General features: G+C 41.4%; 5 protein-coding genes across 8 annotated transcripts; 3 read left to right on the forward strand and 2 right to left on the reverse strand.

Moving 5' to 3' along the window:
• Positions 1-5,749: 5,749 nt before the first annotated feature.
• On the reverse strand, positions 5,750-23,431 carry HELQ (helicase, POLQ like). Of its 2 annotated transcripts, none has more exons than XM_075090396.1 (18): positions 23,078-23,431; positions 21,926-22,664; positions 21,406-21,584; positions 20,667-20,867; positions 19,546-19,618; positions 18,961-19,062; positions 18,278-18,372; positions 17,409-17,554; positions 16,287-16,526; positions 15,284-15,425; positions 14,880-14,984; positions 14,125-14,344; positions 13,171-13,328; positions 11,164-11,262; positions 10,717-10,890; positions 9,942-10,055; positions 7,627-7,761; positions 5,750-5,953 (listed from the first exon to the last, which is right to left on the reverse strand). In XM_075090396.1, exons 1-18 carry the CDS (start codon positions 23,228-23,230, stop codon positions 5,867-5,869), a joined length of 3,162 nt encoding a protein of 1,053 aa, XP_074946497.1. In that variant the 5' UTR covers positions 23,231-23,431; the 3' UTR covers positions 5,750-5,866. The 2 variants fall into 2 exon arrangements, with proteins under 2 accessions (XP_074946497.1, XP_074946496.1); XM_075090395.1 differs by having other exon boundaries at positions 18,278-18,376; positions 18,965-19,062; positions 23,078-23,366.
• A 133-nt stretch (positions 23,432-23,564) lies between these two features.
• Positions 23,565-25,675, forward strand: MRPS18C (mitochondrial ribosomal protein S18C). The gene is made up of 6 exons (XM_075090401.1): positions 23,565-23,708; positions 23,839-23,900; positions 24,800-24,883; positions 25,029-25,086; positions 25,415-25,474; positions 25,556-25,675. Exons 1-6 carry the CDS (start codon positions 23,642-23,644, stop codon positions 25,630-25,632), a joined length of 408 nt encoding a protein of 135 aa, XP_074946502.1. The 5' UTR covers positions 23,565-23,641; the 3' UTR covers positions 25,633-25,675.
• On the reverse strand, positions 25,664-32,682 carry ABRAXAS1 (abraxas 1, BRCA1 A complex subunit). 2 transcript variants are annotated; one of them, XM_075090398.1, is made up of 9 exons: positions 32,581-32,682; positions 31,800-31,890; positions 30,408-30,444; positions 29,532-29,590; positions 28,679-28,872; positions 27,949-28,068; positions 27,548-27,632; positions 26,957-27,065; positions 25,664-26,803 (listed from the first exon to the last, which is right to left on the reverse strand). In XM_075090398.1, the coding sequence occupies exons 5-9, from the start codon at positions 28,825-28,827 to the stop codon at positions 26,376-26,378; spliced, it is 891 nt and encodes a 296-aa protein (XP_074946499.1). In that variant the 5' UTR covers positions 28,828-28,872; positions 29,532-29,590; positions 30,408-30,444; positions 31,800-31,890; positions 32,581-32,682; the 3' UTR covers positions 25,664-26,375. The 2 variants fall into 2 exon arrangements, with proteins under 2 accessions (XP_074946499.1, XP_074946501.1); XM_075090400.1 differs by having other exon boundaries at positions 29,524-29,590; positions 32,581-32,669.
• An 8,490-nt stretch (positions 32,683-41,172) lies between these two features.
• On the forward strand, positions 41,173-58,408 carry LOC142056914 (glycerol-3-phosphate acyltransferase 3-like). Of its 2 annotated transcripts, none has more exons than XM_075092427.1 (12): positions 41,173-41,328; positions 48,476-48,548; positions 50,250-50,538; positions 51,685-51,759; positions 52,439-52,528; positions 53,430-53,523; positions 53,809-53,924; positions 55,353-55,408; positions 55,749-55,834; positions 56,500-56,628; positions 57,751-57,830; positions 58,294-58,408. In XM_075092427.1, exons 1-12 carry the CDS (start codon positions 41,173-41,175, stop codon positions 58,406-58,408), a joined length of 1,359 nt encoding a protein of 452 aa, XP_074948528.1. The 2 variants fall into 2 exon arrangements, with proteins under 2 accessions (XP_074948528.1, XP_074948529.1); XM_075092428.1 differs by having other exon boundaries at positions 50,268-50,538.
• Positions 58,409-71,188: 12,780 nt separating this feature from the next.
• Positions 71,189-98,045, forward strand: LOC142056122 (glycerol-3-phosphate acyltransferase 3). The gene is made up of 12 exons (XM_075090402.1): positions 71,189-71,411; positions 82,978-83,050; positions 91,446-91,716; positions 92,202-92,276; positions 92,770-92,859; positions 93,051-93,144; positions 93,532-93,647; positions 95,126-95,181; positions 95,670-95,755; positions 96,311-96,439; positions 96,920-96,999; positions 97,836-98,045. The coding sequence occupies exons 1-12, from the start codon at positions 71,268-71,270 to the stop codon at positions 97,960-97,962; spliced, it is 1,341 nt and encodes a 446-aa protein (XP_074946503.1). The 5' UTR covers positions 71,189-71,267; the 3' UTR covers positions 97,963-98,045.
• The last annotated feature ends 44,841 nt before the right edge of the window (positions 98,046-142,886 follow it).

Consider the following 142,886-nt stretch of genomic DNA (forward strand, 5'->3'; position numbering starts at 1 on the left):
CTCAATCATTACGAAGTGAACCTGGGTTTCAAGCTGCTTCCTTGCCTGCTCAGACCCTCCCAGCATCGCAGTACACTGCAGTCGACCAGCCAACTTCTACAGCTTTCCGCCTTGCCCGTACAACCCTGGGCAGCTGCGCGCAAAAACAGCCGGCTGGAACATTGCTACATGCTGACCACTGCTACCGCTGCTGCTCAAGGGGTGAGATGTCAGCCTGACATCCCAGCCACGGGCCTCCACTGCGGGAAACTGAGTCACAGCAGCATGCAGTGAGCCTGCCACTTCAGGCCAAAACCCACCTTCTCCGTGCTGCAACAAGGGTATGTCTTAGTTACAGCCAACATGCAACTTGGAATTGCTGTTACAAGAAAGACTCAGCACACCCTGGGTCTGCCACCTGGGTGCTCCCTGCAGAGTCCAGCCTGTGCCCAAACTCCTCCTTTCTTTAGCAACAGCTAGCCTTGCCAAGGAGCCCTGTCAGGGAACCTTCAGCTGCAGCCACGGGGCAGGTATTGCTTAATATGCACACTACTGAAACATTTGCGTAGTTTTTGAACAATTACACTTAACATCACTGTTACATTTCCCTTCTGCATCAGATTATCCTAAAGCATCCGTGTTTCTTACTAAGTTTTCAAAACGGGCACACTGCAAATTGTCCGGTCCTTATCTGTCACGTTGAGCACAGTGCTTCCCACGCTCACTGAAGTCTAGGCTTTAATCAGTGTGGCTCAAGTGCTTGCCTGCCTGGCCCTTCCTGTTCCTGCTTGCTCTACATTTTTGTACTGTTAAATAACTTGTCACCAGAATGAGAGGAACTAGACCAAGTTAACTCTGTTTTTGATAAACAATCCATGGCTCTGCCAGAAAGCAAACAGCCGTGACACTCCTGACTGTATTAATATCTTAGTGTAACACTTCCCACTTCAGGGGCACACCACCAATCATGCACCTACACCCACAGGAAGGGCGGCGGTTACTATCTGCCAGAGGAATAATTCATCTATCAGCAGATGACTGGAGCGCCACACAAAACTACCCAGCCCTGCGAATGAACCAAGGACTTAAGAACTCGGGGCATCACAAATCACTGCTGCAAACCAGGTTAAGGTCATTAGCCATCAGGTGAGATGCAGCCTGTGCACAATTTTTTTTCCCTGTTGGAATTCCCTACTTCTCCCTTAATTTCTCTCTGGAGAGAGGCGCTTTGGGTCACTTGCCACTGCTCCATGTCTCATGGCGGAAGCACAAGGTATGTATTCCAAATAGTCAATGCTACATTTTGGATTCAATCACTGTCTGCAGATGTGGGTAGAAAAGGTCTAGCAAGTGTTATGCTTTTAGCAGCCCACAGAACCTTGTAGCTGGAAAATAATGCCTTCCAGCATTACTACCTGGAAGAACAACAAGTATTAAATGGGAATTGGTAGCTTTTGCCCGGGCATTTTTCACATTGTATTATATCCTTTTTCAAATATTGCAAAGGGTTGGAGATCAACACAGAGGTATTTGGACTTCCATGGAAATTAGGGCAGAATTTGAGTGATGCCCTGTGAACTACAAGGGGTGGGACTTACGAACTGGGACTAGGCTTAAACCCACTTGTTTGAAGCCAGCTCTGTACCAGCACCCCATCCCACTTCCTCACTCCACAGAAAGCCTAGTCCCTGCCTTGTGGTATTCAAATGCTCTGGTCATGCAGCTCTTACCAGGCAGTTCTGCTTCTCCCACACCAGCAATGCTGTTAGGAGACGCACTGTGCCGACTGTGTTTTTACAACTAGGGATAACTAAAAATAAAACTTTCTAGGAGTTTCAACCGTCCAACAGCAGCAGCACCATGCTATGGCTAACAGCAACCCCACTGCTGCTCCCAGGCGAGAACTGGTATGTGTCTCAGTGTTTTTACCTGTGCATATTAAGGGAATAATTGTCTGTACAAAAGGCAAACAATTCTTGTGACATAACAGTGTTTGGGTGGATGAGCAGAGCTGACCGGTGTCAGAGTAGCACTTAAATGTATGTTTCTATGTAAGAAGCCTCAGGAAGATGAAACTAAGACTAAGCTGGCATCAAGAAAGCCTGGAAACTGTGAAAACAGAGATGCCTATCAAAGTATTTTTGTAAGCCATCCTTACTCCCTGCCCCCAAACCCCCAGCCAGACCTTGTCCTGACACAGCACACAGCCCCTCAGCACTCCCAGCTGGTTTTATTTCTGAACCCAGCTGGTTAGTCAGAGATGGAAATGACACTTTGAGTATAGTTTTTAGCAGTTCTCTTTGAAGTGCACACAGCTTTATAGATATTGCTAAAAGACATGGTTTCCACTGAGTCTGCAGCTGACAAATTCAGGTACCACAGGAGCTGCTGAGCTCCAGCACACCAAACAGCACCACAAAATCACTCAGCCTCGCGTCTAATCAAAACCAAGCTTTTAAGTGATAATATTTGGCTCTCATTACAACCAATACTCAGTGCTGGACCACCATGCTGAAAGAGATGAAATGAAGCTTTAAAAGGAAGGGCAAAGCATGAGCTGCCTAGGCAGGACTAGCTCACACAGAAGCAGCTTCCAGAACACAGGAAACACAATAGGTCTCATTCACACAATGAAAATTAACAGCTAAAGGTTAACCTAAGCCTGACCAGTCCTTCCAGAGAGACAGTTTTCAGTAAGTTACGCACAGGGATTCCTGAAAGTATGGAATTACAGACTCAGGGGGAGGAAGGGAATCACACAAACACAAGAACTGTTCTATGCAGGCAAGTTGGAAAGCGGAGCGAATAGGCACCAAGATTAAGAAATATGCTTTGAGGCTTTTGGTCACAACACTTACTCTACACTAGCTGCAACCTGAAGAGAGTTACAACATAGCTCTGATACAGTTTACTGTGGGTAATGAAGTAATTGTCAGGAACTTCCTATGGAGCATATTTTTACAACCTACCTTAGCTTTGAAGTTTCTATCATTATTTCACAGATAAGCTAATAATTGTTGCTTCTTTTCCTTTAACACAGGCTTTTGGATATGAATACCCCATTGAAGCAAGTGAGAAATCTTTGCCTTCTAAAACATCCTGAACCCATCCTTAGCACAAGATTTCCCATAGCATGACCGCCCATAACAGACATTCACCAAACCAATGTGTACGCATTCTGACACCTGTATATTATACTTCATTTTATGAGCCCAGTACTGTACTTGACATTGAAGCACCTCTGCATCATCCAGCAGTGCAAAAATACTGGTGACCAGCATGTGTGGTAATCTATTTTTCCCTCTCTCCCATCTCCACCCAGGGGAGAAGCCCAGGTAAGAAAGCTTTCTGTGAAAAGCATTTAATTGTACATTAATAGATACCATAGAAAGAAAAAGCAATATGAAAGATGTGTACTGCCTTGCTTGATAAGTTTGATTTCAGAAAAATAAGACAAGCTATATATAGCAAAGTTTTAGTGCAAATCAGGGCAGTTTCATTCATTTCACTTCTCATGTTATCAAAGGTCACAGAGAAAGCCTTGGGGGTGTTTCACTCATCCATCTGGCAAAGCACAGCCTGTATAAACAAAGCACCAGAGAGAAATGTCAATCTCATTTTCTTTCCAGACCAGATTCACGCAGACCTGAAACCACCTGCTTGTTTCAAACCAGCTTTGGCTGCCATTTTCAAAGGGGCTCCAGCATTTGTAGGGAATACTTGACTTAATTCCTAAACACACATCTCAAAACCTGATCTTGCGACAGCGCTGGTTGTTACAGTGATGTACAAGCGTGAGGATGAGCAGTTAGCAACCCAACAACAGACAGCTGCCAGAAATAATTTTTTTGCTGGTGTTTCCCTTCACAATATAAAATGTAGACATTTTAATTAGCATACAAGTACAAATATCATGGAAAATACAGTGACAGAGGTAAATGGCTCATTAACTACTCCTGCAGTTAATGTAGCAACTGACAGATTATTTCCACATCATCAGTTATTGCAATAACTCAGTACTCAGAGTGAATAATTTTACAGTAATTTGCCTTCCCTGCCTGCCTGCGCCCCGCCCCAATCCATGCAAGACCGTTTCAATCTTTGGGGGAAAACCGTCAAGCACCAATAAACCTTTAGAGCAACTGCTTAGGCCTTACAGGCATCACAAATTTTCCTGTGTGAATGCTACATCAGCCACTTAGATATGTACTCACATTTATGCTGGAGTGAGCATCATCTGGCTTTTGAAGATAATGCAAATAAACTGATAAGAGAATCTCACATTATTTAACATTTAGTCAAAAATGTATCCCAATTAAAAGGGCAAGGCATTAAGAGACAGACTTGGATAACCTCAAGTCATGCCAAATATCACTTCTGCACTTGAGGGCCAATCATACTGTATTGTTAGAGCCGACCTCACATGTTCTCATGTTTCCAAAACCATTTGTGCCTTAAGCACTTAAGTATTGGTAACAGAATTCCCCTGCAGGCACTGAATCTAGCAGTTGAAATGAATCATGCTGCCTCTGTAAAGTGCTGTTTTAAAATTCTTGACCTGGTCTAGTACTGAATGCATTCAAAATCCAAACTTTGTAAGCCACTATGAAGTATCATAATTACGGTCTTAGAGGCACATTTTTGCTAAATGAAGGCTTATAAAGAATTTATTCAATTGCTACCTATGATTTCTCTAATGCAACAACAAAATAAGCAGTAAAATACCAGCCTTTTCATCAGTTTTTTACTATAACCCCTTTCAGTCAAGTGTTCAACCTCTAACAACCCCACTGGATTTAAAACCATTACTGTTTATCTCTAGAATCCCAACACAATTATCCTAATCTGAATAATAATAAAAAAGACAGTTTAACTAAGGTTTATCTTAACTTCCTTTACCAAGAAGGGACACCTGATTTTATGTAGAAATGCCGTATTTAAGTGTATCAGTATACTGGCTACCATGATTAACCCAGCAGTCTGTCTCAGCTTTCAAGCCTTTCTTAAATGCTCTAACACTGTTACGTACCAGCTTTGAAAGGGAGTTACTGTATCACAACTGAGGAAGTTTCAGGCATGCTCAAAACTACTTTTGTGAAGCTTAACTTTTTGCTGGAGCAAATCTGGTTCAGATAACCTCTAAAAATCCTGACAGTGTGACTGACACATGCCCATGGAATCTCAGAACTCAATACAGCTTATCAAAAATCAATTCTTCAGGTCTTCCTTAGTCTTCACATTTGAGCAAGAAATTTAAAAACATTAAAACAAAATGTAAACTTTGTTTGGAAGACTGCCACAGAAACATCCCAAAAGAATTCTCTCTCAGGGAATTGCCAGGAGTGGAATCCAAATTTAATATTCGCATCCTTTAACAAGGCTTAAACTAGGCATAATTTACAATTTCCCACACAACTCTGAGACAACTTCTTTGTTATAAATTGCAACTCTACTTCTTGCCTTCCATTAGCTACACCTAGAGTACAAAGATTCCTGTGAGTAGGAATTTTGGAGTAGCTCACTCAAGCCACATGTGTCAGAAAGGGAATATCCAATGTAAAGGCATTATTTAAGTCAGCTGTGAGCCTAAGCTCTAGGCAGAAGTACACACCAGGCAGTTAGTCAAGTTCCCAAAGCACTCCTAGGGCTATGTCTAAAACCAGGAATTAATTAAGACCACATCTTTTGATTCTAGCCTATTACTCAAGAGGTTCCTAATCAAAACCTTCAAATGAAGTCAACTTTCCAAGAAACTCAGAACTCACAAAACTAAGACATACAAAAGACATTAAATATTTATTATAATTACAGCAGCTTTACACAGGAAAGTTAAAAATTTAAAAACATTCCGATTTTTTAATTCATGATTTTTTTTCATGACAGTTGGTCAGTAGGTCCCTGGGATATCTGCAGGTACCTTTAAGAGTTCTTCAACTTCCTCTTGTAAAGCCTCAGCTTTTTCACTCAGCAGCATCTATAGTGGCAAAAAAAAAAAAAAAAAAAAAAGAAAATACAAGCATTAGCTATAACTGTTAGACAGGTTAAAACACCAATGTTTCTTTCCAAACTTGTATCTGGTCTGTAAAAAAACTCTGCTGCAGCTCACCAGACCATAGTACTTTTGCCTCAAAGGACTAGCATTTTCACAAGTACTACCACCGCTATTTTTTACTGCTTAGTGTATACACATATGGAAAACACTAACACAAAAATTCAGAGTACACAGCTGGTTTTCTCAGTTCTACCATCACATAATACACAAAATTTAACAGACCATAAACAGCTTTGTCTAGAACTGTTAGCAAAAGCATTTTAAACCTTAAACATTTATTTTCCATGTTGGAATAAACACTCTTAAGTTGTGCCTGCCAAGTTGCCAATTTCTTGCTGTATACAACATTTCTTACTAAAGCATTTTACATCAGACATGTAGGACCCCTGATATTAGCAGCTGCTTAATCCACTGCCCTGAACTGCTTGTTGCCAGCAGTTGGAGTATAACAGTCCCCCAGCAGCATGTGTAGCATAACACATGCAAGCACTCTTCTACCTTCCAGTTAGAGAAAACTCCATCAGTTTAATATCTGAGCATGAGAGTAAGCTAGACTGCTGGATTTGGCACTGATGTAGATGAGGAATCCGCATATATCCCCTTCTTTTGGCTCACACAGCAGCACAAAAAGCAGCAAGGAGGCTACAACATTAAATGGCCATGACCTTTCTTTAAGCACATAAACCCCAAAGTTCGTACTTTTACTCCATGAAAATATACAAACCAAGACTTTGTTATTGACTGCATCATTTTTACACCAACCACCCATTCATTTATTCTAGGCATTCCCTTACTTTACCAAAAGATTGCTGTTTTAGCAGAATCAAACATGAACGCCATGCCATTGCAACAGCAGATGATTAATGGAGATTGATGAGAGAAAATAGTACCACTTGATAAATAGGATACTTCCTGTATTTTTTGTTTAGGTAAAACTCAATGTTTATTACAGATCCTTTCCCTTGGATTATTTGTGTGCCTTAGAGGCAGATGCTAAGTGAATGATGCATATTCAAAATGAAAAACAATTAGAAAGGAAAGAATAACAGGGCATGACAAAAGCAACCTAAATATGTTAGGTTTAACCCTACACCTTGCTGGTTTCCACTTCTACAGTCCTGAAAATCCTGTTCTTTTATCACAACTACCACTAGAATTTCTGTAAGGTAACTCCTGAGGTATTGGCAGAATTGAGCATTTTCAGTTATGGTGACAGAGCATGGAGATCACTGTAGTAATTTAATTCCCACACTTCATCAGACAAGCTGTCAAACATTTTTGCCCTTTGCTTCCTCTCTGAAAAAAGAGCACAACTTTCCACTATCCTGTATGTAACAGTTTTAAGAAATGTTTGCCTATCATTCAGGAGCATGAAGGTCAGCAATAGCTCAAATCATTACTCTTGACAAGATAACTTATCTAAGATCGTTAAGAAAATATTTCAATATATTCTTAATACAGATCAGTATTTGGATCACAAACATCCACCAATGCCTTTACTAAACTGAATCCTTCACTTTTAATGCCATTCAAACATCCACTTTTGACATATTGAACTTCTGAAGCAGGTTTTTATAGCTTTGTCTCTAACTCACCTTTGCAGATGAAACAATTTGCTTGGCTTGACGTCGTGACAGGTGCTCAATCATCCTGACCAGAGTTTCTGGATCTGCATTAGCCAAGTGTGCTAAAGTTTTGTATCCTGCATTATAAAGCTGTTTTGCTCGTGCCTGCAAGTCCAAAACTCTGTTAGATTATTAGAACAGGCAATAAGAATTACCATTAAGTGCCAACCTCTGCACCAACCTCAAACATTTAATCTTTGCATATCAATCCAATTCTCTCTATATTTCTAAGAACTTTAATATTCACGGAGAATCTTTACTCCCCAAAAATACAGCTTTACCACTAAGATCTACCTCCCCACAGAATCTTACCCAGCTCTGAGGAACTCATTTGTCATTATTTGCTCTGACCCTAGGTGATAGTGACTCTGCCATCCTCTTTTGTTACCATGTTTTCTGCATTCACTGACACTAACAGGAATGACTCTCACATTATTCAGAGGTGTCTAAGTGAAAGGAGAGCTGATTTTATACACATTTTTTCCCCACAGAATCTTCACACAGCAGAGCTTTCACAAAATTCCAGAAAATACTGTACTTTCCTGTTTCAAGCTTATAAATAACCTTTCCTTTAGTATCACAGTATCTTTTCTTATTTCTCACGTTTTGTGCAAAGTCATGGCTGTGAGCTCACATATACATGAGATAAACATCACAGGAGAGATTCTCTGGAATTTGACTATCACTAGTGTAATGGGATATGCATTACCTGCTTCTCTTAAGTCGGTTTGATCCTGTTGCTACATAAGGTAGCCAAGCAGTAGTTGCTTAACAGAGGCTCTCTGGGCAAACATTCCTTTTTGCAAAAGAAATACTGCTAGAACTTTACAAAAGTTTAAATTAAAATGTATTTCTACACTAGTAGTGGAGTAATTTAGTATACCCAAGGCTTCAGTATCCCGAGTTATAAAATAATACCCATTTGATGAACAAGCGTTACATCTCCAAAACATTTGATCAATTACCTTTTGAGTTTTTCCCCTCACCTCTTTTAAATACAACAAGGAATAGAAAAACATGTATTTGATGGCATATATGGTGGTGTTTTTTTTTTAATATAACGGGTAATGGCTTACAATATATTATCTTCCTCCATGGTAAAAGTGAGGACTGCATTCATTGATGTGAAGTAGGTGTCACTAATTTCACCAAAAATAACCACTAATTGCCAGCAAATATTTTCTGTGCTCTTTTGGCTGTTATATGCACAGTAGGGCCGATGACACAGAATCTTTCCCCACTAATGACTTAAATCTCATGAAAAGGTTTGAGATTGGTGTTTGAGAACTGTGCAAGTAAACATGTTGAAAATTTTCTCTTGCTAAAGTAACCTTAAGGTTAATTTTATCATTTCCTCCACAGAAATTAAACAAATCACATCTCTTCAAGATGACAGCCTACCTGCTACAAATATCAGCTGTTGGTACAGTTTTAACTCCAGTGCAGAAGTACCTTGGTTATAGCAATAATTTTCAAGAGTAATTTTTTTAAAATACACCTTCAGCAGAATCCTGCTGTCCAAGCTGTTTTTGCCCTTACACGGAAATGCTCCCATATGGAGTGAGACATGAAATAAAGACTACTCACCTATTGCATTCAATTTGGAAAATTTGATACATACAAAAAATCCATTAGGCTCTAAGTCTTCATCGTTGTTTAGCTTCTCAATAAAACCTTATTGCCACTAAATCCAATGGTTCGCTGACAAACTGATTCTACAACAGGCTGGACAGGCAAGTTAGATAATTTTGCAAAGAAGTCCAGTGATTACGTATAACCTTGCACTTAAGCCTGAAAAGATTTTTCTACTTGAACTGGAGTCTTCGATTCAGAGACTAATTAAGTTTCCTATTTAAAATACATGCAGCACTGCAAGTGATTGTGAAAGCCTAAGTTCCCAATAGGACTTCATATATTTCTGTGAGAATCTTCTAACTAAATATGTAAATTCTTATTCCTCTACTCAAATGAACTGAAGAACCCTTACCACAAAAGAAACCTGAACTGTTTTGCAACTGAGCTACAGCTAAATTATTGTCCAAATACAGCATTTTCACTGTTGCTGTGGCAGCAGCCAGAAGAAAACCATTATTGGCTCCAGCTCACATTTCCTCAACAGACCACTTTTTCCCCAACACCCTGGACTGCTGTGGGATATCTCCACTATGCCAAATTCTCAAAAAAAAACCCACCCTATCTCAGTCTTCCAGATATACTTGAAAGGCACAGTAACATTTAACATACAAGTTTTAATGGAAAAATTTCACAAAGCCAGGTTTACTAACCTCTAGAACCCCTGCTACCTCCATCAGAGGGATGAGTTCTGTCTTGACACAGTATGTCAACTGTTTGGTAAGTTCTGTCAGCAAGGCTTTATAAACCCAGAATTCTTCCAGTTCCTGCAGAGACAAGATATGATTCTTGGTGATCTTTAAGTTCTGCATTTGGGGTTTGTGACCGATAAGAGCTCTGCTGAGGCAACAATCACAGAATCACAGGTAGGAAGGGACCTCAGGGATCATCTAGTCAAACCTTTCTAGGAAGAGCAGAGCCTAAACAAGATGGCCCAGCACCCCGTCCAGACAACAAGCATATATTTGGCTTTTAGACAGGGGAAGCACTATTATTTCTAGTTATCATTTCAGCTAGTTGCAGAGTTGTATTCAGCACTCTTCAGCTGAACAACCCAAAGTTGGGGCAGTTCTGAAGGATAAGCCATGCATTATTTCAATAGAAGAAAAAACCAAGAGAACAAGCTGATTCAGCTGTTTTCCAGAGAAGACATTCCACAACCAGATGACCTTATTTCCAAAGGAAAGGTAAAATTGTCAGTTATTTCACCTACAGCGCTGACATTGATCAATGCCCTGTACACTTTGTATATTTTCACATTCTCAGTGCATAGAGCTTACTTTTAATATAAGAATCACTGTACAAGCATGCTTTTCCGAACAGAAGTGAAATACTACACCTGTGTTCAGTTCTAATTTAAGAGAAGAAAACTCTAGATTTTGCAAAACCAAATCCAGAGAATTTATTGGAATTCATTTAACACACTACCTCACAGAAGTGTAGAACACAGGAAGCGAATGAGGCAGCAGCATTAAGGAGATTTTGCACATATCCTCGGGACATATTAAATTTCTCTGAAACACTCCATATATTGGTCTCTTTCAGTAGGGTATAAAGGACAAACGACAGATAGAGCCTGTTTACCACAGCACTGTCCACGTTCTAGGAATAAAGCAAGTTATATTCAGAATATATATCATATTCAAGATATTCTGTTTGTGCTACAAGGAAATTCTTTTCATCTCTACCCCTTCAAATGTCTGTTATACCCAAAGACATTAAAACAACATTAAGAAAACCAACCAATGAGGTTAAACGACCCTTAATAATAAGAACAGAAATAAAGAACACTAGCAGAAACATAATCTGGAATTTGTAAACAATCAAATGAGATGACCTAACTGTCATCTTAGGTATGAGAAATCTCCAGCCTACCTTTCTGATGGCTTGACCAGAAGCCTTTTTTGTAATAAAGCTTTCAGGTACTCCCACAATATCTGCTACTTTTTGCTCTGCTGCACTTAGCTGGTTGAACTAAAATAAGATGTTATAAAGAATTTTCAGATATTTAGTTCTCTTAGTATTATAGAAAACACAAGCCTAGTACTCAAAGTGAAGCAATGTTTTGGAATAGCTCTACATAGAACTTAGTCACTAGACACAGTCAGATCTGCAGCTTCTCTGCCTGCTTGTTTGAATTATCTGTAATGGTCCATCTCTGAATGCTACATTTTAACAACATAAAACAGATTTTAGTGCTAGCCCTAGTATAAAACACTTTGCAGAAAAGGAAGTCGTTGAATTACTTCTGGCTCAACAACAGAACTCAGAAGGGCATGACAAATGGAGTAGAGTCTGGATGGAGGCCTGTCACTAGCGGTGTTCCCCAGGGGTCTGTGCTGGGTCCAGTCCTGTTCAACATATTCATCAATGAACTGGATGATGGGATAAAGTGTAACCTCAGCAAATTTGCTGATGATACCAAGCTGGGAGGAGTGGCAGATACACCAGAAGGCCGTGCTGCCATCCAGAGAGACCTGGACAGGCTGGAGAGCTGGGTGGAGGGGAACCTGATGAAATTCAACAGGAACAAGTGCAAGGTCCTGCACCTGGGGAGAAACAACCCCATGTATCAGTACAGGCTGGGGGCTGAACTACTGGAAAGCAGCTCTGCTGAGAAGGACCTGGGAGTGCTGGTGGACAACAAGCTGACCAATAGCCAGCAATGTGCCCTTGTGGCCAAGGAGGCCAATAGTATCCTGGGATGCATTAAAAGGAGTGCGGCCAGCAGGTTGAGAGAGGTTATCCTCTCCTTCTACTCTGCCCTAGTGAGACCACATTTGGAGTATTGTGTCCAGTTTTGGGCCCCCCAGTTTGAGAAGGATGTGGAACTGCTTGAGCAAGTCCAGCAGAGAGCTACCAAGATGATCAGGGGAATAGAGCATCTCCCTTATGAGGATTGGGTTTGTTTTGCCTGGAGAAGAGAAGACTGAGGGGGGATTTCATAAATACCTATAAATATCTAAAGGGTGGGTGTCAGGATGATGGGACTAGGGTCTTTTCAGTGGTGCCCAATGACAGGCCAAGGGGCAATGGGCTCCACCGGAATATGAGAAAAAAAACTTCTTTCCTGTGAGGGTGCCAGAGCAGTGGCACAGGCCGCCCAGGGAGGTTGTCAAGTCTCCTTCCCTGGAGACATTTAAAACCCACCTGGATGCATTTCTGTGCCCCCTGCTCTGAGTGTCCCTGCTAAAGCAGAGGGGTTGAACAAGATGATCTCCAGAAGTCCTTCCCAACTCCTACCATTCTGTGAATTATGGGTGGATCTTAGAGAGTGTGCAAGACTAGGATAACGGCTGTCCTGCTAAGGCTTACATATGTATAGTAGTAGTCTGTAGGAAGGTATTGGTTACAGTGTAATAGTTGCAATCATGGCTGGAGTTAAACATTAGACACAGATATCAAGCAAAATTAAGACTTAACATTCCCTAGTGGATTTTTCTCCCTAAACTACAGATTAAACGAGCAACCATCAAAAGGTAAATATGGCTCTTGATTAATTTAATAGTGGTTTTATTGCAAGACTACAGTGACATGGTTACATATAACTAGTTTATAGGAAAGTCTTATTTAAGATAAACCAGACTCTGGTGATGGCATGGCTAACACCAAGGTTAGTGAGGATTTGGAGTACTAGCAACTCAAGAGATGTGTTTCATGCTATTGTTTTCCCCAAACAGGGTCAATATTATAGACACAAAAGATCTTAGGTTTTTATGCAATACAGAAAAGCATTTCTTGTCTGTGCCTGAAAATAAAATAGCATATCTTAACTTTTCATCAAATTGTTACCCCACTTTCTCCATTTCCTATGTGTATAAACTTACTTAAAGTTTAGTAAGCAGGATAGGCCCCAATGCACGTTTGCTAGTAAATTCTCACCTGCCTCAAATATATCATCCAATCTGGGCTGCAGTTAGAAGTCATATCATATGGAGTTGCCAGATATAGAAGATGAAGATTGCTCTCAAGAATCAGCCCTTCCAAACCTTTCTTCAATTCTCTGTAAAGAAGATTGCAGTATGCCAAGTCTATAGACCCTATAATAAGCACACAATGTATTGCAATTTTACACAGGCAGAGTTAAGTGTAATAGATTTTAACATAGAGTCAATATTTCCTTTTTCCTTCCACAAAAGCTTTTTGTGCCATCTGAATTGAAGAGAATTAACTGTAACCTGAATAATTGCTCTAACCCAAAATGAGCAGTGAAATGGAACTGTGGAAAGGCAGTCACCTATTTCCATGTATGTCTGTTCTGTGGCTGGTTTTGAGTGTTTGTGAATCGCCTTGGCTTTCATGAAATCCTGGAATAGGCTTGTAGATTGAAGGAATCTTCAGAGATTCACCCTATTCCAATTGCGTTCCATATGCTGTATCTTTACACTATTTCAGGAAAACAGAACTTCCTGATATACTTTCTTCTTTATTTCAATTTGTCTACGACATATGCCTCCCTTCCCTGTTAAGCTTCCCTCTAGGTCAAGATATGCCCCTGTTCACAATACCTGTTCATAACAATGAACTATAAAAGAGGTTGTGAGCTATTCTGATTACAATCACGAATCAAATCTTCAAACCATTTTTTGGGGGGTACGGTTCTGATTTTACTCCCATTGTGGCCAATGTTATTCATTCCCATCACGTTCAGTCCATGCACTACTTGTTCATTCCCATTTTCAGTCCAGCATATCATTTAGTAAGTAAACTGCCTCTCTACAACTTACTTTTATTGCAGTTTCAGGCTGAAGATGGGAAAACATATTGAATTAAGATATGGCTGAGATGAAATGGTTTGTTGAAATCAAGATTATAGTAAGAACAAAAAAGTTTTACCTTTATATGTAGCTTTACCCAATGGTGTGATCGTTAGTGTACATTTGGAATTGCAGTCCTTCTCAGATACTCTTCCTTTTAGGAGTCCTTTTTCTGCTAGGTTTTCTAACCCATCTTTAACTATCTCCGAAAGGCTCTTCCCTTTAGACAGCAGCTGCTGTTGAACACCCAGCAATGTACTGCACATAAAATTGTCGACTTCCTCATGGGTAACTGCTATCTGCATCAGTTTTGCAAGTGATTAGCATGTTTAAAGGTGTAATTTCACATAATGCATTTCATAATCTACATGAAAAATTTACTGAATAGAGAAGCAGTTTGATATCCTGTTAATGTGTTTCTACAGAAATATATGACAACAAATAGAATGATAAACAGTCTATGAGGGATCTGATGGGACTGACCTCCATCTTTTGTATGATTCTAGCTGCTGCATCATGTTGATTTGTTTCCACTGTTTCTATTTGTATTTTGAATCAAGTATCAGAAATTGAAATATTAATACTGTAATGAACCATAAGGTAGATATAATTTTGACTTACACACTAAAGGGAATTGTCACGTTATATGATTACTTGATAACTGAGTTAAATAAAAAGACCAATCAAATCTTTGTTCTTATTTGATTAGAAGCTGTTCTGAACTTGTCAGCCAATCTGTTTAAAAAGTCTGTTTTTTTCTGTAGAATCAACAGATAAGATTTTCTTTGCATTCCGAAGCACTTAGGCTACTCACAGAGAAGAGATAACTGATACCTTCAGTCCAACCAAAGATAACAACAGGCTCTGCATTCCCTTGTTCAACTCCAGCAGAAGATTGCTGTAACAGTTGTCCAAGGGACTGTTAACTAAATCCTGAACCTAAAAAGAGCAAGAAATATATTAGTTCAGGGAAAATATTTACGCATTAGTTTTACACTTTTAAAAATACTAATACGTATGATTCATCTTCTAAAGAAAATAAGTGTAGACATCCAAAGTTTACAGTTCATGTCTGAAAACAAACCACATAAACGTAGCTCATAGGTATTATTATTTAAGTCAAATACTCGCAACATTAAGAAGTGAAAAAAAATTAAGCTAGGCAGCTCAGCTCCTCCTATTTATCCCACCAGCTTAAATCCAACAATTCAAATTACCAACAGCTTTGTAAAAATTACCAAATGTTTGTCTTTTTCTTGCACTATGAGAATACTTTCTCCAGCACTGTCAATACCAGCTCGACCAGCTCTGCCAATCATTTGTTTATACTGGTTCTTCTTCAGGAAGTCATTAGCAACATAAGGAGCTCTGAGAATAACTCTGTAAAGAAGTCTTCAGTAAGTTATGCTTTATATTAAAATTACTAAAGCAGCAATAATATTTTACAAATGCATTCTTTATATATGCCCCTGCTTAGTAACTAATGAAAATCAAATGCACCTAAACAGCTGTGTAAATCAGCCAGGAAAACTTTTAACGATTTAAGGTTTATTGAATGATAAGCCACATTTAGTATCTTTTGCAGAACCTTTGGAACTAGTCCTTACATCTACTCAAAGCCCTGAGTTTAAGAGTGAAAATCACTGAGATATAAAATAAACCCTACTAAAAAACATAAGCAACACTGACCATACATCAGTTATGCTAGAAAGACAACACTTGTCTATACGAACTTTTCTCCCCTCAGATGCATTATTCCAACACATATGCACACAAAACTGGATTCTTAGCAAACAGTCTTTGGTCATACATAGTATGGCAGCCATATCATCAGCACTTGTATAAGAAAAGGTTAACACATTTTTGTGTTAAAACATATTCAAACTGTCTCCTTAGAAGAGATTTTTTTTTTTTGTTACAATTTAAATGCTGTTCTTAGGACAATATCTAAAGAAACCACCATGAATTCCTTACTCTTCTGGATAACATTACTAAAATATCAAAGCATTTCCTCAATTTATTAGAATTTCCTTAAGCCATTTAGATAAGTGCTCCCCAGCTATGCATTCTGAGGCACTTGCTACTGATTCACATTTCCTATGTAAAAACTTTGCAGTCTTCTGTCCTGAGTTGAACACAGAAGTCCTTATGCTTCCAATTTGCCAGTAAAAGCAGAAACATCTTACCAACTTAGAAAGAAAAAAAATCAATCCAACAATGAAATAAGTTTCAGTTACTAACCTTCTAGCTGGCAGGTTTACTCCAGCAGCCAAAGTAGCTGTGCAAGCAAGTAGACACAGGACACCTGTAGAATATGCTTCCTCTATACTTTTTCTTTCATCGTTTGTAAGACCACTATGGTGATAGGCAACACCAAAAGGGATTGTTTGCTTCAGAACAGGACAGACACTTCCATTTCCAATATTCTTTAGGTTCTTCATGAGATCTTGTTTCTCTTTCTCCTTGTGAGCTCTAAATTCTCTTGGAGGAGGAAAAGCACTTCTTTAGACTTTGATCAACCACTAACCGCTTAAAAAAAACTTTGAGAAACATTCACTGTCCATTTCTGTTCATTCAACATCTAGGTTGGAGAAATAACAACTTTAAAATAGCAATATACAGGAGACTGATTAAGTTGCAATAGAACTCTTGTTTGTAAGCACAGGTACACAAGGCATCAAATACTGACTGGGTGTGGGTATCAAGTGCACTGAAGAAAGGAAATAGGGCTAGTATCAGCTCGTAGTGAAGATTATAGGTACATCAAAAGTGGTTTTAATTTTGATAGCAAGGGAGGGCTTTTGTTAATTTTAATACAATTTCTTCCTACATAAAGTTTAACTTGCTAGACCATTATGAGTTGATCAAATCACATTTAAATGAAAACAAACGTAAGTCTTTCTTTCTTTTCTTTATTAATGAAGCCTGGTTTAGATTTTATACCTTACATTCACAAAGTAGGTATGGAACATACCAGGAGATACTCAATTGACTAGTAACATACATGACCAAATACTGGCCTAAAAAGAAAATGTTTCCTAAGCTTGCAGAGACGAGTGCCAAAGGGACAAAAAGTTAGATTAATTCAGTATGCTTTTCCTTTTTATTTTTTTTAAATTATTTTCCTCTAAAAACATTTTTTCAATTAGTTTGTTTAAAAAATAAGATTTTTTTTTAAAACATTTCTTTTATGACCCTTGAGCAGTTTATTATCATTTACGCAGTTATCAACCTCACATGATTCCATATTCAAAGCGTTTTCTTCTGACCACGAGGGAAAGTTACCTGCAAACTAGTGAAGATAAATCCTAACTTCTGACCAATTAGTCCATTCATAATTAAAAAATCATGACAGAAACTTACTTCTTGAGGTACTTGCACACCATTGAAGCCACATTTTCACAGTTCTTTTTAGTGGGACAAAAGATTAGGCAGGAATATTTAGGAATAACTTCAGTAACCAGTGCAATGATGTGGTCAGGGTCTGCTTTCTCCAGATTACTAGAATACTGTCATAAACACAGATTGACAAACATTTAAATTTAGAAATTAAGTAATAAACTAAATATTCAATACTTGTTCTTAACCTTTGCTAGAATACTGCCATTTGCTTTAACGTGACTTAACTGCAAGAAGTTGTAGGATAAGCTTTTCTCCCAATCGTCACTTGAAAGAGTTTATTAACACATCTTGCTTGAACTGAGGGATACATGGATATAAGAGTCAAACACTGTCCTTTTTCCCCTTAATACTGCAGTTTCTTTTAGCAACACCATAGTGATGTTACTTGTGCTACTGGCAGTCCACCACAACACACATTTTTCTTTTTAAAGGTTGAAATGAATCCCTACAAAGCAGTAACACGCCAACAAAACCCAAAAAAAGGTGTCTTCTTTCAGTATTGTCTGAGAGTGATCAACTGTTGAGAAAATCTACCCAAAACCATAAAGCACTGGGTATCTGGAATACTCAAACCCATTGCTCTTCACACATCAAAATACTGAAGAAGTCTCTACCTTAAAGAGTGGTAAAGAAGTGAGAATAAAGTTAAGCAGTCAATATTTTAAAGGCCTTTTTCCTCCCCAAAGTCTACCATTTTCTTTCTCATAGATATTACAAATGAACAATCATGTTTAAGTAATTTCTTTGGTAAAAGCTCTGTAAACAAATCAGTGTAAAATAATACATTTTGTAACTATAGTTCAAAGAAACTATAAGCACTTGTATTTTACCTTGAAATTAAGGAGACGTGAAAAAGTAAAGCCTTTTTCTGTTTTGCTGTCAACTGTGTAAATGGTGTCTCGTATCTTTATGTATTCCTTTAATTCTACCTAGGGAGATACAAGCCATAAACACAAACTTTAGTTAAATAACCAAGTTTTCACTAAAGATTAAGCTATTACTGACATACAGCTAATGTTTTTTTCTAAGCATCACATTTCATATACATACATGCTTGCATGCACAGAAGCACACGCTCCACCTCAAGAATTTTTTGAAAGTTAAATGTTTTAATTATCTCCCTTGAGAAAGCATCTAATTATAACAAATAAGACAGATGTTGTATCCCATGAACTATTCCTGAACCATTGTCACGACAGCATTCAAGCACCCGTAGTATAGATTCTAGTTTTATCAAATGAACTGTAATGATTTATCACAGTAGCTGTAATTTAGAAATTGATTTAGTTAAAATAACGCAAATAGCTTAACACAACAAATCAAAGGTACTTGCTGTTGTGCGCTTACAAGTACTTAATGCTATTTATAATATTGGTACAATTGCAAGTAATTAGCAGGCATTATATTACATGAGACCATGAAATTAAGCACAAAAGCTGTGATATGATCCCAAACAGATTAGCTGTAATTTTAAAGCCAAATATCTTTAACTAGTTTATGGTATCTTGTATACCGACCGGTCTAAAATTATTAGTGTAGTAGTCCGCTTGCAGGAACTTCTGCAGGTCTCGCACATTATTTAAAGTTGCACTCATTCCAATTATTTGCGTGTTTTCTGTGAAACAGAAGTTGACATGAGTTTATTATTGCCGTGTTCACAATTTTTAACACTTCTGCTCAGTATTTAATTCATAAGCCTGCTGCTTCATTGTTAGTCTTTTTAAATGCCAAAGTAGCAGGTTTGAAGGGGCATATAGCTAAGAAATATTACCTGAGATGTAAACACAAAAAAGGAATCCTTCTTTATAGAAGCATTTAAGTGGAATGGCTAAAGGGCTCCTATGAAGAAATGGAAGGCATTCGACAATACTCAGGATTTCTCAGAGAAGTATCAAAAAAGGTTCAAAACCACCCAGGCCATCATTACAGAGTCAACTGACTAATACTTAAATGAGTAAACACTGTTACTGCATGGAGTCATGCCATGTTTTTCAAAAGCGGCCAGAACACCACAAATCCAGAAAGCAAAAGTATGACCTCTCCCTAGACATGCGACCATCGCAATATTTTAATAACATTAACTGCAGCCATGACTTACTACTAGTGTAAAGAATTTTCGCAAGCGTAATTTCCAGCGTTGCTCCACGACTTCCCTCACCAAGCATATGCAACTGTGCACAGAAGGGAAGAAGAAAAATGCAAGAATATTACTGAGTTGAGAGTATTTCTGAAAAAACCCTAACTATGTAGTTCTAAACAAGTATTACAGGAATGTCTTTGTTGGATTTCCTCATGCTATCCCTCTGGCAAATTTTGACTGCTAAGCTCCTTCCAGAAGTATATCCTCACTGAAAAATATTTGAGAGTCTCAGAAAAACAGACCCAAGAGCAAATGTAGACAACAAGATTTACCTTCCATTTGGCTAGATCAAACTGACACAAACAGTTAATTCCTAACAGTAAACAGCGTGGAGATCTTCATATTCACCAGCCTAAAATAATTTTAAACAGTGTTTTAAGCAAAACTTACAGTGGAATTTAATGTAACAGATTTTCTAGCAGCCAGCTACTGCCAAAAAAAGTAGAAGTTAATTCTTAAGCTGCTTTCTGTTTAGAAGCTACTGTGTTAAAATTAGGTCAGTCAGCCTGAAGCATTACATGAATTAAATATCCCTGTTGGATGTTATACATGTGATTCAGCCCCACAATCAACCCTTAGTAGCCCAGCTCAGCTACATCGCTAAAAAGCAGAATAAGGGGCAATTCTCACAGTCAAATGTTACTTGCTATTTTTCTTTCTTTAATGTTATATTTAGTCATTATTAATACCAGGCACAAAGTCTTATGAGTTCACACTTAGGAGTTCAGTGCTGGGATTCATAAAATACAATCCATGTGATTAAAATTATTAATGTTTTTTTCTAATCCATTGGAAATGTCTAATCGACTAAGGAATCCACCATCAACCACTAACACAGTAGATCTCTCAATATAGAATCTATTGTCCTGATACAGCAACAAATGCTTCAGTTAAAGGAAAATAACTTTCACTATTACAGAATTATGTACCAATGTAGAAAAAACAGTTAAGTGGTAATAATTTCATGATAAACAGTCAAAGCAAAACCAAGTAATCAAAAAGCTGCTCTTTGCTAATAATTGCATATTATAAATATTAAAAATTGCATATTATAAGTCTGAGTAAATCTTGTAGCATACCTCATCTACTACAACCAGACCAAGGTCATCAATTCTTTCTGTCTCAATTAAGGAATTCACCAGAGCATGTCCTTTTTCTATAGTAGCAATATAAAGAGACTTTTTAATTCTCCTCTTAATTGGTGGAAATCTTCCTTTACTTCCTGCGTATTCTTCAACCAGGAAACCCAATTCTATGCCAAAACTTGATAAACCCCTAACCTGAAAAAAAAAATAAATCAATCAGAGAACAAACTCATGCTTTCAGAGCTGCCTCAGGAATTCAACATGCACATAAACCAACCAATCAACTGTTTGAATTAGTTAAAATATATGAGCTATGACTACCTTTTCCAATTGCAAAGCTGAAGTATTCACAAATATTATCAAACTTGGCTTACATCTATTCTCTAAAAGTAATGCTTCCTTTATATAAAAAAAAGAGAGTAGTTTTTCTTTCAAGACCATTTCTCTAGCAAGTTAGGCAGTTCAGCTCTAAGACTGCAGAACTATACATAGCATTGCAAAAAGCTACTGTTTCAAAATTCAGCACACTTTATAACTCAGCATCTTCACCTCATAATTTAAGTCTGTTTTATTATGAAATTACTGACCCTCAGGGCAGCATTTAGGAGAGGTCACTCACTTCCCACCATATATTTATGAAAATCATGGAGTTTGCTAAAATTAGCGTTAAAACCAACCAAGTAACAAGGCATATCAGAAAAGATAAGCAGTGTCAGAAACACTGTATCCAGACCTTTTCTTGGACAATGGCAACATATGGCAGGATCATCAGAACATCTTTTTGCCTGCAGAGTAATTCTTGAAGAATTATTATTTCAGCTACAAGTGTTTTTCCACCACTGGTTGGCAATGAGTATATTAAATTCTTTCTTCGTTGTAGAGATTCCAACATTAAGCAATCATGCTGCCATTCTGCAAAATTAAAAAAGAATTATTAGCAAGCCCCAAGGGCATGTTAATGAATATCAGAACGCTTATGTTTCATATAGACTACTTTAATCCTAGTGTTTGAGTGCTTTTCTTCAATAAACCGCTAAAAGCTTTCAGTGGTTGAGCCTTCCAAAGTATTCTGTAAGCCGTATCAACTTTCCCACTCATCCAAAACACTAAAATAACCACTTAATAAAACAAAACAACCACTTTTCCAACATGCTTTATATTAAATATTACCTTAAATATTTTTACAGTGTAATGGGTAAAACAGGCAACAATTCACCAGCATTTTTTTTTCAACAAAGCATTAGTTACATTACCATAAAGAGTTTCGATCCCTCGAAATTGTCTGAACAGATCTTTAACTTTGCTGGGTAATCCATAAAAAGGGCCTATATCAAAAGAAGATGATTCAATAGTTTTCTTAGCAACACAAATCTCTTCAGATAAAACAGCTTCTTTAAGCTGCTTGGTCTTAGAGACCTGCAGAGTCTGGGCTTTGGCATTTCCAGTCATAGCACTTTTCAGATGGTCTTTAAGACTCTCAGTTTTAAATAAATCACACTTAGAGCCTGAGGAAAAGTCAGTAGGTCTGTTCCTGTCTTCAGTATCAGGACAAAAAGATGAAAGACTCCTGATTTTGTCCGAGGAAGAATTCACACATTTATTCCTTCTTTCTGAGTCTGGAGATATTCTAGAACCAGAAGAAAGCTCATCCATTTTCTCAAAATACAAAAGCTGTGATGATGGCAAGTCATCTAAAATAGATTCAGTCAGTTCTTGACTGTTATCCACCGGCTCATTTTCATTCATTTGCAAAGCATCCTCTTTGTCAGCTTTAAGGACAGCCATATTTTCTGAAGTAGAAAAATTATCTTGCTTTTTCTGGTGAATTCCTGACTGAAGATTCCCAGGTATGATTTCTCCAGCTGCTTTAATATCCATATTTTTATCCTGCAGGTATTTGTGCTCTATATCATCAACTTGAGCTAGCAAAGAGTCACTTCCATAAAAGCTGTCATAGTCACCAAACAGATCATCTTCGCTATCATTACTACACTATAAAACATAACAACGAGCATTAATATTCCAAAGTAACACTACAGAAGGCAGCATAACTTGTACAGCACACACATGAGATGCAAACCATTTGTCTTCCCCAACTTAACTAGAAAGTTAAGTGTTCTTCTGATGTTATGAGGAAAGCCTAGCTTGACTTCTAAAGGAATGCATGCTTTAACTCAGTAAAACTTAACCCACAAGTAAACACGATGCCTGCTTAGCTACTTGGTAGTGAAGGATTTGTTTAAAGTTAAAGCCAAAACACCTCGCCTCTCAAAGGGCTCATACAAGGCCCTCCCTGACGTCCCAACGTCCCGCAGGCTCCGTCCGGGCCAAGCCGCCCTCCCAGGCGGAGCCCCCGCCTCCATACCCAGCCCCGGCAGCCTGCGCACCTCCCGCCGCCCCCATACCGGGGTCTCCACCGGCTGCCCCTCGCCACCGGAACTCGCTCTCTTGCGAGCCACCGGCGAGCACGCGGGGCCGGGCTGCAGCGGGGCCCGGCTCCGCTTGCGGACAGAGCCGGGACGGCTCTTCCTCCGCACCGCGAGGCTGGGCTCGGCCATCACGGCCGCCCTGGGGAGCTAGGGGTGGGGTGGTGGTATCAGCCTCCACTCCGAGACCGGGACTGCAAGGAAGCGGCACAGAGACGGTCACAGCAGGGCCCGGGGCGGGGCGGCCAGGCCGCCGGAGGGAGGCGGGACTGCCATGAGGCGCGGGGAGGAGAGGGGGACCGCTGGCAGCTTCCTACACCCCAGGCCGCCACCAACATCACTTCCGCCAACAAGCCACTAACATAGAGGAAACGTAACCAGGCAGTAGCCAATCGCCTGCCTGAAGTAGGGCAAGTCGCGACCCCATTGGCCAGCAAGTCGCCCTGTGCCAGCGGTAGGGCCGCGGGGCCCGCGGCAGTTAGAAGGTAGTGACGCGCAGAGGGAAGTGGCGTGGTTCGTGGGCGGCGCGGGGCGGAGGGCGGCATGGCGGCGCGAGTTGTGGCGGCGCGAGTTGTGGCAGCGCGGGGGCCCTGGCGGAGGCTGGTGCCCGGTGTGTTCCTTCCGCCTTCTCCGTGTCCCACGTCGCCCGGGCGGGGGCGGCCGTGGGGGCGCGCGGGGCGCTTGCGCGGGCGTCCTCTCCCGCCGTGCCGCCGCTAACCCTGTCGCTCTTCCCCTTGCAGCGGCGCCGTGGGAGCGTCTGAGCCGCCGGCAGCACGGGCGGGAGCTCGGCCGGCCCGACCAGGTGAGGCTCCCCCGCAGCGCGGCCCCCGGCCGGCGAGCTCCGCGCCCCTCTGGAGGAGGGCGGGAGGGGCTCCTGTCCGGCGGCGGGTGTCCGGGCCGGGCTACTAAAGATCCCGAAGCCGGTTACTCGGTGCGTTACAGAGCAGGAACCCAGCGCCGAGGGAGGCCGCCGGGGCTTGAAGTGAAGGCGCCATTGATGTACGGTCTAATATCGTGACTACGGCCCCTTAATCCAGCTGTCTCGGTAACTCGAATGCGCAGCAAAACCTTTGGCAGCGCGGATTTCCTCTCTGTAGCTGAGAAAAAGAGTTAAGAGATTGCACGAGGTGTGGTTGTTATGACATAAAAATGTGTTGTCCGGTACCAGCAAAAACTTTAAAAGATATTATTTCTCTGCCCGAATTCTACCTATGTCTGCAGAAATGAAATTTCATTTATATTTTGCAAGGATTTGGTGGTGGGTGTATTCTGAAGCTTAAGGAGCCTTTCAGGGCTTGGGAGGTACTTGGGGATCTGTCTGTCAAAGCGTGTGAGCAGACAGGAGCTCCCTCAGGCCGTTTGCTTTTAAATTCTTTTCCAAAAAAAGTGTCTTGCGACTTACTGAATAGAACTACCTTACCACCAGCTTCTGTAGGTATTGCCTTCCAAGTAAAGGGTATAAGCACTACCTTATTGATTGCTTTGACTCGTTACATTGTCATTATTACTAAGATATAAAAGGCTGTGTAGCTGTGAGGTGGCTATGTACCAATCAAAGAAATAGAAATAAAAAGGTTATTTTAAAACTCCAGTGCACTTAATACCTCTTTTGGTTTCAAGGCATGTTTTGCCCAAAGGACAAAAGTAACAAACTTTATTTCCTTGTGAAGCTTACAGATGTTAATAATTCTCTAATTTCAGCCCATAGAAATGGAGAACCCATATAAAGAGCCTCTTAAAAAATGTATCTTATGTGGAATAAATGTGGACTACAAGAATGTACAGGTGAGGTTGAAAATTCCTGTCCTCAGAATGAAGGTAACTGGTTTATTATTTCTAAAGACTAAAAATAGACCACCAGTAACAAAACAGACTAAAGCTCTCTAAAAAAAGTTCTTAAACTGACCTTGGATTTCTTAATTTTAAATAGCTTCTTTCCCAGTTTGTTTCTCCGCATACTGGCTGCATTTATGGCAGGCATATAACAGGTATGTGAAGTATTACATTAAATCTTTTACTGGTTAATATTAACGTTCTTGTGTGTCCAAGTATCAGCTATCTTTCCAAAAGTAACTGCTGCTAACTCTATCCATTTTGTAACAGTACTCCCCTGACTTAGTAGCCTTTTTCAAGGAATGAAAATATCCCTTAAGTATATGGTTGTTTTTTTCGTATTTAACAGTATAAGCACATACGCATTTTTCTAGGAAGGCTTAGACAAAGCTAGAGGGAATTGTCAATAATATCACTTTCATCCTTTAAACTAGTGGCTTATTTATATTGATTTAAGAGACTGAGAATGATTTCTCTCTTTAGGTTTGTGCAACAAGAAGCAGAAGGAAATTACAAAAGCCATTAAAAGAGCTCAGGTATTTGGTAAGTATGATTATGCTTTTGAGTTTTGTAAGTCAAGCGTACTTTCCTATTTAAAAACCCTTCCATCTTATCTTTTTACAGGATTTATGCCAGTTATGTTTAAGAACCCGTCTTTTCTCACAGACCCCAAGATATGTAACGTGAAGTATCCAGAATAATATACTATAAAGAAATAAACAATACAACTGCTTTTCATGTTCATATACTTGTTTACTGGAAATGTGGTTGGCTCATATTGCGTCACTGACTGAAGGGTGTATGTCAGTGACTTTTTTATGAAGTGTCAGGTCTCTGAAATTGTCTGAAGGAGACATGAAAGATGAAAGCAATAGTAGCGATCGGCAACTGTATGGACCGCTTCCTCTGCTCACAGGTCTTGGTAAAGTTCAGGTGGCTGTTTTTTCCCTTGCTGAATTGGAAGGGGGGGGAAATGAAAGAGTAGTGGATAGCTAATGATAAACGAAAGTATTTAAATTGTGTCAATTTATGTAGACAGCTAATTCTGTTAAGCGTGTTACCTGTGTTCATTTGATGTTTTGTTCCCTCCCTCGGCTTCTGTTGAGGGAAGGGCAGTACTGCTTCTTCAACAGCAGCTTGAAGTTGTGTTATTCTGAGGCAGTATGTGACACGGTTATATGACCACTAACATCCTGCTAGCGTAGTCTTCAAACCCTGAGAAAGTGAATACAGATTTAACTCTGGTAGGGAATGTGAGGGAATGTCATCTGGACTCGTCTCTATGCCAAGCAGGATTCATGCATTGGGAAACAAAATCCCAATCCTGTATGTCTTGCAAAAATGCACTGTTGTTTTATCCCTGCAGTGCTATAAATTGGTATGTCACTTGGATATGCTGGCAGTAGCTTTTGGTGCAAAGTCATCTGGACAAATCATTAACAAATCAGAAAGTAGGAGATTGTGGGTATTCATCTGTGTCTCTAGCTTTTTCTGACACATCCTCATCTGTTTCAGTGCTACTCAGCGTAAGCTTCCTTTCCTGGTCACTGTCCTCTTGGTCTCGCAGTAATTTTTGGTGAAGCTGCAGTGATCTGGATTTCTTAAATGACTTTGATCCTGTTGTGGTCCCTCTGAGTTTGCGCTTGGTTAGGTGTCTTGTTTCAGCTTCAGTGAAGTCTCTTTCCTCTACCATGAGAGTCAGTTTGTCCATGACATTAATATTATGGTCAACGTTACAGTAGTTCTTGGATATCTGTCGGCCTTTGAAGGAAACAATACATGTCTGAAACCCCGAATTGGGGAAGAATGTTTGCAGTGCCTGACAAAGGAGAACATTCTCCTTTGGCTCTCCTGGGTAGTCTTTGTCTTTTCCTGGGGGGGGAAAAAAAAAGCTAGAGTTCCAGTCCCTCTTGCATGCTTCTACTACTACTGTTTTGCCTGCCTCAAGTTCAGAAGGGTTTAGTGCTTCTGCCAACAGAATCAACTTTGGAAGTCTTACTAAGACTGGCATTGCATTTAACTTACCTGAACAACTTTGTTGCTTTTTCCTCTTTATTTCTTCTTTTAATTGGCTCACCTCTGCTAAGAGTTTCTCTACAGATCGTTCACTGGCTTCTACTGTAGAGCATATTTTCTGCAAGGAAAAGAGCGTTTAATGGAATTAACAGTTTTTCACAGAAGCTGACTTTCACCTGGTTGCAAAATCCTTAAAGGTATTCATGATTTTAGAAGTTGGACACCAAGTACTAAAAAGCTTGAGGTGGATTTTAGAGATAAACCTTGTGTGGAATGAGGCACAAGACGTTTTACTTGTTCTAATCTAAGCAAAGGAGCTCTGACAAACTACAGACAGTGCTCTTTCAAAATAATTCTCTTGTGAGAATTCATGGTGGAATTGATTTATCAGTGCACTTGTGATCAAATACAAACTGAAGTCTTCAACTTCGAGAACTTAGTGTACAGCTACTAACAGTAAATGGAACTCCCTCATCTTTCAAGATGCGCTTCCAAGACAGAGCTTTGTTTCTCATTTAGTGCAAGATGGCACACCCTTTGCTTGACTTGGTTTTGTAGCACTGCTGAAAGTAACCGTATCAACAGGTATTCCTGACTTACCTTCAGCTCCTCCTGCAAGGTGGCATACATCTCATTTATCTTTTGAACCTCTTGCAAGGATCCATCTTCACAAAAGAATTCTGACCTGTGGACCAAGAATATAATTGTATAACTGCATGTTATGATCCCAGTGCTTACTTAGTAGGAGCTATAAGGAATAAATGAGCATTCTGAGCTTCAACACTAGGTGCCTATGTTGAAACAGACAGCTGCTGTATGGGACTTAACTAATTTTGGAGTACCTTGGACAGCCAAATAATTGCAGGAAACAGGTCAGCAAGTGAGCAGGGTATGGCTGTAGCATTTGCAAAAGCACTTAGAGTAATACTTTCATAGAAAGATAACTATACATCTCTTAACTGAAGGCTTACAGCTATGAGTAAATATGGCATATACTGTACCTGTGTTGCCTTACTGCTCTCACAAAGCCAGAAGATATGCAGGAACCAGACACTGTTCTGTAACCTTGCTGTTCTGCCATACCCAAGTTGGTAACCACCAAAGGAACTTTCTGGAAAAGACTTAAAAAGCAGAAGTATGAGAACACTATTTATTAACATACAAAGGCCTCTCTTTGATAGTAAGGTTCTTGACCATTAAGCATCCCACATAGATGACTACTTATGGCTAAAGGCAAACTGCGAGAGCAACAAGAGTCTGAGCAATGCCTCTAGTTATTTTTTCCCGTTTCTGGGTATGAGTCACATGATAGTGCAATATTTGCTTGTTAAGCCTAGCCTATGGGCAGCATGTCTCTGAAGATAACTGAAAATGACGACCAATCTAAATATTTCAATGATATGTGAAGATGAATACCATGCATATGACATCCTATACGCAAAAGCAAATTGATCAAGAACAGCTTATGTGCCTAAATGAACTGACAGTGTCTGCCTGTTGACACTGGCACTACAGATCGTTATAAAGGCAAATCCCTGAACAGAACTGGGGTAAGATTTCAACTGTGCTCTAGAAATATAATGGAATAATTTATTTAATGTGTAAGTTTCAAGGGTAAAATAAACAGTGTTAACAATAATTCAGTTGCAACAAAGAAAAAACCAAACTCTTCCAAGTTAACAGCATGTGCTGTGCTACTGCTTTATTAAAACCAGAGAACAAACCAATTACCCTTCTTGTGGCCGATGTAAGGCATGTTCCAGTCTGTAAGTAGAACAACTTTCTGTCATCATGCTAGACGTTAATAAAAGGAATACAAGGCCCTGATTTGATAGGTGTGACTGTAAGTTCTTATGAAGAAGTCTTTCCCGGAATGTCATGGTCTGGTCTGTGTTACGTCTGAATTTGTACCATCCTATCACACTCTGCAGGCAGAAGAAAATTCATTATTACTGTTGAATCATGCTGTCCCTGTGTGTCATATTGAAGCAGGTTAGAGGATTCAGGCATGAATCTGAACTGTTTGGTGATGTATACGTACTCAAGCAGTTAGTTAACTTGAAACCCTTATATAATTCAGGCCTAATTCCGGTCTGATGACTCATCTCTTTCCTTCAAAGCCATGTTTGAACTGGCCTGTTTGCTGAGCTTGTGCTCAAGCTGGAACTCTGCAAACTTGGTGTTGCCATTTTGCTGTTTGTTTCTTTCCAGCTTCTACTTTTGCCTTGTGAAACTTTCTTCTATGTCTTTACAGAACACCAAATTTTTTTTGGTCAAGTGGTGCTTAACCACTTGAGCAAGCTGACCTTAACTGATCTTAAGCTAGAAATCAGAATTCCTTTGGGATATTTGAACTGTTGAATTGGTAAATGAATAGGAAAAAATAAAGCTGTGACGTATGTAGGCAAACCCTAGTCAAAAATAAACTAAACTGTTCTTTCAGGGGGAAAAGATGATGCACACAAGATTTTAAAAAAGAGGAGAGGGGGAAAAAAGCTTGATACAAGAGGTATCTAGAACAGCCCCCAAAGTCTGAGCAAGCTCCTTGGTATGGTATAGGTTTGAAAATAAAATACCTTCTTACAGCCTGATAGTATTTTCTTCAGGGCAACATCATTCAGTTCTCCTGCAGAATTATAAAAGCTAGAAGAAAATTAGGACAATTAGAGGAGACAAAAAAAAAAGAGTTACTGTAGAAATAATTATTCCCTAGCAGTCTGGTGGTCATCTCACTTTAATAGCTTCCCCCCTTCCGGTAAGCATAAAGATAGGCTGACACAGCTTCTCTGCTAGGATAGTGCAGTTAATATCATTACTCAACTAGCTTTGTAGGTGGTATTGTGCAGCCCAGCTGCTGTTCTGGCATCAGTGCTGCTGGGACTCAAAGGTAGCATCTATGTTCTTTCAGCTAGAAAACAGTAAGATGCCTTCAATTTGATATCAAATGTCTTCCTAATAACATCTGGGTTTATTAATTTTCAGAAAGATTTGAGAAGGGAATTATATTGTGATTCTCCCCTTACAGGGGTGCAAACCTGCACAGTTGTGTTCCCATCTATGATGGAACTCTAAACACTAGTCCTTGAAAAAACTACTCCTGCCATTTCTGATCCACTTAGAAGCCTACGGCTGATGCTACCTTTTTTTTTTTCTTTTCCTTTTTTTTTTTTTTTTTTGAGGGTGAGGGATTGGTATGTATGCTTTTAGAAAAGCAGTAGGTTGGGGTTTTTTTCATTATGTTGACATTATTCTGTAGTTTAGATGGTATCATAGCTCACCAGAAGGTGTAGTATGCCATATCTCTATTTCTGTATGCATAGACAAACACCAAAAAAAGGACATGAGGATCCAAAATACAAATCATAAGGCATTTTGCATTTGTAATTCCTAGGGGTTGATCGAAGAGTTAAAGTTAGGGTTAATTTTAACTTTTTCATATCTGTTTACTTAAAATTCTTACCTGAACAACTGGTAGCATGGAATATGCTTCTGTATATCTGGAAAGAGAAGGTAATATTACTCCGGGTTCATCAGTTCAAGATCTGTATTCTTCTGTATGCTATGATCAGAATTAAACTGGTACAAGAACCAAGAAAGAATTCTATGTAATAGAATTTCTTAAAATCAAATGCATTAACATCTAATTAAATAAGCTTAAGAAAGGAAATAGTTAAATTATTTTTTCAAATGTAAAGGGAACCACTTATATAAACTGTATTTATACATTTTTCTGTTTTGTCAAGTGAAAAATCAGATTGGGCACTTTTCCCTATTTTGAGTACAGGAGTAGTAGGTAATATGAAGTATTTCACTTTAGTTTCTCTGCTGCAAGGCATGGGTGGTGTTAGTAAGAAAGATGAGGCTGGAGAACAGAAACCCATAGGGCAGATGATGAGACCAAGACCAACTATGAGGAAAAAAACCAGTAGGTTATCTAATGGCATTCTAAATAATTTTCTTTTCCTAAATTCTCCACTACTTTCATTTTCACAAGTTAACTAAAAAAGCCCTCAAACTTTGGAGCAACTAACTGCCTATGAGAATGTGATGACGAGACTCTGGGTAACTTGATGACCGCCACCACAAAAAATTCCCCATGCTTTTGGTTCAGCTGTGAGACTTAGCAGAGGAAAGTGTTACACCTTAATTGTATCCTAGAGTAAAACTAGAAAATGAGATGCAATTTCTCCCTACTGTATTTTCAGGAAGATTTGAAAGAAGGCACATGCTGTATTACCTTTTTCTTTTTGTATCACTGCATTTTAAAGGAATAGTGTTAAACATGTGTGCATGTGCACATATACATGTTTTTGTTAAGGGCTAATATAAAAAGCACATTCACTCCAATACCATGAAGACTGTAAAGGCAGATACATTTGGCATCTGCTCAATGAAATACATAAATAGTTCGCAGTCTTCACACAGTATTTTATAAGCTCCAAATTAGGTAATAGATGCTAACCCATGACAGTTCACATCACTGAAACAGGCCACGTTTTTCCAGGGCAACTGTAGTCCAGGAGAGTTTGTGATGTGGCCAAGACAAATGAGTCTACGCCCTACACTACCCTTCATGTGACAAGATATTTGACGAAGAGGAGCTATTCAAGGAACTAAGAGCTAGCATTACTGTTAAATTATTCTATTTTCTACAGTAAAATTGTAACTTTTTAAGGAATTAAAATATTACAAAATAACCCTTCTAAGTGTGTGGGGTTTTTATGTCAACATAGACCCCAGGATCTAGCAGCTTTGATCTTGCTGTAAGTTGTTGACTGCCCTCATTCAAAACTGTAAGCAGCTGTATATTGCCTGAAACCAAGCACGGTATTAAAAATGTGGGCAGACTAACCGATTGTATAAACAACTTCAACATCATCCATCTGTGAGTCAGTAATGCTGTTCTTGGCTTCGCCTTTCACATCTCCAAGGAGAAAACCTTCCTTTATAGGGGGAGAGGAAAATAAATGTTTATATTAACAGGAGCATTGAACAGGACTTTGTCTAATATTAACAGTATAAATGCTGTCTTCAGGTGAGGAAATAAACTGTCAAAATTATTTTTTTTAAAAAACAGAGTAGGTTCTCACTCATTTTTCAATATCTGCCTGTATTAAAGAAAAAAAAGTTGGAATGTGTACTCAGCCGTTTCCCATTCCTCGTGTTTTCATTCTCAAGTGTGCAGTTTGTGGCTGTACAGGCGATGAAGGCTTAGGCCAGGACGGCTGACCAGCACTTCGGTCAGTCCTTGGCACCCACGGCGCTGCTGCCGCCACACCGGCCGTTCGGTGGCACGCGCCTCCTCGTTTTGAAAGAAAAAAGCTACAATTTCCCGGCATTAGTCAGCACGGAAAGCAGCCTCCATTGTACCAGGGCGCAGCGGGGAGGGGACACGCTGCAAACCCGGCGCAGCGCGCAGTGAGGCCCTGGGTGCCCGCGGGGCCCTCCCCGGCAGCGGGTGCCGGCGGGGCTGCGGCGGGAGGCGGCGAGCCCTCCCGAGGGGGACGGCGGAGGCCCGGCGGCCGGCTCCGCCATGGCGGCGGCGGCGGGCTGCCCGCGCGACTGACGGCCGCAGCTCCCGCCCCGTCCCCTCCCAACCCGCCCCGCCCGGCGGCGGGGCCCGTGGCACCCACCGTGTCTGAGTCGGTGCTGAGGTGCTGGAAGGCGAGGGCGCCGAAGACGAAGCCCGAGAGCAGCGCCGACGTGCTCTCGCCCTCCATGCCCCCGACAATGGCGGGCCGCGCCGCGGCGGCGGGAGCCCCCAGCGGCCGCCGGCGGCAGGGCAGGGCAGGGCAGGGCAGGGCAGGGCAGGGTAGGGCGCGGCGCGGCCCGGCCGGGCACATCCCGTTCCGTGAGGGAGCAGCGGGGGAGAGAGGAGGAGGCGTGCGGGGCCGGGGCCGCACCGGCACCTGCTCCGGCAGCGGGGCGCGGGCTCTCCTCAGCCGCTGCGCCAGCCCTCACCTCCTCCGCGCCCGCTTCAACCTTCCCTCGCTCACCCGGCCTACTCCTGCCTCGTGCCCGGCGAGGCTCGCTGCAAAACCAGCCCGTTCGGTTTGCCTTAAGTGGTGTAATTCTTAAGTCTAAATTCCCGTTTTGTTTTTACCCTTAAAGTGAAACAACGCTCCGATTTAGGAAGGCCGTTCAACCCCCGTGTGTCTCATGGGCGGCTTCTGGAGCAAAGGACTGCAGGTGCATCACGCAAGGGCTTGTTCCGGAGGGCGAGGCGGCGTGTCCTGGCCTCAGTGATGCCTGCCAGCCACTGCCTGCGAGCTCCGGGACCTGACATCGCTCCAGGCCCAAAGCGGGGATCTGCGCTTATAGAAGCGCCTCATTGATCTGTATTAAAAGCTTTAGTAAAGCATCAAAACAACATTTAAACTGAGCTGCCTGGCCCACATCATCCAGCTGGGAGTGTGGGTGGAGCAAGCTGTAGTCATGTCGTTGGAGTGGGAGGATTGTGTCATTCCAGCCTGCAATATGAAAAGGCCTGGCACTGGCTGAGCTCTTGCCTATAACAAGGTTGCACCTTTTGAAAGAGGACACGCAGCTGTGAATGTCTGGAGGTGCACTGTATTGTTTAGGATCGTGGTGAGAATCTTCTCAGTTAATAACCTAATATATTTTGCTAAGGAAGTAGTAAAATGATAATGCTAAACCATGATCTGACAGCAGGAAATTGTACCACTTCTTCCTAAGACAGTGACTGCCTTTGCAGAATGTAGGTTTTGTCTTTTTTCACTAGTCACTTTTCACTTCTTTTTTAATAGTTGTAGAAGCATTTTTTTCACATTCTAGGAGATGTTCCTGACCATATTATTTAAAATATATGTGAATGGTGCCAATATTGAGAAGAGGAAAATTGTTGTGATTCTTACCTGTTGTCACAGTGGAGCGAGGGACCGGCTAAGACTTTTATTTCTCAGCACACTCAGAAATTACCTAGATCTCTGAATAAGGGGGTGACGAGTCTCCACATGATTCAGAATGGTTGATAAGATTAATGGGAAAAAGCATTTCTTGCAATGTGGGCCACGTGGTATTAAATAAACTGGTAATAAGTGCAACACAACTGAAGCGATACATTGCAACAAATGGATCACATTGCCATGGTGGAGGCAACAAGAACAGATGGATATGACCAGCTGCCATAGCCATTTGTGGAAAAAATGATGAAAGTGGACATGTACGCTGGCATCTGTCAGAAATTGCCCCAAAGAACCCTAAACTGTGACTGCAGTCACTCCTAAGCCAGAGATGTGAGAAAATTTTACACATTTAATCAATGCAATAAATGTTGGGCATTGACAAATTATTCTGTTGCATTCAGCATCGACAATACCAATGCAGATGACACCAAGCTGAGTGGTGCAGTTGAAACGCCAGAAGGACGGGATATAATCCAAAGAGACCTGGACAAGCTGAAGAGGTGGGCCTGTGAGAACCTCATGAGGTTCAACAAGGCCAAGTGTAAGGTCCTGCCCCAGGGTCGGGGCAACCCCCAGTATCAATACAGGCTGGGGGATGAAGGGATTGAGAGCAGCCCTGTGGAGAAGGACTTTGGGGTACTGGTGGAAAAAAAGCTGGATATGGACAAACAATGCACTTGCAGCCCAGAAGGCCAACCGTATCCTGGGCTGCATCCAAAGAAGCACAGCCAGCAGGTCAAGGGAGGTGATTCTGCCTGTCTGCTCTGCTCTGGTGAGGCCCCACCTGGAGTGCTGCGTCCAGCTCTGGAGCCCTCAACAGAAGAAGGGCATGGACCTGTTGGAGGGGGTCCAGAGGAGGGCCACAAAAATGATCCAAGGGCTGGAGCACCTCTCCTACAAGGACAGGCTGAGAGAGTAGGGGTTGTTCAGCCTGGAGAAGAGAGGGCTGCAGGGACACCTTATTGTGGCCTTTCAGTTCTCAAAGGGAGACTATAGGAAAGATGGGGACAATCTATTTTAGCAAGGCTTGTTGTGACAGGACAAGGGGTAATGGTTTTAAACTAAAGGAGGGTAGATTTAGACTGGATATAACGAAAAAATATTTTACTATGAGGGTGGTGAAGCACTGGAACAGGTTGCCCAGAGAGGTCGTGGAGGCCCCATCCCTAGAGACATTCAAGGTCGGGTTGGACTGGGCTCTGAGCAACCTGATCTAGTTGAAGCTGTCCCTGCTCACTGCAGGGGGGTTGGACTAGATGACCTCTAAAGGTCCTGTCCAACCCAAACCATTCTATGATTCTATGATATACAAATCATATATAAGATTTATATTGACAATATGAGATATGTATTGGCAGTCATGTAATGCTTACACATTTGATGGTTATCTATACATTGCTAGGTAAACAAATGTAGTCAGAACATGTAGTGGACTTCCCGCTTTTGTGATACAAAGGCACAACCTGTTGTAAGCTACAGGATATGAAAAATAACATTCTGTAATTGTTGCATTTATCTTGTGTGGAAACAATAATGCTCGTGTGGTCAGAGCTAAATGTGTTACAGTCATCCTAATGGGTGACACAAACATACTTCTTCGGTGTTTTCATTATTCAACTGTTGATGGCCAAAGAAACTCTAAATAGCACAATCTTACTGCAGTCAGATATAAACACAGATCTGTTCAGTTGTTCAGTGGTGTAGATGGGATTCATGCAGACCTAAAGAGCAGCAGACATAGATCAGTTAAAGCAGAGAAGGGGATATTTGCACTTTAGTGCATGAAGACAGTATGATTTCCATAAATAAATATTGCACTTGACATTGCTTACCATGCAATAGGTGATCTTTAAGGTTATTCTGGCCTTTTGGAGGATTTTTCACAAGTGAAGCATGACCCTCAGTCTTCATAAAATCGAAACAAAACTACCACGGATTATTTCTTCCTTGAGTAGAAATCAGGTGAGGAGTTTGCTGAATGTGAGGTTGAAATATTGAGAAGGTATAAGCAAAAATCAAAAGGGCTTTTTTGTTTCTTTTGTTATAGGTAAAAAATTAATTGAAAAAGAGGCTTTTGTAGGAGTTTTCATGTGTGAGTGCACATACGAGAGTTACTGGAGTGCAAAATGCTCAGGACAGTCCTGTTTGAAAGACTTTCTTATCCTGTAAAATGTAATCCTGGTGCCCCTGGGTGTTAAGAGATGCTGGGAAATCAGCCCAAATTTGCTCTCTTGACTTTGTGTCATTGACTTACAGGACTTTTCTAGGTAGATCAGTCTGCTTTGCCATCTTTGTAGCATGGCAAAACTTGCATAGAAATACCAGGGGAGCCCTACAACTGGAGTCAGAGGAACAATTTTAGCAATAGCAACACTTTCATGTGCCTAATGACAATTCTAGGGTGTACTTCTAGACATAAGCAGCTTTTGATCATGTTGCAGCTCAAAACATGTAAATGATATACCCTGTATATTTACTGTGAAAAAGATGAACTGATAGAAGATTGACAATGGTGGATAGTCATGGAGTCTATTGTCATTTTCATCAGGTATATATATCTCTCTTAACCTGTAGGGAATGTTCTACATCTGAAGCATCACCTGGCTGAAGTCGATGTGTCAGTGCTCTTTTCAAACAGTATCTGCTAGGGACATATGATGTTCTGGTAGCCTGATAAGAAAGGTGTTACAAGAATGGCAGGGCGGTATTGGCTGCAAACTCTCCTCTGTGACATCCCACTGGAATAGTTAGTATTGAACAGGGAGGGGGCATACCTGGAAAGAGTGGTTTCCAAAATTTTGGTGACTGTGTGATTTCTTCTCCTTAGAGACCACACCAAGTGTTCTTTCTAGTCTGCAGTAGGTAACGTATCAGGGAACTCAAAACCATAGTGGTGCTCCTGGAAAGCCGTTATGTCCTAGTGCTGTTTTTATCTGTTCACTGTGTGTACACCTGCTTGAAAGATGACTGCTGTATAGCCACTGCTGTGCAGGAAAAGGCTGTTTATACCTGATTTAACCCTTCCATATAAGGCGCTACAGATACACAGAGGTCAGTGCTGTGTTTGCTTCTCCTTCAGTGAAAAAATAAATGGGTCATAATTCCGATTTCCTCAGACAATTGCAAAACATTGGCTCATAATAAGAAATTAGTAGAATGACCTCAAGGATTGAGAGCCAAGAGTAGGCAGCTGACACCCACTCCAGCTCCTTCTCATTTCCCTGGGAGACCAGGAATATCTTCATTGTTTCAAGTGAATTTCTTATGCTTGCAGGTGTCAATTTGAGATTCATTACAGTGAGCTTTGTTCTTGAATTGTCCTGTGTCACCAGGATCCCTTTTTTCTAAGTTGGTTTTCATTCGTCCAAATGAACAGATTCTTCCAAATGCATATTAAGTGCCTTGCACCTTTTTCTGACATATATGGTACTTCGTCGTAAAGAAATGCTTGTTGTAATTTGATATAAATTCATCAGTCGTTCTTTACTGAACCTTACAGATGAGTGAAACTACATTCTGTTGCTGCATGTTTATTTCAATTATTTGCAACACCTTCACACCTCTGGATAAAATATCTCTTCCAGCTTCAAAATGGACATGATTGCAGCAGGCTGGCTATTGGTAAGAGGGATAAATGTGAGAAAGACAGAGGAATGACATGCAGAAGCTCTGTTTAGTCAGTGGATGGCAGAGCTAATTCTAAAAGAAATTATCGTGCTGGGTAATTTTGTATGGCCACATCACAAACTGTAGTTATAGTGGTGGATGCATGGCTATTCATACTGGAATTTGACAAACGTACATTTCAGTTGTTCTTTTGAAATAATAAAAAACATCAATGATTGTGGTAGGGGTGGAATAAGCCATGCCAACTTTCTCACTGGAAAATAGGAAGCTGTGTCATGAATTGCCTGGAGAAATAAAGAATTTCCTTTCTTCTACATATCCGGAGCAAGTGGATCACCTTCATACTGGGGAGAGACACAATTCAAGTCCATATTTACTTCTATAGCCATCCTGAAAGCTTTGGAGTTAAGAAGTAGACCTGCTTTGCCCACCATGTCTCAGATGTTTCCATCCTCATGATCCCAAGAGCAGAAAGATGCTTTAGAAGCTTTGCCAGGCACTTTTGGCAGAAAATTAACTAAGACTGAACTCCTTGGTCATGATTGGACCAATTCTAGTACTCAGGCTCATTCTTTAGTGTTTTTTGGTACAATTTTCCATTGGATTAGAATTTTTATTCCATACTGTTATTAGGTAGATGTAGAGGCTCTTCTTGATTTCAGTGTTGCTCCCAGTTTGGATGTTTTTGGTGTTTGTTTTTTTTTTTGAGTGGGGTTTTTTTCCTCTGTGTGTGGTTTTTTTTTTTATTTTAACCCTCCAAACCATGTGGTAGAAAGCAGATAAAGCAAAGAATGAAGATAAGAAGAGACCTGGTCATATGGATCTTGTAGTGCCTTTGGGCTAGATAGTTTGACCACCTCAGTAGAGAGGCTACTAGCAACTCTTCATCTTTCACTTCATGTGGAAATGCCATCCCTATGGCCTCCTCTTTCACAACCCTGCAAGGGGCTGGGGCTCCGAGGCTGGCCCATAAATTCAAGGTGATGCTTTCACTACAGTGGGTTGTTGCAGTGCTGCGTGTCCAGGAACAAACTGAGTGGAATGGGTGTAGTAATCGTCTTTTGCTGTGTGGCAAATGTGACATGTTGGGTGAAAAGCAATAGACTGCCAAAGCCCCTCTGTTTTATTTGTTCCTCCTCCAAACCTGTTCTGCTTTTTTTTTGGATATGCCTGTGATAGCTCTCAGTAGCCCTCAGAAAACCTCATATGTCTTGGACTGAGTGGTTTGCCAGGGAAAATTATAGGTGTCAAAGAGCTGCAGTCCCATCATTCAGCATGATGGAGGGGTGAGCATGGGAGGTGTTTGCTTACTCTCTGGTTTTTTAGAAGGTGGCAGGGAAGAATTACAGTGTCTGTCTGTGCTTCTGGTATAATGGGGAATATGACTTTGTAAGGGTTAGACAGGCAGTGCAAATGGTCTTACAGGATGGAAAACAACTCTCCCTCATTCAGGAGAGGAAAACTCTTCTTCCTCCCTCCAGGGTAGGGAAGTCTGTCTTTCCCTCTCTCCTTTTAAGAAATTATCGCTCTTTTGTGTGTCTAGGCTTATTGCCGAGGCATCCTATTAAGAGAGTCACCACACCTTTCCTGTTACTTCCTGGTGTGCTATCAACACTTCATTTCCCACACCTTTCCTGCCTCAAATCAGGTCCCAGAAACTACCTCCACCCTCCTGCCCACAAAGTTTTTAGCACCCAGGCGACACACATACCAATCCCCTGTGCTGAGGTTGAAGGTAGCTATTCCGAGATGCACTGCATTGTGCCAGAGGACCAACACCCACTCATCCAGCTCTCCACTGTATGCTACCTTAGGGAGTGTGTGTTAACAGAGCAAGCCGCTCGAGGAAGAGACCAGAAATGAAACTGTAAGAAATGGTAGCTAAACAGAAATGGGTAAGCAAAGCTTTTTTACAAGCAATGAAACATTGTTCCTAGAGAAGCCCAGAACTAGAGCCTTTTCATGAGGCAGGTGAGAAATAGCAGGTAACGGTGTGTCTAGCAGCAACAGTGTAATGGGAGAGTGAGGGGCTTGAGGTTGCCATTGAAAGAAAGAGCAATGGGAAGGCAGAAACAATTAAAAAACAAACCAGCGAGGTTTTGTAGAAGATACAGAAGGCTCAGAAAGAGGTCAGCAAGGGTAGAGAAGGCAGAGCAGGTAAATAATTAAAAGAAGATGCAAAACAAAAGCTAGACTTCTGAAGAAGATGCAATGTAGTTACAAAGACCTAAGGGGTGGCATTCAGCAGCAAATATGAACATACAAAAGCTACTTGACTCATATGGCACAAGAAGCATGTCATCGTATCATGTGAGCTTGTAACATGTCAGGAGCCTGCTTGTTGGTGCCTGGGTGCATGGTATAAACTAGAGGACTTAGTGGTGGTGCAGCCCGCTCTGTAGTCTGTGCTTCTGTTACTGACTGGAGAGTATTGGGAGCACTTTCTACAGAGTTTGGGTCTGCTTTCATTTCTAAGGAATCCAGTTTGCGGGTACCAAGGCTGCTCCACAACACAAACCAAATAATGGTATGTGGTGATGGGGATGTTTTAAAAGGAGAGACCCAGCTTTAGAGAAACACGCTAACCTAAGCATGTGCATAGGAAAGATCTTTCATGGACCAGCATATCACGATCTTGTAAGTTATGCCCTAAATGCTCATTCCACCAAGGTTAGTTAATTTATTCTGTGAGAAGGTTGTAAATGAGCAGCTGGCGGGCTCCTCTTAGGTTCTAGATACAGTTATTCACCTTTGTTTCTTCTGTGATGCATATAAGAAGGCAGGAGAGGGATTGGTGTAAGGGGCTGAACTGGGTCTTTCCTAAGAAATACTGATTTAAATTATTGGCATTTGATAGGATAGAACGAGAAACTTGCTTATCTATTGTATTTAAATTCTGTAGTCAAATAGATGTAAAGGTAGGTGACTTGTTACTTCACCACAGTGCATTTTGTAACCCTGCAATACAGTTTGACTAATTTCTTGTAGAGCAGTGGAAGGAGCAGGTTTTATTGTGTTGTCAATTCCTGCCTGCTAAAATTTGCATGTCCATTTCACAGGTATTGTTAAAAAATAAAATAACAAAGCTTAACTTGCATATCAAGCTTCTGTTCGGTTCCTTTGGTCAAATACCAAAACGAGGCAGTCATTTAATCATGAAGTCTGACTAAATAAGTCACTAATGTGAGTGCAAGTGTCAGTTGGAGAAGTGCTTCATGTGTATTAAATGAGTTTTAGAAAAGAAGATTTTAGGCAGTCTGGAAACCACACCTACTTAGTTCTGTCCTGTAATTTATTGGTGGGACACCTTGTGGAAACTAGTTGACACACTGACAAGTTTCCTTATTGGCAGCATCTTATTACCTAACATACATTATTACTTACCATGTTTTTTCTTTCTTCTCCCCTGTATTATCTCTGATGAGTAAATGCTTATCAATTAAAAGGGAGTAGGTGGATTTAGGGCGGGACAAAGGGTAGAAATTACATTATCACTGAGAGCAGCTGTGGTGTCAGGCTTCAGAGGGCATCAGCTTTTTCCTAGAGAAAGCTTTGGCTTTTAGAATGTGGAGTTTTTATTTGCCTCTGTCTCTTGAAGTTTACTGGATTCTCCACTACAGATGAACATATGTTCTCAGAAAGGTAGCAGGTTGGCATTTTGAAGGAGCACGCATGGAAGAAAATAAAGAGGGCCTTGGCCTCACAGAGGGCAAAATTTTGTTTATCTGGATGATTTTGTTTGTAGTGTTAATTTTGTTGCCCTCAATATTTAGAGTGTCATTGGGGATTTCTCATTTCTATGTGAGAATTGTAATAAAAATGTTAGAGGTAAGTTGAGAATTGGATTAAAAAGGTATGTGTTTACTACAGGATATATTTAATAAAAAAAATTTTGTACATTTGATATAGGTGCCATAAAAGTCAGCAGAAAGAATTCCATTAACTTCAATATGTTGTTTGCATCTTTAAGTTATGTGGTGTGTTTAATGATGTCTAGTTATGTGCTGGGTTATAATCTGGGACTGGTTTGAGGTTTTCTTGGGTTAAAGTAGAGATTTCGTGATACATTGCTTCTAGTTCAAGCTGATTAGAATGCTTCATGCTATACTCATGACAAGTCAAATATAAATAAAAAGAGGTATTAGTTTATGAGAGTTGGTAAATAACAAGAACGTGTATTTTAGATGTACATAAGTTTCAGTGGTTTTATTTGGACTATTTTAATTACATGATATTAATGAATAATGTTCTGTGTAAGAATACTGATTGTGTGTGTTTGCTTCTTCTAGTTATAAATCTGGGGGATGCAGCAGTCACAAGTTCTGTTGTACGAGACTTGAAGAATTCTTGCAACCTTCTAAAAATCTAGGGTTTTTTTAGAGATGAACAGGTCATGGCTAAGATCCTGATTCTGCTGATATCAGCAAAAGTTTTCTGGGGCCTTTAGTAAGCTAGAATTGCATTTAATTTTTCAAGTCTGACTTTTCATATCCATAGGTGGCCAAAAGTAGCTGCTGTGAATTCATCCCATTAAACGGTGAAGCATTTCTGTTTTCCAGTAGATTAACTTTGTCTTTCTGGCATAAATCTGCTTTTCATGAATATACTTTTTACTTGTGGCAGAAAACTTATTAGTAGTATTGTTACTATTATTAAGCTGTTGAGCCATCTATTTGTGCAGTAGAACATGTCTGTAACAATGTGATACAGTTAATATCATGATATCATGACCATCTTACCTTTCCAATTCTGTCTTATTTCTGTCTTATAATTTTTCTGAGTTGTTTTTTAATACTGATTAAGAGCTATTGGGCAGCGACTGTCTTCAGCTGTATAAACATAATTTAGCATAGTGCACATGACTGCAAACTTTAGGGGTTACCTGTTTTTTCAGATACAAATGTCAATAGGAAATGACTGCCTACAGTGGCTATATGTAATATTGGCTTTTATATGTGATACTTTTTTTTAATTTATTTTATCAGCCAGTGGTATGCTAATTAAATTCTTATTGGTACCCTGAGTAAGAGGCTTGTGGTACTTGGAATTTATTTCATCAAGCTCTCTCATATCAAACACAAACCTGAACAGGTCTTTGGATAGCTTTGCTGCTGTAGTTGGCAGATATTAAAATAATTTCTGTATTTGTTTTTGCCCCTGTCCTTTTCCCAATTTTGAAGGACACTTGATGCACTCATTGGGTGCTTTACATAGGAAGGCATTTCTCTTTGGAAAAGCACATTAAATGTTCTTCTTTCCACAGTATATCACTTATCACAAGCATGATAATTATGTGTTCACAATACGGAGGATTAATTTATCAAAAAAGTTATTCACTTAATTGTTATGTGATCAGATATCTGATCACATGTCTAGTTCCCCATTGCCACAGCAGCTAATAACAGGAAGAGCCCAGCTCCATGTACTGCAATTCAGGCTGGCTTGTTTCATTCCTTTGTTGAAAGTTGTTGCCTAACTGTCTTGTGGGCAAAAAAGGAGTTTCCTCTGTTTTCACCTTACAATTAATTTCAGCTATTTTCTCTGAAATATTGTTCAAATGCTCCTCATTGTGCCAAAAGAGTAACTAAGAGCTATCTTGGTGGGAAATGGGAAGGAGAGAGGATGGAGGGAATGTTAGGTCCCCTTTGCTTGTGCTGTGGCCCACTTGGCTTTTCAGAATAAGGATAGGGCTGGGAAATGCTGGGTTAAAGCTTGTGCAAACAATCGCTGGGCCTGTTTTTGGGGTCCTGGGGCTCATTAGCCAGAATATGGCTGAAATTGCTGCTTGGGACAGTTAGCTTTAAAGCAGGCTTACATGTTCCTTTTGTTCAAGAAATGAACAACTTCACCTTGATAGCCTAGTGAAGTGTTGACTTGTGACATCACCTGAGATCTTGCTAACGGGGTAACGCACAAAGACCATGCTTGGTTCCTGTTGTTAACCTGAATGGTGAAATAGGATACCAACTAGCTGAAAATGCTAAGGGCAGACCTACTGACTGTATCGCAGGAATATCAGCACTCTAGGAAGTACCAAACAACCTGTTGATGTTTCACCAAAAACCAAACCTTGAGCACTATGACTAAATTCTCTGTTGTGTTGCATTTGATTTAGTTTGTTATGTAGACCAGTGAAATGAATAGAAAACTTCTTACCTGAGAACACTTTATATTTGCTTCTTACCCCTGTAAATGACTCTGCAAATTGGGAGGCAGAGGGAAAACATATTTAATTTTTCTGTTTTGTCAATTTGAGGAAAAATAAAAGTAGAGACTGAAATCAAGTACCTTCAAGTCAAAAGATACTTTTTAAAAAGTTGTGTTTTCAAAGAAACCATGTCTGTAGCCCTTACTGAATTTACTGGGAGCTCTAGGTGTTTTAGGATAAAGCCCAGCTTTGCAAATCTATTACTAAACAATGAGTAATGATGGCATATGATAAGTCATTTTGATTTCCTGACCTCACTGAGGTGTGTTAGCAGTGTGAACAGTGACTGGAACACATGGGCAAGGTGTAATCTATGTACAGAAGAATTTGTACCCTTTGCTCTTCTTCATCAAGGAATCTAGATACTTTTGTGTTAGAAACAAAACAAACCTTTTTGCAAAAGCAAGGTTCAAGATTTGAAAATTTGAGGGGTGATTGTTTTTGTTTGTGGGGGTTTTTGGTTTTGTGTGGCTTGGGCTTTTTCTGTGGGTTCAAAAAAAATGGTATTACTATAGTATACTATATTATATAATAATATTACTATAGTATAATAGTAAAAGATCTCCAAGACAGTAATTTAAGTTGCATAACTGTTATCCCATAATTACTATTACTACCATTCATTTAGCCTTAAAGTATTTCTGGAAATTATAAAGGTGAATTTGGTTTGGTTTCCAATAGGGTTATTCTTTCCCGTGTGCTTGTAAGCTTTTGTTAGTAAAATAATGTTTTCTCCAGGTTTTGTATTTGCTTGTCTGTGATGGGGTTTGGTGGAAATGACGATACTAGGAAAGCTATGCTAGGGACATTACTCCAGCTCTTTAGTGTTGCAGCTGCAGAAGGAAATGCATTTGCTAGAACGAAATCTACACCATGCTCTCACAGTCCTGTGGAGAGTCAAATAAACATGTTAAATAGCTGTAGCTTCATTTGCCAAGATTCTTCTGCAATTTTACGAGGTCTGAGCTTCTGTATGAATTTGGAGTATTGCTGTTTCTCAAGAAATACTCACATGTAGGAAAGACATCAGCCAGCTAATAACTGTGGATATTCTTTGAATTGATAGCTCACTTGTACATTGAGGTAGCTAATATGCTGTAAACTCCCACTGGAGTATGGGCAGATGTTGCAGACACTTAAGATATTGGAAGTAGCTCACTGCTGTACTTCCAGATACGTGGTTATCCTGAGCTAGCCACTGCATCAAAAAAAACCACAAAGAAATTATACTTGTCCTTTTATCCCAAACACTTGTTTTGGACCCTTCTCAACCTATATCATCTGCCCTCACTAGAGCAGCCAAGAGATCTGTCAGTGCTTTTTCACTGTCCAATTGTGGCCAGTCACTACTTGCCCATCCTCTCAGGCCCACTATATAATATGTGGATGATTTGATCTGGGTTGTTCTTTGGGACATGAAAGGGGAAATGAGGCCAGACAGAATGGACTGTTGAATGAAAAGGCCATAAGTGCTTGATCTTAGATGGTGATTTTAGCTTGTAGTAAAAGCCTACTGTCCTTCTCGTTGTAATTATATTGGAAGATTTTACATGGAGTAATTGCCCCCAGGCCTTTGACACATGAGAACAAAGCCAAGAAGAGGATTGAAAAACGCCAGTGTGTAATCAATAATTCTAAAAAGTTTTTTGTGAGAATATGGGAGAAGAGGTAGTAAAATATGGGAACGTAGAGGGAGAGAGGCAAAACCAAATTATTGCACAGTACAGAAAGATGGAGTACCAAACAACATACTGAGCTGTACTTAAAAGGAAAAAGGGACAAGAACAACAAGTGAGACTTTTAAAAAAATGAACATTTCATATTGTATAGCTTTTCATGTCATGTACTATGAAGAAAGTAATTAACATAATGAAATATTAAACACCCTTACTTTGTTCAGAATGTAATTATAGGAAGCCTCAAACAAATGGGCTGTTGGAGTTAAGCTGTCAAGTCTTCAGCATTTCAGCTGGGATCACCCACTGGATACTTAGACTCCTTGTGTCCTCATCACTTCAGAAATGGGAGGGAGGAAAGCACAGCACACAAGTTCTCATTTGGTCAGCAAACTTAGGAATGAAGTTGCTCCATTTAGCACTTAAATTCTGTCTTAGTTGCAACACCTGTGTTATTGCAAGATATTTAAAACATCCTTTCATTACTGTTTTGCAACAAAGACCAGCATGACAGCTCTGTCTCAATAGCGTACAAAACAAAGGCTATCACAAAGCCTTATTTCATATTTTAAAAACAAATTAAATGTACAGATGCCACCAAATGCAGAACAACGTAGAAGCTACTCTGCTGGGTCAGTCCAGAGTTTGACCCAGACCAATTAGCCTGGCTTTGACAGGCATCAACTCAATTGCTTGATGAAAAGACTAAGAGCTGGGTGATTGTATGGTGGTATTGCCAGGAATACCCTCCCAGCTGCTTGTTGCTTCAGCCTCCTGTGTGGATTCATGAGTTAGAGTTTTGTGTCCCATGGTGATTTTTCACCCATGTTTTTATGTATCTGCTCCCATTTCCGTTGATCTCTGGCAGTATGTCCCAAACAAAGAACTCCACAACTTCATTGTGTTTCGTGGAAATACATTACCTTTTTCTTGCTCATACACTCTGCCCAACGCTTTCATGTGATGCTACCTGGCTCTTGTATTAGAAGAGAAGATGTATAACTGTTCCTTATGCACCTGCTCTGTGCCAGCCCAGATTTTGTAGACTTCTGTCATCTGCCATCTCAGCCAGCTCTTTTCCAAGCTAACAATTCACCTAATGAAAGCTCCTCCTCATCTGCCTTGTCCTCTGCCTTTGTAGCCTTAACTGACTATTTAGTTACAGGCTGCCACCTTTGCCCTGCTGTTTGCCTGTGCTATGAGACAGGACTTTATAAAAGGTTTACTAGTAAAGTATAAATCTTTGTTGGTTTTGACTTGTCTTACTCATTTGAATTAGTTACCATATTTTTGTGGTTTAGCTTGGTCAGTGATTATCACCTTCTTTCTACCTGGGAGTCAAAAGCCAGCCTTCTTGAGGTATTCCAAATCCTTCAGGACAGTATGAGCAAGCTCGTTTCTGCCAGTGCTTGCCAACTGGCAGGTGCCTGCTCATGTAGGAGGGCTGTGATGGGCAAGATAAGGGTGGCAGACAGGAGACAGGAAAGCAGAGAGTAAGACAAAGGGCTTTATTTGCCAAGCTAGGTGACTCTTATTTTTTCCTCCCTCATGCCATCCAACTATCCTAAAGGATACTGCAGAAAGGGTGAGGACCAGCAGTATATTATAGAGAGGTTAAATTTGCCACATGTTGGCCTTTACTGTCTTATGTAACATTCTTGTTCCTGTGCCAGATATTCTTTCATTTCTCAGTGTGTGGACTGCTGTTTTCATGACATCCCCTGGCTCCCCGATTCCAAATCACTCTCCATGTGTTGCAAAGGATTGAGATAGACGAGGTACCAGTTTACCTTTCCTAGGGTATAATTGGAAAGTACAGACAAGGTGAAGGTCTTTTTTTTAAAAAAAAAAAAAAAAAAGTGTTGTAACAGATGGTTTGCATGGCGTTTAAAATATCGCATCACTGCCTATTTTGCTTCCTCTTTTTTCTTTTCTTTTAAGATGGCTGGTTAAAAAAAAGGTTAACTAAGGGTAACTAAAATATTCTAATTATGCCATGATAAAGTGTCCCTTTTTTGTTATTGATTTAAACTTCAATAGCTACAGAAGGAGATGGTAGAGAGCACGCAAAAATTAAGGATGGCAAAAAGCTAGTCTATGTTGATGATACATGCAACACATTGTAACATGGTGAAGACTATTTGAGATCAAGGTTTGTGGTGACTTAAATGGCTGTGCATGTCAGTTTATCAACTCTTTAGCAAGAGTTTATCCCAGAGCAGAAGTATGTATCCTAATCTATTGAAGGTGGGGAGTCTTAAATAGCAGGTGAGGACATAAGTTGAGTGGGTCACTTATTTCTTAATAATGAGTAAAGCCTACATGCAAGCATCCTGTGTCCTTTGTTAGAGCAGATATCTTGACGTAAATGCGGGAAGATCTAGTACTCATGAGAACAACTACTTAGATGTCTATATATGTATGACGAAAACATTCAAAAGTATGAAAACTTCAAAAACTAAGCATATTGGTATATTTGATTTTGCTAATGGAGGAGTGTTATGCTGCTCTGCACAGTGAGCAGAAACTTGGTTTAGCTCAAAAAGGTAAAGACAGGGAAGGGTGGAAGCTTATTACCACATTTCAGAAATACTATGAATACGAAATGGTCCCTCCTCTGTTTTCTGTTAACAGAAACTGTACGAATACCCTAAAACTGAGGTGATCTCTTTTATTCTTTAATATCAATTCTTAGATCTATTTTTCTGGCATGTCTCTAATGTCAGTGATAGTATATTGCATCATTCTATTGCCTGAAACTAAATGGGAAAGAGAGTTTTGGACCCAGGGACCTCATAGAGTCTCTTAGGTAGCTTAGTAATTTGTGGGGCCCCAGGGAAAAAACCAACTGCCTGTGTCCTGAAAAGAAGTTTGAGCCAAACCATTTTTCCTGAAAATGGTGAAATGTAATCAATGTAACAAATAAAATAGGAGGTGTGCGGGACAGCCTTCAGGCTGAATTTGAAAAATGAAAATCTAAGACTTGGCTTCAATAAGAGAGGCTCAGGCTATTCACCTAATGTAATTACAGAATGCCTGGAAATGATTAAATGAAAACCATTAACATCTACTTTTCTTGTTTTGGGAACAGTGGGCCAACCTGCACATTGAGGAGGGAGTGAAAAAGCAGAAGGTGCTGGCACTTGAAAATTTAATCTCCACTGGTAAGATCTCTGAATGAAGGCGACATGGCACTATTCACCTTGTAAAAAGGCAACTGTTTTAATATCTTACAAGAGAGTAAACCTAAATATAAATTGCGTTTGATATTAAGTAAGAAAACTGGAATGGCCGTAAAGGAGTTTGATGGGCAAATAACTGCTGAAGTTACAAACCCACAAAAGAGACCTTAAGTATGTTATAAGCAAAATAATCAATCAGTGATTGAGTCTTCTGCATAAAAGGTGTTAGAGACTAGTGTGAGTATAGAAAGACATTGCTGATAACCATTTAGGAAGCTGTCCCTATTTTCATAAGTATTTTGCATTTTCTGACTCTGTCAGTTCCCCCTCTACAAGATTAGGAGGAATGAGTATTCTTTGCCCTTGATATTGCTTGGAATGGATTCTCTCTTGCTTCTTGTAACTCCTAGCGTGCAAAGAGCCAGGGTCTCTCAAGTAAAGGAGCTACACCATCTCATGCATCACAGTTACAGTTTGCACTCATCTCTAGGCATGGGGATAAAATCTTAGACATTTTTTTTTTCCTCTTCCCAACTATGTTTCCTTTCTTTGACCAAAGGGGACTGGGTTAAGTTTTCATAATAATTAATCCTGTTACTTGTAGTGCCGTTTTTAGTCATCAGTCACATAGACTGCTTGGATTGTCAGCTAATGAATTTCATGTCTTATGATTTCCTGGACATCGAAGGTTTGACTGAAGTGCAGCTGGAGGAAAGTTTTGTGATTCTGATTGGGGGTAGTATGTTGATTAAGATAAATTAAATGTCTTTTGAATAATGCATATTTAATGTCATTGAATACCTTCTCCCTGTCCTGTGCATCATCTCATGTCCTGTCCCTGCCCCCCCCCCCAAAAACCCCCACAAAAACCAAACAAAAAACCACAAACCAAAACAAAGAAGCCAAAACCAAAAACCCACAAACAACTAAAAAACCCCCACCAAACCACCCCAAACAAAATAGCCAAGTATTAACTGGCATGAATCAATACAGTTTGTCACTGTAACCAGCCAAACAAGAATCTGGTCTTAGAGTGACCTCAGCAAACATCTGAGACTTGCTGTGTGGCTGTCCTGTGAGATGTAATTTTACAGATATGGAACATGACTGTGTTGTCATTCTCCCTGCAGAATGCTTCTCTGTTACACTCTGTATATCTCAGGGGGAAGATCTAGACAATTTGAAGTTTCTTGCTAGTGAAGTGACTCTTAAAGAAGGGATAGGGGAAGAGAGAAGGCTCTGAGAAAAAATACCAGAGGAAGCTGTTTGTTACAGCTGGGAAAAAGTAAAACAAATCAACAGCAACAAGAACAAAAACTATACAAATACGTCCTGAACTTGCGTCAAGGCAGCAGGAGGGATCTGCAGTCTTGGCAGTGCACTGCTGATATTTCTAGGTGTGTGTGCATATGGTGTTTGGTAAATGACAGTGAAGTAGGTGGTGTTGTGCTCAAGGTTGTATTTGCAGCTTGTTCTTAATGCTTTGCTCCTTTCTTCAACAATTTAGTGGTGTTATATGGTGTAGGATTAGAGAAGTAACCTGCGGAAATAAATGCCAGTATGTAAATGAGGCATAAAAATGCAATTATGGTGCTTGGAGTAGGAGGAGAGCTGTTTCTAAAAAGCACATGTATTTTACTCTTTTTGGAATCCATGTTGTCCGTTCCACTGCATGGAAGGAAGACTCATGTTCTCATGCAGGAATCATCCAGAGAGAGGAAACCTCCATGGAACAGGAGATTGCTGGCCAGCACCAAGGATGCTTCAACCTTGCTGATGTTATGTACTTCTCCAAGAAGGCATGTGAGGCAGTTGCAGAAGACGAAGTCATACGACGGTTCTCCTCTGAGGAGCTGGTGTCCTGGAATCTCCTCAGCAGAACCAATACCAACTTGCATCGTGTCAGCTGGCAAATGACTATTGTGTGGGTCGTTGGGATCCTAATTCGGTATTGTCTCCTGATGCCTTTTCGGTGAGCCAGTTCTAATTTGCTGGGATCTATTTTTCATGGTACTTTTTCAAAAGACAAGAAATAACACGCTACTAACCAGTGCAGAAAGGAGAACTTGGCATGACTCTGTTTTCCAAGATGCCATCGAAACTCAAAGATCCCTAAAAGAAAATAAAAGGGGGGGGGGAAGTGCTGAAGATATTGATTTCTCATGTTCCGTATGTTTTATTAGTAATTAGTGGCAAATCTGGCAAAACTTCATAGAAATGATCTGGAGATCTTTGTTATGTAAATAACTGTTTCAAATGAAAGGATCAGGCTCTACCTGTCTGAGACAGGGAGACTCTATGCTGAAATACTTGAACATTAGCTTTTCTTCAAATCCCAGGGAGCACAGGGCTGGATGGAAAAAGAGGCATCTACTTGGAATGTAATAAATTTTCAGACTGTTAAAATTTTATTTTAAGAAAAACCAGCCTTTACCATATTGACCAAGCAGTTGCAAATATTCATTTGCTCTTGTAAAGAGCAGGAGCTTTTAAAATTTCTTATTCCTTTGATGGGAGGACAGCATATTTAAAACATTGCTGCAGTGCATAGAGGGATTTCCTACCAGTCAGTTACATAGTGGAGCACATATACCTGTGTGTAAACTTAGATATGCAGCTTAAGAATACAACGTTTATGTAAAAATGGCTTCAATGTCATGCTCAGCCACTAGTAACCAACAACACTTAATTTTCTTGATTATGTAGTAGTTTACTGCTTGGGGTGGAAGTATGTACTGAAATTTCTGGATAGGTTTTTAAAAATAAAATGATGGCACTGAGAAATCTCAGCTGCGTTAAAGAACACTAGCCACTACTCATCATCCTCTTTGAACACAATGGTTTATTTCCCACATGATAGCTTCAGGTCAGGATGTGGTGCTTTTTGGAAGGTATGCTTCAGGCAGCATGAGGTTTTGTACTCAGTGCAGGATTAATTGAGTGAAAATATGTGCTCATGTTATCCTGTTGACCTTAACTGGTTTGTATTGCTAGTTAGATGCTATTAATGGTGGAGGGAGGCATTGTGAAATGGATCAAAGGGTTAAATAAAATATTTTCTTGCTTGCTTTTCCGGTTTTGCTTCTTAGCATTTAATTAATATTATTTTACTTTGTAGCGCCTGCTTGGCTGTTTTCAGCATCCTCTTGCTGGTCTTGGCCACTACACTAGTAGGACGGTTTCCAAATGGCAGGTAGGTGTTTGCTGAGGGCTCGTTCCATTTCTTTTTTATTTATTTAAGGCTTTGAATGTGTGTGTTGGAATATAAATCTGCTTGAGTCCAGAGGATTAATGTGGACTACTGTAGGGTGATTTTTTTTTCCCCTACTGTAAACTCAGAGCACTATGAGACAAAGTATGGCAATAGCATCTGAAAGTGGACACGCAATGTAAGCCAGATAGATACTGCTGGAAGCGTGTCTCAGAGTGGAAAATAGAGTATTCTCTACTTGAGTCAGAATGGGGCGAGTAAATAATCTGTCCTGAGCAATTCTGTTAATACAGTGAGACTGTTACATCCTGTCAGTGCAAAAAACTCAGACATAATTCACCAGCTAAATATTTTTATATTAATGTTAATGAAGGAGTCAACTGCAGTTGCTTTCAGAGAAAATCTATAAAACAAAACCCTGACTGTTATCTTCTCTGCTTTGAATCTGGAGGGTTTAGGATAGACTGCAGTAGAAGAATGAAACAAGAATATCTTTGATACCTGATAAGCTCCTCCTGCATAGCATTGTTAGTGCAATGAATCATCTTAGTATGGTCTTTGTAATAACGGCTATTCAGAATAATTTTGAGAGTTTACAGTACGTTGTTCTATGAGTGACTACACAGAACTGGAAATGTATGTGTGGCTTCATTTCTTTTAGAGTTAAATGCTGGCTGAGCAACCAGGTTCAGATGATATGTGCCACATTAGGTGTCCGATGTCTGGGTGGTCTTGTTCATTTCCACAACAGGTGAGTGGTGCCACACTGCTCTCCTTGGTCTGCTATTGATTTCTTACAGTACTCAGTGTCTTAAGTTTCAGAGCAGGATTCTTATTCCATTACAGAACAGACACCATGATGGTGTAATTTGAGCCAAGAATATGTTTGGGTCATCTAGACTCTGTCAAGATGCTTGTGTACCCTGCTGTGTTTTCTGTTGTGTATTGGCAGGGTATGCAAAGGTGAAGTAGTACTGTGTCCTTGGTTAAATATACACTTAGACATTTTTCTCGATGTTTGCCTTGAACATATTATACTCATATCGCCATTAAATGTTTAGCTGTTCTATTACCCAGTTTGTTGGGTAACTAATTCTTCATGCTCTTTCCTAAAGTTATGGTTGGTATTTCAATAAGTTTTTTTAATATCTTGCTTGCTTAGTGGTGGCGCATTATGTAATAGAGGCTGCTGAAATATTTTTTTTTTGTGCTTTGGAAAACAAGCAAAATCATGCTCTAGTGTCTTTGCTTTTAGAGTTTTAGTGTCCAAATTTTCTTTAATATATGCCTCTCTGAATGGTAATGTATGCAGCTAAAATGCCTACTCCAATGAAGTCTTGTATTCTCAGCTAAAAGGAAACTGGTTTTGGTGAAATGCCAAAACTACTGAAATGTGAAGGGACTCTTGAAAGTATGAGGAAAGATGACTTATCTGCTGTAATGTGCTGCCAGAAGTTTTAACATGTATCATAGTAATATTAGTATTCTAAAATGTTTTGTGTTCTTCCACTTCTATGGATCTGCAGATAAGCTGTGTGCCTGAAATGCTTCTGCCACTGAGAGTCTTGATTGTGGATGTATGCTTACTGGATGGGTCACTTGATGGGGCCTGTAATTACAATAAGTAATTATTTTTATGGTTATCACTGCAGGGAAAACAGACCGCAGGAGGGAGGCATCTGTGTAGCCAACCACACATCTCCATTGGATGTTGTAATCCTGGCCAGTGATGGATGCTATTCCTTGGTATGAACAAGAAAGGCGGTAAATATTAGTAATGTTGAGATGCCTGTAGATGTGGTGTTGGGTAAGAGGATAAACTTACTGGTAGAAAGAGTGGGATTTGATAGCATTCAAACTTGCATTCAGGACTGCAAAATAATAGACACAGGCAGGTGTGTGCACGCTTTTGACCAAAGAGGATTAGTATAATTTGTGAATGAGCTTAGAAACTGACGCATCCCTGTTCAGAATTTTATCATTTAAGTACGTCTGTGTTTGCGTAGTAACCAGGTTTTTTTGGGCTTGCAGGTTGGCCAGGCACATGGAGGGCTTCTGGGACTTATTCAAAAATCTTGCATGCAAACCACTCAGCATGTTTTGTTTGAACGCTCGGAAATGAAAGACCGTCAGCTGGTGAGGAAAAAGTAAGGTAGTGAGGTGTTTGCTTAATTGTCCCATCAGGTCTAGTAATTGTGAGGTCCAAGCATGAACTGAGACACTTCTTACCCTGCATCTCTCTTTGGTGGGCAGCTGTAGGTTGTCCTCAGTGTAAGGTTGGGAACTGCTCCATCAATGAAGGTGCAGGGTGTAGTAATCATCTACTGAACTTCTCATCATTTGCCCTGTAACCTCTGGGAATTTCCATGTTGCCACAATTGCCCTGCCTGCCACAGGCAGGAGCCTGTTAATTCAGTTTCGATGCCAATGATTCGGGCTGTCAAGACAGAAATGGGAATTCTGTCAGCACATCTGCTTCCCAGATCATGCCTTGCCCTGGTACATTTTTCATCAGCTCTGAGAATAGAAGGTGGCTAAATCTGCTGTGAGAACAGGATGAAGGGAGGCCGACTGTAGCAAAACAATTTAAAAAATAACAAAAAAAGGCCAAGGTACCACCTAGCTGCTAGAAGCTGGAAAAGCATCCTGGAGAATTGTAATATGTTTGCTTAATGCCTATACTGATCTCCAGGCCTGCAGTATTGAATCCTGGCAGAGACAGCATGTTGGACTTTAAGGACACAAACAGGATTGACTATATTATATATAGTCAATATTCTCAAGTTCTGTATTCGGAAGTGTTTACAGAGCTCGTTCTTAGTCATCCTAAATCTTTATGAAAATGGATGCAATGCTGCTAACATTAAGTAAGTGTCTATGACAGTTTGTCCTTAGAAAAATGGAGAAGCCTCCCCGCCCCCCGGATAAGTCTCTCTGTTTTTTGGTAACTGATGTTTTGGTTTTGTTCTTTAATGCTGACTGGAGAGGAACTGCATGCTCTTGAGTCATAGGAAAGGCAGGTGTTTCAGAAAACAACAGATTTTGTGTGTTAGTAATCTGCTTAGCAGCAATACGTTTAAGTGGTGCAGCAAATGTAGTAAAATAGTGGCCTACTTAACTAGGTGTGGAGAATCATTAGAGAGAGATATATAAAAAACTGATCTTATAAACCTAGAAGGAATGAAAAATTTTAAATATGGAATATACTTCAGTCAAAAGAAAAGTTCAACTGTTTTCATAGCTGGAATCCGTCAAAGATAAAGTCAAAGTTTTATATGCATCAACTACCACTGTTCTCTGGCTTCCTGTGAATTGGGTTAACATGGTGAAAGAAAATGGCATACAGTTTTGTAGAAAACCTACTTTTGCCATTAGCAAAAGAGAATGTCTGAGATGAAGGCCTGAAACTCCCAGCTGAGGCTACTGACTGGCAAAGAGCAGAACTAGCACACATCAGTTGAGGCTACTGACTGGCAAAGGGCTTTTCTTGTCCTATGTAAGAGGCAACAGATGTTTAGATTCCTGGCAAAATAAAAAAATGAAGTATACACTGTAATTTTATTTTCTCTCCACAGAATTAGAGAACACACTGCAGATAAGGCCAAATTACCCATTTTAATTTTCCCGGAAGGTAGGAAACAACTATATTGATTTTATTATTGCTCTTCTCACTTGCCACTGAATGCAGTTTGTTATACCCAGTCTTTACAAGTGAGGTGTTTGTTTTCAGTCTGTAGAATTAATTTGCTCTTGTGAGATATTGAAAGTCAGATTCTAGTATTTTACAACAGTTTTATGACAGTCTAATTTCTTTATAGCATAAGGGAAGAGAGAACAGGTTCTGGGATTATGTTTCAGAACTAAAGCTTTCTTCTTTAGCAACTTAAGTCTTCTTAAGACAGTTTAGGATTAATTAGCTGATACTTTTCTTAAGGTGGATTAAACTTTTCATCTGTATTAATTCTGGCCAGGTACCTGCACAAACAACACATCAGTAATGATGTTTAAAAAGGGAAGCTTTGAGGTAGGAGGGACCATCTATCCAGTCGCAATCAAGGTAATATATCTGCAGTTTTCCAAATTCTAAGGATTATTTGCATTATTTTCATGTGTAAACCTTAAAAAGGGGTTTGCTCTGTGTGAACAGGTAGTGAATAAGCCCTGAGAAAATGGAATCCTTTAATGATGTGCAATGTCTTGTAGTTCAGTGCAGTATGGGAAATGTTTCACTGAATATCTTGACAACTGGTTAGGAGCCACCTGAAAAGCACAGTTGCAATTGCTGTGATGCATGTCCAGTTCTGCCTGTTCTTTCTGTCTTGGGGTTCCTGGCTCTTGTTGTGCTCTGAGTATAAAGGCACTTTAGCCAAGTCACATTAGCTCTAGGTACGTTAGTTACTTTTTTTTTTCCTGGAACTATAATGTTGCCTAATCTTATGGAAATCGTTAAAATGGGTGTGAGCATTTTCAAGGAAACCTTTATAGTCAGCATATCTGTAGATGACAAGTCTTTACATTTTGAGTAGAACTATATTGTTATAGTTGAGATGTATTTCAATGGTGTCTGTCACAGTTTGGGGTCCTGCATTGCTTGTAAAGTTTTAACTGTTACAAACTTGTAATAAATGTTGAAATGTGGAACTTTACTCTGAATTTGCTGCTTTTAGGAGGTATGATTAGATTTGCCCCTGATTTAACAAGTTGAACTGTATACACTTCCAGTATGACCCCCAATTTGGAGATGTGTTCTGGAACAGCACAAAGTATTCGATGATGACCTATATTTTTAATGTGATGACCAGCTGGGCTATTGTCTGTAATGTGTGGTACCTGCCACCAATGGTCAAAGAGGTACTTTTGCTTTTGCATGTTTTGAAAATGCTCATAAAATGTTGTCTGGGAGGAATTCTGCATTACTATGCATATTGTGTTGGCATTATGTTTGCAAATCTTTGATAACTAAATGGACAAATGGCAGAAGGCAACACTGTAGTCTCTAAAAAGAAGTGTGCGTAGATTTATGTAGGTTAGTTATCTTCACGTGAAAACTACTCCTGCAGATAGTCAGACATTTCTGCACCATGCTCCCTATTGCTCCCGAACAGCTTCTTTACCCGAGTACAGCTGCCTTGGTTTCCCCCAGAGACTAGAAGAGATGTTAAAATATGATTTTTATGCTGCAGGAGTCCTGCCCGTCAGCCTGACACAGACCTCCATTTTTTTACTCCAGAAGTAATACAGAAATTCAGGCTTTGTTGTCACTCCATACTGGGGTGCTTCTGCCTTCTGTGTCCCATGTCCCCCTGTCCCCTGCATCTACACAGCTTCCCCCTACCTCCTTGTTCTCAACCCTGCAGGATATCTAGCTAATCCTTTGCCCAGCAGCTTTACCCCACAACTTGGCACAGCCTCTTGTCTCACTGCCCCTGGATACTGACCTGATGCAAAAAAGTGGATTAAACCTTTACTCCAGCAATGCTCGTTTGGTATAGTCTACCCCAGTCTGGCAGGGAAGCTGCTGTAGTGTACATATCTTCATTCCTCTACAGTTCAGGCAGACAGACTCCTGTGAACTTGCAATAATTTGCTGATCCTGAATGCACTGGACCCCAACTCTGTTTAAGGCACCCCATCTCCTCCAAGATCCTGGCGGTGTGTTCCCAGCTTCAGACTGGCACTGAAGTACTGGGAGCAGGTGCATCCCCTGCTCTGGTCAGGCCTGTGACCTCACACTATGTGTTGTTTGAGATTGTCCCAGAAACCACAGAGCCTCCCACTTAGTTCTTTTCAGCACCGAATGGTGGCAAACCAGGCAGTGTTCCCAGGACCAGCTGGAACTGCCCTGCAGGTCACATTTGGCTCATGGGCCTGGTATAAACCCAAATGCCTGCTGTCTGACAAGAACTATCTCTTTAAGTGGGACATAGAGAAAATGTTTTAAGTTGCAAAGCAAATAATTAATATATTTTTCAGGAAGAAGAAGACTCTGTTCACTTTGCCAACAGAGTCAAGGCTGTCATTGCTGCTCGGGCAGGAATGTCTGTACTTCCTTGGTAAGAAGCAATGCCTTTGAGGTTGGGTTTAAAGCATATTTAGGTGTTCTGTATTCTGAAAAGCTAGCCTGGAATCATTTAAAACTTCTTCCAGATTTGCTTTGCTTGGGCTGTATTCCATCACCCTTACTGACTCTGAGTCAGAAAATATTACTTTATTCCTTGAACAATTCCACTAGAACAAATAGACTAGTATAAAAAGGGAAATGGAGCTGATAGGTAGATCTAACCAGCAGGTAGTATTTGGTAAAAATAAATTATTTGCATGTCAAATGCTTGATTAAATGAAAGGCATTGTATGTGTTGTGTGGTAAGTCTTGGCAGTATGGATCATTTAGCATTGTATTGCAAAAGCCAACATTTAGGGTGAAAACTGCTTTGACTATATAGTCTAAATATTGTAATGTTTTTCTGCCTTGACCCTAAAGTGAGATCAAGGCAGTTTCTTTTCTGTATCTTTTAGGGATGGGGGACTGAAAAGGAAAAAGGTCAAAGAGTCTTTCAAGGAAGAGCAACAGAAAAAATATTGCCAGATAGTGATAGAAAATGGATCTGTGGGAAACAGAAATGTTTGCTAAATGGTATGTATTTTATCTCATTTTTCAATTACTTATCTCCACCAGAAAATTGACTATTTTTTATATTAAAACTGACATATTTTCCTTCTGTCCCTGTAAGATATTTTGCATATGACACAGCAGGGAAACCATAAAGATGTAATATTTTGTATTAAATAAGAATATAATTTTATAATTAGGAAGATTTACAATATACTAGTAAAATTCTCTGATGCTGGTGAGAAGAATCTGCAATGATATTACTTAGGTTCATTAAAACATAATTTTTAAAATATTTTGTTACCCTGAAGACTTAAATTGGTAACTTCTTAACTTGTAATAGAACACTTCTGTACTCCTAGCCTTTATCAATGATTTGGACTAGCAGTTTTCCTGTAAGCTGCAGTCACTATGTTGCTGTAGAGGTAGATCTCCTGATGTCAGAAGATATTAAATGGTTCACCAAAATATGTTTTCTGAATTGCAAGTTGGAAAGGAAGTGTTGGATGTCAGAGGGAAAGAGGTAGTCGCTGACTTCCCCTTCATGTCACGAGGCAGCATAGGAAGTTTTCCAGGGTCTCACTGACAAAGAGCAGAACATTGTCCAGGGCAGAACCTCTGTGATGCCTGGGTGTGTGACGCTGGGGTAAATTAGTCACAGCCAAGGACAATGTAATAGAAAAATCTATCGTATTTTAAAATTATATTGTGTCTTCTGATTTTGCTGTGCCCATTTCTGTGTCTTTTTGTACGCATTACACAAATTAAAGAGAACCTATGATGTGACCTCTGTTATCCTCTGTTGTAATTATTTCTGGATAGCCACCTGCTTGTGTTACTGCTTGATGTGAAGGCTACCAATTAGGTCTCTGACAAGTCCACCTTCCAGAAATAAATATAGCAAGTGCACTTAAGGATTCTGAGATGGAAATATTTCCCTCACTTATAGTATTTCTTTGTATAAAATATTTGCTCTATTGTTATGTAGTTCCCACATGGAAGAATTTAGTTTCTTTACCAGAACTTCACTAATGAAGCATACATGAATAGGTGTTATTTTGCCCAACCTGCTTTAAGACAGATGAGTTGGTAAGGACTGTTAATAACATTTACATGACAACAGCCCATTGACTGAGGTCTCAGCAGAGATGGAGGACCTGTCCTGATGAGCACAGATATAACACTGCTCACCCCTGGAGACTCTAGAAAAACTAATATTCAGGAGAGGGGCTAAGAGAGGTGTTAACTGCCCTGAGGCTGCATGGCACACTCTTATCTCTCCAGACCTGGTGTATCATCCCTGGGTTTAATTGTTACAGGTAGGTGAATTCTCTTGGTGGATCGGTCAGTCCAAATTTGGGTGTCATAGGTAAGCAGTAGGAGAAACCACCCCTTTAAAAAGCTATGAGCCACCCAGGTAGGGATAGTGCTGTGCAGTATGCCTACAGAGGAAAATTGCTTCAGACTCCCCTATTGTGAAAGAGGTCTGCTTGCTCCTGACTTAAATGAGCTGTGCTTCCATGTCTGTTGAAGCTGTTGATTTAGAAGTATGAAAATCTGAAGAAATGTCAAAGACTATCCTGATAACTGTTAAATCTCTTCAGTGGGCCAGAGTTTAAAATTGGGCGTTCTTCCTTCTTGTGACTGATGTCTGAGAGTTAACAGAGACTACGGTTGTATGCGAGGGGTTAAGACAAGTGTTGGGAGGATCCTTCCCACACTAGTGTGCCTTCTTCCTCCTCAGAAGTAAAAAGGGAGACAGAACAGGCAAAAATAGGGGCCAGAGACAGGAAAAGATGGGGAGATAATTTCTGTTCCAACAGTAGTTCTTTTTCTCACTTGGGCTCTGCTTCTTAAGACATTAGGACATGATGTGCATTTTTCCTGCCCTGCAACGCTTCCCCAGCTCACCAAGAGAAGAGCCTTTGAGTGCATGATCCTCATTATGGTTATAACCCCAAGTCTTGTGAAAGTATAGCTAAGACCTCTGAATGTAGGAGTATTACATGCCACCTGTTGAGCTGTGTGAGGAGTGGTGGGGTTGCCAAATTTTCTCTGCTATTTTTTGGCTGTCTTGACAAAATAAGCTAAAACTCTGTGAAGTAGATACTTACATATAGAATAGGGAAATTTAAAGCAAACAATGAACCCAAGAACCTGTAAATGACAAGAGGGAGGTATGCTTTCTTAGCTGCTGGTAAAATGCCAACCTGACTTGAAATAGAGACTACTTTGTCTTGCCCTGCTTTAAAGAAATGTTTCTGGTTTTTTTGGTGGTGCTTTCTTTACCTACCTTCCACCTCCCCCTTTCCATTCTCTTGATATTCTGTATTTCATCTGCGTTTATCAGCAGTGGCCTTGGCAATTGCTTTTAACTGAAATTGTATACTGCCCTTGGAGTACTGAGGTTGTGGAAGAATGTATTGTTTTCCAAAAGGACGCCACAGATAAGTGCGTCTTCCTCCTCCAGCAGGAGGGCATGGTAACAGTAAAAAGAACACATTCTCGTGATAACACGTGAGTGGGAAGCTGGTAAATGGCAGCTTAGTTTTCCACAATCAAAGAACTCACACTTCTGTTACTCCTCCTCTTTGCTTATCATCCGCTAGTCTTGCAAGAACCAGGCTTCTAAACTGCTTGAGTTCCTTTTTTACTCCATACCTTTGCAGGATCAAAGGTAGGGCAGTCTCATGCTAATTTGTGCCAAGTGATAGGCTTAGGTGGAAGAGAATGAACATTTCAGTGGATCAGGTGCTCAAAAAAAAAAAATCCAAACAAAAAACCCACAAAAACCACCAACCTAACAATTCTCCCCAAAACCCAACCAAACAAAAAACTCCAAAAGCCCAAACATTTTAAAAAAATCTGTCAGTGTAAGTAATGTTTTTTCTTTTCTTAAAAATTTAATTTATTTGCTAGCTCTACAAGCTACATAGACAAGATGTAGCATCATCTTGGAGAAGAAGCCTGTGGCTCTGTCTTCCTCAAGAGCACCAACTACTGCTGTTGTTTCCCATTTAATGTTTTTGCCCTTCAGCTCCTTACCCAATGAGTCTTGCACTTTCAGTTGACTGAGTGGCCTCTTCTCCAAATAAAATGAGAGCCTTCTGACACAGCTAATCAGTGTAGGGAAGAACTACATTGTAAAACATAGCCTTGCTTTGTAGTTTGGTGCTGCTGGCTAATACCTGTGTATGAAGCATCTAAGTGATGCTAACCGTTGTTGTGGCACTAATGTGTCGTGTTGATGAAACTGAAACAAGCCAAAGCAGTCCTGACCTTCTGAAGTGCCTGAGACAGTGGGCCATGAGTTGAAAATAAATGTATGTTAGAATGAGTGAATAAAATCAGCCCCTCTTGCTATGTGAGTGAGTCAGAGACAGAGTCAAAATAGCTCCTTATGCTAACTTTTGAAGACATCACTGTTTGATCAGCTGTGTGGATGGAAAACCAGATGTATTTTAAAAACTCCACCTTTAGATCCTTAATCAAACTCATGCAGCGTGCTCAAGGTGCAATGCAGAATCTTTGTACACAGCATGGGGCATGGGGGCAGTCCGGGACCTTAAGTCACTTGGGTGCTATCCTGCTTCTGCACTGGTCTGAAGGCTGGAGCTTTGTCCCCTGTATTTACAGTCCTGAAGCCTTGAATAAGTAAGGGCAACTCTCAGAATCCCATAAAGGCTGGGTCACTGTGTCTTACGTGCCTCTCCTTCTTCAGGCAGGCTTCCAAAACTGGGGCTTGAGGAGTCCTCTGAAAGCATCTTTTTGGATGTTCATGTTACTATTACCTAAGTTTTCCTTGGTTAGGAATAGAGCTTTTAAAGATGATTTATGATTTGACCTTGTAAACTAAATGTGCAGACTGAAATAGCTTCAACATCTGGCTCATACTTCTGGGTTTTCATCTCTGGACTAAGAAGAGGTTATTTGGACATTATCACTATTGGCGTTTAAAATATATTGTGCTGCTCTGCTGCTAGGATAAAGTAACCTGAAACAGCTTTTAACTGTGCAGCATTAAAGCAGCGTAAGGTGAGCTTCTGTGTAAATGACCGTCATCGCCTTAATGTATTTGAGCCAGTTTTTTAGACAGGTTCTCTGAATTTCCTGGGCCTCCAAGAACATACATGTCTCAAACAGAAGATGGCACTAGAAGTTTTGAGGTATTTTATTATACATATATGTACACACATATTTTTTCCTCTCTCTGTGTGTGTATATATATACACATACACGTGCTTCTGTAAGTATAAAAAGGGATGTCTGAGTGCCTATTATCTATTAGGAGCACAGTGCAGACATGAGAAACATGAGTTAATGATAACAATAGAAATGTTATGGATTATTAGAAGACGTAGTGCTGAGCAACTTAGTGACCTCTCATGCTCTGTGAGAACTGAACTGGAGTTTCCTAAACCATCCAATGTTTCACTGTAATGTACGTGCATGTTAAGACTGATCGATGTAGCTAGTCCTTCATTCTCTTGCCTCCAAATGTCTTTTTCTACAGCTGTGCCTTATCTTTGGGATCGTTTGAAATGCTCTTCTCTCCCCGACTTCTGCTGACCTGCTCTACGTTATTGGGAGACACCTCTTTTTCCTGGCTCGCTGTTGTTTTAAGATGCGTTTCAGTAATTGTACATCCAGGTATTACAAGAAATATGCAAAGGATGCCATCTAGTGGCCTCTAGTTAGTGGTAGCAAACTTTCTTTTGCCCAGCCTTCTCAACGTTTCATTTAATGCAGAGTTGCCCTAGATTCTGATGAACGAGCCTGTTATTTCTCCTACATTTCCAGGAAACTATGAAAACGTAGAAATAATTCTGCATACCCCAAACACGGGATCTTTGATTATTGGTCATGGTGTACTATCAGCAAGGCTTGTGCTTGTTCTAAGTTTCGGTAGCCTGTGTTGTGTGGGGATTCCCCAGGCTGTCTCTTCCCTGTGAAAAACCAAAATCAGAAACACTTCTGCCCTTTAGTTGCTTCAAAATCAGGTATGGGTCTAAACCCTGAGCTTTTATTTGTGTTTTAAAATTCAGCAGAGGCGGCAGTCCTGGGATGTCCCTGAAGGCAGTATGACATTTGCATTTGCTGTGGTGAGTTTCTTCAGTACCTTGATGCTGTTTGCTCCTGATCTGGGACTGTGGACACTTTCAGAAGAAAATATGTTTTCAGATAATATGGGAGATGTTCTAAACTTGTTTTCTAATAGCACGCGTCTCCTTGAGCTGTAGTGAGAACAGCGAGCAGTGCCAAATTCAAACACCCAGCGTTCTGCTCAAACTCTTCCTTGTGCAGCCTGCCCTGAAAGAAAGCGAGGAAAGAAGCCTGGGCAGCTCTTCACCTGGTGTTTGGTTTTAGCCTCAAGGCACTCTAAGGAACATATTTTGATTATGTGTGCAGTTTGAGGCCTGATTTCAAGGAGGCCAATGGAGGTAGGTCACAGATGCATGGGTGGGACTTCTGGGTTTTCTAGCCTCTCTGTGGGATTTGCTTTTGGAAATGTTTGTGCCGAGGTGAAATACTCAGGTTCTTTTGAGCGTGTTTCCCAGCTGTGGTGCAGACTGTGGAGATGACCTGCGAGGGATTTGCAGGTTCATTTGGTTTTGGAAAAGCAGGGTTAGAAGTTGGTGGACATACAGTAGTGACAGAGGCCTTCCTGGCTCTTTGCCTTTTTTTTTGTTGTTGTTGTACAGAGAGGAAGGCCCATAGCTTTGTAGCCATTTCTCCCCCCCTCCTCCTCTATTTATTATTCTATTTAATGATGGCTCCTCAATTAGTGTACCAGACTCCTTTGTGAGCAGGGTTCATCGTGATCAATTGTCATCAAGACTAGCGTTTAGTACATCCAATCAATGATGTTCTGTATAATGGCCATGGTATTGACTGATTTCTAATTTTACAGTATGTTGAGCCCTGCTGAACTCTTTTAATATGATAATTGCTTTACTAATCAGTAGTCATGATTTGTGTGCAATTGCAGATTATTGACATAAGTTGATATCCCTCGGTATTTGTATTTGATTATACGAAAGATGCATGTGGTAAAAGACATTTAAGATCTACACGGTGGATATTAAATAGAGTAATATTGGGGAAAATACTGTATCCTTGATTATTGGACTTTTAAGAAAGAGGTTATTAGATAATTTAGCAAGGTCTTTTTATATGGGATAGTTATTAAATACTTTTAAGTTTATACAGACATCTATTAAACAGCTTATTTTGTAACTGCATCATAAGCATTCATTTGTTCATACATTAAATACTATGTTTATCAATTATATAATAAATTTTTAAAAAAGCTCATCATATATGGCTACGGGCAGTCATCTTTACTCATATAATTTATAACTTTACATAAGAGGTATGTACACATGTTCAATAAAAGAAACTGTGTGTTATACTTCAAATAACCTCTCCATTTGTCTTGTTTTATTAATATCATTTTATAAAATACACCTACAAGGGATTATAAGGAGAGATGCCTATATAAAAAATACCTTTATGTTAGGTTTGAGCTGTGGCTGATTTCCATCCAGCTGCTGTCTTACATGTTTGGACTTTTAAGTTATTCTTTGCATGTTGCACCCTCACCCTTTGTATTGGTCGTGTGACATGGGAATCTGGTGGGGGCATCAAGTGCCTACATTACACCGTACAGTCTGCTTCATGTGTCAAACGGGTCTGGGTCGCTCTTGCTGTGGGACCAGGAGGTGGCAGCACTGTATGTGTGTCTAACAGCCATGAGGACTGGAACGTTATTAATGCTTTTTTGGGAAGTACAAGCCTTAATATCACTTAAGAAAAAAAAAAAGATTAAAAGGTAAGTTAATTTACTGGACATCAACATGTTTTGTCCTTCCTTAAATTACTGGCATGAACAGAACAGTACAGTATCATTTTAAGTGGTAATTTTGTTGTATTGGAAGCTTAAGTCATTAAAGAGATCATAAAGTTCTGGAGTAATCCTTTTTTTTTCCCACCACTGCTTCTACTCTCCGAGTGCAGTAGAAAGCCAGGCTGCCAGGCCTCAAGTCATGGTGGACAGTAAAAGGAGGTGCCATCCTTATGGTGTGCTCCTTGTGCTGATGCCACAGATTCTCGCATGTCTGCTGGGTTGTCTGTAGCATTTTGGCTCTGAAGATGGTGTCTGCACCTCCTCCTATGCTTGACGCATGGAACCGCACAGATACTCACAAAACCACTTCCATGTTAACACAGCGGGGAAGGTTTCTAGGTGGTTTGGTCAGCAGATGCTTGTAAGGCCGTGAAGGGAAGACCGTTGCTGAATTGCCTTCTGATGCTCCTCTGCCACTACAGAACCAAGCTTAAAGTATGTACTGAAATATTTTGTTGTGTAAAGACCAGCATATTTAGCAACTTGCAGGAACAAGCACTGAGATGTCTCACTGAAAAATATGAAAGCATAGAAAGTGCTAGAGAGGCCTCGAGGTCATGTTTCCAAGACCAACAAGGAATCTCAGCTGTTATGCTCCAAGTGATAAAATCCTGCTGTAGATGTGAGGCCAAATGACCACAAAGCCTGTGCTTAGGGTATCCAAGTGAGAAGTTCTGGATGCTGAACACCTGGGAACATTTGTCCCTGGGATTTATTCATATGACCATTGCATTAGAGAAGATCCCTCTCCTCCCTGTTCCCCCTCCAGCACTAAAGACTCAGTTTCTCACTGAGTCACCTCAGCATAGGCACCTCTGAGACACTCAGGGTTGTATGGGACATGTGTGCAGTTTCTGTGGCCTGCACTTGTCTCCACCACAGTGTGTTACCTGTTAGCTGTTCTAGCTAGAATCACAGAATCCCAGAATTCCAGGTTGGAAGGGACCTCAGGGATCATCTAGTCCAACCTTTCTAGGAAGACCACAGTCTAGACAAGATGGCCCAGCACCCTGTCCAGCCAAATCTTAAAAGCGTTCAATGTGGCCGAGTCAACCACTTCCCTGGGGAGATTATTCCAATGGGTGACTGTCCACACTGTGAAAAATTTTCCCCTCGTGTCCAATCGGAATCGCCCCAAGAGCAACTTGTGTCCATTCCCCCTTGTCCTCTCCATGTGACTCCATGTAAAAAGGGAGTCTCCATCTTCTCTGTAGCTACCCCTTAAGTACTGGTACATGGTGATGAGATCCCCTCTGAGCCTCCTTTTCTCAAGGCTGAACAAACCCAGTTCTCCCAGCCTATCCTCATATGGCAGCTTCCCAATCCTTTGATCATCTCGGTGGCCCTTCTCTGGACCCCTTCCAGCCTGTCCACATCCCTTTTGTATATTGGGGACCAGAACTGTACACAGTACTCCAGATGTGGCCTGACAAGAGCTGAGTAGAGCAGGATAATGACTTCTTTATCTCTGCTGGTGATGCCCTTTTTGATGCAATCCAGCATCCTGTTGGCCGCCTTGGCCGCAGCAGCACACTGTTCGCTCATGTTGAGCCTCCTGATCACCAGGACCCTCAACTCCCTTTCCACATAGCTGCTCTCCTCTCTTAATGTCCTTCTCATGTGTTCACATTTTCCTACTCATTGTAAGGAGAAAGTAAACTTGGGGCTTTTAATGGGGTTTTAATTGTAGTTTGATTGCTGAACTCTTAGAAACCTAAATTTCTAAATTATGAAAGTTAAATTTTTTGAGGTGGGGCATGCCTGGGTGCTGTTTTTATGAAGCACACAATGTTTATGAGCTCTCATCCTTGCTGGAGACAACACATAAGGCTGCAGCTTCATCCGTACACACTGCTAGGCTTAAAGGCTATGTAGAAGCTGGGCTATTTGTATTTATTTTCAGTGTAATATGAATCGGAGGTCCATGACAGCAGAATGTAAAATTCCACTTAGGCTCCTGGATACAAAGTGAAGCTGAAAACATCTGACTCCTTTTATAAAGGATATCAGTTTTTGCAGTGAGTTATAGCAAATATAGTAGTGGAGAGAAAGCATGACCTGCCTGCAGCCAGAAGAGAGACGAGCGAGTACAGAATTCCCCCGAGTGGTTTGCTGGCTACCTGCCATTCCTCAACAGCAGAAGATAAAAGGGAGTACTAGGATAACTACCCTGACCCTATTTATTTCCAATAAAATACAGATATTTACATGAGATGAAACTGATATTCTGAAGCTGCCCAGCTCCAGTGACAGGATACAAATGAAAAGCTACTTTTTATTGGATCTGACCTACCAGAAGCCAATAACGTGTGCAATAACTTAGCAAAGGGAGAGTGTGACTGCCACATGAGGTGACACCATCCAGGCTCCCTTCCCAAGTTGGTTCAACAAGATTTCCCTCACCCTCGAAGCCAAGTTTGCAGTCATGTTCCACAACACCAAAACTTGACAGGCTCTGATAATTAAGTGGGATAAAATAAGTACAGCAAAAGGAATGTAAAAAAAGGAACATTCAGAAAAGCAGCGTGGAATGACTGATGAGAATTTTACACATGCTTTTTCTCAGTCCTTGATTCAATCCAACCCCTTGTTAAAATCATGCATTAAATTACATAGCTGTGCATATTAAGGCAATAAATGTAAATGTATTATTACTACAGACATACAAATACATTACTACCAGTGTTTATAGAACAAAAATTATGAATCTTGATAACTTCTCACACAGTTAAAAAAACAAACCAAAACTTTTGGGATCCATTTGGACCACCTGGTTTAGATAAAATTGAACCATATAATTTCAACTGAAGCTTATTTTGTATGTTCTGTACTTTGTGAAATAAATTGAAAAACAATGATACGTGAAAATGTTTTCTTCCAAGTTTATCAACTCTGATATATTCTCATGGGATGCTTCTTTCTCATGGTTTGCACTTTTTACTGACAAATACTCCACTAGAAAGCATGTCTACATGTAGCCTTTGTACATAAAATAGGCCTTCAAAAGTGAAAGCATGGAAAATTGTTAAAACTATCAGTCTTTCTGTGTCTTCAGTGGAATCATGCTGCCTTACCTGTGCTGAAAGTATGGTCCTAGTGCTTGAGAGAAAAAAGTCTTCCTGTCTTAGGAAAACAGGCTCGCTGGTAAAAGTGAAGCAGAGAAATTTTATGTTCTCACAGGCTACAGAGCAAACAAATAAAATGTAATGATGGAATTAATTTGAAACTAATTTATCAGTCGATAGGCTTTATAACAGGTATGTCATTTTAAAAGGCAAAGGCCACCTGGCAAAGAGAGCAAGCTGGCTTTTTTTCTTTTTTAAATAGGTCAACAGTTTTTGCAGTTAACAGCCAGCTATTCTTTGATGGGAGTGCAAGACACGTGCAAAGGATGAACTTCAGCATATTCATGATAGGACTTTGCCAGCAGCTCTGTCACTAGGAGGAGACTGCCAGGTTAGCAGGCATGTTTCCTCCTTGCTGTCCCAGGCAGAGAAGGTGGTTCTTCAAGCAACTCAGGAACACAACTGGTTTTTTTTCCAATTTACCATTAATGGCTTTGTGAATTATTCATGCAAGTGTAGAGGGGAAACCCGGATAAAATAAGAGCTTCTGTTTACACTTGAGTCTTGCCTCTGTCCTGCTTCTGTTTAACTTACATGGAATGGCTGTCTGTGCCTAAAACTGCCTCCTGTCAGAATACCTTTTCTTCCCCACTGGTGTGTAATGACAGCAAGGATCAAACCAGTCACCTTCCCCTGCTCTAAAACACAAGTGTTGGTAGAGACTGCTTATTTTCTACTATTTATTTATGGAGCCTGCAGACAGTGGCAGTAGGTCCAATTAGCCAGGCTATTGCAGCAGAAAAGCAATGCCTTAATTCCACGTGATGAATGTTATGTGTAGAAATCTCCAGAATTTTCTTTTGATGCTTCAGGGACTCAGGAATTTGCCATGTGCCACCAAATTTGACATACTCTGTGCTGAGTCAAGGCTTTTTCGTATTTTACTAAAACAGATATTAACAAGCACATGGACTAAGTCAAACAAATTATTTGTTTTCAGTTTTCAAGGTTTTGCCAACAAACACAAAAAACTTCCCCTTGCACAGGATTATTTGTATTACAATTCTTGCTTCAGATGGCAATTTTAGATGTTATCATCTAGATTAAGATATTGAAATGTAACAGAGATGAAATCTGTATGACATGTTACTGTGAATGCCGTACTGTTTTCCTTGGGAGCTAGACAGCATCCACTGTTGCTACCTGGGCTACATCTGTCCTTTGGATGGAGACTTCTGTTCCTTTAATGCCAGGTAAAAACAAACAAATGAATCAGGCCTTTGGCCTCTGCCATTTGCACCCCAGATGAAAATTCATGAGTAAGTACTAAATGCCCTGTATCACCTTCTGCTTGCGAAGCAACAGGCAAAATACAAATTTAAAATAAGCTACCCATGGGTGCATGTGTTGTGAATATCACTCAGTTTGGAAAGTAATGTTCTTTTGATTTGTTTCTGTTCCAGACTTTGGGCACTCTTAATTGACTTGGATCCACACACCCCTCTAACATTTGAAAACCACTTGTAGTACGTAGGCACTCTTGCTTTAATGTGTGCATGGCACCAACAGGCTACTATCTTCAGTCGTAACTGGACCTCTCGGGCTTGATCACAACTAAACACTTAGGGGGATGAAAACACTGAAGTGCTGGTCGACAACCTCAGATCTAGCTGGATGATTGTTACTGTGATTATTGTGCCGAGGGGCTTCATCAGGGAATGTCATGCCTCTGCCTCAGAGACATTATCTAACTAGATGAGGCAAAGAGTGGGAGGAGAGTTGAGATGCCTAGAGCAGAGAAGACATGTCCAAGGTGACACAGTGCCAGAGCCAAAAATAGGAGCCAGAATCCAATGCCCTTGTCCACATGACTCTCCTGGAAATAGTTCTTAAGGCCTTGGAGTCTAATTCAGTTTTTTCCTTGGATCCTAAGCACTTGGCTCTTAGATACATTTCTGACCTCTTGAATATGGACAGGGAAATCTCTTTTCTAGAATATGCATGCGGACATTAGGTTGAAGGGCTTCTTCCAGAGGAAAATGTTCTTCACTTCCCCCAGAATGCTTTGGCAAGGCTGCCATCCCTCTTCTACTTCAGCCTCTTTCTGCTAACACTGCTTTCTTGGTATAGATTGTGTCATGCCTAGTGCTATACGACTCCCATGCATAGGCCTGGACAGATAAACCCTTCTCTAGCCATTTTCCATGAAGTTTTGTTTCTCTTGGTGTGTGCCTAGTGCCTGGTCAGGTACCCTCCGGGCTGGTCCCTCAGTGAATCCCTCTTCCCAGCTCAAGGCACGAGACATGACACACACAGACCAGGCGCGTTGCTGGCTGTTGTGCAGACCCTCTCCCTTTTCGCTTTTTTAGCTGTCTTTATCTACTTCATAGATCCAGGAGCTTTCCCCAATTTCCCTTTTGTCTTTTAATTCCCAAGCTGCTACTTTCAGGCTTCCTATGGCTTTTGTGCCCATGCACCTGCCACGAAGCCCAGCAGTATGCTGTAGCAGTACTGCTGGCCTTCTGTCCAGCTCTGTAGAAGCCTTTTTTCCTACACGAGTAGATTTTAGCGTGGACGTGGCCTGTTTTTAGCTGCTTTCCATCCCCCAAGAATCACCTTCCAAGGTGAAGCCCCATCTCCCTATACCTGTGCTTCCAGAAGGATGTGTTCGGTAAGGAGCACCCTCTGCTCCCCTTTACAAGAAGACACCCGCTGTAGAAACATTTACTTAAATACAATGCCTACAGCTGCCTTCAACTTCTCGCAGCGGCGCCGCCGCTGCCCTCGCCCGGCCCCGGGAGGGCGGGGCGGAGCGGAGCGGGGCGGGCTGGGGGCGGCCGCAGGGCTTTAGGGCGGCGGGTGGCAGCACCCGCCCTTTCACTGGCGTTGGGGTCGGGCGCTGTTCGCCATGGAGGACGTGGGGTCGGTGGCGGCGCGGGTAGGCGCGGTGTGGCTGGCGCTGGTGCTCGCCCTCATCGTGGTGCCCTCGGCGCTGGGCGTCTCGCTGGGCATCTCCGAGGCCTACATGTGGGTCCTGATGAAGACGCTGGAGGTAGGCGGGGGCCGCTGTCCCCTCAGCCCGGCGCCCTCCCTCACACTCCGGGCCGCACCGCGCAGGGGGTGGGAGCGGCCCGCGGGCCCTGTCCCGCCGCCCCGGGGGACTCCAAGATGGCGACCCCGGTGAGGTGTCGCCCCGGCCTTTCCCCGGCCCGGGCTGCGCCTCTCCGGCAGCGTCCCTTCCCCTAGTGGCACCGGCACCTTTGTGCCTCGTCCTGAGGGGACCTGGCGGGCCCCTCCAGCCGGTGGAAGGGCAGCTGCTCCGCCGCTGCCTCCAGCCGCCCCGCGGGCGGCGGCGGGCTGCCGGCGCGGGCGGGAGGGCCCTGCGGGCAGGTGTGAGGGGATGGGGACGGCTTTACTGCCCTTGACACCCTGTCCAGGGCTGGGGAGCCCAAAGAAGTGTCTGTCCCCCCGGCCCGCCTTGGGGGGCAAGGGCAGTGGAGGAGAGGGGGTAGCTTACGTCCTGCTTGGCATCATCTGTGTCCATTTGTAGTTCTGGAGTTCAAGGCCTTAGGCAGAAATGTAAATCCCTATGAATTTAGTGGTTGTGTGGACTCTGCCGTGTGCCCGTTGAACCTGTAGGAGTGTAAAATAAACCTTGTAACCTAAGGCTGTACCATGTCCTGGGTGTGGTTATCAGTGCTTGGTTGTCAGCTGTTCCCCACCTGAGAGAAGTGGTGTGGGGTCATGCTCCTGGAGGGTATAAATGTCTGGCAGCATGCCCAGTGCCTGTGATGGCAAGTGCCAGGAGTGCTGATGCTCAGAGACACAGACTCCCATCCAAGTTGAGCACATCCAGCACCTCAGTTGCCATCTTCCTCCAAGTTCTCTGAGAAGGTGAGCTTCTCGCAGAGGAACTGCTTCCTGGATGGGACATAGTTCATATGTGTGTGAAAAAGCTCCCTCTGAAGCTCATAGTAGTAGTGAGGAAGAGTGTTTTAAAATGGGTGGTGGAAATGATCTAGTTCAAATTTTTATTATGCTTTTTCCAAGGAGGAGGGGAACCCAAACCAACAAAACAGTTGTAAGGAGGAAAAGTAAAACATTGCAAGGCACAGTCTGTGGCAATGCCATAAACATCATCCGATTATGGAAAGTAGGTCTTGTCTAATTTCATCTTGTTCTATGAGGTTTTCAGTCAAACCTTGCTCATGTACTTCAATGCCTTCAAGATCCTTGTTGCTCCACTAATAAAAATGGCATATGTTAAATGCGTCTTAAGTTACAATGTTTTAAGGCTTTTGGTGAGAATGAACCTGCTTTAAGTAAGTTTTTCTGGGACCCTGAATGATATGAGGGTAACTGTTAAGAGTAGAAGATGCAGTTGTTACTGGAAAAAATTTTTTGGGTAGCAGAAGCTGAGGAGTTGCAGGTCACACTGGCCTGAGGGAGCAACCCAGATAGCCTTGGTAGGATAGTCTTGTTTGGATGACTTGCCTTCACCTGTGATTAACCACAATTTACTTAGACCATTTATCATTATTTTTTAGTGTCATCAAATGTTGTGACAAGAGGTGATTCAAAATGTCTTGGACGGAAGTATGGAGAAGCAGCTGATGGCATATTGATGATGGTGACTTCTTAGGCTAAGGCTAAGAGCTCTTCTGATGCGTAAGGGAGGAAATAATGACTTATCTTGAGAGTTGCGTGAAATACTTTCTGGAATTAAATGTCATTTATGATATTTAAAACTTTTATATTAATACATTATTACATTATATATTATGTATATTAAAAAAAGAAAAGCCAATGACAAATTGGAAAGTCTTCTGAGAAGAGTCTGGTAAGTTGGACTCGCAGCAGGAGAGTGAAGAAGCTCAATCCACCTAGGCAATCCACTTCTCTCAGCTTGGCCTTGCTCTGAATTCTTTATGCCCTCAGAATACCTCATGGTGAGATTCCCTGAAAGAAAGTGTTTTGTTGTGAAATGTCTGCTTGGTCAGCAGCCTGACAGAGACAGGCTGACAGTCTGCCAGCTGGTTCCAAGCAGCACCAGCAAGAGCCCCTGAAGATACGTGTTGTCGCACCTGCCAAAAATCATGTTAACCATGGAAAGTGTTAAATACATAGCTGCTGCCTATGCAGTTGCCTGGGTGCCTGAAACTTCCTGGGCTGTTGAATTGAGTATGCAGGCTTTTTACTGAGAAGCAGTAGTCTTTTTTGTGGCTCCGTTGAGGATGCTGCAATCTCTGATGGACAAGACCTTTCTCAGCACAGTTGTTAACGTAGTGGCTTCCTGAAGCTTCCTCTTTGTCTTCTAGCCCTGGATGTCCCAGGTGGGTCTCCCCTGTCACTTTGCAGTCCCAAGAGCCCACCCTTCTGTATAATGCTCAGTCAGGGTGGCACTGCTGCTGATGCAGTTGTTGCCTCTTTGATGAGCTAGATTGCAGGAACTGTCTGCAGAGTGGTGGCTGTTTGTGCGCCCCAGCTGAATACCAAGTTGCTTTCTGGCTTTGCCTGTTTATATCCCACATGCTTGCATAGGGGGAGGACACAGTGACTGTGTGGTTTGTTTCCTACACAGCATATATTGTCAGGTAACATGTGCTGCTTTAAAGCTAATCTTTTGTGAGGGTCCAAATCTGTCAATGTGGGCACCATAGTCCAGTACTAAGTAGATGGAGAGCCTATAGTTCACTGTGGCTTGTCTGCTGGTTCACTGTCTTTTCAGATGAAACAAGGCATATAAAAATGAGTCTGTGGTCTTCAGTTGCCATCTAGGCATCTAGGCTGTGGTATGGAGTGAGCTGAGGATGATACTGGACTTGTGCTTGAATTTTTTCCTGCCAATAAAAATAAATCTGTTCCCAGTGTTGCAAGCATGGCCCAAGAAAAGGAAGGTGAACAGCTCCTTTTAAGAACAAAGTGTTCTTGTGCTTTGACTATCTGACTTAACTGACAATGGAGATCAGTTGGTGCACAATGGCTTTTTCTCTGTGTTGGGCTGCCTCAGCAAGACACATGCTTCTAAGCAAAATGCAGCATGTACAGTGTTGAGGATGTGCTTCTGTTGGGTTGTGGGTTGCATCTGACCCTTAAGTACTGCACTAGGGATGACCAGCTTTATGTGGAGTAAATAAGTATCTTTTTTTCCTATGTGATAAGGGGAAAGAGCAGAAAAGTTTGACCAGGTATACTAATACCAGAGGAATGCAGTACAGTAGGCAGACTATTTGCTATTAGAAAACCTTTCTCCATCACTAAGGTATTCCTTAAAGTAGATAACTTCCATCTGAATTGTCTTACCAACTAAGGAAACTTTTAGGAAACTGCTCACTTTCCTCTGCCTGTGGATTCGCTTTCAGTGTTAATAGAAGAATCTCTGGCACCATGTTAGCATGTTGGGGTGTTCTTTGTGGGTTTTTTTTAGATGTTGGATTACTGCTACAAAAGCATCTCCAGCAGCTGTTTGCTTCTACACGGAGCTAGTCAGGGCTAGCCACCTGCCATGCTGATGCTTGTGAAATCACTTGCCACAGAAATCTTTCCTGTTGCTGAAATGCTGGGGACTGCCTCTTGCAATCATCAGTGTGCTGCATTTCTCCCTGTTTGTTTTTAAGCCGTGTCAGAGACACTAAATTTAAAATTGGAAAATGCCTTTAACTCTTGTTATTTTTCATCTGTCTTAGTCCATTGCCTCTTTTATAAGCTGTGCTATGAGTTGGGGTTGGTAAGGCACCTGCAAGCATGCCATTTGAGCTCTGTTGTCAAGCATCAGAGAAATCCAGCCTTTCAGGAAGTGATTTATCTTTCATTAAGGCCTGTAGAGCAGCCAGTACCACAGAGCAATGTTTCTCTACTTCCATCAGTTTGCAGAAAATCTGGAGGACTAGTTAAGACTGAATGCCTATACATTTGGCAATAACAATGAGCCCCCTAAGTGATGATCTTTGCTTGACAGATTGCAGCTCACATTGTTAAGAACTCATTCCAATACTCTGATTTCCCTCCCTCCACCCCCCATCTGCTGTTTTATTTCGGGTGTGCCTAGCTCCCTGAGACAGGAGGGTTGACTTGTCAGCATCGCTTGTGTAGACTGCCCTGCTTGCTCTTTCTAATGGAAAACATTTATTGTATTTTTAAACTGTGTGGTGCATTTTACTTGTGGAATATTAAGAAATGAGCTAGGCTGAGGGAGGTGAACTTACTATATCACACTTGTGTTAAGGAACAGCCTGGCTATAAACTAACATCACCTTATTGTGTATTTTGGGCAAATGGTTTGTTGATGGGTGTGAGCACTTTGAATACATCCCCCCCCAGCCTCTCAAGGCTCTTCAGTTGTGGGGCTTGCAGTTTGCAGAGAAAGCATTTCTTGGGTGGTTGGTTTTGTCGGTTGTGCTGTAATGCACAAAAGATACTTGAAGTCATAGGTGTTTTTCACATCCTGTAACTGATCCACCTGGGTTTAACAGCAGTCCCTTATAACAGAAGCAATTTCTAATAGCTTATTATGGTGCTTTTGCTAGACAAGGGTTTAACATTATTTGGTAGCTAGGAGGTGAAGCCAAAGGTACTTGCATTGGGGATGACCGTGGCAGTTTGAATGGGCTTAACCTTGAGGATAATATACTTGTGGGGAAAAAGGACCTTTTGGTGCCTGTGGTCAGACTGTAGGTCATAGCTGTGCATGGTAGGTGGAATGGGCTGTTCTGTCCTGTCCCAAGCATGCCAGGGTGCAGTTTCTTCCCATGAACCACCATTGGGATCGCATGTGGTGCTGGGTATAAGGGTGGGGAAGGGAAAAGGATAATGTGTAAGCTAATAAATAGGTGAATCATTGTGGGGTTTTGACTGTTTGCTCTAACTCACTGGCCTCTGAAGCAAGCTTTGCTGACTAATGTTTTTGTGCAGCGACAATGAAGGCCTCTGTCTAATTGGTATCCTTCAAGGACTGCTAGGCAGTGGAGGAACAGAGAGCTCTGAAGTGAGAGAGTAACTGAAGGCTGCCAGCTCAGACGTTAACAAGAAGCATGTCTTGGAGTTGTGCCTGATATGAATGATGCACCTGTGTTTACAGGGCTTGGACTGGCTTTTGGAATAGTATTTTAGCAAATCTGCTGCATAATCTTGAAGCAAATCCCTGGGCTGTATTAACCTAGACCTAGTCCTATGAAGGCCTTTGTGTGTTTTCTCCAGATTGAATAATCAAGGTTCCTTGCACGTAAGTAAGGTCAGCAGAGCTGGGGGTTACCTTCTGCTGCGGTAGCATCACTAATTAATGCAGCGTCTTTCTGGTCAACAGCCTGATCGGAAACTGCTCTGTTTCACAGCGTGTGAATGCTGGGATTTCTGATACTAAAAATGCTATTAAAAAAACCAAAACCAGCAGCTGTATTCAGAGCTTACCTTACAGTAACAGTCTGAAGCTGGTGTAAAGGAAGCTGCTTGGTGTTTTTGTCACAGATGTCCTTGGTGTTTTCCTGTAAAGCTGGACTCCTTGTTCTTTGGATTCCTGTCCACCAGGAAGGACTTGCTATACAGCTTGTGTGGAGAAGAACTTGGAAAGCTGCTTGGAGGCAGTGTTAAGTATGTCCCATCAGAATGAGGAAAAGTTGGCATGGGAGACCACAGAGGGCCTTTTGCCCTCACTTGGAAATGGTTGCTCCTCTTGGTGGTGGTGTTTTCCTCTCCCACTCACACAAAACAACCCAATAACTGGCATGCAGGTTTTGCTGTGTTAATGTAGCATTGTGTGGGAGATGCTATGAAATCTTTCTGTTGTTACTGATGTTTGGAGAGCCTCCAAGGAGGACTGCTTACCTAAACTAGCATATAAACTTTTGCTCTGAACATAACCTGGTAGTGCATTTAAATAGGGGAACACCAGTGATCTAATCCCATATGACTGCACATTTCAGTCATCATCAGTAATTCTCTTCTCTTCTGACTAATCATCAAGGATTGCTATTAAGCCGGAGGTAATGTGAAGGTGATAAATGGGTGAAAGGCAAAGCTCCATCTGTTAGAGAAACAGGGGAAGCCACTGAAGTATTCCTAATAACTTGACTTGTGAATGATCCTAACAAACTACCTCTAGAAGTGCTTTTGTGAAACAACATGTCAAGCTTGGGTTTGGAGATAGTTGCTTATCTGGCAACTATCTTATCTGGAGATAAGTTTTTTTGACATCTCTTGTAAATAATGGGTGATTTATTTTTTTTTTGCGTGTGCAAGCAAAGCAAAACAAGGAATTCATTTACTGCTTCCCCAGGGCAGGCAGGTGTTCAGCCATCTCCGGGAAAGCAGGGCTTCATTGTGTATAACAGTCATTTAGGAAGACAAATGCCATCACTCCAAATATCCCACCTTTCCTCCTTCTTCCCACAGGTTTATATACTGAACATGATGTTATATGGCATGGAATATCCCTTTAGTCAGTTGGGGTCAGTGGTCCCAGCTGTGTCCCCTCCTAGCTTCTTGTGCACCCCCAGCCTGCTCAAGGGTGGGGTGGGGTGAGAGGCAGAAAAGGCCTTGACTCTGTGTAAGCACTGCTCAGCAGTAACTAAAACATCCCTTTGTTATCAGCAGTGATTTCAGCACAAATCCAAAACATAGCCTCATACTAGCTACTATGAAAAAACTTAACTCTATCCCAGACAAAACTGGCACATTTTCCCACCCTTTGTTCTATACCATTTGCCATGCTGAGGTCTCATGCTATCCAATACATCCTCATTAACCACCACTGCTCCCCCCAGCCAAACCCTTCCCATCCTTTGATACAATACACAGATATAATTCCCTTAGTCTATGGTCCACCCCTGTGAAATGTCTAAAATGTCCACAAGCGTCCATTGAATTCATTTAGTCCATGACTTTGGGCTCCATCTGTTCTGGTGGTCACTCAGGACAGGAAGGTGGTGTGTTGTATGGAGTTACTGGGCACCAAAGCCAGCTCAGATCAGGTCACTGCTGCAATCGCACTGCTTTTTGTAAGGCTTGGCCTTCATTGTTTTGAGTGGTTCCTGCTATAGCAATTCCTATAACATACAAGTCAAATTGTGAGTTACAACAGTTTATAGGTCTATCCATTACAGTCTCCACCCCGGCCCCTTTGAGCCAGGTTATGGAGTTTAACATTGCAATGAACTCCTCCCCTTGCCCCTGCTCCAGCTTGGACTTATCCACAGGCTTCAGGCCCTTAGGGGCCTACCTGCTCCAAGTGGAGCCTTATCTATGAGCCACAGTCTCTCCAGGGGTACACCTGCTGTGGCATAGACTCATCCACAGCCACAGTTGCTTTGGGGTGCACCTGTTCCAGTGTGGCCTTCTCCTTGGGCCACAATGCCTTCACAGATATACCTGCTCCCATGTGGCCTTACCCACAGCCACAGTCCCTTCAGAAGTGAACCTGCTCCAACATGGCCTTGCCCATGGCTGCAGTCCCTCCAGGGGAGTACCTGCTCTGTTGTGGGCTTATCCATGGCCACACACTTTGAGGTGCTCCAGTATGACCTCATGCACAGCCACTGATGCTTCAAGGTGTACCTGCTGCAGCACGGACTTATCCACAGCTGTACGTGCTTCAAGGTGTACCTTCTCCAGTGTGGACTTACCCTTGGGGCACAGTGCCTTCAGAGGTAGACCTGCTGTGGCTCAGACATAACCACGGCCAGAGATGCTTCAAGATGTACCTGCTCTGGCATAGGCTTATCCACAGCCACAAATGCTTTGGAGTATCCAGTTCCTGTGTGGACTCATCCACAGGTCACAGTCCCTTCACCTTGAGTTCACAGTGGAGTTCCAGCCTGTCCAGTACAGCAGTGCAGAAATAGCAGCAATGCCCTGGCCATCTGCCAGCCCAGGTCCATGGTCACTGCTGTTATCAAAACATTCCCAGGCACAGCAGAGTAAGGTGATTAGTACAGCAAGCAGCAAAAGCAAAAAGCAGCCACTAATGAGCACTAGACTCTAACATGGTAAGGCAACAAGCCCCGTGGCAAGCACAGAAGCCTGCCTGTTAATAGCTAAATTGCAATAGCAGCTATAGATTTTTATCTAGCACATTCTAATCAAATCTGCTGTTGTCTCAAACCCTTTGAGCTCTATGTTGGCCACCGAAAAGGACTGTTGTGGTTAACACCAGCTGGCAGTGAAGCCCCACACAGCTTCTTGCTCACTCTTCTCCAGGAAGAGAGTGGAAGGGTAAAAGTGAAAAAACTTATGGGTTGAGATAAGGACTGATTAATAGTTAAAGCAACAGCCACATGTGCAAGCAAAGCAGAACAAGGAATTCATTTACTGCTTCCCATGTGCAGGCAGGCGTTCAGCCATCTCCAGAAAAGTAGGGCTTCATTGTGTATAACAGTCATTTAGGAAGATAAAACATCATCGCTCTGAATGTACCCTTCGTCCTCCTTCACACAGGTTTATATGCTGAACATGATGTCATATGGCATGAAATATCCCTTTGGTCAATTGGGGTCAGCTGTTCCAGCCGTGTCCCCTCCCAGATTCTTGTGTACCCTCAGCCTGCTCACGGGTGGGGTGGGGTGAGAAGCAGAAAAGGCCTTGACTCTGTGTAAGCACTGCTCAGCAGTAACTAAAACATCCCTTTGTTATCAGCACTGCTTCAAGTGCCTTCAGGTGCCTGAGAATGGGTGGTAGGATTAGACTAAGTAAAGTCAAGTAAAAAATGTCTTGCTGCTTGGTTGCTGGAACATGCATAGTTTTTGGAAATATGGATTGAGGGAAGAAGAAAGCTGACATAGAGAACTTAGAACTGGTTTGCTGTAGCACCTGATGGACATGGGCCCTTGTGAATGCCTCAAGGCTCCTCACCAGGAGGGGAGGGGCAAGAGGGCCAGCTGGTCTCCTCCTTGCTGGTTTTATGAAGCGTGCTTAAATCCTGTGGGAGATCTGGCACCAAAAGTAAAAATGCTTCAACTGTTGACTTGTCAGCTGTCCCCTGGAATGCTCTGTGCAACCTTTGTACAAGACGCCATGCTGGTGTCAAGCCTGTGGTGGCACTCCCGTCTCCTGGGAAGGCATGGGGAGAGGACAAAGGGACCTATCCTCTCCAGTTTTTCTCTTTGTTGCTGTCCCTCCATATCCCAGGTGGGGTACTACAGCTTCCTGGAGTTAGATGAAACTGTGGACCAAAGGTCAGGCTACTTTGGAAGCAGGAATGTACTTTTCTGAATAAGGTAGATAAAGGCATCTAAGCTGTAGAAATTTACTTGGGTCACATGACCCTGCAATTTCTGTCTGCTTTGGGAGGAATCCACTGCCTCCTTTGTATAGCAGAGTGTCAAATGGTACTGCAGTACAATAGGATGTTACAAGCTTTTGAGCATTACAAAGGCATGTCCTGATAGCCTGTGTCCTCCTGGCTTGTGCTGAGGCTCAAACTTTTTGACACTGTCTATCATGAATTTGTAACTGCAGGATTTCTGTAGCAGGAGCATTGTGAAGGGAGTGTTGCATGCTGTTTCTGAGCACCAAATTGAAACTGTTCTGTCAGGTTTTGCAAAGCAAACGGTGGCAGTGCTAGGTTTTGACTACCTGTTTGAGAGGATTTGGAAGATGAAAACTTACTTTCTCAGCTAGTGTATATGGCTGAGACCGTTAGCCAAGGATGTTCTTACTTTTCTATGTAATAAGTGACTTATCTGCTTACGGAGATCTTAATTTGTTGAATACAGTGGTTCAAGTCTGATCAGAGAATGATTGTGTCAACGTATTTGCTGGTCCATCTGTATCCCCAAATACATTTAGTAGAAGAAATGTGGAAATGGAGGTATTGTGAATAGTTTCTTCTTTGAGCAATGTTTCATTTTTATGGCCATAGCACTGCTGAGTATGATGCATGGCTGGGAAGTACTGAGTTACTCCTACAGGTAAAATTGGTTCCTGGAAAAGCTATTGCCTTAGCAGCAGCAGAACTGAGAAAAAATTTAATATATTGGCAGCGTAGATTGCAATTCAGTGAGAGCTGGCTGTTTGTGGGAAGCTATGTGGTAGAGATAGTGCCATGAGTCAGGATACCAACACTTCAAAAGGGAACTGCATCCCCAAATGCCACACAGCTCTGTTGGAGGAGAAAGGTGGAAACTGCAAGGTTTAGCATTGGACTGGGTCCTTTCTGTGCAGACCAGTGATGACCATCTGTATGCTGTTAAAACAACGTACGTCTTTGATACTGCTTAAGGACTGGAGAGTAAGTTGTTAAGGTTTGAAGAGGATAATATCCTGGTCTTTTGACGTGAGCTCATTTTTGCCAGGTCACCTGTCTGTTTTGGAAATGCCTATTATAAGAGTATTCCTAGAAATAGGATTAAGTCTCATGGGGCAGGAATTAATGTGCGTAATGGGGAGTCACAAAGTCCGTCCTCTTTGGCTGAGCTTTCCATACCTTCACAAAGCTGTCACATAGGCAAAGGAAGAATCCAGGCCAGAAGGGCTACTGTGTCATCATGGGCAGGCTTTGAGGCAGCAAAGGGGTTGTAATTGTTAATCCAGTAAAATTCAGCCTGATGTAGGAGGTAGAAGGGCTATTTGAAAGCACTGTGTGGGTCTGAGTTAGCTGAAGATCAAGAAGGCCTTTTGGCCTGAGAACAGGTTAAGCTGGCTCCAGCCCCATCAGGGCTGGAAATGAGTGGAAGTCTCCTGACACACACAGTTCTGTGACGGGGGTTTGCAGGGAGCAGAGCTGCTGGGAACCTTTGACATTCATTGTGGAGCAGAATTTACTTTATTACCTATTTCAATCTCATTCTCCCAGCCCACCCACTAGAAAAGAGCAGGTTAGTGCCAGTGAACTGGCAGCCCTTTCCAAGGGCAGGGGCTTTCTGCAGCTGTACACTAGAGCTGGTGATTTGTCCTGTTTCTCTGCTGCTCGGAGCTCTGAAATGCCAAGAAATGAGCAGTTGCAGAGTCAAGGGAAATTTCAGTTATGTTCATGTTGGAAAAATCTTGGGTCCCATCCTCTGTGAACTGAGACCAAACTTAAATGAAACTTCCCATGACTGGAAATGCTGTTTTAGTTTTTAGCAGAGTTAGCTGTGCAGGCCTTAGTTTGATTTAGTCCAGTTAGGACTTTTTTTTTCCTCTTGCTTCTGTATGGTCTTTTGAAAGAAGGCAGGCTGAGTTGTGATGTGTCTGTCAGCTCTGTGAACAAACAGCTGTTGTGTCCTCAGGGGCTGTTGTCTAGCTTGGCTCCTGGAGCTTCCCATGCGGCCATGACTCAGTTACTGGTGTGCAAGTAGCGAGGCTGATGGAGGCCTATGAGGCTCTTGGTGGCTGTGTGTCTGAACTGGAACTGAAACATCTGTGAAGCACCGAGTAGGCTCTCTGAAGACTGGCAAGCAGAGTTAGGAAATACCTACTAGCACAGAGAGGTTTTTTTGATTATTAAATATACATTGAGGCAGTGATTCTTCAGAGGAACTGTGTGTGGGCTTTTGGATGCATTTGAGGAAGATTGGTGATGATTACCTGGTGAAGGTATTCTTTGAAAATCACAACCTGTCTTTGATTAACTGTTGCTTCTTTAGATGACTTTTTTCCTTAAGTGAACACTACATTTATGAAATTAATGTTTTCTTTCTCTTCAACAGTGGGCCACTATACGGATAGAAAAAGGTGTCAAAAAGCCACAGCCACAGATGCTAAAGACTCCTGCTGCTAATGGTGAGAGCTCGGGGTAAATTAAAATTGATAAGACTAATGTTCTAAAGTAGGAGAACTGAGTCCATTTGAGAAATGGAGAAGTTAGATTTGTGCATGAGAGAATTGGAGAAGAGGTGGGGTGGTTGCAAGCTGTTACATCTAATTGTTTTGCAATGCTACTGGCACAAGAACTGTTCCTGCAGAATGAAATATTTCTTTTACTGGCTTGTACTGAATGTGAATGGTTGAAAAATCAAGGGATGAGGAAATGAAGGGTATGAAATAACATTAAGTTTAACAAAACAAAGTAGAGCTTAAGATGGAGGCTGTCCCCAGTTGAGGGAAACTTTTGAGTTACAGTATGAACTTGATTTTTGCCTTGAAATCTGTCTTTAGGTCACTGCTTGCAGGGCTGCTGGCCAACTGTCTCAGTCCTAACAGCATCAGAGTACACTTAATAATCTCTGAGGAGATCTGAATGTTTAGTGGACAGCACTTTTCTTTCCCAAGCTCCATGCTTTTTCTGCTGTAGGACTGCTGGATGGAAGTGTGTGGTGTTATACTTGTTCCCTTTTTTTCAGTCTGCTGCTATTCACCTTTTGCACCCTGGAGTTACCTCAGCGTTTATCAGACAAGCTCCTTACACTCATTATCTGTTGAAAGACAGCTGAAGAGTTGCTTCATATTTCTTCCTTTAGCCTAATTTTGAAATTATTTCTTTTACTGTATCTTAACCCATACTGTGTGTGTCATGGTAGGCTGTTCTAGGTCAGAGTTGGCTGTAAGATTTTGGAGCTGTAAGCTCAGTGAGAGCAGTCTGAGTTTGCCCAGGGAGCAGGAGAACGCTGAATAAGGCCTTGCAGCCAGCGCTTGGTTTTTTTCCTGGTTCCTGACTGCCTCAGTATTATTGTTTTGCTTGGTTTTGACAGCATTTGGCAGCAGTGTCAGCATTTCCCTCATTAGGCAGCACAGCTGGAAACAGGACCAGCTTGTCAGTTAGTAGACAAGTCAATTGTTACCTGATTCTACGAATTAGCTCATGTGAACATGATACAGTAAAGGGGACTGAACTGCTGAACTGGTTGTGTGCATTTCATCTCCAGAGGAGTATCCTTATCAATATTGTAAACACTGGTATTGCAGGCCAGGCATGAAACAGGCTCTGATGGTAGCAGATCTAACTGTAATAATAAACTGAAGATACTACACAGCAGCTCTTAAAATAGGTTAAATTTTGTCTTATTTAATTGCTGACTTTAAAGTGGCTGAGAAAAAGAATGTCCTGTATCACCCACCAGTGTCCTGAAAATTGTGGTGTTTTTTTGGGGTGGAGGGAGGGCAAGGTGACTAGTGATCCTTCCAAATCATGTCAGTGCTCTGCTATATATGCTTCACAGGTTTTCAGTGATGTAGCAAGATACCCTTTTTCTTCCCGTAAGGGTGATAGTGTCCCATGACGTCATGGGTCATTGAGAGGGCAAGAGATCCAACCGTGCTGCTGTAGCCACACAGTTGGAGCTCTTGTCTTCCCAGACGTCTGATCATGCCAGCACGTAGGTTTTTTTTATTCTCTAGAAAAGAAAGGTAAAGGGAGAGAGGACCTGGCTAGTAGATTATGTTCGATGAGCTATCTTTCCATAAAACTACTAGTACCTATTCCCCCTGTATATGTGACTGAGGGGTGTATAGTGCTAATATGTGCTGTAGTTCAGAACCTGGACTAATCTAGGTGCACTCCACTGTCTAGAGCATTAGTGATAATTAGTAAGAATGGCCTGAGGCCATTCATATATATGATTGCATGCAGGCTATATTCAAGCAGTCTTATGGATGGGGATACACGATTGCAATGGTGGCCTGAAGCACACTTTTTAATGTTGTTTTATATTTGAAATTAAAATTAAAGCCTTTCCCCACTGTAGGTTGCTCTTACTGTAGCAAGCTAGAGTCTAACTATTCTTTATTTGAGAAAGTATGGGGAGCAGGGGAGATGTGGAGTCTGTGGTTCCAAGCTGTGCTCTGTATATTGCTCTTGGGAGCTTTTAAAGGATAGGACTTGACTGACTTGTGATTAGGAGTCTGGGTTCCTATATGTGGATGGATGTAGTGAGGACCAGGGCAGGTGTAGGTCTAACAGTGCTTTAAATAAGGTGGCATCCCCTGAGGGGACAGAACATGAGCAGACTGAAAGGCCCTGTTGCATTATGCAATATTTACTGAGGGAGGAGAAATTCCTGGTGATAATGAATTACAGAGTAGCTGATTAAAACAGGGTAAAGGTAAGTGTCTATGTGATTGTATGCATGGGTGTGTTAAGAGCTAAGGGTTTGTTTAGCACCTCTTCCATCTTTCCTGACCATCCAGTTCTCACTAGGAGGCGGGTCAGGATGGGAGGGAGCATTGCAGATGCATGTGCAAGGGCAAGTTTTCCTGTTCGAAGGCAGAGCAAAAATAGTTGTCCCCAAAGACCTTAAAATCCAGTGTCCCTCAATATAAAAGACAAGATAGCATGACTGAAGAGACACCACCTTTCTCTGCAGTACCGGATCCCAGCAACTGTAGCCTGTTAGGGAGGGACAGAATCCACCTGTCTAGAAGGGTCAAGGGAACCTTTGGCAGCAGGCTGGCCAACTTGTTGAGGCAGACTTTAAACTGAAGGATCAGGGGGAAGGTCCAACAAAGTGGCGATGCTAATGCCATCACATCCAATGGGGGAATAAGCCAGGTAAACCAGAGCAGTGACAAAGGTGCCTTAGCTGCTTCATGAGATGACAATCAGATGACCAACCACCTCAAGGGTGTGCATGGCTGTAGTGGATCCTTTCCCTCCTGGGAAACCTGTGTGTTCAGTTACCTCTCTGAAATGCCTGTATACCAATGCACACAGCATGGGGAATAAACAGGAGGAACTAGATATCTGTGTGGTTGCAGGGCCACAATCTCATTGCAGTTACAGAGACATGGTGGGATAGCTTGCATGACTGGAATGCTGTCGTGGACATTTTAGGAAAGACCGGCCAGCAAGGCGAGGTGGGGGAGTTGCTTTTTATTTGAGGGAGCAACTGGACTGATCAAGCTGTGCTGGGGCATGGAGGAAAAATGAGTTGAGAGCTTATGGGTAAAAATTAAGGGGCAGGCAAATATGGGTGGCACCACTGTGGGCATTTGCTACAGGCCACCTGATCAGGAAGAGGAAATCGACAAGGCCTTCTACAGACAACTGGAAATAGCCTCACAACTGCAGGCCCTGGTTCGCATGGGGGACTTCAGCCACCCTGATATTTGCTGGAAAAGCAACATGGCAAGACATGCACAATCCAGAAGGTTCCTGCAGAGCATCAAGGATAACTTTTTGACACAGGTGGTGGAGGAGCCAATGAGGCAAGATGTGCTGCTGGGCCTTATACTAACAAAGGAAGAAGGTGTAGTTGAATATGTGAGGGTTAGGGGTAGCCTTGGCTGCAGGTGGAGTTCAGGATCCTGCATGGTAGAAACACCTCGACAAGTAGGATTACAACCCTGTACTTCAGGACAGCTAACTTTGGCCTCTCCAAAGACCTGCTTGGAGGAATCCCATGGGTTAGGGCTCTAGAAGGCAGGGGGGCCCAAGACAGCTGGTCAATATTCAAGGACCACTTCCTCCAAGCTCAAGATCGGTGCATCTCTGTGAGGAAGAAGCCAAGCAAAGGAGCTAGGAGACCCGCCTGGGTAAGCAAAATGCTTCTAGAAAAACTCAGATGGAAGAAGGTTTACAGTATGTGGAAAAAGGGACTGGCCACTTGGGTGGAATATAGGAACGTTGTCAGGGTATGCAGAGATGCAACGAGGAAGACCAAGGCCCACTTGGAACTAAACCTGGCAAGGGATGTCAAGGATAACAAGGGCTTCTTCAAATACGTCAGTAGTAAAAGAAAGTCTGGGGCAACTGTGGGCCTCCTGCTGAACGAGGTGGGTGCCCTGGTGATGCAGGACGCAGAGAAGGCAGAACTATTGAATGCCTTCTTTGCTGCAGTCTTTACTGCGAAGGCTGGCCCTCAGGCATCCCAGCCCCCAGAGGTGAGAGAGACAATCTGGAGGAAGGAGGACTTTTCCTTGGCTGAGGACGATTGGGTTAGAGATCATTTAGGCAAACTGGATCCTCACAAATCCATGGGCCCTGATGGGATGTATCCATGAGCGCTGAGGGAGCTGGTGGATGCTGTCACCAAGACACTCTCAATCATCTTTGAGAAGTCATGGAGGACAGGAGAGGTGCCCAAGGACTGGAGGAAAGGAAATGTCACTGCAGTCTTCAAAAGGGCAAGAAGGAGGACCTGGGAAACTACAGGCCTGTCAGCCTCACCTCCATCCCTGGAAGGGTGATGGACCAGTTCATTGTGGAGGTCATCTCCAGGCATGTAGAGGAAAAGGTTATCAGAAGTAGTCAACATGGATTCACCAAGGGAAAGATCATGCTTGACCAATCTGGTAGCCTTGTGTGATGGTGTGACCAGCTGGGTAGATGAAGGCAGAGCAGTGGATGTTGTTTATCTTGACTTCAGTAAGGCATTCAACACTGTCTCCCATAACATCCTCATAGGTAAGCTTAGGAAGTGTGGGTTGGATGAGAAGACAGTGAATTGGATTGAGAACTGGCTTGAACGGTAAAGTTCAGAGGGTTGTGATCAATGGGGCAGTCTGGTTGGAGGCCCGTAACTAGCAGTGTTCCCCAGGGGTCTGTGCTGGGTCCAGTCCTGTTCAGCATATTCATCAATGATCTGGACAAAGGGACAGAGTGTAACCTCAGCAAGTTTGCTGATGATGCAAAACTGGGAGGAGTGGCTGATATGCCAGAAGGATGTGCTGCATCCAACAAGACCTGGACAGGCTGGAGAGCTGGCCTGAGGGGAATCTCATGAAATTCAACAGGAGCAAGGGCAAGGTCCTGCACCTGGGGAGAAACAACCCCATGTATCAGTACAGGTTGGGGGTTCACCTGCTGGAAAGTGGCTCTGCTGAGAAGGACCTGAGAGTGCTGGTGGGCAACAGATTGACCATGAGCCAGCAATGTGCCCTTGTAGCCAAGGAGGCCAACAATATTCTGGGGCGCGTTAAAAGGAGAGTGGCCAGTAGGTTGAGAGAGGTTATCCCCTCCCTCTACTCTGCCCTAGTGAGACCACATTTGGAGTATTGTGTCCAGTTTTGGGCCCCCCAGTTTAAGAAGGACAGGGAACTGCTTGAGAAAGTCCAGCAGAGAGCTGCAAAGATGATCAGGGGACTGGAGCATCTCCCTTATGAGGAAAGGCTGAAAGACTTGGGTTTGTTTAGCCTGGAGAAGACAAGACTGAGAGGGGGTCTTATCAATGCTTACAAATATTTAAAGGGTTGGTGTCAAGAGGATGGGGCCAGACTCTTTTCAGTGGTGCTCAACAACAGGGCAAGGGGCAATGGGCACAAATTGGAACACGGGAGGTTCCACCTGAATATGAGGAAAAACTTCTTTCCTGTGAGGGTGACAGAGCAGTGGAACAGGCTGCCTAGAGAGGCTGTGGAGTCTCCTTCCCTGGAAATATTCAAAACCCGCCTGCATGCAGTCCTGTTGCCCCTGCTCTAGCTGTCCCTGCTCAAGCAGGGGGGTTGGATGAGATGATCTCCAGAAGTCCTTCCCAACCCCTACCATTCTGTGATTGTGTTTTGCACCTGTTGGCAGAAATGGCAACTGGTGCCCCTGCATTTCTGGTGGGATAAGGAATAGTCCCAAGAAGAATGTTCGCTGGTGTAGTAGTTACTGTGTGTGGAATTACCTGGTGCTGTTGCCTCAGGGTCCCTCTATGTTAGAGGGCAGCACATTTATGTGCTGGGCCCAATGGTAGCTCTTGGCTGAGCAGGTAGTTGGAGATGAGGTGTCTACCTCATTGCAGCTGAATAACCAGCTCTCAGATATCTGTGTGGGTATTGGCTGTGTTGAAAGGCAGTCCTCTTCAAGTTGGTGGGCTTAAGAAACACAAAAATGCTGTTAAATCTGAGTTTTGAAAGTGACGTCCACTAAAAGAAAAGCTTATGCAAATAACATGACTGTAAGTAGATAGTGTCAAATCTAAGCCTGTTATAATTGGCTGACTACAGTATGTGAACTTGAAGGCTTGGGGCTTGTGCTGTGACTCTGAATAAAGCACTGGCTATGGCTTTTTTGGTTGAGAATAATGTTTGGTGTACTCCTGTATAATGCTGCCTTTTAGCTGCTTTGGCAAACTCAGCTCTGCCATGGCCAAGGGCCATTAAATGTTACTTCTGATTACAAGAAGGCTGAGTACATCACCTGAACAGCATGTGTTTCATTCTGCTCATAATACCTTCAGGTACTGCTGAGATCTTGGCTCAGAGTAGCTTGTCCCAAGACTGCGAGGCAGCTTGCACATGGGGATGTCGTGTGACAATGACAGTGCAGGCTGGTGAGGCAAGACATCACAGCCGTGCTGTCTCAGCTCTGCCAGCAGTGTATTAAACTTGAACCCTGGGCTGCTTTCAGCCAAGAAGTTGGAGCCAGGGGAGCCAGCTGCTTGGATGATGCTGAACCAGGGGCTGGATAAAGATAAAGCTGGATAAAGAGGAAGCATTCCCAGTTCTGGGAACTAGAGAGAAGAGTGGTATGTGTGTGATGGGTGCTGGAGAGTTCTGCCAGTTTCCTGGCTACGACCTGTCTCTCACCCCAGCAGCAGCATGGAGCAAACTGGTTAGGTTGACTCGCCTGCCGTCCTGGATGTTTCATGGCTTAGGGATTTAAGGGACTGACTGAGAGAAAAATTGAACCACCAACTAGAGCTCTGGTTTGGATTTAAAATAAGACACAAGTGTAGTCCATCCTGCTAAATGTCTGAGGTCATGTTTGTTTGTATAATCTAGTTCCTAAAGGGCATATGTATATTTGGGTGTGCCATCTAAATGATTTATATTTATAGGCTAGTGATAGGACAATGCACTGAGATGGTCTGCTGATGGAATTGCAAGTTGTGGCTACTAAATTCAGCCCTGAAAGTGCTAATAGGTTTTCTTGCACATTGTTCTTTAAAGTTTACCTTTGTAATTTGTGGGACTTGCACCTTGGAGATTCTTGTGTTATCCCATATGTATGCTACAGTGCAATACAAAGGTTTACCATGTCACTTGTAATTTAAATGTTGCGTGTGATTTGCATAGCAGATATATTCACAGAGGAGTTCTGCTGGCAAGACTTCCTTAGGATGCAGATTTCCACATTGTGGGATGTGTATTTGTGGGCAAGTGCCTAGTAGTTTGAAACAGTTTGGTGCTTCCTCCTTTACCATTTTTTTAATCTTAACATGCAAGTACAGAGATTATGCAATTTGTCAGAAGATGTCTGGCAGAGTGGCAACTTGAACTTGGACCTCTGTAATCCTAGTTGAGTGTCTCGGGATGGTTGTTCTGGTTAAATGTTATTCTAGATTTCTTCAGTCATAAATTTCTGGAGCCAGACTTGCTTACCAGAAAGTAGCTACTTGATCTTTTATATTTAGCTTACACAATTTGTCCTTGCTTTTGAAAGCTTTAGTGAGAAATTGGTGCTTATCAGACCATAAGTATAAAAAACAAAGTGGGGAGGAGAGGGAACACTTGCTATTTGTACTGCAATTCTGAATTCCAGGTTTCTTTTCTATTGCCAGGCATTATGTGGGCAGAGTTCAACTGAAACACAACTGTTAGTGCCAAACTAAATTATATCAAGGCACCTCTAGGCACAACTTTTTTTGACTTTTGTTTTTTTGGAGGGTTTTTCTTTGTTTGATTTAAACTAAAATAAAAAATAGTATGGGCCTGTCTGTGCTTATAGAAAAGACTTGTGCTGTGGAGGGAGGGAGTTGCGCTTGGTTCAAAGCTGGTCCATGCACAGATGTCAGGTAGCTGTTGCGGTCTGGATCTTTGCCAGGGAGCAGCAGAGCATGTCTCAGCTGAGTGTGGCTATGAGACACCAGAATGTCTGAGAAGAGATAGGGCTAGGGAACAGGGAAGCCTCCATGGAAGAGGCTGAATGCCCTTAAATACACAGAGCACCAGGAGAAGGGAACGGAAAGGCCAAGGTCTCATGTGGTTTCCTCTGGAAGCATAAGATGGTCTTGAATAAAGTTATTGAGTTGAGGGCTTGTCAGATAGTGAGAAAGGGTTTACCTTCTTGCTTCACCTTCAGTAGGTGACCGAATGTGATACATTTGCTGCTCAAGGTGTTTATGTGAGGAAGGGGAGCTAGAACTGGCCTGCTGAAGAGTATGCTGTGTTCAGGTACCCATCTGATTTTGCTATCATAGGAGGGGCTCTGACAGTAAATTTGTCTCCTTGAGTGATGCAGAGTAGCAAGCGATTTGGAGGAAGACTGTTACCATATAGAGTTATTTCCTCATATGTTTACCCTTTCCTTCTCAAGGTATCATTGAAAGAGATGAAACGCCTATGGAGAAGGAAATCGCGCATCTGCATCAGGCGGATTTCGAATTCTCTGACATATTCTACTTCTGCAGAAAAGGGTTTGAGGCCATTGTGGAAGATGAAGTCACCCAAAGGTTCTCCTCTGAAGAGCTGGTCTCCTGGAATCTCCTCACAAGGACTAATGTCAACTTCCACTACATCAGCCTGAGGCTGACTGTTGTGTGGGTCATTGGGGTTATAGTGCGGTACTGCTTCCTGCTGCCGCTACGGTAAGCTCATGGGTGCTGGGGGATTTTGTCAGTCTGGGAACACATAAATGTGGGGTTTCTTGAGAAACATCATCTCAGCTTTTTTTAATCCAAAAGCAGCATAAGCAGATAGAGATGATGAGCTGGCTTAAACTCTCCTTTGAATGGTTAAGAAGCCATTCAGAACACTTTTATCTTGCCTATTATTGTGGAGAGTAGATTAGGGCTAGTAGTCATCTTTTCTGTGAATGCTTCCACAGCTACGTGTGTTGGCAACATAAGTGTAAGTTAGACAAGCCTAAAACTGCCTGACACTGTATGCATTGGGGTATCTGAATCTGCTGCCTTTGCTAGACCATGAGTTTGAGAAATTGTAGGGAATTACTGAGTTAGAAAACTGGGTATGCCAAGTATCTGAGGAATAATTGAATTCCATTTTAAAGTGGAAAGTGATAATAAAACAAACAAAACTACTTAATTTGATTTATTGTCTATCTTGTCTATAGCTTTACCCTTGCTGCCATTGGTATTACCTCAATGATTGTGGGGACAACAATGGTAGGGCAGCTGCCAAACAGCAGGTAGGTACTGCCTGTGGTGTGTGAGGGACAAACTTGCCAATTTGTATCAGTGCAAACAGCTCAAGATTAGGACTGGACAGATTTTACAAGTGATAGACAATAGTCCAGTCCACCCACAAACCTGTGGCTTTGTTTTTAGTAGTGTTTTGAACTTGGGCTGAGGCTGGCTTCTTGCCAGCGTTGGCGCTGTGGTTGATGGTTTCTGATGGGCTCCTCTTGCTGTCATGAGAGACTCAAAGGGAGCATTGTAGGGTAGATAATGGCGCTGGGATGAAAAATACCCAGTGAGATGATGACAGCCTTGCCTAGGTAAGTGAGGCCAAGGGTATGACAAGTTTTGGCTGAGCTGCTGTAGCAAGTGAATGGTAGAGCTGGGAATATACCTCTGTGCTCCAGAGTACTAGGAGAATTTCAGCCCTGAGTAGGCTGGAGACTATTGCGTGTGTGTCTAGCTGCTTTTCAGGATCCTCCAGATGCCTATGATTTCTTTCAGTGTGAAAAACTATCTGAGTGAAGTGGTCCACCTCACGTGTTCCCGCATCCTTGTCAGAGCTCTGTCTGGTACTATCCATTACCATAACAAGTGAGTGAGCTGAAGTTATGATAGCAAAAGCGTGTGTGTGAGTATCCCATTTGAAATGGGGCAGCTTGTTCCTGACCCGCAGGTTGATGTCATGCTAGACGCTGACTCACCTGACAGCTTTATGGAACAGTTGTGTGTGTAATGTGCTGCTTAGTGCGCTAGTAGTCTAACAAAAAATTATGTGATTGCAGGGAAAACAAACCTCAGAAAGGAGGAATTTGTGTTGCCAACCACACATCACCGATAGATGCAATCATTTTGACAAATGATGGATGCTATGCAATGGTATGAGGAGATCCATGATGACCACAGCAGAGGGAGAGAGGCCAGGAAAGGGAAAGATTGTGGGGTATTGGTTGTGGAGTTTGGTACTTAACTTTCACAGTCAGCGGGGAAAAGTGTAAATTGTGTTGAAGTTGGTCTACAAGTTAAGTGCTGGTGAAGTTGTCCTAGCAGTGTCAATGCAAGGCTCTTCATCTGGTGAAATACTTGAGATATGTTTCCGTGCATGCATCTAAATCCTTTCAAGTGAATGCATTTTAATAGTTTCTGTGGGCATTGACCAATCCTGGTTTGCAGTCTCCAGTGTGTTTGGGTTTTTTTGAGGGGGATGCAGAAGAAATTCTGCTTTTCAGGTGTCTGACGTGCTGATGTGCCTTACTGGGCTTACAGGTTGGCCAAGTTCACGGTGGACTAATGGGAGTTATTCAGAGAGCCACAGTCAAGGCCTGTCCTCACGTCTGGTTTGAACGCTCAGAGATCAAAGACCGCCATCTAGTGACAAAAAGGTGAGGCGTGGGTCGGAGCGGGGCATGGCAGTGCTAGCGTAACTCCAGTGCCTACTGGTACCTGAGAGGCCGCGCCTGGGTATGTAGTCCCTGATGAGTCACTGAACAATCAAAGACCCAGATGAAGAATTAAAGCTTTGGAAAGACAGAAGCCCAAGAAGCTGATGAGGTTGCAATGGGAAACAGGGAACTTGGAACCTTGGGATCTCAAGAGGGCAAAAGGCTGACTTGTGAAAGGATCTTCTTTCAGCAGAAGCCATATCTAATTGTCTTATTCCAAATCATGACTGCTGCTTATAAACGCTAATCACAGGGATATGAGTTATCTGTAATTCCACATTACTGTAGGCTGGAATAATGTAGGGTGTTGCAAACTGGTAGATGTAGGTAGGGGTGGAAGCAATCAGTATAGTAGTGGCTCAACAGCAGTTCTTGGAGTGAATTGGGGTGGTGTGTAGCAAACTGGATCATTCACAATGACCCTAATAAGCTTGCTTGTGAGGGCTTTGATACAGTAGACTGGTCAAAAGGTCAGGTTCCCAGGTCACCAACAAAGGCTTGAAAAGTTTATACGGGGTGAAATGGTTCAGACCAAAGGTTCTAGTAAGGTCTAGATTGCAGCAGACTGTCACAAAACATCTCATTTGGGTAGCCATCAGCGTAATAACTAATGGTTGATGAATTCAGTTATACATTTTAAAAGGCTGTGAAGATACTTCAAATTCTGGGATTTTCTGTTGAAGAGAAATACTGATATAAAAATGGGCTTTCTGTGACATGAACTGTCTTGACTTAATTTGAAATTGTGAGCCACTAGAAATAACAAGTTTTGCTTGTTTGGGTGACACGCAAAAAATTGTCTAGTTAAAAAACAGAGCTTCCTACAAAGGCAGTTTTCTGCAGAATGTCTCCAGAGGCATACTCGTGAACACTGTAGCACAGTGATAGAAATTCTTCCTGATCTTTAAAGAACTTCTGGGTTAATTTTGACAGGTTAGGTTCTTTACTGCCCTCAATGGCCTCTGCGTGGCAGGACAGCTTTGCCCAGTCATCCAAGTGTTGTTCAAGTAGTGTGAGCTGTAGGCATTTAGGAGTCCTTTTTAAAAGATCCGCTGTTAAGTAAGCAAGCCTGCGTGGGCCACTGCACAAGACTTTCTTATGTAGGCAACTTCTTGCAGGTTGAGTTGATCTGAGTTAATTGGACTGACTTAATGGCATACACTTATTGGCTTTCCTGACAGTTATTAATAAAATATTATGGAGGAAAGAAAACAGGATGTTGCCCCAGTATAGTGCACCAGGGGTCTAAGCACAAAGCTTCAGATTTGTCAGAAACAGAACAAGTACAAATTAGTGTCCAGTAAAAGGCTTTGGTTTCAAACAAATATGTTTGTATCTAAAGATATTTTTAATGCACCTGCCTGGGGAAAGAAGAGTGGAAAGGAGCTATTTTCTAAGCTTTTGTTCTGCTTCCACAGACTCAGGGAACATGTGGCAGATAAGAGCAAGCTCCCAATCTTAATTTTTCCAGAAGGTAAGAAGCTGAACTGCTCCTTAACTCCATTCAGTGTAGATGTCATCCCTGTTTGCTTTTCATGGCTTCTGGTTCTCAGAATGTATCTTCGCCTCCGGCTTACATTTTATTAGGGCATTCCTATTTTTCATCTTTAATATGAGATTACATGAAGATGACACAATACTGTCCCTGGCTGTTGGGTCTCCTGGCAGAAGCTGAAGGCAGAAGAATGGGAAGATTGTTTCTTTTGCCCTGTGAATATCAATTCACTGTCCTACAGATCTAACCTCAGCCTTGTGCTTTTTGTCTCACACATGTTCTGGCTTCATTCAGGGAGTCAGTCACAAGACAAAGAATGAAAGCAAGCAAGGGAGAGATGCTTAACTTACCCATAAAGGGCCTGCATTTGCTCCTCAGTGAGTGTAAGACCTGTATGTTGATGTAGTGTTGCTACTGCAATGTGGTAGGCTGTGTGAAGTAATGACTTTAGTTTCTCTTCTGGACAGGCACCTGCATAAACAATACATCTGTGATGATGTTCAAGAAGGGGAGCTTTGAAATAGGAGGGACAATCTATCCTGTTGCAATCAAAGTAAGTGGAAATATTTGGCTGCTGAATTTCAAAGTCTGGTATCTGTTTTTGTCAGGGTGGTAGGACGCTGTCTCAGTACAGCTGTTAATGAAAGCAGAGTAGCTCTGGCAATTGGCTACGTGCTGTGGATGACTCCTAGGGTACAAGTGGCTGAAATGAGAAAGTGAAGTCTTTCAGCCTATGGAGCCTGGCTGGTATGACCTGGTGGGGTCAGCTTCTTGCTCCAGAAAGCTGGAAGGAAGGGAGATCTAGCTAGTCCTTCCCAGTGCTGAAGGGAAGAGAAGCATGCAGGTTGCAGAAGACGTAGCTCTTTTGGCTGTTTGGGCAAATGGGTGATGACACCTGCTGGTTCTGTCATGTAGTCACAAGCAGCACTAATAGACACAGGCTAATTTTTCTAAAGTCTTGTTCTAAGAAGCATGCCAGTTGTGAATGTTCTCTTACTCTGATGTGTAAGATGTGTGTGACTGAAAGCATTTTCCTCAGATATGAGACAGGCTGTGATGGTGTGTGGGCAAAGGGTTTTACAATTTGTTTTTTTGTGATCCATTACAGTATGATCCTCAGTTTGGAGACGCATTCTGGAACAGCAGCAAATATAACATCGTAAGCTATCTGCTGCGAATAATGACCAGCTGGGCCATTGTTTGCAATGTGTGGTACATGCCACCAATGGTTAGAAAGGTAATCTAACATCTGGTTGACCGATCACTATTTAAGAACTTGACTGTCTGCAAGTGCCTCTTTTTACTCCTTTTCCCCCGAACCTGTACCCACCCCATGTCTCTAGATCAGAATTCTGTACTGGATTTTTGTTAGTGTTGACTTTGATGTATGATTAGACTTAGCTTTTCCTGATGCAGATTGGTACCATCAGCAGTGCATCACATGTACAAAGGATAGCAGTAAATATACTTCTATTCACAGTAGCAATTCTGCTAATGTTCCATCCTGCTGGAGCAAAATTTTCCCTGAATTTCAACACTTCAGGGGAAAAATGAGCTAAATTATTATCACATTGGAACATCAGATTGTGTTTACATGATAAAGGGTGGATTGTTTGGCAGTGAGCTAATTTGATGAGGCAGCAGATGAAGTGTTATGGAAGTCTGTTTCAATTCACTTCTCTTTGTTTTGATTACGGTAAATTTATGACCCCTGAAGGAAGGTGAAGATGCTGTTCAGTTTGCCAACAGAGTGAAGTCAGCCATTGCTCGCCAAGGAGGACTGACTGAACTTCACTGGTAAGTGATGCCACCCGTGTTAGACTTCATGGACTATCTGTTGATGGTTTGATCGAGAGGTGATTCCTTCCTTAGCTTTGTGACAGATAACATTCAACGTAACTTTATTCCACTCAGGAGAAAACAAGGGAGCAACTTGACATGCATGTATGTTTATGTGAAAGTAAAAATAAAAAAGATGCATGGAGGTCTTTGGAGCACGTAGCTCTCATGCAGTGAGTTTCACCTAAAGGACTGATGCTTTTGAAGTGGGCCTCTTCGCAGTTGTTTCTCATGTTGAGACTCATGCTGAGATTAAGGAGTAGAAGTGAAGTTACTTGACAAAACTGACAAACAACGAAAAAATAAAACACAGGGCTTGCGGCTTTCTGCTCCGACTTCCTTATGTCCTACCTCAGTAAGTAGCAGCATAATGCCTAGATTTCATAGGACTGTATGAAACAAACTTGAGACCGAGTGTCTGATTAAGAGAACGGGCAAACGGATTCAACTATGAGGCCCAGCTGGCCCTCTGAATGGTATAAGGCAAGAGACAGCTATGATGTTGTACAAAATTGACTGCCTCTACCGTCTAGAGAAATAGTATCCCAGGCTGGCAAAGGTTTCTATGGTAGGTGCAACCTTTTACCAACAGAAGTAGGCTGCTTTGGACTAAATTAAAAATTTGGACTGTATAAGCATTATGGCTTAAGATGTAAATGTTTTAATAAACATGCTTAAACTTGGATGTTCTGAAGAAAAGCTGCCTTAATTGACAAAGTTAATATACTATGTAGCTTGATAACAATAGTGGTAACAATCATGATGGATTACTTTACTCTCTTGCTCTGTTCCAGGGATGGAGGTCTGAAACGAGCAAAAGTCAAAGATTCTTTCAGAGAAGAACAGCAGAAAAACTACAGCAAGATGCTAGTGAGAAATGGATCAATAGGAAATTTGTCTACAGGAACAGAGTCAGACTGAATGGTGGTTCTTGAAAACTAGTTTTGCACAACCAGCCTTAGGAGGAATAATTTTTTTTTAAATTAAAAAACAAAACGAAACAATCCCACAGAAACTGGAGCAACAAATGCATATGCTCTGTATGGCTGGTGCAGACCCTGCCAAGAGCAGTGTCTCTCTCTCTCCTTCCCTTTTCACCCTTCTCACTCCTCCACCCCTCCCCATCTTCATGTGATGATACACTGCAGCTCCTGGTATTCTCTAGCTGAATGTCTGGAGAGTTAAGAGACAAAAGAAAAAAGGCACCACAATTTTTCCTGAGCTCATAAGGATGAAGGGAAGTACACTGAACAGTACGCTGTCAGGACACTGGTTGTGAAGATACCTCTTGTTCATGGTACTTCGAAGCTTTAAACGTAACAAAATTTCGGGGTTGTTTTTTCCTGTTGCTCACAGACTTTTAGTTGTAGATGACTTAATGTGTTCTAGGATGTTGTCAGAACTATAAGATTGCCTCTTCTGGTTAGCTTGTACCTGGATGTGCAAGGGAGGAAGGGAAGCAAGGGCTGTAGACCCTAAAGAATGGATAAGGAGCTGCCCTGCCAAAAGCACAGTTCATGGACCGTGAGGAGTTAGGTGGCCTTATAATATGGTATTGCCTTTATTGCGGACTGCTGCCTGAGGGAAGGTAAGGGACAAGTCCTCAATCTCCCTGTCCACTGCTACTGTTGAAATTGCTTTCTTGAGATCTGGAGCTGTAAAGGTAAGGTACAGTCAGCAGCTGGATAACGTAGGCTATGACAGATGAATTTTTATGAGGTGGGGTTTCAAGAATGCCCTTCTCTAAAAATTGCTGCTAATGGCTTAAAGATCTCAAGAGAGTCACTTTAGAAACACGTTTTGTGTTGATCTCGGCTAGCAATAGCTATCACGGCTATAAACATAGGATCCATAAGTCACCTATGATACAAGATGTGGCATGTTCAAATCTGCAATATCTTGCTGTCTGAATGTAAAGAGAAATAAATTCTATATTTCTAATGGGTCTTGTGTGGCATTTATACTGTTATGGAAATGTGTGTGAATAAAACAGTTACACTTCCTGAAAACTTGATTAGGGTCATGGAAATTTTAGTCGCTGTGACATAAAGGACCAATTGTAGTTGAGATCTTACCTGATTTCTAACCTGACTTTTTCTTACACACACACACACACGCACACTCCCCCCGACTCTAAGGAACATACATGGCTTAGCATTTATTCTTTCTAGAGTAGGAGTGACTCATCATGCAGACTGAACTTGAAATTACAACATGAAGTCACATCAGGGAGGCTCAACTAATGCATCTGTAATTAACTGGAAAACAACTATGAGCTTTTAAACTTGTAACAAACCGTGAGTTCATTTGTAAGTACTCTTTTCTTGCAGCAAAGAAATTTTCAATTTAATGCTAAAAAAATAGTCTTCCAGAGCTGATAACCAAGTTTAAAAATCTGTTAGAACATAGTCTCCCAAAAAAGGGTTCCTGATCTATTTTCCATTATCCCTCAATCCATGCACTTACACAAGGACAAATATATTTATTCATTCAATATTATATAGGCATGCAGCATATTGTACTTTGTCTTTGAAATCTGGTTGTAAAGCCAGGTGCGTGACCTTGGAAGAAAACATTGAGAAGGGGCTCTTAGAAATGCTTTCAGGTTTAGCGTGGCAGGCCTTTAAGAACAAAATTGTTTATATTAAAAGGGTTAAAGTGGTAAGACAAGTGAGATGCAGCAAAGGGGTTTTTTTTGCTTAATGTGATCCTGGTTCAACTTTGAACCGTGTTATATTGCTACTATTAAGATGAACTGGCCATGTAAGCTTTAGGCTAATGAATGTGTTTCTTGTAATTTATGGATACTAGCTGTGAGCTTGAGCTTTCCTGGATTGCAGTCATGGTAGGAAGCTTTGTAAGGACAACTTACCTTTCTAAAAACGTGCCTGCGTGTGTGCACATGCATACACTCACAAAATAAAACGTAATTTAGGTAACACATTTAATCTATTGTGTATAAATATTGGTGTGTGTATATATAGAATATTTCTTCTAAGGTATAGGTTGTGATGTATTCATCTGTAGATGGAACAAGAATTGTTTTGGTGAAGGCTTAAATGTGTGATTCCTAAGGGAATATTCACAGCCAGTTTATGTAGTGATGTCCCTCTGCTTTCTTTGTGCTTTTGGAGTTGATCATCAGTAGTTGAACTGCAGTGGTTTTTGAAATCTTAACTGCTCACTGGGATGCCCCGTTGGGTGCACATGTTTACAGCAACAGGATTGTGAGCTTTGGGGAAAAATGCCAAAGACTGAAGTTTGCTTCTTGCTTAGGGCAAAACTGGATTTTTAAGGCAAAAAGCCCTGCTAAGTCAAAGGACGATGACAATAAGGTAACACAATGACATTGTAATGAAATGTTGTCTGGCAAGCCAAATAGTTTTGTGACTTTATTTTTAGAATTTGTGACTTCAACGGATTTACAAACATTCTCCACCGAACTAATTGTTAAATAATATGCCTCATTTTGAGAATTTGCCAGGAAAACCTGTAGATTAGCTGTATGGATGGCACTAAGGACTGCATGACTAAAATATATCTGTATGGCCGTGAGAAGAGGCATCACTCAGTTCTTAATTGCTGCATGAGTGGAGATGATATAGGTGAATGAATAAGCTGATGAGGTTTCTTGAATCTGCAGTTGCTCATACATCTTTACTAAGGAACATGTTGTTGTCTTGCTTGTTCTTTGTCTGTATTCCTGGCAAGGCTTGATAGTTTTTTGTTGATGTATCCCTGGACTTGTTACGTATCTCTGAAAATGTTATGTTCAGGGAGGCTGCATGAGCAGTGGTGACTACTAATAGATGGTCTGGACCATATCCCAAATATGTTACAGACATGAGATCCACATTCTTTGAGTTATTTGGAAATGAGTCCCTTAATTTTGGAGAAATATTTTTATAGGGCAGCAATGTATACCACAACAGCTAATAACAGAAGGACAGTGAATAGAAGATATCACTTGGCTTAATGCCAATTAATCTATTCTTTCTACTGCCTTTGGAAAGCTTTTTGTACAACTTTTTCCTTTTTCCCTGACAGATCTGGGAAATGTTGCAGCTAAATTGGGTTGGATCAGTAGAGATAGCTTAAGAAATCTATGCAGCAGTTGAACTTGAAGCCTTAGTTCCTTGTGCTGGGCACATAGAGCATTGATTCTCTCTTAAGGACTCTAAATTCATTTAGAGGAAGATGTTGAGCTTAGAGAAGAGGTGGCCCCTTTCAAGCTCTGACAAAACCAGCTTACTAAAGAGTTTGTCCTCATGTTTATTACAAGCCCCCTTTAAGTACTGAAAGGCTGCGATAAGATGTCCCCGCAGCCTCCTCTTCTCCAGACTAAACAACCCCTACTCTCTCAGCCTGTCCTCACAGGAGATATGTTCCATCCCTTGGATCATTTTTGTGGTCCTCCTCTGGATCCCCTCCAACAGGTCCATGTCTTTCCTGTGCTGTGGCCCTCAGAGCTGGACGCAGCACTCCAGGTGGGGTCTCATGCAGAGCAGACTAGAGGGGCAGAATCACCTCCCTCGACCTGCTGGCTGTGCTTCTTTGGATGCAGCCCAGGATATGGTTGGCCTTCTGGGCTGCGAGTGCACATTGTTGGCTCACATCCAGCTTTTTTTCCACCAGTACCCCAAAGTCCTTCTCCACAGGGCTGCTCTCAATCCCTTCATCCCCCAACCTGTGTTAGTACCTGGGGTTGCCCCAACCCAGATGCAGGATCTTGCACTTGGCCTTGTTGAACTTCATGAAGTTCTCACAGCCCCACTTCTCTAGCTTGCCCAGGTCCCTCTGAATGGCATCCTGTCCCTCAGTCATGTCAGCTGCACCACTCAGCTTGGTGTCATCTGCAAATTTGCTGAGGGTGCACTTGAGCATACTATGCAATTGATGAAGATGTTAAACAGTATTGGTCCCACCACATGAAGCATGGATGTAGGCCAGTATGTGCTGCCAAACCATGGATCTTGACTCAGCCGTGCATGAGTATATGCGGTCGGACTAGGAAGCTGCTAAAAAAGTCTTGGGGAATTTTAATACTAGTTTGAATGACAAACTAGCTGTTCAAGCCTAACAATGAGGGTGAACTCTTGGTTTTGTCACAGCTGTACCTTTTTGCACTGCTGCTTCTGAAGAATGTATCCATGCCATTAGCAGCTCTGATTTGTTCCTATCCAGAATGTGTTTTTTTTGTTTCCCTGAAATGAACATAATAAAAAAGGCAGAAATGTGACCTGAAGAGCCAAGGTACAGACTCGAAGGATTGGTCACTGTCTCCATCTTTTTATTAGATTTTGAGGCTGTTTTTTCCCCTAATTTGCTGGATAAAAATCTATACAAATGGAATACAATCAAAGTCAGTAAATAATAATGAAAAGGTAAATTCATTTTACAGAGAAGCCAGTGCATATAAGACATCTGGAACGATGGTAATTTTTTTTTCTTTTTTTTCACAGATCACAAAGCTATTACGGTCTTTCAAAATTAATACTTGGCTTTTAGGCTCTATAATGGTTTGTGTGTCCTCTTCTTACCCTTTGGTTAATGATACTGCTTTTAAATACAAGACAGACACAAGATACAATAGTTCCATGGATAAAACAGGTACTTCTGTTAAATAGCATGGGATGGGTGAGTGCTTGGCTCAGTTTTCCAAATTGCATACTGGTGATGGGGCCACCTTTGGAGTAGGGGGTTATGGAGTTGCCCTGCAACAGGGTGAGGAGGCACAGAGAAATCTCCCTGCCAGCTTCCTGCCTCTTCTCTGCAGGCCAGGCATGGCACAGGGGTGGAAACTCCGCTAGAGGTAGCCAGGGTGCAGCTTTTGCGTTTCTGTGGTGGGAAGGGTCACCTGGCCTGGACCTGACTCCACCAAATTCCAGGATGTTTCCAGCGCTCCCGTCAGTGGCAGTGACTATCATGTCCATACGCCATGGTAGTGTACAGCTCACAGGCTGGACTATATGCAATTTTTTCTCCCACAGTAGATGACATTATATGTGCACAGCATGTCTTGAAGACCTAACTTTGTAGAGATTTTAATTTCAGAGATAGCGTGAGAGATAAATAACCCTTAACTTCTGTGAATTGTTCTGCCACGTGATGTCTTGACACTATCCCACCAGTGCAACTTGGTTCATTTTACTGGAGTCATGTCAGTTTAAAACAAGAATGGATCTCAGGAGTGAGGTTTTTAGCTACACCTTGAATACGTGCCCTGTCTTAGCACTTAATCTTTTAATTCGTGATAATTCCAGAGTTGTGTCATGTAAAAGCAAGTTGCACAGAAGTCTAAGGGAATTTTGCTTTGGAACCTTGAAGCTGTTGCTTTAGCTGAGCCACATACTGAATATGTTGCAGGGAAGAGACTTCCTTGCAAAGGAGTCCCATCTTTCAGCTGACGACTACGTGAAGGTTTATTGGGTTTTGTGGTTTGTTTTTTTTTTTTTTTCCCCAAGTTGCATCCTTGTGCAGTTAATTGGCTGGGGAATAACTTACAACCTTCTCTTTCTATGAAACAGTAGAAATGTTCTTGCTTTGAGTAGTGTGGAGAGCTTTTGGGATGAACTGGCACTGAGCTAGGATGGGAGCAGGGGACTTGTGCCCTTTACAGGTAAGTCTTCCTTGATGCTCTTGGAGTTTTCAAGTAAAGGGGATTCTTACCAGAGCATTGCCACCTATGGTTTGGGGCCCTGCATCGGCTAGACATACCAAGACTTTCCATTCCTATACAATAGCAAGTCACTGTCTCCTGCAATTAGCTGCAAAGGAGAACGATGAGGTTGGCCCTGTGTTCTCCTTACTTCATCCTAGGACAACGGATTAGTCCAGATGCTTGACAGCATTGCATAAAGTGAATGAGATGAAATGCAAACCCATGTGGGGACAGCTGTAGCACAAAACAACCTGTGCATGGCATACTCTAATTTTCTTCCTCATGCTTTATATTGTGCAGTGGTTCCACTTAATTACTGCACTGCAGAAGTCAGCTGCCTGAACAGGGGTTAATCCTTTCCAACAAATGCAATCAAACTTCCACTCGTGCACGTGAGTCTTAATGCTGCGTTCGTGCTTAGGGGAAGGGATGGGAATTCAGAAGCATGTCAGCAGCAGAAATTTCTTCCTTGTCTTGCTCAACAATAATAATGAGGGTACCTGTTGGAGAGGGAGAGGAAAAATCTTGTTTAGGAGGTAGTCAATTCCCAAGTTAGCCACATGAAGAACCAGTGATCACCTGAAGTCCCAAACCCATCTGTTTATTTAGCTGGGCTGGCTTAGTGGTAAAAGTTAAACATTTTGTTTGGGGTTTGAGGCGGGGTGGGGGGAGGTCGTTTGGGGTGTGTAGGAGGGTACTTAGGCTCCTAGGGTTGTTAAGTGCCTGGTGGGTATTAGATGCTATCTTGGTATGCCTAAAGATCTTGTATCTTAATCTTCAGGTGCCAAAATCTTTGGAAGTTGTCTCTGACACCTTGAGAAAGGTAGTGCCCAAATGTAAGTCTTCAATCTTATTAAGTTGAGAAGTAGCACAAGCTTGGACTTAGTTCTGTGAAACTACAGATAACACATGAATTTAAAATAAGACATGACTGGGGAGGGAGTGCACTTATGGCTTTTGAAATAACTTGCTGCTCAGGAAATGTAGCATTCAAGCCAGACTGCATCCTTAGCTTATACTCATCTCAGTATCTTTTGGAGCTGTGCTGGGCAGTCTAACAACTACCTCTTCGTGCACCAAAGGGGCAAAACCTTTGCTTGTGTTTGAGCTTGAGATGTTGTCCTCACAATTTTGAATGTGTTTTGTTCAGGATTCACATGTGCTCTCACTTCAGTCAGTGCAGGATTTACTGTGTTTCGAAGAAGCTAAAAATAAACCTTGAGGGTGGCAGCAGCATTTATCTTGCATCCTGCTCTTCCTTTGAAATAAAATGCACTCATTTATCTCTTTAAGAAAACTCATGGGGAGTTGGTAATCAGTGCTAACTCAGGGCTATGATTTCCAGTTTCCATAGGCATGTTGTTTTCTGGTCCTTAAGTTATTTGAATAGGGTGTTTACAGCTGTATTTGCAAAGGTTTTCAAAGCACACTGAGAGGGCAGGATTGGTTTGGCAAAAGGGCTGAAATGTGCACTAAGGGCTAAGAATGAGAGTTAACTTTTACCCAGAGTGGCATCGCTGTCATGTTACTATATAGTGTAGAAAAAAGATCTAGGTTAGATGCATGTGTGTGCTCACTAGCAAGTACTGACCAGCCTGTCTTATTTAATCACCACTACAGGTGCTGTCTCCAGTTGCCAAGATTAAGACATGCAGTTACTTTCTTTAAATTATTGCTATCGTTTTTTACCATATTCAGCCTCTGGCATAACTACATTTCTGTCAAATGAATTTCACATCCTTTTAAATTGCATATACTCCTCATTTTAGGTTCTTTTCAGATACTGCATCTTCCACCAGGACATTGGCAGTGAATGTCTGGCATTTTTTTTTTAATATATATAGATATATTTATGTTTCGAGTTCCACTTATTGATTTCTGTTTCACACAGCCTAGAGTGGTTATGAACCCAAAATACTACCAGAATCCATTGGCAAAATCTCAGACTATGAACTGTGTAGATAAGTTTTACTGCTTGGAGTTCTCTCTTTCATGAAAAATGAATATGCCTTTGACATAAGTACCATCATATCCATGGTGTAAAATGACTGCGCTCCATTTTCACGTCTTGCCTGATTGCTTGGCAAAAAGCTCCTGGAAATCTGTATTATTTCATGTTCTGATAGCATTCCTGGATAAAGAAGATTCCCAAGTCATTGGGACCACTGAGGCTCATTAGCAACTCTTCCAGCTCTTTAGATAGGCAAGTTTTGGGGACATGATTAATTGTCAATTTTCTTGAAGAAAGAATAAAATAATTGCATGAAATTTGGTGAAAACAGATCCACATGCTTCCCGTGTGGCCTCAAGACTTATTCCAATGACATTCAGATTCCTAATTTGCACTGGACTCTGTCAAGGCTTTAGAGTAACAAAAAAAGGCCCCGAACTCCAACAACCCCTCCTCCCTCCAAAAAAACCCCAAAGCAAACAACAAACCCCCCAAAAACCACAAAAACTCCCACCAAAATAAACAACGAAAAAACCCCAAAAGCCCAACCCGACAATTGTGCACACCAATAATTTAAAGATGACAAAGATGCAAGTAGTATTGCAGAGGATCAGATACATAGGGAAATGGGGATTTTCATACTCTAAGGTTATTCAAATCCATATGTAGGAAATCACACCTTGCTTCTCTGATGGGCTCTGCATGCTGTGTGGGAGTCATTGCTGATGGCATCACCAGGAGCTGGTAACTGCTGCTCTGGGGCTATTGCTACTCTCACTTTGAGCTTTACTTTGTAGGAGTAAATAAGACCATTTGTCTCCTGGAGAAATACACACTGGCTTCTTGCATAGAGTTCGAGTTTGATATGGCTAAATTATAGTAAACTCATTTCATAGAAATCCAGTTTAGGAAGCCAGCCAAGTATAGACTTACTGTCAAAAATCTATAATTTACTTAAACCTGTATTGTCCAGCTTTGCAAAGTTGAAGTTTAAGAACTGGATTAATCTTTGCTTGAGATGGCTTTATTTGCCTTGCTACATCACCAACTAAAATGAAATTGGGCAAAGATGGAATCTGTGTAAATGGATCCACTGTTGAAGCTTGCCTGGTATTGCATTTTAGCCCCCTCCATGTCAGGCTGCTTTTCCTCACAGCAAGTTCTGTTACTCCTGCCAGTTCTCTGGGCCCATTGTAGACTTGTTGGTGTCCTTGGGATTTTCCATCAGCAAGACAACCTTCATCATTTTGTCTGCTGTTATATTCTAGCTGTTTGTGGAGCTTCTCTTCCCCCTTAAAAAAAAAGCTTAAAAAAAGAGAAAAGAGAGAGAGAGAGATCGGTAAATAGATAAAGAATAAGGTTGCTTGTATATGTCACTGTGGTTCTTTAAGAAGATGGACTCTGTAGGGAGTAAAACTCTCAGCCATTAAGAAAATTGCTATTTGAATTGGTTGTGACCTAGAGAGAAAGCACAAGAAATACATCCCAGGACGCGACAGGAGAAGTGCTGTCTTGAGAATGCCCTTGATAGCCCTGGAATTTTTTTCACAGGCATGTGATGACAACTCCAGCAGACCTCGTTACAGCTTACAGAATGCCCTTACTGCAGCATCTCAGACAGCCTTCTAATTGTGTATGTTTGTGTGGGCATCCTGAAATGAGAGTGATCATTTGGCACTATTCTGTTAGCAGAAAGGTAAGATAAACTCTTAAGGATACTGTTTCAAGGAGGCTATTATGCTGTTGAGCATCATGTTACTTTGCACAAGGGTTTGCTCATTCTTTTCAAAACTGTCTGAAGAGGATGCTTTTTATTGCATATAGCTGCTTATGAAGTAATGAACAATTTTTTTCCTCCACTTTTTTGCTTTAAAGGTTTCAGTTCTAGTGCTTTCAGTTCTTAAAGTAAGAGATGTACAGTCTTTAAGTGGGGAGAATTTTTTTTAATGGGAAAAATGCTAAGGTCCAGATTTAGCTTAGTAATCAGTTACCTGCAAATATGCAAAGGGAGTGTGAGTCAACGCTGTTTGGAGCAATTGAATCCCCAGGTTTGCCTTCTCACATCTCTTAGGTATGTGTGTCCAGATTTAGTGTTAAAAGCAGTAATGGTTTGTCTTCCATGCTTCAAATACAGCATAGTTATGTTCCTTTTCAAGGTACTTAAAAAAACCCCTAGCTATAATATGACTAACATAAAAATAACAGTAAGAGAATAAAACCAAAACCTAAACCCAAACACAAACCCCCCAGGCACACAGAACCCAAATGCCTGGGCTATGCTGTGACATCAGAGTTTCAACACCACAAACAAAACAGGCACACTGGTCTTGCAAAATCTCATACTTCATTCTGAGTCCTTCTGTAGCTGCTGTTACGTAGTTTACCACAAGTCCTGGCAACACTAAATGTGGCAGTAAAGTATTACATCATAATTTTTAGGTAGCAAATGGAAAGGTGAAGCCATCTATCAAAATTGTCTATAAAGCCAAGGGTAGAGTCCCCCTACACGGGCAGAAAGCCACTGCACAGGAGGCTTTTGGCCAAAAATGTACTTGGGCTGTAGCCAGAGAACTGGGAAACTCAGTCCCTGCAGGTGATTCCTTGAAAGGAATAATCCTGTCTGTTGTGAGCAAACTACTGGAAAGTCAGTCGGGATGAACAGAACCCAGGAAGGCCAGATTTTTGCAGGTGTATGAAATTGGATTGCATGGTCTCGCAGTTGCGTGCCCACTGCATGCATGTGGCAAGGATGTGCATACAGTCACCATCCACTACGTCAATACTTCTGTGTGGCAGGGTTATGCAGAGCTGTGGAGCACTGGCAAGAAAAAGAGGTTCAATTAAAAACAGTTCTTCATGTGGTAGCCTTGTGTTTCCACACAGCTGTGGAGCATACATTGCATGCATGAAGATTTTGGCAAACATCCTTCCCATTTTGAATGTTTACAGGGAAGTGGACAAAGCTTCTTGAAGTGCTATGGTTTTGGTTTTGGTTTGGTGGGGCGAAAAGCAGGCTCAGATTAGAGTGGTGGCAAGGTAGGCGTATACTACTGTCCATGTTGGTAGCCAGAAATCCGTTCTAGAGACTCAGAGCTCTCGGTTGTCATTTGAGGGGGCAAGATGTTTGATTGATGTAGGTGGCAGTTGGATGAAATTCTTTCCCTGCAATATAATTATATGCCTTTTCTTCCTGATGTAAGATGATGAATGGAAGGTAGGATCCCTCAGTTTTCGGTAGCTTTGCATGTGCCACTTCTTTTAACTAATCTTGAATCTGCTTTCTGAGACACATCGGAGGGCTTCCTGCACCTGAAATTTCTGAGTAGGAAGCTGATGAAGAGCTGCTATTGGGCACGTTTGGTCTCTGCTACTTTTGCATCCCCTTCAAATAGATTGGAAAGGAGCTGGCGTTTTACAGCACATGCAGCTAGGGGCCAGCACCAGCTCACATTTGCATTTGCCTGCCAAGTGTCTTCCTCGGCAGTGCCCTAAGCAATAGCAGCTCGTCTATACGGTGCACTATTTGCATACTCTAACGAGATGGGCTATAATTGGCCTTCATTGATTTTGTTTTCATTGAGCTAAAATAGAGTCAGAGCTTCTTAGGCAAGAAGAGCTGATTGATTTGTGGTAGGATTCAGGACTATTCAGTTGAAGAAATAATTAATTATGTTCTTATTTAGTAATTGTCAGGGTCTAAGTTTGCTCTTACCTTTCAAGTAGACACTGCTGAATTTTCTCTCTAGACTGTGTCTCTCCTCTTAAAAACTGGGATAACATGCCAGCGTATGGAGACAGTTCACTGGAAATGCTCAACTGGTTCCCTTCTCTAACCCTTCATTACCACTTCTTTTTCTTCCTGCACTTACTCCCTACTTATCCATATGTATGCCACTCTTCTTTCCTGGTGTTAACTGATCAGCTCCATTCCCTGGCATTTTTCTTTTAAACAATTCCAAGAAAACACCTTTCTAACCAAAATTTGGGAAAAAAGAACTGCTTACTTAAGAAAATTTGAATGGTAACATGCTGTGAAGATTTTTATGATTTTTTTTTTTTTCAGGTCAAGCTCTTGCCCAAATGAAATGCTTTCTTGTGTTGAGTATGGGTGTTAAACAAATACACCTGTGTTGATTGTGTGCAGTTATACACCCATAAACCTGAACAGTGGATATGTTTGTGTGCGAGTGAGTGAGTTATGGTCTTGCTGAAACGGGAAGGGTACTTGTCCTTCCTTGTGCTTTTCTTATGAAGTATCCATTTAATTAAACGTTAGCACTGTGTGGGCAGACAGTGCTGTACAGCAGAGGCAGATTTTATGAGCTGTTTCAGTAGAGTTGAAAGCAAGGTTATAATGGCCACATACAGCAAAGTTAGCATTGGCAGATATGTAACAAAGATGATGTCTAGTACATTTTCTCCTCTTCTTATCTTGTGCTTGCAGCATAATACGGTGGCGACATTTGCTAGTGCTTTTTAAGTGGTGGATCTTATTACGAATATAATATTAAATGCTAATGAATTGAGTCCAAGCAGTTTCTGTGCTGCTGCCAGGAATGCAGAGCTCAGTAAATACCTTGCACCAACCAAGTAAATGACAAAGGAACTCCCTGGACAAACAACAACCAAATGCAAGAGATCATTCTTTCTAACAAATTAGTTCTTAAACAGAAGGGTCTTGCACCAGCTTCACCAGATGAAGCCTCCTGACTCAATGGGTGCACTGAAGTGGACACAATTGCCAATAACAAGCAGGACACAACCCCTGAGTGGCCTCAAGTCCTGTGAGGTATGTGAGTTGTAGGGGTGGGAAAACCAGAAGAGAAAATGACTGAAAAAATAATAGGGGTGAGGTGGTCTTGGCCACTGGCTCTGAGTAAATGGCCAAGCCTAGCTCTGAGGGGAACCATCCAGCAGCTCTAGTCTTTCCTGGGCAGGTGAAGTTAAAGTGTGTAGGCTAACTCCTGCCCATTTGCTGCCTGTTGTACTGGAAGAGAAGCAGCACTGCTGCAACAATTGTGCCTTGAGCACACGTGGGCAGTATTGTTGTCCAGATGGAGAAGGTGCCTCTAGACCCTTGGGTTGGATATGTTCAGAGGGATGCAGATTGCTCCAGGGATGATACCTCTGCACAAGAACTAGTGGAAATCTTATGGAAACTGCCATGGAAAAACTGCAGAGTTCTTCTTATGTACTTTGCAGGAAAGAGAGAATTGAATTTGGAAAGATCTTAGGAAAAATACCGTTTTGGAACTCAACAGTGTTAAGGTTTCCCCTTTCTTCCCCTTTCATTTCCAAGAAAAAGCAGGAGGAGAAAGACTGTGATACATGGACAAATCTTCCCACTCATCAGTTTCCTTCAAAAAATTATGAAAAGTCAGAAAGAAAGTAGATTCTGAGGTTTTGTTGTATTTTTTCATTTTGGAAGAAGAAAGGTGTTTTTTTTGCATCTCTCGTTTAGAAAAGTTGGACCACATTTCTTTAGCAGTTGGGGAATATCATTCCTACTCATTTACATTTCCCAGATGTGAGCAAACTTCTTTAGTCCTACTGTATGGAAGGAGCTCCCACAGAGAAAGGGAAAGGACTGGAGGCCAGGTTCTTTGATGTCTGAGTGGACTTTGAATGCCATCCTATATCTGAAAAGTTTCCAAAACTGTGGCAAAGTCACAACTAGGTAATGGCTGCTTAAGATCCAGGGCACTTATCTGGCTGTGTAAGCTCTCCTGTATACTGTTGGTGTGAGTAGCCATCTCTGGATAGTGTGTACAACCCCTTCTCCAAGCCCTACTCCCCCCAAAGATCTGTGAGCTGTCTATGCTCCCTTGTAATGAAAATGCTCTTGTTTCCTTGCTTGCTGCGCCACTTCTTGGTTAAATCATCTTTTACCACAGGTGGTGCTTATGGACTACATGTACATGCACATCACCACCCCCTCACCCCAATGCCTGCCTTGCCCTGGCATGAAGGGTCCCAGACCCTCTGGCTGTTTGGTGGCCTGTGCAGCAACTTCCATGTTAGGAACTGTGCTTTGACTGGTATACAAGATTATGAGGGAGGCCTTGGAGGTTGGAGTCTGAAAGAAAGGAGGTTTTGGGGCCAAAAGGAGGTAGGAAGAAACTGCTGTGTGGGATTATGATGGTAAATCAAAGTCTGTGCTGGCCAGCGTGTTCATTTGAATTGGACACTCCCATTACATCATGTAAGTTACTCTTTTTGGCAGTGACTTTTCTCTAAATAATGCTGTATATTACTCTGGATGGTCCTGTTTTGAGAGCTTAAAGTCACTGACTTCATCATTTCCACAAAGTAGTTTTTTCTCTTCTCTTTGTTACTGACCTGTTTTAAGGAGCAGAGGTGCATTGCATTACCTTTTTCTCTTGCAGAATCTTCCTCTGTGAACTTGAGATGGTTCATAGTAAAGTACCTTTTTGTTTAAAAAGTGAATGGGTGCATCATACCACAAGACAACTAGCATCACTTTGTGTCTGAATGTTTTGTAGGAGAGAATTAACTTGTGTGTACCTCCTGGGATTTCTGCAATTTGTGCTGCTATCTTGCTATTTGTTCTCCATTGGAGATCGCAGGACATTTCAGAGCAAGGAAGGCAGGAGCTGGGACATTTTCCACATGTGCTTTCTAGCTTTCATACACCAGAAACCTGAAGGCACTTCCTGCCTACATTCAGTTTACTTCAAATACGTACAGCCTTCTTCACTGCATATGCATCTCTTGGATTGGATTCTTATAAATTTCTGCCTTGGGACAGAGGCAGTGGTTAGGGCAGACCAGTGCATTTGTAAAGGTTACCTGGTTTTGTCAGTATTGTGAAATGAACCTGAATTCCAAGTGCTCGGTAAGAGTTTTCCCTTTGCTTTCGTTGAAAGCAGGATGAGGCCTTAAACCTGTCTCAGATTAAACACGTGTTTAGAGGCCTCTTAAACTTCATGTGTTTAAGATGGAACAGAGCTTCAATGACTTGTCATTTCTACTAGACTGATTGCCTTGAAAAATGAAGAATTTTTTTATGCTGATATGCTCTGGATAATGGATGATCAGCTTAGGAGAAGATGAGCACCTTGGGGGTTGTAAGGATTATTGGACTGCCTACCCTGAAGCTTCAGCTATTGCATTGTAAAGATAATGAATGATTAATTGATCTCATACTTTGTACTTAACTTAATTGGTAGCCGTGCTTTGGCCACACTGGCTGCTGTAACAACTTAGCCTTAGAGGATATACTAAAAAAAAAAGCGAAGGGGCACAGGACAAGGAACACAAAGTGCCACCTCACCGGCCCATGTAATTGTTGCAGGTAAAAAGGGAGTAAGGGGAAGAGCTGGGAAAGGGGACTACAGCCAGAATCCTCCCAGCTGGCAAGATGTGGAAACTCCCCATCTGGAGAAGACAGCCTGCATTACATCCTTCTCCTTTACTAGCTGAGACCTCAATTTTTCTCTTTTCAGAAGAATGCAGAACTGTGTTAAATGCCTGAAGTTTTTCTCTCACATAATATTGCTGCACCAGCCTGTATCCAGAAAGAGGCTGACGCAGGTATCTCTCCTGGGTATCTGCTCCTTTACAAATTAATTTATTGCAGTGAACTCCAGCTACAAGGGCTTGTTACCGCTGTTGTGTTATTTCTTCTTCCTGGCATTACTGCTTAGCTCTTCTGTGTCCTTGGTGGATTATTAAGCCCTGTACTCCTGTGTTTCAAGGGGTGAGTTACAGAAATAAGTGGCTGTTAAAAGAGGCAATTGGCCACAGTAAGTCCATGTTAGACATGAAGTTGGTTCCTGTTAGTGTTGCCTTTGGCTTTGTTTGTAACCAGTAAATCCCTATTTTCCGACACTGTTTGTGTGGTATGCGAAAGAACTTGCCAGGTCTAAAGGGAGCACTGGCAGCTGTGCAGCTCTAATCTTGTGTGCAACAAGGGAGAGTCACAATCACACTTTGTCTAACAGTCTGCCAGAAACCATCACACAGTTATTTCACAAAGTGGAAGGAAAAAGCTCTGCAACTTCTTAACATAAACCAGGGAAAAGCAGTAGAACTACATTGTTTTTCCTCCTTTGTGGTGAAAGGAGAAATGATCCTATAGAGACTTGCATCAGAATGAGATGCTGGAATAGGTGCTTTTTGGATTGCTCACCTATCATCTTGCCAGGTGAACCTTCATCTCGATGGAGGTGGTGGTAGTTGTATTAATGGCCAAAATCGTTCCTCGTGCTGAAATTTCTCACTAGTTTGGAAAAAGGCTGAAGTAAAGCTAGGAAAACTGCAATTGAAAATGAAGATATGGACATTACATTGTGGATAAATTGTTGGATGGGTTGAGTACAAACTTGCCAATGCTTCTGCAGAAATCTTTATGGCCAGGGTACTGACTTGGTCAAAAGTCCCTGGAGCAAAGTAGTACAGCTTTCAACCAGATTTTGAAAAGGACAGACATCTGTCATTAGTGGGCCAGAGATGTGAAATCCTGTCAGTGGGAAAATGTCAATTTTCTAATACGCTGTTTCTGCTTTTGTAACTTAGAAAATAGTTGCCAATATAAGAGTGGAAACAGATTCAAAAGAGTATGCTATGGTGTTAGCAAATAGAGGTGATGTTAATCTTGGTATGAAGAGTCCATATATGTTAATAATGATCAAAGAAAGTTGCTCATTAATAATCCTCATAAGTAATATTGGTCTCCAGAGCACTTTCCATCCAGATGCTCCAAAATGTTTTATGAACCTTTGAAAATCATAGCAAGACGAGGTAAGTAATTGTGTGTAGCACAGGTGGTGGTGGTGGTAAATGAAATCTGGGGTCATAATGACTCAAAAAATGTCAGTAAACAAAGCCAAGTTGTCCTGAGAAGAACTGAGGTTTCTTGACTTGGTCTGATGCATGAAGATATGTGTACACTGACATTGCTGGGTTAACTGCAGGTGGAAAACTGCAACAAAACTTAGTAGCTCTGTACAGCACTTCTGCTGCTAAGGAGCAGCTACTTCTTTATACAGTCTTCGGCATGCGAGATGCCCTCAGAAGATAGCGAGTATTGTATATTTCATAGCAATAATGTGTGAAAAATATTTTAGGTTGGTTTTCTAATTTGTTTCTACTTCAATTAACTTTTTTAACTGTATGTCGTGTCTCATAAAATGATGAACGCTTTCCAATTTATTGAAACGGTGGTTCTGTAAAAGCACAATATGCTTCAGCAATGCTTTGTACTGATACATCATCATCAACCTTAGTAATGGCTGGGAGAGAGATAGGGCTGGTTTTGGCTCCATTGAAAACGTTTGTAGATTTTATCTGGAACGGATTTTATTAAAATTGCAACAAACTTTATAAAGCCCAATATACGCTTCATTAAGGGAACATTACCTTACAATTATGATTAATTAGATTAAACTTATGAAAGTGTGTTATTTGTTCAAATCAAAAGGGTGGCGGGGAAGAATGATGGATGATGAAAGAGTGTGATAAATGAAGAAAGCAGCTGAACTAAATTGAATGTGTATTCATCCGTTTTCACTTCATAACTAATGATAAATTGAGCATGTCACATTTAACAATACATGTCTGAGCTTAAGCACAGTCCCAGCTCCTGTCGTGTAATGTCTTTTGTCAGGTAGCTGCATTCAGGGGACATGATATTTTGTTTGGAGAAACCTACGCAGTTCATTATCTATCTGTCCCTGCAGCTAAAATCACAAATGAAAGCTCTTGCTCTCTCTTGAAATAAAATCACAGAAGTCTCAATTAGGATAGAGTTGTCTTGGAAGCAGAATCTGACTGTGAAGTGTTAATTTGACTTGAAAAGCAAGTGGTGTAATGAAAATTGTGGGTCCTTGACAATAATACATTTTGGGATAATTGCAAACTTGCACAATTCTGTGAGGGTCAGAGTAACTCAGGGGCTCACAGTCACTTGTTGTGCAGCCACTTCAGAAAGATGCTATTCAGCACCAGCTGAAATTTCTGAATTTGGTCTGAAAGATTCAGGGACTTTGTGTGGGCAATGCCCAGGTGCCTTGGTTTTGCAGGCTTGTAAACTTGTACTGTGTTTTCTTCTGGGTTAACTGATTTTTCCTTCTGTCAGTCAACATAAAAAACAGTCTTTCCAATGGTAGTCAGTAGTTCTGCTTCTGTTCTTGTTTGTAATAGATGTAAAGCAGCAGGGCAGCAATGAGTGAGTACTGGGGAGAGGATCTTAATTTTGTTATCATCAAAACCAAAAAGGAAAACATTTTTTTCTGCGATCACTAAAAGCTTTGGTCAACATTTCATACCAGAAATGTTGTTTTAGCTGACTTCGTTGTTCCATTCCTGTTCCAAAACTATTTGAACATGTTAGGCCAAATTCAGTGATGATGGATTGAGCTGCTGAACTACTCCACAGACGAATTTTGGGCATGCTATATGTAGCATTTCCAGGAATAGTTCATCTGTGATCCTGCAAATCCTTGTGTGCTGTAGACCAAAGAGTGAGAAAAGGTTGTTGTATAGTTTTAAGGTGTAATAGGAAGCAGCTGCAGAAGAGCTGAATGCACAAAGTAATAGCTATGGTCCTCCAAAACCAAAATGGATGAAAGTCCTGCAACTCTTAAAGAGCACTGGCCGTAAAGGGATGTGCTGTAAGCAGATAATGAATGGGGAGCTAAGCGTGGGCACAAATGTCATGTATAGCAGTAGCCAAGGAGTGTAGGGAAAGGGCAGTCTCTTGCCTTTCTTGGGTAATTAGGAGGGGGTTCCGTGTTGCTTTAGTGCAGGGTCAGAGACCCATTTTGCTCCCTGTGCCGTTCCTACAATGTTATGCATCCCTTGTTGCAGTCAAGTGTCTTGACATGGGAACAGTACTCTGTGTCCCATCCTTGTCCCTTGCTACGAGCACCCTGTAGAGTCTGAATGACAGTTTTGAGCCTCTAAGTCAGGAGTGGACCAAACCACATTCCTATGTAGTGCTGCCTGTAAGATTGGATATTAAACAGGTTCTGGGCAACTAAAGTAATTTAGAAAAGTTAATGAGATTAACTCTGCCACCCTTTCTAAATTTATTGATGGGAGGAAAGTAGTTGGTGTGTGTAAAAGTTAAGAAAACCTAAAGACTACTAAATAAAGGGAAGCAAACTGTAACGTTAGACTTTTCAACCAGTTTTATTAATGACATTGTTCCCCCCCAGAGTAATGCCAGTGCTTTAAGCAACTGTAGTATTGTTCAGCCCTGGCCTCAGGTGGCTGGGTGCTTTGTGGATATGTGCCAGACATTGCACCTGGGTGGGATGGATGTGACGGAACTTCTGTAAAGCCATCTCTGCCTTTTCTTTATCTGTCTCCCAGGAGTGCTGTAAAATGTTTTAGTCTATTTGACCAGGGAGCGCAATAGACAATTTCTTGGTGTGTAAAGAAGTAATTTCTTTACACCTGTAACCACCACCCATAAAGCCAGTTTGACTGTGTCAAACTATTAAAGTCTTATCCTTTGGGAAGGCTGTGATAACACATGGCATAGAATTGGCTCTAGCAGTCAGGTTAATGGGAATAGGATTCTGTTTAAATGACAGGCTTTGAAGTGAAATTAATTCTGCAGTTCAATTGTGTAGCTACTGGCAACAAAAATTTAAGGAATGTAATGCAAGTCCTGCACAAATTAGCAGTTTTATTTATCCCTTATTCCATGAATGCAGTTGGGTGAGGTTTTTTTTTTATGTAGCAGAGATGTGAAGAGCTAACTGTGCTTATCCCTGGCTGTTATTATAAATGCTTTTCAAACAATAGTTTATGGTTGCCCCAGAGATACTTCTGACTGTGACCTGATCAATTGAGGTGGATTATTTGAGAAATAATCTATGCTGTGAAGATATTTAAGACCCTAGGAGGTGGAGATAAGTGGACCATGTGGACTGTTTTAGCCATCTGAAGCTTCAGTATCTCAATACCTGAGTTTTACAGTGAGGCAAGATTTGGGTGAGAAAGGAGGGTGCTGCTTTTCTTTTTTGGAATATTCCCACAGGCTCTTTGGGTTGTGTGTCCTTAATGCAATGCACTTGCATCTCTTTGTTGCCAACTCTGCAAGCCCCTTGCATGTGAGCTCTGCTCTGCTTAAGCTGCTGCATTCTCTTGTAGAAAATAGTGAGTTGGCTGAGCAAGGTGAGAAGATTATTCTTCTGAAGGAAATGCTGCAGACTGTTCCGCCCCCTTGAGGAGATCACTCTTTTGGTGTGCCGCAATTTTGGGTGGCCCTGTTGAAGACTCCTTGAAAGGAGATGGCTCTGAGTACTTTCTGGACTTCAGATTTCTCCAAGGCTTTGTGGTGTCAGCTCCTATAAAATAGAGGTACTGGAAGTGACTCCCTTCTTAAAAGGCAGCTTTTCATCTTTAAAAAACTATGTAGGCCTCCCTTCCCCCATGGTTGGGTAGAAGGAGAAGGTGCAGAGGAGACACGGGTGTAGGAATCATTAAAGTGAAATGTGAGTCATGTTCATTAAAGGCAAGCTAGCAGAATGTCTTATATTAGTGGCTATGTAATGATTAGAGCTTCCTGTAATAATGATGATGGCGATTCTACTATATGAATTGAACATTCATTCTAAGTTAATTCACATCCTTTTAACTAATAAGTTATTTAAGGGAACAAAAAAAAAAGAAGCCTTTTTAGCTCATAATTTGAATAGACTGGTCAGAAGAATACTGAAATAGCAACCCTCCATCTGTGCTGGAGAGATTCTAACACTGATCTGTATCTAAATTTTGTAGTGAACATTTATTTATTTATTCAGAATTCATTGCATCCCTGCTAAATATTAGACTTTCCTCCCATTGGCGATTATATGTTCCTAGCTGAGGTGATGATGAAGAGCTTTATTCTGGTGTGAAATTACTTAAAGAGCACTTAACTTTGATTTTTATTATTCTGAGATATGTCAGGGAGATGAATGATTTACTGTTTGCCTTACAAACATCTCCATTTGAGCAAGAAATCATGGTCTACAAATATTTTTCATAATGAAAAAAAATTTAAAAGGGGAAATAATTATTTATTGTATATAGGACGTAAATATTTAGAATAGCAAGATGAAAAGGAGGGTAAAATAGTTTAAATATTGAAGGAAAACTTTGGTGGTGGCAGCCATGGCTTTCCAGTAGTGTCTCAGCACGGAGGAAAGTCTGTGGTTAAAGCTGTTTAAAGATAGCCTGGGGGTAAAAAAAAAAAAAAAGGCATATAAACTGCCCCAGCAGAGTGGAAGATGGATACAATAAGTTAATCGGTCTTTTTTGCTTGCAGCTTGGACCGTTCTGGAGATCTGGACCCATTAGTAAGTTGAGGACTTCAGAAGTTGTGTTCTGTTGATGTCAACTTCTACGTTTGCAAACTCACCTGAACAATTCAAGGTCTTTGAGTTAATAAGGTGGATTTTCTCATGATTTTATTCAATACCTTTGCCTTGCAGCCTGAATAGGTATGTCAAAGACAAATACACTCTATAGAATGTCTCAGTGTTTGAATTGTAAGTGCTGCTTAGAAGTAACAACTGAATTCTTACTATGATTTCCCTTCTGATTAAAGAATTACATTTATTAAAATATTTCTTGCATTGCCATACATTTCAAGATTAAAGTAGTCAAAACCACTACAGAAACTTGGAGGGATTCCAAATTGTGTGAACTGAGAGTGAAATTCAAAGTGAAATTCAGATTGATGTAATTTGGTATGAACCTGGACGATACCTTCTGATGCCTTTTACATTCAAGTTTGTTCAGCTGAGTTTTAGCATGTAATAGCCTTTACAGATTAGCTTGGGCAGAACTGCAAACATGTAGGAATTGTGAATAACTTGTCACAATTTACTCTTTAGGTTGTGCTCATTTCTGACATGCAGTCTAATCTGCAAAGCTCTCAGAGTCAATACTTACCTGCAACAACTCAAATAGAAGATAACTGTTTCCTTTTATATTTTTCACTTGGTAATGAACATATGGCTATTTTAGATGTAACCCCAATTAGTTTGGAGAATGTTTCCTTTTGGATGCTGTAATGGATTCTGGAGGAGAACAGTCGCAGGAGGAAGGCTTGCTGCTGACGGGCCTGTCTTGGGGGGCCCAGCAGGCTGAAGGAGCTGTCCAGTGCGGTTTTCTATATGAATTTGGTAATGCTGATTCTTGCAGTTTTGGTTTTTTTCCTTAAGATGACAGATTTCCTGTTTTCCTCTTCAGAACTACAAGCAAATCCTTACTACAGTCAAAGATGCTCTGGAATAGCAGTACTAGAATATACCCCAGATAAGGCTTGGATAGTCTTTTAATAAAATGGCAAGTACTACCTGAGTTAAAATAGGCTGAAACACTAGCACCTTATGTTATGATGCTGCAGATGACATTCTCACTTCAGGGTTTAACTAAATTGAAATAATCTCTGCAATATGGCCCTCTACTCATTCATAGCCCTGAGAAAAAGTCACTTGAAATTTCTCATAGTAAACAAACAAATGCTGTTTTCTTTAGTGTTTCAGAATTCACTGCTCATCACCTGTGGGTAGTTTGGATACAGAGGCCTTTGAAAGAGGAATATTTTTTCGATCTTAAAATAGGTTTTGTTCAGCTGCTTCTTAAAACTGAGCTGTCCTCAGACTCTGTCTCTATTTAGTTCTCTCTGCATAGCATCTAACATAGGGGACTCTTTCTGGTAAGGTACTAACTTAAGTAGTTTCTGAATGTCTCTGATAATCTTAGTGGATTGCATATGCTTGGACATGGGTCTGAAAGACATGATATGTTGCACCAAAGGTTCAGCATAGTTAATAATCCTGACCTGAAATCTGGCAGACTTTTATGAATCTGTTGGTGAATGGTGGAGTCTAAATTCTACTGGGTGAAATACAGAGATCTGGCCCCACACTCTGCAGTTCTAACTTCTTGGTAGGCTTAACTGTTCTGATTTTAAGCCTTATTTCCTCCCTCAGAAGTACGTATGTGCTTTTACGTGCTTATGTTCTTCACTGATGACAATATCCAATCAGGGTTATATACCATGATATAAATATCAAAGGATGTTGGCTGTTCAAACCCAAAATGTATATGAAGTAGAACATGCGGCAAGACCTGGTATATCCTATCTAGCACTTGCATGTTGCAGTGGAAGATAGCTGGATGTTAGGAAATGAATCAATAGTCAGGATGATAATGATCAAAAAGAATGTTCACAGACCATAATTAGTGATCTTCTGGATTTACTTTTTTGCCAACAAATACATTCTGTTGAAGTTGTAATTTAATTAACCTCATCTTAATAGTATCCAAAACCCTAATCTTTGCAGGAATCAGACACGCCCTGTCATCTGTCTACAGTGATGTTACCATCAGCCTTGTTTGCTGTAATCTTCCTGTTGACTGTGAAAATTGCATCTGGCTTTACTATGAAATTCATGAAGAACTCTGCTTTCGACCAACTGTCAAAAGAGCTTTTTATCCTTCCAACCTGAACATTCATGTGTTTACGTTTAGCTCTGTGAGGAACCACTTGGAAAAAAGGGATTTTCTGCTCCCTCTCCTCTCACTTTCCTCCTTCCACTGCCTTTCCCAATGCTCTTCTTTACGTCTACCTCCCTTTCATAACCTCATCTAGATACCTATTAGCTCTCTCTTTCAATAACACTGCTCTGGCTTCCACAAAAGTGCTTTTTAATGTAGGAGATGTACTTCAGCCATAACACCAGGGTCACTTTCTGAGTAACATTTTATGGGATTGATTAAACTTTAACACCATAACTGTTGACTTTATAGGCCAAGGAAGAGACACTGAGTGCTAAGCTCTGGATAATTTGTGCTTCACAATTTTTTAAAATCAGATAGAGATAGAGTTTAATGTGTTTGATAAAGCAACCCTCTATTTTTTCCCAGTGTCTCCCATTTTAAAAGACGCACAACATTCAACATGAAATAATGTCTTTAACACTAATGAAGTGAAGTTATAGTAAATAACCATATTAAATAAAAAAGGTGTTTAGGTCTATGGGAAGAATATGAGAAAAGATTTAATTTCCTCTCTCCTTGGCTCCAAATCTCAACACCTCGTATTTTTTGTTATTGCTAGAAAGTGAATTAATGGGTGCTGTTGGCTAAGAATCGACATCGCAGAAACATGTTGTTTCTTCTTACTGCAGATTCTCTCCTTGCAGTGACTTTGGTAGGATAGAAAAAAGTGGTGGTTTGCTAAATTAACAGAAGACCGTCAGCTCTTGTTAGATTGCTTCTTTCAGTGCACATGGGTGTTGCTGCTGAGAAATTGCTGGACAGTAGTGCATCTTGCCGTATACCAAGAAGAAAGATGAGTATGAAGGAGTGCTTGATGGATGAGTGTAACTGCAGATCTGAGGGCAGTTCCCAGGTTGGTTGCAGTCTCACATGACTTTAAGGAGATCATCTGTAATCTCTTCATCACCTCACCTGTCAAGTGGCTAACAGAGCACTTATCTGTCAGGGTTTCCCTATTCTTTTTTGCGTACAGGTGACTCCTCTGGCTGAAGCTGTCACACTATTCCTAATTACACTGGTATGTTTGTCCAGCAAAAGGGAAGGACAGTTGTACTTTTTTGTGGAGCCTGGTGAGTTAAATCCAATGCATGATTGACCTCAGATGGGAGGACACAGAGGTTCAGTTTCGTCCTGGCTAAGTGACTCAGGTGCAGGTTCTCTGGAAACCCTGGGGACATAACCAGTCTGCTAGGATGTGCTGCAGCTTATGAGACTGGGGCTTCCCTGCACGTTTTTATTCTGTTAGAGCAAGTTAGCACAGGGATGTTGGATAACGCTGTGCAGATCTGCATTATGACCATGAGCTTCCATTGGGGTTTCTGGGCCTCAGATAACAAATGATAGTTAAAAGCTTTTCATGAATCCCTTGGAGTATTCAGCCTGTGTCATGGTGAAACCCAGGCACCTTCAAGGTGAGAGAGACCTTCCCAGTTGGAAAAGATGGCTTGGTGTGGCAAGTGAGTGCTGTTATGGCCCAGTATCAGCAGATTTCCTGATGTAGTCAAAGAAAGATTGCTATTTTAGAAAATCAATAACATGGTTAATTGTCTTGTCCTAACATTTCTTGGGAAGGGTAATTGTACAGCTTAAAAAAGAGCCAAAATTTAAAAGCCTTGTGGCTTACCATTTGAGTTGAAACATTTTTAAATTGAAAGCCAAATCATGCTTGCATTGCTAACTTCCAGAAAAGCGTTCACCTATGTGAACACCTCAGCCAGTTTCCTCTCTTGAGACTCAAAGGAGTCATGTGGAGGACTTCTGTCTCTCCTCTGAATGCACAAGAGACCTAGCCTCCTAGAAAGGCAAATACACTGAGAACTGCTGGGAAAAGCTGGAGAGCTCAAGGTGGATTACTGCTAAGGAAGGCCAACCTCTCCATAAGCCCTTTACATGATGCTTATTTGCCTGGGCCATTGCCAGTAGCACTGACGAACATCTAAATGCCCTTCTCCAGAGATGGGTGGTAGTGGGAAGGGGTAGGGGATAGCACTGAGTTAAGGGCAGCTCTCTAGAGCTGCTCGAAACTGTTAGTTCATCAAAAGCACAATTACACTCTTGAGGAGGGCTGGATACTACAAGTGATGTGGAAGAGGCAGCCTCTGGCTCAGGACATCCCTCAAATATTCATTACCTGAAACTGATAGTAACATTCAGGAGAACAAATGCTCCACCTTGGTCGCGTGCAATTTCTTGTACTTGTAGCTACTTGTAGCTGTCGGACATAGGTGAAGTACTGAATGGATCTTGAGTCCGTTCTTAGTGTCTGTGAAACCCAATTTTTACCTTATAACTAAAATAGTTTGATAGAAGCCTCCATAGTACACAAAATAACGGTTGCTTTATTTTCATTCCCAGAGTTAAACATATGAAATTTAACTGACTTTTTTGTTTGTTCAGTTTTCTGGGTTGCTTTATCCTGACCTCTCTGACTCAAAAAAAAAAAAAGGGGGGGGGGGAAGAGTTTGCATTTTTTTCTTTTGTTAATTTTTTTTTTTTTAAAGCTAGTCATCCACAGCCTGTGGACTCTCTGTTCATAGGAAGCTGCATATTCATAAGCCAAACCCCTTATTTTTTAAGATTAAGGAATGCAGTCCAAGATCAGATGAAAGTAAAATCTCTATGAAAAAGCAAAGTGTGTACTTTGTCTGGATTACTGTGCTTTCTCAGCTGCAGCAGGACCGAAAGGCTGCTATTTCTGTGCATAGGCTAAATCCAGGAAAGTTCACATTGCTTGTGGAAACTGGGAGGGATCTCGATCAGTGTTCCCTAGATGGAATTTCACAAGTTGAGTGTAAAGTTGCAGATGGTGGAGCCTTGACTGCTGGAAATTCACTGTGTCAGGTGCCTGCTTTCTCTGCTACATTTTTGTCTTTGTCATTCTCCTTCACATGACTTTTTTTCTAATTTTATACTTTACCATCCCAACTTTCCCAGGGCTTGTCCCTCTGCTTTCATTCTCTGGCTGCTTCTCATAAAGGTTTCTTTTGCCTCCTTAACCTTCATCTTTCTCACTCAACAAAGGAGTCTGGTAAACATCGAATGTCTTTTCCTTTCCACACTGAGGAGCTGATCTGTATTTTCTCCTTAAGTCAAATTTATTTTTTAGATAATTTCTTGCTAGCTGTTACTTTCTTTCTCTGAATCCCTACAGAATTTGTTACTTGCAATTCCCCTTCAGTATTTTCTTTGCTCTTGAGTGTCGTGTCCTTCAGTGTGGCACTTAAGCTGATCGCTGAAGTCTCAAGAGGGCCTGGCAGGCACTGTTGCTGTTTTCTGATCTTGCCAACAGTAATACTTCTTCTAGGCAAGGCCGCTCGTAATTCAAGCGAGGTCAGCCAGGACCCAAGAGCTGAACCTGTCCTTTCCAATGAATCAGCAGTAGGATTGAAAGAATTTATGCAAACCATCAAAATGATTTTGTTTGTTCCTGTGTTGGGGATAGGTCTCATAGCATCACAAGTTTTTTCTTTTCCACAGCAGACAGTAAAAAATGCAGGACCCATTACAGATCTGCTCAAGCCTCATTCATCCTAGATGTAGGTCTTGAGTGAGTCCTCCTACTGCATAGGAAACAGAAGAATGAAGCTAAACACAAACATTTTAGGTAACAATTTATCACAAGCCTGCATGTTCCTCATTGGAGTCACTCGCCACCACTCAGTTCCTGAGAGCCCTGCCTCTCACTTAAGGGAATGTAGTTTTTCTTTTAGACCATAATTAATTGCCCTCTCACGTAAAGGCACTAGACTGGGAAATTGTCTCTTACTGTGCAATTGACATTTTTTAGAGACTCTCAGAAGAGAGGAGTTATTTTTCTTAGAACAAGCTGTATTTTCAGAATTAGGTAGTGTAGTAAATTCCATCTACCTGGTATGGTTTTTGAAATAAGAGCTGTTTCAGGCTCAGCAGCATATATTTTGGTATCACTTAACTTTCTGAAGGATTTGAGATCTGACTCCTGGTCCAAGCCTGAATTTCTGTTTTGGGCACTCATGTTGTAACAAGGTGGATCATGAGAGAGAGAAACACAAAACACAGAGGATTTGAACCCTCAGGGGAAACTTGTCTTCACAGAAATGATACGGAAAAAAACCCAACTGAGTGAGTAAAGGTACGACCCTAAAACTGATCAGTAAAATCAGTCTGTGGGCACCCTGAGATAAACCTAGAAGGTAAAGGCAAACCTTGCTCTGCACGTGCTCCAGATTTCCTGGAGCCAAGTCTGCTCTAGTGGGGAAGCTCTTCCTTCAGTGTTGTGCTTCATCTAGTGTCTCACTGTTGATGTGCCTTTGTAAATAGTCTATACTTTCTACTTCTCATTCCAAAATACTTTGTGCAGATTGCTACCACTGTTGAATTAACATGCTCTAGAAATTAAGTCAGCTCAATTTTCCTGACAATTTGAATATAGTCATATTTAGATTCAGCTCTTGGAGATTTTGAAACCTTTTCCATACATAATATCCTACTCTAAACACTGTTTCTTTCATGCTAATAAATTGGGAACGTTCATAATAGCTGAGAAGTGTGAACTGGACCCACCGCAGCTCTCTACTGCCTTTGGGCCGTGGAGCTTGTAAAGTCCAGGTCCTGTTCCAAAATGTACAGATGTGGTCCATTCTTTCTTTCAGTCACTTCTTTACCAAGGAAAAATGTCTTTTATATATGGTAGTATCCAAATAGTTGTAAATCCAGGGTGTGTTATCTTTGCTTACATGAATGGCACCTTGGTTCCTAAGCAATTCTTAACTTGTTGGTGCTTGCCAGAACAAGGTGCTACCTGAACAGCCTGATGGTTGCAATCTACCCATGACACATGAGCAACACAAAGCACTTTAAACTCACACAGTAAGTTTCTGCACGCTTCTCTCCCTGAGCATGCTGCCAAAGCAGACATTAATCAGCTTTACTCTAGGAGTTAGAATGGAAACTCACTTGTAAATTACGACCGTTATATTTCCGGCTTAAATTTCCCTACTCCTTAAAGCTAATGTTTTAGAAGACTAACCCTACCATTCTGGCAAGAGCCATGTCTTGCCTTCATATCCATTTGGCACTCTCTGTTTCTTTTTTTTTTTTTTTTTTTAAGTTGAAGAATTACATTATCTCTGTGAAATAACTTTCCTTCTTTAGTTGTTCAATTTGATTCAAGGATTTTTGATTAAGCGTTCAGAGGTTATGAATAAATAAGAACCAGCAGCCCAGTAATTGGTATATCATTACTCCCTAGTAGCACATTTAATCCTCAGCTTCGCTGCACCACATAACCTTTTACTTCAGTCCTCCTCCTCCTCAATATTGCTTACAAAAAAAGGGGGGGGGGGTAGGAAGCAATGTCACTGCAAGCTTCACAAGTTACCATTAAAATGAATACTTTTTAATTTCTCTGGATGAGATGGGGCCCTGTGCTCTGGGACAATGCTGATGGATGACATTTTAATGCAGCTGAAATGTTATTTTTACTGAACCAGGGAAAACTATAAATTTTGCTTCATTGCCACTGATGGCTCTATGCATAAAACTATGGTGGCGCCCATTGCCCATGAATAATCACCTCAGCATGGCAGATGTTACTTCGCAGGGAAAGCAATTCTTATGCTGAAGAATTGTGGAAAGATTAATTGTCTACAGCTGTTTCATGGCCCACAGCAATCTTGATACATTTATGATAAGTTTAAGAGCTCACTAGAGGCAGCTCCTATTCCCTGTTGTGAGAGAGGGAGGAGGGCGAGCCGAATGGCTTTATTTTGACACCTGGATTCATAGAATCTGTCAGCTCCATTACAGCCTTCATAGAAAGCTGGCTGTTGGCAGGTTTGGGATGATTGTGAGCAGGCTAAGATGCAGGAATTATCTAGACATAGATAAAGAAAAGGAGACTGAGAAGAATTATTCAAATTTGTGCAAATGAATTGCTTCCATTTTTCCTCCCTCTGCCAAGTGGAAATTGAACGTAACCCGCTCTGACCTTTCTCTATTAAGTGCTGCAAATTGCAGTAAATGCATAGTTCTGAGTGCCCTAATGAGACAAAGCTCTAGCAATGCCTCATTAATAAGGAAAGTTTGACCTTGCTGGTCAGCCCTTCATTCGATATTGAAAAGAAATAGGAAAAAAGAAGAGATGACCTGCTGTAAATTTTGAACAATACCTTTGATTTAGTTTGTATATACTCCCAAGCAGACACTTCACAACCTTTTTTTTTTTTTCTTCCATTTTTACTATACAAGTGAAGAAGAGGTATTTACTTACTAGGTTTCTCTGTAAATTCATGAGGACAGTGGTGATTTGTGGCAGGATTGCACACAGGTGGTCTGATGAAGCTTTTTAAAATGTGTTTTTAGCGTCCTTGTATTGATGAAAGAATATCAATACCCTCCATCCTATAAAGGTTTGTTTTCCTTTTTTCCTTAACCCATATCCATTATCACTGTATCTGAGTGCCAATGTGTATTCATGTGTTACTTGAAAAGAATACTGCAAGGAAATTGTATTCTATCCTTAAATATACAGTCATTGGAGCAGGGAGTGCCTCTGAGAAAGTGGTGGGAGATGTTTGCTCCCCACCCTGACAGACAAATTCTCTGATTCTGGTCACTACACTGTCCCAGCTGAGATACAATTTAAAGGGCACAATTCTTTATTCACTGATATATGCCAATAAGCCAGCTCAAACAGCTGTATTAGAAAATCCCAAACTGGTGAATGCAGGCATATTAAGGAGAAAAGGTGCTGAATGAAGGTAAAGATTAAGAGAGAAACTTGAAAGTTGATAAATAGATTCTTATAGGTTGAATGGTTATAAACTGTGGCATTCTGTGGTCAGTCTTGCTCTTAGAAATCATAATGGATCAAATATTACAAATGTTGCAGAATAACTTTTGAATAACTTGGTCATGATGCAATGCACCTCCTTTTTTTGGTACTTTTATGATATTTATGGTCTTTGTTTTTTATGTTCTTTCTTTGTATATATAATTATTATATATTGATATTTTGTTACATATACAATATTTTAATATTTACTTTAGCTATATAAAAATATTTTCTATAATAATATATCTATCCATATTTATGTTCTATGCTTGTTTCTTATGTTCTTTAGTCGTGTTCATTATTTCAAAGGTTTTAAGTCACACATTCAAGAAATTTAAATAAGCAATAAGGCTTAGATGTTTTCTCTGCTTGCTAAAACTCGCTTGTATTAGCTGTGTTAGATGGCTACAAACAGTAAAGGAATAGGTAAAAAGCTGAAGTCTGCTCAGAAATAGTTAATGAACCAAAATAATGTCACTCAATTTGCTGGATAACTCACAAAAAATAAGTTGACCAGCTGTGTTAGACATTCATAATTCCTCCAGAAATTGCATGCCCTGGGATTTGTGGGTGGTGGGAGATGTGCAGGATGATGCTTTTAGGGATACTGTAACAACAGGGAGCTGGATGGAGGCTCTATGGGTCCTGCATAGGCCTCCTGCGGTGGTATCCTTAGATCAGTTTTTGGAAATTTAGAAAAACATTGAAAACTGTGATCAATTTTGTAAGTGGAGAAGCGGCCCTCTTGAGGTGAAATATACTGCCACACAGAAAAGAATGTGAGCATGTGCTTTGCAACATCAAAACATCAAATATTGAAATGTTGACCAAGGAATCCAGTTTTGTTCACCCAGTTTTGAAAATGTTAGCTTTAGGGGCCGAGGGATGTCAGGTCTTTGTTAATAGGACTGTTTTCTGGAGAAAAGCATAACAACTATGCCTGCCATGTCCCTGTTTGGGACATGCTGCTGATGTCGAGGCAGCTCATGAGGCAGTGTTAGTCTTGCAGAGGACAATGAAGATGCTAGGGTGCATTTTCCTGCTCGATGGGCTAATTGTTGCTATTGCCAATTGTTACTATTGTTACTTTGGGCAATATTGACATATTTTTCAATTTCACATTCCAGTGCACTGTGATTGTTGTGGATGTTAATGTTACAGGTTCCAAATCAGAAACAGTGTTCAGAAGAGTTTTGAAAATTTTGGGACTTCAAGGGAAGGACTGGGTTACCCCAGAATGGCAGCCAGAAATATTGTAGTCAAATCTGATGGGGAAAAACTGAAGCCAGAAATTCCACTTTGTTTAAGAATCTGCTGATGACAAAAAAAAAATCCCCCCAGAAGATTGCAGGAAATAAAATAAAAGCATTATAGTGGTTTTATATATACAGCGTTGTAATCAAGAGCAGAGTTGTGCCCTCGAATGCTGTGCAGCAATGCCATTTATTCCATAGATGTCTCTCATATATGGTTGGTGGACCCTGTGTAAACATGAACAGCTGGAGTTGAGTCTCAAAGCCCTGGTTCCCAAATGGTAGTCTGCAGTCCGTAAGGTCATGATAAGTGGTCTGTGACAGGTCTGCAGACCTGTAACCTGGAATAACTTTTATATAATCACAGATTTCTAAGCAGCAGTGCTGGTAGTGAAGAAAATTTGGGGGGAGACAGCAATCATCAGTCTAAACCATCCAGGAATCTTTGTAGTAAAGGGACATCAGCTGTCTGATGAGGTGCCATAAAGGGATTTCTATAAAGGAATCTAGGTGGGTGCTGTATGCAGTAAGATTCTGTGTAACAGAAGATATGAGCGTATGGACTAAGGGCATTTTTAATGAGGGGAATAGTTTTAGGTAATTTTTTGACAGGTTTTGTATTTCTAGCTTTGCCATCCCTCTGAGATTTTACTATTAGACCTAGAGTAAAAGGTCAGTAGCAAAAAGAACACAGATATGTAAGAAAATTATCCTAAACAACAAGTATTAAAAAAACCAGCTTAATACTTTCCTTACATCAGCATATGTAGTGTAAAACAGAGTGCAAGTGCTATGTATATTGCAGCATTCATCCCCAGCTTACTGAGACTAATAGTCTTTATTTCCTTTAACAAGTTGTACCTGGGAACAGACAGGATTTTCTCAATATAATCATAATTCAAAATAATTGACTAAAATTCTGCAATGTGTCTTAAAATCAATATTATTTGTAAGTGGGTTCTGACAGCTACCATTTTAAATATACCTAAGTCAAGACAAGCAGGATAACTTTCTTTGGAAATGTGAGCCTCACACCTCTGATTGGATGAGTGTAAAGCTTTGAATCAAATTCCCACAGTGAATATTTATACTTAAAATGTTCATTTTATATCAATATTTTCCAATGTGAACTTAAAATGTACTGTTTCTGCAAACATTCCTCCAGAAGGAGTCATTTGTTTGAACACGATGAAAGCGTCTCAAAAAAGGTTGCCTACACAGCTGGAATAATTTTGAATAAAAATTCTGATCTATTTTCCTACAGGTTGCATAACACTTGCTTTCCCCTCGTAAAGGGTGCTATTTGAGCCTGATGAATAAGATTAATAATCTGTTGCCAAATTCTCCATTCTTCAGGATCAGGTTTTTAAGCATAGCTCAAAAATTGCAAATATTTAGTAAAAGATTAATTATCCAAGAAACCTTTCTGCAGTCTGAAGTGCCTTGTAACTAGTAAAGACAAGTCATCTGTATTACTTGGGTGGGAAAATACAATAGTATTTATTCAGAGAAGCAGAAAAACTACAAAAGCAGCTAAAATGATCTTTTGTGGGAGCTGTCACTAAACTAAAATATGACATGTGATTTCAACTAGATTTTTTTTTCCTGCTATAATTAACTTTGTCTTTTGACAACTCCTTCTGAGGCATATATTAATTAAATATGGGATAATGAATAGAGACAACTAGATCACCAGGGTATAAATCAATTGAGGGGTTCTGATGATACCATAAACCACAAGAATGGAGTATGTGCAGTTAATAATAACATCAAAAGACTGTGATTGATTTGGAACTTAGCGATCCTTCCACATTCATTATTATTTTATATAAAGCATAAAAACGAGTGGTGTTTTATGCAAAGACAAGATGATTTTTCTCCCCTGGGTTCTTTGATAATGGAGAAGTTGTCATTGTTCACAGTTAAAGAAAAAGGCTGTGCTGATTATGTGGAGAGGGATGGTCGAAGATCCTTGTGTGGTCATGTAGGAGCCCTGGGACTAAGAACAGTTTTACTGTAATTATTTATATACCTTCTATGGAGAATTTGGGGCCAAGTGTTCTGGTAGTTTAAAATGATGCTGCTGCTTGCAATCCACTGAAATTTTATTGATTGATATTTTATTTATCTATTTATTTTACCCTCAGGTTGTGCCTGTTTGCCAGATTCTGTTCCATGGAGTCTCAGACCTTTCCCGTGTAAGTGACCTCAGATTTTTATTTTTCCCAGAAAAATAAAACCGTACACTTAAGTATGTTTAAAGTATATAAGTGCTAATAACCTTTACTTATCAATGGTAACATTAAGGTCAAACTAGTGGATTTTCCCTGCAGTTGTACCTCTCGCATAGTAAATCTGGACCAAAGTGTGGTATGACAATAGTTGTTTTAGAAAATTGCACAGGCATAAATATGTGTGTGTATACACACATACATGCACACGTACATATATATACATATCTATAAATGAATTTTTGTGAAATTGCATTTGATGAGCACAGTGTGCCTCTGGGTTATGCCACGCACACTCCTTGCATACTCAGTGTTTTCCATTTTAAATTTATTGGGTGTGGGGTGATGAGGCAAGGGAATGAGGAATGTTTTGATTCCTAATTCAGAATGTTCAGTAGAAGAAGTTTTCAGGCAGAAAGATGAGATCGTGCTCCTTTTAGCTAAAATGTGATGCTGTCAGAAGTGTATATGGGAAGGTTTTTAGTAGATAAATGGGGCATTGGTCAAAGTCTTGTTACTATTTCTTAATAAACCTTTCAAACGTGGTCAGGTATCTCTGGGCTATGCAACACTTTGTAAAACAAAGAACTAGAAGATGGCTCTGTAACTGCATACCCGGCACAATGGTGGAATTTGATTTTGGCTATTTGATCAGATAGAGTATTTAAGAACAAATAGTCAGGTTTGAATTTGTCAGTTAACCCAGCTATCATCACCAACTATAAATAAATGCATTAACTTAAAGTCTCTGTCCCCTACTGTCCAGCTGCTTTCCCCAGGCTAGTCTGCAGAGCTTTCTGGCAGTTCTAGCATTCATTCTTTGCTGGTAACTTTTGAAGTTATAGATATTGAAAAGAAAGACCCTGTAACCCGGGAGGGGATGTGAGCCCTGGAAATTGTTGGCTTTGCAGATTGGCACTTGCTGTTCCTCTAAATATTGCTCATTTTGACACTGATGTGGGCACCTGAGAATCTGCATGTTTTATTTGCATGAGGTTAGAGCCAGGATGTTGAGGAGAGTCTGTGGACACTGGAAGGAGAACCAGGGTGGTGCAGGTATGAGATAGCATACCAGCTCCAATCCCTTGTGGAAAGCCAGCCTGGGCTCAGAGGCCAGGAGGCAGCCACTGTTGCCTTGTCTGCACAGTGAGCAGCAGGACACTCGAGGACGTAAATCCCAATGCACATAATAAGCTCTGAGAAAGGTGTTTCCAAAGCTGGAAGTAGAGAAGGGCTGTCAAATATGCAGCAATATTAAAGGAGATCAAAGACTCCAGGGGCGTTTTTGTTTCTCTTGGCTGCCTCATGCTCTAGGTACGTTTTAAAACCAAGTTCATTTATATTAACCTTGCAGTTATAATTGCACGCACACATAATCCAACATAACTGGTTGTTTCAGGAACTTCTCCTTCCATGTAATCAGCTCTGAGTCCTAAAAGGACCCTGCAGATGGCTTGGGCTCAGATTTTTTTTATATCAGCTTAAGCTGGCTTCCAAACACTTGGGCAAACACAATGATCAGTGACTTTTTAGAAATGTCTATCTGGCCATCTAAAATGTAAATTTGCTGCTAAGGGCACTGTGTATAAGTAAATCACATTTTAAACATCAAATCCATTTTATTTGCTGAGGCTTTGGACACATTTTAATACTGCAATGCTAGCATTTTAAGTGCATTTTTGTGAGGCCTCTAGAGCGCTGTCACGGATAGGCACCGTATAAATAACATTTATTGTTATTATCATTGTATGTCGTATTCACTCTGTTTTGCTACCATTAATAAACCATTCAGGCAATGTTGCTGTAATGTATAATATTAGCAGCAGCCTCCTTTGGGAGACGTATAACTGGGTACTTAATATTCTAGCTGTTTCCTGGGCCATCTCTCCACAGACGCAGACGCTACAGTGTGTTCAAAGTTCAATATAAAAAAATGGGCTAGTTGTGCAAAGATCACAGATGCTGTGCAACACACCTTGCTGTAACTCACACTGTGGCCATTGCTGTCAAAATTCTGCTACACTAGATAATAGTAAATTAGTGCAATTGCCTGTAGTTTTGGGAATGCTGTTTTGCTCCTTTTAAATTCATTACTGCTCAAAAAAAAAAAAAAATGCATTCACTAAATTCATCCCCCTCCTCCTCAGCCTTCCAGATAAGGCTGTTGCCCTTCAGGACTCTTGTGGGGCTGCCTGAATTACAGAAAAGGCTGGCACTAAGAGAAAGCAAACTGCAAAGCCCAGGGTTGTTTGAGGGCTGTATTAATTTGTGCTGAGAATCTGAGCCTTATGAATATCCCCCTTAATCGCTTGCAAAGCAAAATCGGTGACCTTTTCTCTTAATAAACAGTATACAAAAACCAACCATGCTTAAAATTGCGCTCTTAAAAAACACAAAGACAAATAACATTTTTGGATAATGATGATGATGTGAATATGGAAGAAAGGAAAATATGTAGATGTGAAAGCACTGTTGGATTAGTGGGTGGCTTTGTGAGCCAGGGAGGAAAGATGGGGGAAGCATCCCCGCTGCAGGACCTCCACACCACATAGTCACCCGAACACTCCACCATCTCACAAGGCAAAACATACCAGCTGGCAGATGCCCCTGAAGTGCACTGCTGGCCAGGCGGGCCTAGGGCAGACAAGGGAGGCTGCTGTCGGTGTTTGGCCCTATAAGGGCAGTCTTGGCTGCACCCACCTACCTGGCCAGTCTCATGAGCTTTCTTCCTCTAGTGTGGTATACCTTTTTTGTGTTGCTGTTCTTCCTCTTGGATCCTGTCTTTTAACAGCCCTGCCTCTGTTTGTCGTGTGTTCACCTTTCCTATTCTCCTGTGGATTTTCTCACAGCTCTTCCCAGGCACCCTGAGTCATGGTGATGTGGCTTGGACATATCAGAGCTGGCCCGTGGGCCTCAGCATGCTGGCAGCTAACCTCAGGAGGATAGGAAGAAGATCATGCAGGGCAGCCTCAGCACCAACAGGAATCCAGGTAAGAACACAAGCCTGTGGCTCCATCACTTTTTAGTTCTAGACACACTTTTCTTTCCTTGTTGCCTGTCCTGCTCTTACATTTTTCCTCTCTGGGAAATAAAACCTTGCTGACATCAGTCACCAATAACACACAAAAAGCCAGCATGAGCTGTTGGTTGGAGGACCGTTGTGCTTCGACCCCCCACCCTGCCTGCCAGCCTGTGGAATTCTTGCAGGGGCTCCGCTGCCCATATGGTCAGCTCACAGCATGGGATGTAGCTGGTGTCCTGTGACTAAAACACCTCTTGAAGGCAAGAGTGCACTACCACCTCCTTCCCAATGCCATTGAAAAAGCCCTGTGGTCTTTCCAGCAACTGATGCTCTTATCCAGTCTTTCCTTCCTCACTCATTCCACATAAAGCTTTAAATGTAATTTGCACACTCGTGCATTACTTGTTTATTGGTCTCTCTGGGACTGATTGTTCCATCTCTTTGAAGGTAAACTGTTAGCTTTTCTGTTGAATGATGTGGTCATTGTCTTAGTCTGTATTATACCATGTAAAGGTCCTCCCAGCTCTATGAAGCCCAGGAGAAATGTTTTCTTACCTTTTATTGGTGGGAAACAGGATGTCAGGACTAGCAGGTTTTCAACCTGCACACAGGAGGGAGGGCAGGCAGGTAGGAGGCATATCTTCCTCAAGGTCTAGGCCAGTGCCTTGTTTCTTACACAGACAATGCCATCTGTGGAGGAATCTGAGTAACGGGCATGTATTAAAACAGCCACCTGAGACTGAAAGGATTAAATGTGGTTGTAAACGTGCTTCATGGTTTTCTTTCATTCCTTTCACTGTGTGACTGTTATTGGTAGGCATCTGTCTCTTGAAGACATGAATAATCAGCAGACCAACCTATGGCAATCTGCCATTTCCTGCCATAGGTTCAGCTGAATGCAGTCATGTCACCTCATTAAATGTCATGGCCAGACAAGGATGCCATTTTGACCAGTAGCCAGAAGTGCAATGGAAGTCTTTGTATTGTATTGTATCATTCTGTATATTCTGTATATGTCCCCTAAATGTTCCTGCACATTTTCAGGGCAGCTAGTGCTTAAAATACCCCAGGTAAATTGATTTTTGAAAGAAGAGGCTTAAATAAAATAGAGAACAATAAGTGAACTATATACAAGATATAATTAAGTTCCAAAAGCAGTCATGGATTTCTTCTTAAAGAATAGGAGAGAGGATTTTAAGGATCATGGGCATCACTGTGTCAGCTCTCTCACAGAAACTAGCAACCATTTAATAGACACCACGTCCAGAAAGGCCCGAAAGGACTGTAGTCTCTGATTGCCTAGTGTGTTTCCTAGGTACTAAGCCAGATTGTATCTCATGATGACAGAGTTCTTTTAAATAGTGTCCTGCTAAAGAATTGGTCCCAAACAAGGCTGGAGAACTAGTACCAGTGTGTCTCACTTGGATTTCTGCAGTTTGGTCACTCACTGAATACAGCCTGTTGTTCTTCCTTGGTAGAATGGAGACTTTCTGTGTGATCAGTTGATGGGAGCCTGAGGGTATTAAAGAGGAACAGGCTATGGCAAAGCATGTGGAAATGTGATGGGGCCTGAGCCGATCTGTAACTTAGATATTTCTGTATGTACATAATAAACATACTTCAGTACACAGGTCAGATGGACTGTGCATATCTTGTTTTTCAGCAGAGCTTCACCAGTTCAGTCATGTATTTTATTGTGAGAATAACACTGTCCCCATTCATGACCACTGCACAGGTGTGGTGCAGAAAATAAGTATCTGTTTTTCCTAGAGATTCTTTGTGTGTCAGATCTGCCAGCATGGAGATGCTGTGCTGATGTTATGGGTCAGACGTGTAGTATCATCTTTATTCCAAAGGAAAACAGGAGATGTTACAATATTGGAATAAGACCCTTGGCTAAAAAATGTTAAGACTGCTGGAATATCACAAACAGTCAGGGTGACACTTTCTCCCACTGAACTAAACATGGGAAGAAAGATCGCACATTCCTCTTCAACATCTGTGTGCTGGCTGCTGCATGCTTTCAGACCTTCACTGACCCAGGCTGTGTCTTGTAGAAATCCCAGGGTAGTGTGTAGGCCTCGAATTGTTCTTTGTGCTTATTACTTTATTTCAGCCCTTTCTTTTTCAATTTTGGGATTGCCATGTGGCTCTGGTGTTGACGTGCAGTGTCATAAATAGACACCCTGCATGCAGACAGTTAGCAGCCTGAGAAATCAGGGAGTGAGCTGTTGCCCTTCCACTTCTCCCCGCTTAGCCCTTGGCTGCAAAGCTCTGAGAAAATGATGCGAGTCCCAATAAGTAAAATTATTTATAAACTTTATTATTTGCAAGAATATAATATATAATTGGCTTATTTTTTCTTTAAAAATTTTTAAGAGGAGTATCTGAATGGTAGCATTTCATCAACATTTGTTTTAGAGCTTTATACAAAATGTTTTCTGCCTCCCTGAAAAAAATACCATGCTCCAGGCTCTGATGGGCCTCTTCCTGAAAGCCCTTCAATGGACACTGAAGCTTTCCTGGGACTCTTCACTGGCCTTTTTGGAATCTGTGAGCCAATTACCCATTTGGCCTTCACAACAGCAATTGGGCCATGCATTCTGCCAGGAGTGGGGAAACACACATTGTGGGGCCAGGGGGGTGCAGCTAGAGGAGGATAGAGGGTGGGGCGGAAAGAGTAGTGAAAGCAGCTCATCAAAGTCCACTCTTGGCTGCTACCTGTTGATAGTGAAGAGAAGATGAATCACCAGCTTAGGTCTTTGACAGGTTTCCTGAGATGAGAAAAAAGGGCCCCAGTAAATGCATGCAGGCTTCTCCCATCATCCCTTTAATAACCTGTAATATCGTAGCAGGATATTTTTGTCACACCGAATCTGATTGATGGTCTTGGCTATAAGACATTACAAGTGTAAAGTAAATTGACCGAACACCTAAACATACAAATTATTAAAAGGAGGGGGGAGCGGGCTTGAGCCTCCTGGGAAAAACAGGCAGGCTTTAGTTAAGATGATCCCATTTCCAAGTGCAATTTATAGTCTATTGACTTGCAGCAGTGTCTTTTCAGATGTGAGGAAATTGTCATACATTGCAAATGAGAAGCTGTTTTGACATCAGGATCGCAGAGTGTGCCAGGAAGAAATGATATCAATGCCTGGTCTGTTAAGGTTAAATGAAGTTGCATTGTTGCCAGCAGATAGGCATTCATTTCCTTTTCTTGCCTGCCTGTCCCTGTGTACAATTACTGTGATTAGGATGAGTAACAATGTGCTTCTGACACCCATTGTATTGACAGCTCACCTAGTTTTTTCCACTCAAGTGGCACTAGTCATTACTTAAACACTTGGGTATTTTGACAGGGAAGATCCATGCCTGCCAGTCAAGTGTATCAATGACAAGGCGGCCTTAGCCCCTGGACATGTACCGCTGAATTAAAGCAGTCAAAGCCATTGCTGCTGGAATATGATGAACCTTTTTAAAAACAGGGCTCTGGCAAGCCTATAGATGCACTGATGCACTTGGTCCATTTTTCCCCGCCTTCTCCACGTGTTACTGCTACTCATGTGCTCATTTTCTCCCATGTGTGTTGCGATCTTTTGGAGAAAAGCATGATTGCAATGTAAATTATTATAGAAGGGAAAGGAGATTAAATGGTTGTGGGCTTTTACATTGGGGGATAGTTTTATTGTGGACGATCCTGGAAAAGAGCATCAGTTAGTATGGGTGGGTCAGCCTGAGGGTTGAGCAGACTAATGAAATGGGAAGGTGCTTTGATTTGTTGCAGTGTACCCCTATGACAGTTTTAGTATTAGTAGCTGTAGTTTTCTTCCTGAAGGCTGCATTTCAAGTGCTGTAGCACTTGGACCCACTCTTGAAGGAATAAGAGTGCAAAACAGCTGCATTTAATCTGTATGCCACACGGTTCCCATCATGCTAATGGTGTACTTGTAGCAGTGGCAAGCAAGCCTTTATTGAGCACTGAGGGCTATTTCCTTGTCCAGCACTGTGTCCCTTTACTAGAAAGGGACAGTCTTGCTTATCTAGGTACTGTTAAGGAAATGATAATGTGGGCTTGTATGAGCAGAGGGATGTATATGTGAGACCAGAAGGCAGCCAGTTGGCTCTTGATGACACTTTGCAAAGAAATCCAACAACCTGCAGGCTGACATCACACCGAGCACCTTTCCTTTGGTTTGGTACTTTGGGAGACAGTCTTAAGTTCTCTTTGCAGGCCTGGAGAAAGGCAGCTGCCCTGAAAGGGCAGCAGGGTGAATATACATGTTAGTGCCTTGGGTGAAAGCACTCCTCTTGAAATGACTAATTCTGAATATATCAAGTAGGAGAAGAGAGAGAGTTGTTTTGTCAGTGTGACCTAAGTTACGGAATATATTATATGGGAAACTTTACAAGTGGTAGGTGATCTAATTACAGGTGGGTGATACACTGCATACCGTATGTGGTGTTTGCTATGTGCATTGGATTGTACACACTAGCTTCCTCTATTGACTGCCCTGAGATATTTTTTCCAAATTATGTCTTTCATATGTTTCATATGTTTCAAAACCAAAAATATATACCAAGGTTCCTTGATTATTATTACTTTTTTATTATTTTTTTTTAAACTCTTAGGAGGCTTTGGTAGTTTGGGTTCAATTTGGAGAAAAGCTTGGGAGGAATAAAAAAATGGTTTTGTGCAGAAGGATTCTGAAAATTGGAATATTTGTGCTGAAGGTGAGAGGATGAAGGGGAAAAACTAACATACACAGAACAGGAAAAAAAAAAGTATCAGCTGTGAGTTTTTACCAGGTCTCATTCCAACATCTTTGAATAGTTGAATAAGTGCTGCGGGCATATCCAGTTACTTAGTATTATTGTGCTTTCAAAGACATTTAGGGCTTTGCAGATGTCCTTGTTTAAGTGAATATATGAGTGTGCACACACACAAACAGGTTATTCTCAGAGCTACTAAACTAGTACTCTGCAACACTGCTGGATTTTCATAATCTGCTTACCCATCCACTACCCCCCTCCCCCGCCCACCCTAGTGCTGAATGATAATAATAAAGAAAATGGTTTGCAGATTTCTATTGGAATCAGAAGGGAGTCTAAGCTTTACTGGAAAATCAATTATGTAGTAGGCAAAGTACCCCATAATGTCCGGCAAAAAAAATATGCTAACATCCAGGTCAGTAGATTGGAAAACACATTTATCATGATTTCCATGATAGCCTCAGCCTTGTGCGTCACAAGAGCAACCTCTGAACTTTCTTGAACCAAATACTCAAATGGATAACCCTGCCTACTTAGCATTTTAAAAATTTGCTTCTCTTCTGAGCCTTGAATTGGAAGCCTTATAAAATGGGCCCTTCAGTGTCCCCAAACAGGTTTTAATAAGTGTTCCCTGTAGAGGAGATTTTTTTGTTGCCTGACTTGTTTCTAAGAAGGGCTTCATATGGGTTTCCAAGCTTCTTTTGCCAGTGATTTGCCTCAGGAAACATTGACTATTAAATGTAATTAATTGTACAGAGCATTAAATATATATACTATCAAATTACAGCTTCTGGTAGCCACATAGGTTTCCTTTAAATGTTTGCTTCTTTACTTAGCTTGGTATTTCACATTTCTATTAGAGATTATCATGGGGAAGCTAGTTATGGTCTTGGCAGTATTGTGCTAGGTGCTGTACAAATACAAAGATAGAGATAGTTACAGACAGACTTTTCACTGAGCTATTTACAACCCAGAAAATGTGTGTATACCTGAGCAAGTGGTTGTGCAGTGATTGCATGAGAAAACTAGAAATGGCTGTATATCAATCAAAACCAATCTTACCTTTGCCCTGTGGGCACTTCCAAGCGCTAACAGCTCTGCCGCAGCCTTGGGACTTGGAATGCAATGCAGATTTCTGAATGAAAAAACCGCGAAGCTCCTTGCAGAGCTGTCCTGAGGGAGATGTATCACAACGTGCAATATGGTGCACAAACCAGGTTAAACAGTCAAGGTTACCTCCTCTGGTGAAACAAACCTCTGTAGTCCTTTTCTTCTGAGCATGGTGTACTAAAATAGGACCTGGGCTTTCACCTAGCTGACATAGGTCCCAGGGTACATCCAATCATCCTGATGTGTATCCATTCCCCACGTGTCCTTTTCTGCATAGACTGTAAGCCAAGTAGCTATACTATTTCCAGTAGAATATTTGGAATAAAGCAGGGGGAGCTTTTGGCATCCAAATTTGAATGGCTTGTTCTCTCAACTTTAAGATAAAGTATTAATGTTGTTAGGCCTTGATAGACTTTATTCATAGTGTCATTCCTCTATACAAGACAGACACAGTACTGGGACACAGGTGCACCTGCAGATTCCTTCACTAAAAAAGCAGATTTCCCTCTTTTACTGGTATGATTTTTACTGCAGCTGCATTCCTGAAGTGACCACAGAAACTGTAGGAAAACAGGGCAGAAGGGACAACTGAAAGCAATCTTGGACATTCCTCTGCCCCAAGCAGGATCAGCGATACTTCTGTCATTCCTGGCAGATGTCTGTTCTGTTAGAGTTTAAAGATATACCTTTCTGGAGGCTTCGCAGCCTGCCCAGGCAATCTGTTGGAAGGCTTCATCATCCTTCCCATTAAAAAGCTTTTGCGTGCCTAACCTTTTTTTCTCTCCCCATAGTTTATGGCCATTCTTTCTTGGCTTATCCACTGTGAATTTGGAGAATAAGTTGTTCCTTTCCTGTTTGCAGCAAAATTTTAATGTATTTTGTGACTGTTAGATCCCAAATCCAGTTTAGCCTCCTCAGGCTGAACCACCCCAACTCCTTTGCAGTTGATGGCTTTCCCTCTATCATCTCCCTATGTATCTTGTGAGGCTTATTGATTCATCCATGTGATATTCTTTTCCGCAATGATAAAATTGGTTTGATAGTATTTTTTTATCCACTTTTAATGATGCTTAAGCATGCAGAGGATACAGTGTATCTCTTTCCATAATCAGAAAAGCCAGTCTCACCAACTTTTGATAAAGAACAAGGCTTCCCACAGCCTCATCAATGTGCTTATGTCTTTGGCTAGTGGAATCTTGTGACTTAGTTCTTACTGATGGATGGAGACACTGTATGCATGGATGAAAGGAAAATACCTCAGATCTCTTATTACTAATGTGATCTTGAGAATATTCTGTAGCTGGAGGAGAGAAAAATAAAGGATTTGATGAAAGTCTATATGTTTTTCTTTTGTTTGTGACCTAGAATGGACTATTTCCTGTCTTGGCAGAGAAAGAAAATACACCGGTCCTAAAAAGACAGTCATCTTAAAATAAATTTGTAATGAATTTCAGTGAGTGTGGGGAATGTTGTTATTAAAATGGTGCCGCTGCTGCTGTTTCTCTCAGACACATGAGGTGGTTAACACACTTACCCAAAAGTGGGCCTAAGGTTTAGCATGCTTGGGGGGAAATGGGATCAGAAAGGTCCATCTCTTTTTGCTTTTTACCTTTCAGTAGAAAGATGATCTCTGTTCAAAATTTAAGTGCTGGAAGAATCAAAAGCATAGAACTTTGTATTGGTGTGAGGCAATAACAAGTGTAACATACTTGCCATAAGACAAGTTAATCGTGGGTGATGGGATCAGGATCATAAAATATACCGTATTTTCTTGATACATAGTAAGAACACAGCTATAACGGAGTCTTGAACTTACAGTCAAAGCTTATCTAAGGGCATCCTTCACCATCCTTGAAGCTTGGAAAGAAAGCTGAGCAACAGGAATGGGTGAGAAATGGGTGGACTCTTTTGCATGGAAGTGTTAAGTTCTGGATGAGAAGTGCAGAGACATTGTCTTGATGAAGTTAAGCTATGGAGGTGATGCTACTAGGACCTATTATGTTATTATTATTTTTTTAATCTTATAGCTTATCATAGGGGACTAATTTTTCATGTTATGTTGTAGTGCACTGCCCTTCAAATTGATCCAGATAGGTTTTGGCATCTTTAACCCCAAAATGTTATAATCCTCACATGGATTTGGTTGCTGATGTAGTAAGCCTTGTCAAAAACTAGTAATGAGCTGTGTTTATTGCTCTCTTTTATATGATTATATAAAATGTGATTTTTATTTTTATTTTTTAGCTTATATGTTGAGCTGAGACTTAAATCCTTCCCTGCTGGTCTGAAGGAAGAATGCATAAATAATTTTTTTAATAGTCAGTTCAAGTGCCAGCCAGGTCTTAAGATTCTCCATCCACCTCTGACTGATAGACTTATTTCCTGGACAGCCAGTAAACAGAGCTGCCTGGCAACACCCAAGGGACTTAAGCACTTTTAAGCATTCTTTACATGTCTAGGAAAAAGCTTGACTGTAGCAGTCAACAGTCTTGGGGGAAATGCTAA

This window comes from Phalacrocorax aristotelis, chromosome 4 (genome assembly GCF_949628215.1).
Source record: "Phalacrocorax aristotelis chromosome 4, bGulAri2.1, whole genome shotgun sequence".
NCBI lineage: Eukaryota > Metazoa > Chordata > Aves > Suliformes > Phalacrocoracidae > Phalacrocorax > Phalacrocorax aristotelis.

Coding starts and splice junctions, on each gene's coding strand:
- HELQ (XM_075090396.1), bottom strand. CDS start 23,230: ATGGCCGAGCCCAGCCTCGCGGTGCGGAGGAAGAGCCGTCCCGGCTCT. Junction 22,665..23,077: donor GGCAGCCGGTGGAGACCCCG/GTATGGGGGCGG, acceptor TATGTTTTATAG/TGTAGTAATGATAGCGAAGA. Junction 19,063..19,545: donor GAAAATTCTTTACACTAGTA/GTAAGTCATGGC, acceptor TCTGTTTCACAG/AAAACACGCAAATAATTGGA.
- MRPS18C (XM_075090401.1), top strand. CDS start 23,642: ATGGCGGCGCGAGTTGTGGCGGCGCGAGTTGTGGCAGCGCGGGGGCCC. Junction 23,709..23,838: donor CTGGCGGAGGCTGGTGCCCG/GTGTGTTCCTTC, acceptor TTCCCCTTGCAG/CGGCGCCGTGGGAGCGTCTG. Junction 23,901..24,799: donor AGCTCGGCCGGCCCGACCAG/GTGAGGCTCCCC, acceptor CTCTAATTTCAG/CCCATAGAAATGGAGAACCC.
- ABRAXAS1 (XM_075090400.1), bottom strand. CDS start 32,667: ATGGAGGGCGAGAGCACGTCGGCGCTGCTCTCGGGCTTCGTCTTCGGC. Junction 30,445..31,799: donor TGAAGTTGTTTATACAATCG/GTTAGTCTGCCC, acceptor TTCTCTTTCCAG/ATATACAGAAGCATATTCCA. Junction 27,066..27,547: donor CCTTGCAGGAGGAGCTGAAG/GTAAGTCAGGAA, acceptor TTTTCCTTGCAG/AAAATATGCTCTACAGTAGA.
- LOC142056914 (XM_075092427.1), top strand. CDS start 41,173: ATGGAAGAAAATAAAGAGGGCCTTGGCCTCACAGAGGGCAAAATTTTG. Junction 41,329..48,475: donor TTGTAATAAAAATGTTAGAG/GTAAGTTGAGAA, acceptor TTTTGGGAACAG/TGGGCCAACCTGCACATTGA. Junction 56,629..57,750: donor TGCCACCAATGGTCAAAGAG/GTACTTTTGCTT, acceptor TATATTTTTCAG/GAAGAAGAAGACTCTGTTCA.
- LOC142056122 (XM_075090402.1), top strand. CDS start 71,268: ATGGAGGACGTGGGGTCGGTGGCGGCGCGGGTAGGCGCGGTGTGGCTG. Junction 83,051..91,445: donor AAAGACTCCTGCTGCTAATG/GTGAGAGCTCGG, acceptor TTCCTTCTCAAG/GTATCATTGAAAGAGATGAA. Junction 91,717..92,201: donor TGCTTCCTGCTGCCGCTACG/GTAAGCTCATGG, acceptor TCTTGTCTATAG/CTTTACCCTTGCTGCCATTG.